This window comes from Chrysemys picta, chromosome 7 (assembly GCF_011386835.1).
Source record: "Chrysemys picta bellii isolate R12L10 chromosome 7, ASM1138683v2, whole genome shotgun sequence".
In the NCBI taxonomy this organism is placed as follows: Eukaryota; Metazoa; Chordata; order Testudines; family Emydidae; genus Chrysemys; species Chrysemys picta.
The window spans coordinates 22,556,285-22,662,009 of record NC_088797.1 but is presented as its reverse complement, the minus strand read 5'-3'; the positions used below and the strand labels follow the sequence as shown (position 1 = coordinate 22,662,009).

Here is a 105,725-nt window from a genome sequence, read left to right as displayed (position 1 = left end):
AGCCTTTCTCCACTCCTACATAAAAGGAAACGTGGACTGGGGTTTCAGTAGAAAACGGTTCTACTCTTGCTCTCATAGGGTAGGAGTCCGTCCCAAACCCGGGAGTATGGGATGCCACTGTGCCAAGCACATTTAGACTAGGGTTTGACCTACCATAGTGACGAATTAAGGATAGAGTTTCATCCCTAATTCTAAGAGCCAAACTTTTTCTTCAGATATATGTGCACAACTCCAGTTGAGTATGAATGGCAGGATTTGGCCCTTACTGTGTTGTCAGTACAGAATATTCTCTTATTTCTAGAGTGCCTTTTGCAGTTCCTATATTACAGAGGTATGAACTCCTTCAGGCCTATTGGCACTGACTCTGCCCCCACAACTCCATTCCTCCTGCTTTGTGCCACTCCAACTACCTTGAATATTCCCCAGTTCAGGAAAATCCCTGGAAGGCACAGAGGCCGCATTATAGTTCTACGCCACCCACTTACAATCCCTGACATAGAGGGCTTGTCACGGGCATTGGGCCAAAACACCTCTCTGTTCCAGTTATTCTTGGCTTCTGTAATGGCCCTTTAGGTAGCTCTAAGTTAGGCGAGGGATCAAACTGGTCTCCATCTGCCCCAGAATTCGGGAAGCCAGAAAGGTGGTGAACACCATCATTTGGTCCACAACCACTCCCTAAGCTGCATTGCATTCTGCTTGGACACAGCTCAGAATCAGGGACAATGGCTTTGCAGCATCCAAGAGGCGCTTTTCCTCCCCCCACCCGCCATTTATCCCTCTCTTCTGCCCTTACCAGATCACTTAAAGCTGAGGTAGTTCAGTAAGTGACATTGGGCCCTTTTAAAAGGGAAGCATTAATTTTTAAAACTAAAGGTTTTTGGGGTGTTTCCTAAACAAAGTTGAACTTTGAGACCTTAACTCAGCTCTGAGCAGAAAAAAAAAGGGAAGGACATTTTAGGTTAGAGATTTAGATATGAAGACATGAGGGTCTGATTCTCCTCTCACATTGGTGTAAATCAGGAGTAAATCCCCTGATGTCAGAGGCCAGGTCAATGAAGCTACAGTACACCGATTGACACCAGCTGAGGATATGAGCCAATATAGTTCCACCAGTGTAAAACAGTGTAAATTAGAGGAGAATCTGAAGGCCCTCCATCAATCATTTAAATCTTAATATATTTTGAAGCAAGGACAGAAAAGATATATCTTAGAATTAAAGTCACACAATGGATGAATTTTATGCCTACAGTTTTACTTGAAAGGGATATTAAAGCCGGTCTCATGGTATTGAAAATCTTTTCCCCCCTCTTTTTTATTTTTTAAACACACGGTTGATTAATTGTAATAGCTTGGAAAATTGAAACTGAAATATGTTTCCTTATCAAGATTTTTTATTCCGCTACTTGCATTCAGTGGTTTGTTATCATAGGTTTTTCAAAAGCACCAGGAAGAACACTCAGGCGCACTCAGCTGCTACCGCTGATTTTGTTTGCTTTTAAGATGATTGTCCCATCAAAAAACACATATATAAAAAATTGCCATAGAATTTTCTAGTTGAACTAAGAAAAAATTAAGCTGATAAAATTTTATGCCTGCTCCTCTTTTCTGTTGACCACATTGCATGGATATATGGTTGTATAAATTACTAGATTGTTCTTGTTAAAACTTCAGCTTTATCTTAGAAATAAAAATATCCAGTCTGACACCATATTTTTTTTTTAGAAGCCAAGAAGGAACATTAGACTGGGGATGAAAAGCCACAGCTGTGATAAAAGTGAACCATATCCCCCAATTTGCCTTGTTCCCCTATTAAATGGAACAATTTATAGTATCTTGGTGGTTAACACAGACTGCTTATGTAATAAATTATATTTATTTGATCATATTGCTGACAATAATAATCATGTTTCACTTCTGGGTGCATTTCTTGAGCTAATTTGGATAATGAGCCTGTTTCATAAAAACACTAACCGAGGCTTTTAAAACAAATTTATTTTTGTCATTAATGTAATTCTGAATATTTCTGTTGCAATTAATTGAAATTAATCAAGGGGCCTGACTCATCACTATAATATTCTAGTTTTATGCCAGTGTAACTCCACTGAAATCAGTGGTGTTTTACCTGTGTAAAGCTGGAGTAACATAGTGGTGAATCAGGCCCAAGATGTTTCTGCTTAAATTAAAGCTCTTCTTCAGTGTAAACCTACCCTGTCTTCCTCTTCTTCATACAATTGAGTCATAATCCTTCCTTTATGAGATCATTATCTGTTGTCATGGTGATTATAAGTATAATATGACTGACTAAGGAGTGGGTGAGGACTAACGTTTTTACTTAACTTCAGCAAATTAGTAATAACAGCAAAAGGAAAAAACACTTGTGATAATAGGACAAATAAGTGATTCTTTTAACATTTTTTAAATATAAATGCTTTTACAGGAAGGTGCAGAGGTTAGTGTATTATTTGATATTGATATATACAAAGACTGATACATACATAGAAAGGCAGATGTACAGGTAAATATAAAGGAGTGAAAATCCCGGTTGGGTTTGGGGCTTTGGTGTGGAGTTTTGCATGGCACTGTCCATGTAGTACATACTAACTTCCATGTAACTGGCATGAACAGAGGGTTTTCTTTCTGATCATTGCTCATTAGTGAATACCAAGCTATATGGACCAGATCCTGCCCTCCTTTTTTAAGAAAAACACACATTGACTTCCAGGAAGTACCTTTTTCTGAGTAAAGAGAGCAGGATTGAATGCACTATAGTTACAGTTCATCCATGAATAAAAGCCTATTTTGAGTGTAGCTTATTTGCTATACATGCAAGTCTTCCATACATATAGTTTTTCTCTGTGTCATGGTTAGTGACAGGTAGATACACAAGCAACTGTGACTTTTAATTGGTTTTTGTAGTGGGGTTTTGGTCACTTTTTATACCCTCTTCAGAAAATACAGCATAGTTTAATTTCCTTGCCAATCTAGGGTCATGACCATCTGATCACTTTCTTTTACTGCCACCATTCAAACATTCAGACCTACATGCTAGTTTAACCTTGTCTTCACTCATTATCAATCCTGTCATTGCTCAATGGTTTTGTTCCTGCCTGTGCTGAGCTGACAAATTCATCATTTCACACAAGTGTTTCATTAAACTGGTTCACAAAGTTCTAGCCTAAAATTATAAGGCCTAGGCTTCCCTCCACCTCTGTGAATGGCTCCCTAGCCTGTCCACTCCCCTCTATAGATCCCACAGAAGACTCTACACGGGAGTTCCTTGGGGCTCCAGATCTGTGGGTTGGGGTGGACTACATCTGGGTTCCATGTTAGTGAACATGGGTCTAGAAGGCCTAAGGAAGTCTAGATGGAGTCTAAATTGGTGCAGCATACACACTGAAGGGGCTGCCCAGACTCTCTCCACATGTGGCCCAGGGTGACTGAATATTTTCTCTCTTCTAGAGTTCAGTCCTTTTCTCTAGGACATGGGGCACACTACTGCTTCCCCTGGGAAATCATCTACAGCACGATGGCCCCAGTTCAGCAAGGTGCCTAACTTTAAGCAGGTGAGTAATCCCATTGAAGACAATGGACTGCTCACATGCTTATAGTAAAGCACATGTTTAAGTACGTTATTGAACCAGGGCCGGTGTGCACAAGCAGAGTACCTGACTGTTGTACCGGAGGCCAACTGAACAGAGAAGGAGCAAGTCAATGCAATACACTTACAATGTGAGAACACTAGAGGGTAGCAGAAGGAATGAGTGCGGAAGACTATTATTATCTATTTGTATCACCACGAGCCTAGTCGTAGACCGGCACCCCATTACGCTAGATGCTGTACACACACAGATGGGTAGTATTAATTATTTATATTACTGTAGAGACAAGACTATTTTGATGAAGATATATTTTAGAGAGAAAGATTACTTGAATGGAGAATTCCAGTTCAATCCTGTTATCTGTTCTCCCTTTCAGTCAAAATACAAATACTGATTTTTTTCCTAAGATAAGTGTTGACCTATACTGTAGACCAAGGGCAATTCTGAACCTGCCAGTGTCTACCAGTCCAGGGAGCAAGACCCCTAAGTCTCTCTGAATTGAAATCTCTTTCTAGCTCTGTCAACTTGATTCCCGGCTTGCCTTGCAGCTAATGTGGCATGCCAGCCACCCGCTGCTTTTTCATTTAAATAAATGAGAAAGTTGTGGCTAAATTAGCACCCCAGTGGTGGTAATAAGGACAGACACAGCAGCTGCCCCGAAGTATGCAAATTGCAGTTCTGCACTTTAGGGCTCGATGTTGTTTCATTTGTAGGTTCTTTCTGTCTATTACATGAAAAGGAGCCTCCATCACATTGAGGTGGCTTTAAAAAAACTAAAACAACCCATGTAACTGCCATGTATAGTAGTTCTTCGGGGGTTTCCTTTCTGAGCATTGCGGATAAGTGGTTATTACTGAGTAATATCTGCTGGCTGAGGCTTATAGGCAAAACCTCCATTGACTTCCGCAAATGTGTAGCCTGAGTAAGGAGGGCAGGACTAAACCTTCTGTACATAAAGAAAAGTTTTCCTCTTCCTTGTCCCTCAGCCTGTTTCATGCAGGAATGCCACAATCCAGCATCTCAGCATCATGGTTCTTTCTCTGGAAATGACTTGGAATAGCACAAAGAACTGTGATGTGAGTGAACTAATCAGATAGCGGGAAGAGGCTGATGAGACAGGACAGAACAACTTTTTATATCAGCTGAGGTGGGAAAGGAAATGCAAAGAAGTTTACAGTGTAAGGTTAATGAGTTTTGCAGAAATACGTTTCTGTACATCCTTTTTAGTGCTTTTACTATATGAAAGAATAGTATAGCTGCAATTGTATTAGACATATGGGGCCAAATTAAGCAGAACTATATTGAAAGTGGGGAGAGGAGGTGCACAGTCTGAAACAGCAGGAGCTGGAGGCATTATAACTCCAAGAGTGTGTTGACTAACTAGCAGCCACTTAGAATATGTCTACACTGCAAAGAAAAACCTGCAGCTGGCCCATGCCAGCCAATTCGGGCTCGCAGGGCTCGGGCCGCAGGCTTCAACTCCACAGGATCCTAGAGCCCAGGCTCAGGCCCAAGCTCAGAAATCTACACAGCAATGAACCAGCCCCGCAGCACAAGCCCCGCGAGCCTGAGTCAGCTGGCACAGGCTAGCCGGGGGTTTTCCTTTGCTGTGGAGACATACCCTAAATGGCCCCAGTACACTCTTGGAAGAGGAGTACCAGGAGCTTCCCCCAGCCCCGCCTTCAGTTGGTTGCTCTGGAGTTGGTTGTGATGAAACAGAGGATTATGACCATAAATCATAAAGGAACAAAGAGTGGTTGTTTGGATAAGGTACAGTTAGGAGACTTGGGGCCAATTTGTGCTGGGTGTAATTCAGTTGACTCCAGTGAAGTTATACTGGGGAAGAATTTGGCCCTGGGTTCTGATCCAAGCTCTGCCTCAGCTTTCTCCGTGACCTTGGGCAAGCCTCTCACCTCTCTAGGCCTCTCTTCCTCATCTGTAAAATGGGGATAATTATACTTTCCTACAACACAGGGATTAATTAGTACTCAGAGTGCTGTGAGATCCTTACGTGGAAGATGCTAAAAAGGGTCTCCTGTATTCTGAAGTTCTGTAGCTACAGCACTGCCACAAAATCCACATCCTGTTGCAGATTTGAGCAACAGACTCTAAGCTTTCATTTTAAACAATACATTTCAAAATATTGTTGTTTTGAAGGAAAACTACCAAATGTGAACCAAATTGCTGTCTCATCTTCCTGAGTCTGCAAACAGACTGGCTTGAAACAATAGCTCTATGATGTGTGATTTTCCTTAATTGTAGTGATGTGTTAACTCTGAAACTTAATGATGACTTAATTGTCAATATTGTTAACTGTTTCACTGTTGATCATTTCAGCAGCGATATCTAGCTAATTCTGCTTAACCATAGTTGTTGATACAGGGGGAACTGGGACAATGTTTGTGTCAAGAGTTGCTGTGGTGGGGAATTAGGCGGGCACATACCATCCCAAAATTTCAAGTCCCTTCCACCCTTGTCCACAAGGAGGAAGAGAAGAAATGTAGCCACTCTCCATTGTGAAAGTCCCAACTGCATCCTGGGTGCCATATGTTCCCAGGTGCCAAAAACTCCAAGTTGCTGCCAAAATCTCTGGCTTTGTTCCAACATACAACTGTGTATTGTCCATACAAAAATGTACAGCAGACTGAAAATCTGAGGCAATGTAAAATTCATTTAAATATCATAAAAATGAACAGCACAAGGGATACTGCAATGAATTCATTATTCATACTCATATTTAAAATCAGTAGAAGTTGACATTAACTGAAGGTGCCACAGAATTTCCAGTTTTCTGCAGAATTTAGGCCCAGAGAACCTCAGAAACCAGGAGACCTTGCTACAGAAATTGGGTCCAGCTTGCCACAGAGTACACAGGCCCTGTATAAAAGTGTATTATGATACTAATTATTCAAGTAAGACATAACCAACAGAAGCCAATGAATTACTGATTTCAAAAACACAAAAATCATGTTTTTATACATATGCTCCTAGTAATAATAAAAAACACCGCCGAATATATATATAGCATACAGGTTTCAGAGTGGTAGCCGTATTAGTCTGTATCAGCAAAAACAACAAGGAGTCCTTGTGGCACCTTAGAGACTAACAAATTTATTTAGTTTCTAAGTAAAAAGCTTTTAAAATGTGTTGCACTGCATCCAGAATTATAATGAGCGCTTTATCCAGCCATCATGTCACTGCTGCCTTCAAAGATCAAAAAAGAAGGGCCTTGCCGTACATAAATGGGTGAAGTTCCAGTATTTCAGCGGAAATTGGTTTAAAAAAAGGTTCTCTTTGGAAGATGCAGGATGGCCCTCAGGCATGTTGAGATTTGGCATATGGTTCTTATTGCACAGACTGTTCAGCTCAAACTCTTTGAGAGGAAAAAATTCATTTCACATGGAATTAAGCAAACCAAAACAGGAAGATAGTGTTAAAACTTTGGGCTATCTGCACAAGTGTTTCCCTCATATTATACTGAGACATGCTGGGCATCCTCAGAATATTTTCAAAAGTCTTAAATCCTGCAAACGCTTACTGCTGGGCATAGGGCTTAGACTTTTACTAAAATTACCCATGACTAAATCATAGCCTTAATTATCATTGCCATAGAATAGAGGGTTTTCTGCCCCAGAATTGATGGGTATCTGTTGCATAATTTAGGTCCATTGTGCCTTGGCGTACAAGGGGTCCTATCCATGGAACTCCAGTATGAATCCACATAGAGGCCAAGTCTATAACAGGGTTCAAAAAAGAACTAGATAAGTTCATGAAGAATAGGTCCATCAATGGCTATTAGCCGGGATGGGCAGGGACGGTGTCCCTAGCCTCTGTTTGCCAGAAGCTGTGAATGGGCGACAGGGGATGGAGCACTTGCTGATTACCTGTTCTGTTCATTCCCTCTGAGGCACCTGGCATTGGCCACTGTCGGAAGACAGGATACTGGGGTAGATGGACCATTGGTCTGACCCAGTATGGCCGTTCTTATGTTCTTACGATGTGTGCCAACCCTCCAGCCACCGCGGATACTCTGAGTCCAAATCACTTACAAAACTACCTGTGCCTTTGCTAGAAGAGTAATCAGAGATTACATCCAAGATCCGATATTCACTGCTGGCATTCTTTGAGCTCACACATAATGTAACAGTAGCTGTTGTTATTGGCAAATAATTAACAAATCAGCTCATTAAAGGAAGCAGTAGAGGCCTAGAGAGGTTTAATATCTGTCCTACTTGAAAGCCCATCTACAAGGCAGAATGATAAGATTTCTGGTAATACAACTGTATATTGTTTTACAACTGAGTAGAAGTCAGTCCGATACTGGAAATGTACTGGGCTCTTGAGAGGTGCTCTAGCTTGTATTTGACTTCAACATTCCTTGGTTAAAATTCCCTTTCTCAAAGGAGAGCTCCAGATTAATTATCACTTGTACTAAGGTAGTGTTGAAAGAATGTCAATGAATACATTTCCCAGGACTACAAATCACACAGTAAATTATAATGAACCCAGAACATTTTAGACACATATAAATAAGAATGAATAATTTGGGGCCAATACTGCAAATACTCACTACTGAGTGCAGTGCTTACTACCAAAAGTAGATTCACTTAAGTCCATGGGACTAGGGTACAGTGCCCACCACAATGGGGCCCTGACCTAGTTGGCCTCCAGAACCTACCACAATATAAAATTATTAAATAATAATAACCTCACCGGAAAGCAATGTATCTGGTAGGAAGTGTTTGCTGGATCAGGCCCGAACACAGTATCCTACACCATCATGCATCATATCTGAATGTTCCCTGGTTGTTCTGTACCCTAATGCTTACTTTTCCTTTCATACCAGTTTCACACAGGTGTAACTCCTTTGTCTTCAGTAGCATCACTCCTGATTTACATTGGTGTAAATAGGAGCGATCTAAGGCCCACAGTTAAATCACTAATGCAGCTGTTTTGCTGAACCAGCTTCCTGGGAATGTATCCAGTCAGCTGCGGATAACAAAACCCAGTAATAGAGATGTTAAAGATTTCAAACATTTATTTTTTAACGTTGCAGAGTTACTTTTCCTACAAAATCTGTTATGCAGATGTTAGGAAGTAATTATTGCACATAAATCAAAGAAAATTCACATCTTATACAGCCATATATTGGTATGTGTAAGTGGATTAAGCAAAGAAACCAAATATGAATGCGAGAAAACCTAGAGAGACGTCTGATTGTATTCCCACCGCTGGAATTTACACACATTTTTATAGGTAAGAAATAATGCACGGCAAGTTATCCAGCTATACCGATACTAGTGATCCATAAATATGTAGTAAGGACCAAGGCCATAAACAAGTTGTCTTTTTTAAACACACAAGAATGGCTGGTAATTGTACTCACAATTCTTTGGCTAGATATAAGAAGAGCTATATTTAACCCAGCATAAGTGAGTGCAACTTCCATCCACACCAAAGGGAGTTTCATCCAGTTATACCAGGAATTAATGTGGTGGATAGTAACAAAAATTATTATTACAGCAGGTATATATGCCGTTCATACTGAAGGATCTCAAAGCACATTAGAAACTAAATGGACTAGATCATTTACATATTTAGGCATAAATGGAACTACTCACAGGAGTGGAGTTCCTCATGGTTGCCTGATTTGGCTCTGCTTATAGGAGTTATTTCACTATTACTATTATTATTACTGCTGAAATGCATCGACCCCTGGAATGGAAGGTAGCAGCTGTTTAACAGCATGCAGTAACAAACCCCCAAAGATCAGCCCAGAAAGTGAAACTATAGGAAGAATTAGAGGCAGCTGTGGCAGGGCGCATTCTCTAGAGCAGTGGTTCTCAAACTTTTGTACTGGTGACCCCTTTCAAACAGCAAGCCTCTGAGTGTGACCCCCCCCTTATACATTAAAAACACTTTTTTATATATTTAACACCATTATAAATGCTGGATCCAAAGCAGGGTTTGGGGTGGAGGCTGACAGCTCGCAACCCCCATGGAATAACCTCGCGACCCCCTGAAGGGTCCCGACCCCCAGTTTGAGAACCCCTGCTCTAGAGCACTGCCTCATAGCATGGAGTGGCCCTGCAGGCACCTCATCCTCAGTTCTTCCTAACACAGTAGTTCTCAACCTTTCCAGACGACTGTACCCCTTTCAGGAGTCTGATTCGTCTTGTGTACCCCAAGTTTCACTTCACTTAAAAGCTTCAGCTTCAGCCCTGCGCAGCGGGGCTCAGGTTTCGACTTTGTGCCCTAGGCCCCAGCGAGTCCAACACCTGCGTTGGCGACCCCATTAAAACAAACTCATCCACAGTTTGAGAACTGCTGATATAATAGATAGAGCAGTATACACAAGTCATTGTCTGTAGGAAATTTTACTTTGGACTGACTTGGCTAGGGCTTTTTACATAGCCTGTTGTAAAACTAGGCAAATATCTAGATGAGTTGATGTACCCCCTGGGAGACCTCTGCATACCCCCAGGGGTACACATACCCCTGGTTGAGAACCACTCTCCTAATAAATCCCACAGTCAAGTACGTAAAACAACACTCCCCTTCTGCAGGGGACAGGACAGGGGATGGCTAATTTACTGAGTCATTACAAACAGTTTTTGTTGGCCCTCTGGGGGCCCCACAGTCCTCTTTCATAGAGCTATGCCTTAACACTCCCTGGAAAAGGGATCAGTAAAGCCCCCCTCTGTAGGTCTGTGACCTCCCCACATCCCTCCTCCATGGGGCTGTACTCTGCTTTAGGCCAGCTTCTCCCAGGCCAGCTGGCCCCTTTAAATCACCCTCATCCAGTTCCACCTGAACTGTCAACAAAGTCTTTCAAACAAACAGAACACAAAACAAAACCTTCCTAACAAAGTCCTTTCCACCCAGGCATTTCTGGTGGGGTGCAGTCTTCCAACCTTCCTCCATGGCTTGGAGACCAGGTCTTACCCCCTCAGTCCTTTCTCCCTTGGGCTGGGATGGATCAGCAGGCAAACAGTCCTTTCCCTTCTACTGTCTTTTTGTTGTGAGGGAAGAGGGCAAGAGGCAGCATATATGGGAGAGTTGAGCCTTGCTCCATCCTTCACTACAAGGCTCCTGGTCCTGGACCTTTAAAGGAACAGTAGTGTGAGTTTTCCCCCAAATATTCATTATTTCCCTAGGACCACTTCCTCTCTCCCAGTATCTGCCTTTGCCATTTCCTAGGCCCCCGTCAGAACTCCCAAACAGCGCTATGCCATGGAACAGGGATTGGCTGACCCCTAATCCCCATTACCTTTAAGGGGACAGACCACCCTGTTACATCATTCAAACCGTATTTTGGCCAGGACACTGTAGCAAACATCTCTACACTTCCAAAGAGTGCCAGGAGTGCGACAGGGTCACAACATTCATGTTATGTATGATCCAAAAGATGGAGTCTCATTTTGTTGTGCCTATGGGTGAAATTTACTCCAGGACATGAAATACTGTGATACAGTGAACCAGTCATTGGACTGGTAGCCAGGAGACTTGATTCTGTTCCCAGCTTGCTTCTGACATTAGGAAGTCACTTCACTGCTCCGGGCCTCAGTTTCCCCCTTTATAAAACAGAGATTATCACATATCTTCTTTTTCAAAGCACGTTGACATCCACTGATAATGGCTATGTAAGAGCTAAGTATTTTAATAAGGCCATATACAATATTGAAGCCTACTTCACATGTATTGCAGAAGCACAACAGAGGGAGATGGAAGCCTCTACTGTGATGATTTTCAGTCATTCATAAAATAAATTCCATATCAGTAATTATGATCCTATAAAATACCATGTCAGTGTTTATGGGCCTATAAAAGGCAATTCCACAGAATCAGCCTTTCAACACTTAAAAATTACAACCCAGCAAGGATGCTTAACATTTCAAGTACAAATTACAATATAAAACAACATGGGTGCCACTTTGAGAACTGCTATGAAAGCACCAGGCTTGGGTGCATTTGAGAAGCAATAGCATCATTTGTCCAAAAAAAAAAAGAAGAAGAAGAAGACGAAGAAGCAGAAGCAGCTTTAACATTTGGGTTGCTAAGGCAGAAACAAACACCGCAGACACATTTTTGCCCTTATGGGGATTCATCAAGGTTGTGCTGTGCAGCTGTTGTCTTAGTAAAAGAAAGTATCGGCCCCTGACGAGAAGAAACTGAAACATAATTATGTTATGATGAGCTGAGAAACATGCAAGGATAAATTGGAATGCAAAACATGATGGATGATGCTTTGTCAATTGGCAAAGCAGCAAGAGAACCAAGCCACACAATAGCACCTCTTCTTCAGTCAATGCTTCCAGTTTGACTACCAAAATAAAGCACCACTCCATCCGCCACAGAATTACCATGTCTTTTTGTTATATTATTTAGTCCTGACACAATTATGCCAGGTTTGTAAAGTGGATTATGTAGCCATCATCAGTGAAATGAGAAAAGAATAGATAGGCACTTTTGAAATACAAGGCTGTACAAAGAGATACAAGAGAATTTACCATGTTATCATATGCTTATTTTTATGTATTTTAAAGTTCAAAGATTAGAACCTTATCCTTTAAGGCATCTTTCGATAACATACTATGCACTGAAAAACTCCTGTTTCTACTCTTAGGACTGACATCTTATCAATGTACTAATATGGCTATATGAAACCACACCACAGTAACACAGGAAATACCGTCCCAGAACAGATCTGTTAAGCTGTCTATCCTAATAATGGCGGGGACAGGATTTCCCTTCAAGTGCTTCAGTAGTAACATGGCAATTCACTCTCACAATGTGTGTGAATCATGCAGGACAAACAGGCTAATTATATAACAGGAAGCTTCTGTTTAGAAACAAATATTGGTAACGACACAAAAAGGGAAATACTGAGAAAGCGCATGACAAAGGAAGGTTGTTAAAATATAGTCTTCAAAATACCCATATGTGCCATGGATAAAGAGAAGCTATTACTGTGCCTCTAGTGCCCAAGTACTGCAGTATTTACCTCCTGCAACCTCTGAGTGTAACAGTCATGATACTTAGGGTTTGTCTACACGGAGAAATTGACCGGCGTAGCTGTGGCAGAATAAGTATTCCACAATCGCTATTCTGGAATATCTCCCTGTGTGGACAATATTCCAGAATAAAAGTGACTATTCTAAGGTGCCACAAGTCCTCCTGTTCTTCTTTTTGCGGATACAGACTAACACGGCTGCTACTCTGAAACTATTCCAAGATAATTACTCCTTCCACAAATCATTTTTATTCTGGAACAGAGTGTCCACATAGGACAGTGATTCTAGAATAACGGAATTATATGGGAATAGTTATTCTGGAATAGCTGGTCAATTTCTGTCAGGGAGACAAGGCTTTGGGGTGGAGTTTCAGCCTTTAGCTTTGAATTGTCTATCTTTGAAGGGTGTGTGCTTCATGTTTTCTGTATGCATAATGCCTCTGATTCTCAGTAGGAATATTCTTCTATGGGTTTTAACATTTATTGCTTCTTTCATTAAAACAGCCAGCTCTCAAATTAGAACACTAAGTAGGAGGGGTCACCTTTTAAACATTAATGAAAAAGATTGAAACATATTCAAACTGTGTATTTTTAAACACAAGATTTTTTTTTTAAATATGTGTATTTAGGGAGACTTAGGGCCAGATCCTGCTCACCTTACTCATATAAGTAGTCCTGTTTGAAGTGAGAGGCTGTCTACATTACAACACTATACCAGCAGCAATGCCGCTGTAGGGCTTGTAGTGTAGACATCAACAGAAGGGTTTTTTCTATTGATAAAGTTAAACTAACTCTCCAAGAGGCAGCAGCTAGGTTGACAGAAGAATTCTTCCATCAACCTAGCTGCATCTACATCAGGGGTGAGGTCAACTTAACCACAGTGCTGAGAGTGCAAAATTTTTCACAGCTCTGAGCAACATAGCTAGGTTGATCTAATTTTTAAGTGTAGACCAAGCTAGACTTTTGTTGCTGGCTTCAATGAGAGCAGGATCGGACCGTTGGCAAAAAGAATCTCTTCTCTGCTGCAAATAAGTAAGACTCTTATGAACACTAATCATTTTCTTTCACAAAATGAGATTACTTTGCTTTCATATCCAGGGTCTTAAAGTGTTTTAAAGATTAAGTATTATTATTCCCATTGGAACACAGACAGAGAAACAGAGACAAAGTGACTTTCCTAAACTTGGGCAGCAAGTCAATGGAAGAGCCTGGAAATAGTATTTCTGGTTCTCAGGTCTTTGCTCTAAACCCTCCGTCTAAAGTCAAACTGACTTTGAATTGGTGCATGGGCCCAAAGGACAGCAGGCCAGTGCAGAGCTAGTCTTTGAGGCCATCATTAAGCATGAATTTGATCAACAGAGAGATTATAATTTATTTATTTTTTCTTAACCCAGTTTGCATGGCACCAAGCCTATGTTTTTAATGAATATGGCAAGGAGTTAATATAAATATTTTAGGGTCAAAGAAAAGCAGCTCATCCCAACCCCCTTGCCTCTCTCTGTACATGTCTTTCTTATCCTGTAATAACAATAGTCAAGCTAAAGTAGAAAGCACAAAAGAAGTAGAGCCTGGTGACTAAACTCTGGATAGGGAGGAATAAAGAATTGGCCAAAGAGAGTGGCAAAACTAAAACAATTATTGCAAATTGATTGCATTTGCTACTTCGTCTTCTTTGCTTTTCTCTTGCATTTTAATTTTTCTTCGTCGTCTTCTTTTTCCCCCATGTGCTCTGTTGGCGTACATTTTCTGTTGCGCTTTCCATCTGCTCTCTGTGTATTGTAACCTATGGCATATCTCATCTTTATAGTTAATTCTTTCATATCCAGATATGTCTTAGTTATGTTTTAATTCTGCTTCCCGAGATCCAATTTTCATCAATCATCATCAGTGAAGCTGGCTGTTTTATGATCCTATTCAGCAGAATTGCAAATGGTTTAGCAAAATCTCCAATTAAATCCACTTCTCAAATCAGACTACTCTTTTGCAATTAATGAGGATGTGACAGTCAACTGGAACAGAAGGATCTTATAAAATCTCTTTACCTGTGCATGCTAACAGGAAATAATCCATTAAAAAGTCATTCTGTGACTGGAAGTCTAATAGCAAAGAGAAACTTATGCCCGTCTCTGCTCCAGTGTCACTTTCCCTGCCCTCCATGCGTCCCTTCCTCCATCATCCTTCTCTCCCTCCTAATGTCTTTCAGATCTTCCATCCTCTCCCCTCCATTATCCATTCCTCATTTGTATGTGATGTTTTTCTCTTTCCAGTTCTGGATTCTTTTTCTGTCATTTGCCCTATTTTAGGCCAAATCCATCTCTGTGTACTCACATATGTACAACTGGGGTCAATGGGACTGCTTGCTTCCTGATAGCAAGCAGGGTTTGGCCCTTCCTACACGAAACAACTTTTCTGGATGCACCTTGTAAATCCGAGCTGTTATCAAGTTACTGTAAAGATATAAACGAGCCTAATTCTATTTTGATTAGGAATTTGATTGCGCTTAAAATATATTTCCAAATTATGCCTCACTCTCTAGACTAGAGAAAGCAAACGATGTGACCATCTGGCAATCATGGCACTCTCACAGCTCCCTTTGTTTTCTCACTGGAGACTAGCCTGCAATAATTGCTGAGTTGGGTCCTTCCATGTTGTGTTGATCTCAAACAGGTGGATCCCTCAGTTCCCATCCATGCAATTTTCCTCGGAATAATTTTCTTATTTAGGACTCAGAAGTCATGAGGAATATCAGACAGACAGTCAGATGCTTCTTTTAATTTCTACAGTTACATCACAAGACAGAAGGTGTGTCTACAAAAGAGAATTATCCCCAAATGCCCCGGAGGGCCTGATCCTACATTCCTTGCACACCCAGAGTTCCCAGTGAAGTAGTGGGAATTTGGGAGCATGCAGAGAAGGTAGGATTGGGCCCATGGTGCTGTCGAACTAAATGTCAACTGCTCAGATGGTAGCTGTATATATAATAATAATTTACACTTAATGGACCTTGTAACCCAAAAGATAATAAGATGTTTATATACATAAGATTGGTTCATCCACCCCTGAAGTGGAATGCAACAGCTGCTTAACAACACACAGCAACACTTATAGAGTAGTTGAGCTAAGAAATCATATGCTATTTGAACATACTGTTCTCCAGGCTCTGAGAAGGCCCCCGCCTCACCTGGAGTCCTGAATCCTGCTCATTATAAACGTCCATGGATGGATTTCCATATATTAGCATTTCTGGAACTATATAATTTTGCCTTTGCAGTTTGTAATGAACAAACTCCTTTAAGGGGTTTAATATAAATGACAATAAGATAAAAATGTGCTTTTGATTTCCTCTTTAATATGTATATGTTTTGGCTCAGAGATTGCTGTATTAGTAGTTGATTATATTTTTCTTTCCTTTCCTCAGCCTTTGTTCCCACTGTGGGATTTATTTGGGCATGTTGCCTAGTTTTTAAAACATATTTTTATAGCTGCTTTTTCTTAAGATGCCAAGAGACTCTTGGACATCCATAGGCCTCCAGAAATTAAAGATTAAACGATGAAGCATAAAAGGCCTGAGTCTGCACTCTTAAGGTAGGCAATACACAAAGTACTCTATAAATGCTAAGTAGGGAGTTTTGCTAGTATTGGAACTGAAGGATCAAGCTCTTAAATTCAGTACCTGGACATTTGCCTTTAAACCCGGGAGATGATTTTCACTCAAGAGAAATTAGCTTTGACTGTTTTCCTAAGCATTTGTTATATACCATAAAGCAGGTTATAATTACAGAGGAGCCAACCAGGTGGTGATGGGATACTGATCTGGACTCCAGGCACTACTCAGGCTTTTGGGTTTGGACTGAGTGGCTCCAAACGTTTTCAGAGCATTCAGCCCCAAATGGCAGAAATCTCACAAGAACAACTGCACATCTGAACCAGCACAACAAACTGGGCTGCTTCTAGTTTGGGATCAGACTAGAACCAGGACCCGGGGGTGGGATCAAAGCTGGGGAAATTTAAAAGGGTATTAGATTCATTCTCTCATTTCTCTTCAGCTTGTGTATCTTTCAAGTTTCCCGTGCATCTAACGTCTGCCTGCCTGTCCATACCAAGTGCATAGCTCTGGCATTAGAGCACCCATTTCTAGCTATGGAGCCTGAAGTAATGGAGGACCTGGCTAATTGCGATGAAAAGCTTCCCACTGGATTTGCTCCTGGGGCAGTTGAATGTTTAAAATGAAATATACACCAGTTAAGAGGGAAGGTACTTTACATCTGGGGTCAGGCTTCGGTTATGGGGGGTACAGGTATGGTTTGCAAGGATGGAAAGATACATACATATCGCCTAACCTGCATAGACCCAGATTGGGGTGCAAGGGTTTTTAAAGTGTCAGTGGATAAGTGGGCTCGGGTACGCCACCCATGTACTGAGGCGAGCAATACACCGTGCGTGGGGATTGCCTCTTTCCTGGGGTTTCCCTGGCTCGCCTCGAAATGAGGTTAGTGATTATTAATTTATTATTGACTGAACGCCAGGCTGGAGGAGACACAGGCTGCCTTGCCGTCTGGATCAGCGACATGACTCAGAGCGCTGCTTGCGCCCTCGGGGAGATCCCGAGTTAAGTAGCGGGGTCTGGGTCTCCTAGGACCCTGGGGCCTGGCTGCGGCGGGTCCCTGCCTGGCCACACGTGCACCGGGCAGAGCGACCTGCCCTGAGCCGGGATCCTCGCCTTGCCCGGCAGGCTGCTACCGCTCCACCCTCCTCTCGGAGCCGGCCCCAGTGCGCCTGCCCTCCTGGGCCCCTGCCAGCCGGGGTTTTCTCGGCACCACCGCTCGGCTCTAGGATTAACTCGGCAGCGGAACCGCCGCGGATGCGTGAATGGAGCGGGGGGCCGGCGCGGAGCCAGCGAGCTGCTCCCGGGGCCATTGACTCCACGGGCAGCTGCGGACACGCCGCGCTTCTCAGCCACGGGTAACGTCCCTTTGAACAGCTCCCTCGCCCTTCACGTGCCGGGAGCCCGGGGCTGGGGGGTGCAAAGGACCCTGGTGCATTGGAAGCCAGGGGTGTCTGTTGCATTTGAAACCAGGGCTCCTTGATGCCTTTGAAGCCCAGGGGGGTTTTATTTTATTTTGCCTGTGAAACCTTGGCTCTCTTTGGCATCTGAGCAGATTAAATGTCTCTGAGTTCTTCTTCCTCTGCCCGGTCTCGCTACTAGAGAGAGGCAGCTGGGCAAGTTGTGGTTTTTTTTCCACTCGCGATGACTGCAGCAGGGAGCTGAGTGGAGAGCCCCACTTTCTCCCACCCCCACCCCCCATGCCCCTTCACAGCAAGTGACAGGAAGGAAGTAAAGTTTGCAAGCAACCTGCAGCAACAGTAACTTTCTGTACAAGTCTCCCAGTGCCACACAGCTGCCTGTGCTCAAGGTGCCTTTGATGTGTGCAGCAGCGTCTGGAAAGTGGACTGCAGCTTTCCCATCCCCACCACCTCCCCTCCCACCACCACCTCAGCCCACACATGCGATTTGTTTAAGAAAAGTGATGAAATGAACAAGAAGTGATGAATTACGGGCGAGTTTCCCTAAAGAGAGATTGGAACGAGGAGCTTGGGGGAGCGGATCGCAGCCAGCACAGAAGCTTGCAAGGGGAAGAGATCTCTGTTGCCCTTTTTTTTTTTTGCAACGGAAAGGAATTGATCTGGGGCTGGGGGTGCTGAATGTTTGGCTGGGTGTTAATGTATCTTAGCGGCGATATGCACAAGGCTCTATATGCTTGTATTTGACTTGCAATGCCGGCGTCTCTCTGGGATGCAAACCCTTGCACAGGATGAAAACAGGTTTGCTGCGAATCCTCCTGTATGTTTTCCTTTTCAGATGTCAGAAAGGAGCATCATAACCACACAGTGCCACCAGGCACCTCATTACTGCGCACCCTTCGCCGTTCTTTGGAGATGTTAAGAGAGATGAATCTTTTATGCAGCTGTCTCCTTGTATCCATAGTGGTGCTTTACAATTTGCACTTGATTGCAGCTAAATATTCTTTTTAAGAGCCGTTTTCCAAGACGATGTAAAATAAACACAGATGGGAGAAGGGGAAAAAAGCAGTAATGAAGCTGTGTGGTTGGGTTGTTATCTCCCCCCTCTCTAATAATGTGAACATTTTCTCTAAAAGAAATGTGAGTCTTCAGTCTCAGAGCAGTTTCAAGAAGCAGATGAGACTGAGCCCAGTTTTGTGGATCTTTGGTGGGGTGGGAGAAACATTTCCATCACTGTCAGTTGCCTTATTGACTTTCTTGAATGGGCTTACTTAGTAAATCCCTCTGCCAATATCTTTCCTGCCCCTCTTTAAAATATGTCCTGTTTTTTCCAACACCTTATAGGTCAGTCTTCTAGAATGCCTGAGGAAAATTCCCCAAGACGGAGTCCTCAGAATATCCCTTATCAGGACCTCCCTCATATGGTCAATGCAGATGGACAATATCTTTTCTGCAGATATTGGAAACCAGCCGCAACTCCAAGGTGAGCACTTTCAAATGATGCATTTGTTCTCAATAAATAAGACTCCATTAGCGTAACTTAATTATCTGTAGATTATACGGTATCATAGGTGTTCATGGCGCTTTAGAGAATCAATAAAAAGGCATATCCCTGCCCCAGAGCGCTTCCAATGTAAAGATTAGAGCCTATAACTCCTTACTCACCCGAGCAGGCCTTACTGCTTGCATAAATGAGGACTACTTACTTGAGTAATGTTTTGCAAGATTTGTACTTACTTTCATTGCATGCTCAGTTGAACAGGGTGACATTTCAGTAGCCTTGGAAATATCATGCATATGATGCATTTCAGCTATAGTAGATATTTTTAATCAGATATCACCAACTTTCAGAGATGTGTGATATACACAGGCTTTCATTGCCCAACGTTTGTCATTATTTTTAGTGTTAATAAATCAAACACTAGAGGTCTGATTCAGCTATAACAGCGGTGCTATAAATCCCAGTGCAATGACAGGTTTTTACACACTATATGTAATTTACTTCTTACTAAATTTAGAGTTGGAAAATTACTTGGCTGGATCTTCCACTTTAAATTGTCTGTGGTTTCAAAGCTGAACTCAGTGATGGAACGTGGACAAATAATCAGATTAAGAAATTTAAGTAATCTCTTATTTATTCATAATCCTTTACTGTAATGGCTTCTGAGTTAGGTTATGTGTTTTTAAAAGTATGAATATGGTAGTGTGGTAGAAAATTGCCTCTGTATTTCTCTAGTTATTTATGATCTCACTTCTACCTGCCAGTCACTGTTACAAGATGCTGGCTTGATGTGTATGAATGCTAGCACTAGCTATACAGATAGCTACATATGAAAAGACATCTGTTCCCCTGTTGTTTGTCTTTTCTGCAATCAAACCGGATTTACATTGCATTGCAGGGATAGACATTTGTGGGAAATGGCTGCCCAAGGAATAGCAGGAAGTTAAACTTTTCTGCCCCAGCTGTCCAACTCCTTTGTCACATTTCTGTTTCAGGATCAATCAGTGGGTCTTGCTGAGTAGTAGAAATGTGGCTGAGGTTAACTAGCCTTCTGCTTCAGTTCCCATAACCATTACCAAGCCGGACAGGAGTTATGTGGATGACACAAGTACTCCTGAAGTGCACATGTGGGAAAACCCAGTTTGCTGTCCTTGAAGCAACATCCACTGTTATCCTGTCACCAAACAGGTGAACTTTTGGGGCCTGATCCAAAGCCCATTAAAGTCAATCCCATTGATGTCAACAGTTTTAGGATCAGGCTATAACACAACTGTCTTAGCTTAAAATCACCTGGTCCAGGCAGCAACTCAAGCAGTTATTTCTAACCCCACTGTGTCTTCCAAAAACCAGGAGGAAACTTTTTGGCATTGGTTGGTATATAGTTCCGGCACCAGCCTAAAGATTTCCTGTACAGAACAAATTTAAGAAAAACGAGCTTCTTCTGTGAAACCAGCCTGTCATGTATTATAATGCTAATTAATCATTAACTGCCCACAGTGTTCTTCACTCAGTTGTGGAATTGCATTCTCTTTTCATGTTTAATTTCTTAGAAAATTAGTGGGGAGCAGATGAGTCTTTGATCAAGAAATGAAAGAATGATGAAGTGGAAGTTAAAATTTGGTGTTTAATTCCTTGCACTAGCTCATCTTTTCAGGGCTGTGCGCACCAAGTAGTTAATTGAGAATGAGGTTACCCTAGTTTTGTAACAACAAAGTAAACAGGATCAGTGCTGCTCATTTACAAGTGGCTCTTAAGTGTGTGTGGGATGTGTGTGTGTGTGTGTGTGTGTGTGTTTTAGCTTTGCTTTGTGTGTATGAGGGAGAGAGAGAGAGAGTGTGTGTAAGTAACTGAATAACAATTTACTACCTAGATCCAACTGTCATGAATGCTCTTGGAATGTTTAGATTGAAAGAACAACAGAAAATACATTTATCTCTCTCTTCAAAAGTATTCAAGAGTTTTTCTCTTTTATATGCAGAAGCTCAGTCACTTTTATCCAACTTTAAACATTCAATGAAAATGAGATCAGGAGACCTCAGAGAAGGTTTACAGGCTCGTTATGAATGTATTCGGTTTCAAATATTGATGAGGGCAACTATTGCAATTATTATTTTAGCTACAATAAATGTAGTGTTAGTCAACTGCTGACTTGCTTTGGGAACCTTAATATTAACATGTGCTGCTGTAATGCTCAAACAGAACCTTTCATTGATCAAATCCCAGCTAAGGGCTTTAGATAGCTGCACATGTCCAAAGGTTAGCATTGACTTGGGTTCCATTGGTAGAGATTTATTACCCTTGGTCCCTTCCCAGGGGAAAGAAACAGGAAATTTGCCAAAGGTAAAATAAAGTAAAATACATTGGCCAGGGGCCATGCTCTAAATGATGGCTAAATACCCCTGAGAACAGGGCCAGGTGACAGTTACTACCCCTTCTAAAGTGCCCATCTGTTACTCCTAGAAACAGGCACGTTAAGGTGGATAACAGCTGCAGTAGACTGAAGGGCTGCAGCTTTGTGTCAAATGATTTGTCAGGAAAATGGGGCGTTTATAGGATCTTTTGCTTAGTGGATAGAAATATATAAGGCCTGGTTCTGTATGGCACTGAGCATCCACAGATCCCCTTGGCCCATACTTGTGCATAGGGAATCTTTGTTACAAATGAATGTAGGGAACCGCAACGGCCAAGGATATAGAGAGTGAACCCCCATCCCCACTGCGAGAGCCTCAGCCAGGTCTGTTGTTTTATTGAGAAGAGATTTAGGTAGTTACCTCCTATGAAGCAAAGGCACTCTGATGTCACAGTGATGGGATGGATAGATTAGATAATAATGGGGCTAGTGAAGGGAGGTGGTGATCTTTTCCTCTCACTCCTTTAGGGTGGGATGTTATTCCCAATGGAGCAGCTTTGGAGTGGGTGTTTTGTTCTGCTCAGCTCTCTTTGCAAACAGCAAGGCAGGTGCATTTGGGTAACACCTGTAAGTTGTTCAACTTGTTGAACCTGTTTTATTGTAAATGAAGCTTTTGCATTGAAAATGTAATTCAGAGGCCAAGTTAACACCCAAGGAAATGTTGGGAAAAGGGTAGGGACATGCTAGTGTGGTTAACAAGATTGACTCATTCATCCTAGCAATACAATAGGCATATCTTGTATAGCATGATAATGGTTAACTCTTTTGCATCAGGTGCTAACCAACGCATTGAAAGCTATAACTGGACTGTGGCTGAGCACGTTCAGGACAGGTCAGCAGTGTTTGGAGTATCAGCTAGTCATTAATACCAGGACAGGTTCACTTCTGCCCACATGTAGGATATCATGCAATAAGGGAATCCTACCTTAGGCTTTGTCTGCACTATGGGATAAATCGGCACTGCTGCAATCAATTTAGTGGGTCTGGTGAAGACGCTATAAGTCAATGAGAGAGCTCTCTCCCGTTGACTTAATTAATCCATCTCAACGAGAGGCAGAAGCTATGTCAGTGGGAGAGGGTCTCCCATAGACATAGCGCGACATAGACACTGTAACGTACGTAGCTTAAGTAGCGTAACTCAGATCGACTTACATTACTAGTGTAGACAAGGCCTTAGTTAAAAAATAGTGCTTACAGTAAAAAAAAACCCATAGCATTGTTAAGTCCCCGACTGGCTGTTTGAATAGAAATGAAGGCAAGGAGTTAAGAAACCCATGTTCTGTTCCCAGCATTCACAGATGTGTGGGCTTGAGCTAGTCCTATAAGCTGACACTTTTGAAAGCATCCAGAGCAGTGATGGGCAACCGCGGCCACTGGGAACTGCAGGGGGCTGTGCCTGCGGACAGGCAACGTCAGCCAAATGTCTCGCAGCCCGCAACCAGATTACCCTGATGGGCCGCAGGTTGCCCACCACTGAGCCACAGGTTTTGGACACCATCACGTTTGCGTGTACAAGCTTGAGACAACTTGGGCTTTCAGAAGTGCTGAGTGCATGTAGTTCCCAGTGACTTCAGATGGAGGTAAGGGTGCTCAGCACATCTAAAAAAAACTCAGCTCCTGTGCTTGTCAGGTCAGACACCCCAAGCCTGAGACACCCTAAGTTAGAGGACACTTTTGAAAATGTGGATCTTGTACTTCTCAATGCGTCAGGCAAAGTCTACATTTAAACGGCTGTAGCTGCACCACGGTCATGTTTCAACATAGACACTCATTACAGCGATGGGCGGGGTTCCTCCATCACTGTAGGTAATCCAGCTCCCTGAGAGGCAGAAGCTAGGTCGATGGAAGAATTCTTCTGTCTACACCCAGGGTTAGGTCAGCTTAACTATCTAACTCAGGTGTGTGCATTTTTCACACCCCTGAGTGATGTTGCTGCGTCCACTTAACTTTTTAGTGTAGACCTAGCCTCAGCTTCCACATCAGTAGAATGGAAATAATAATCTATCTAGCTATCTAATTGCTTATATGGCACGCATGAAGCTTATCCACCTTTGAGACGTGCCTTCCAATCTACAGCTGAAAAGAGTTACATTACTATTAAAAATAACATTTAAAAAAACCAACAAAACGATTTTTGCATTTAATGTTTCTAGAGCCTTTATCCTTTGTAAAATCCCTTTTACTTCTTTCCAGCTCAACAGCACCAAAGGACCAACCCAATGTTAAAATAAATCCCTCTCCCTCTTGGGCCTTGCCCCTGTGGTGTAGAAATCCAAGCAGGTTTTATTTTGAATGGAGCCTTAAATCATTACATATTGCTTGCTGATTTTGGCAGTTCATTACCAGAATTTCTATAGCATTTCCAGAGAAACAGCCCAGCTCACAGCAAGGCCAAGTAATACGGTTTAATGAAACTTTCAGGCACTTACAAAATGAATAGATAAGCAACTAACCAAAGCAGAAAAAGAAAAAAAGGAAGAATGTGACAGGGTGTATAAACCCCTACCCTGATGAGGAAGGTGCAGGGAAAGCTCCTTGTGCGGCAATAGCCCTGCCTCCCTAGCCTTTTCAATCATGTATTGGTTAGTTCCAAATTCACACTGTGTTCGCCCTCCCCTTTGCACTGTACAGTTTTCTAATGATGCCGTTTGAGCTGTGTGGGGTGGAGGTGACCTTTCAGAGGTTAATGGATCAGATGCTCCTTCCACATGGGTGATACGCTGCGGCTTATTTGGACGATGTAGTCAGACCTCCACCATGTTACTCCGGCACTGCAGTAGATTGCCCAAGCAGGCCTGATCACCAACCCGGTTAAGAGCAAATCTGGAAATAAAATAACCATGTACCTGGACTGTATGGTGGGAGGCGGACATATACACACATCTGTGGACAGGGTGCAGGCTTTGACCAACTACTCGATACCCACGCCCAAAAAGCAAGTTAGACAATTTTCAGGGTTGGCTGGACACTCCAGATGCTTTGTCCCTAATTTTGGCACCATTGCAGCCCCACATACATCCGTGACAAGAAACCACACAAAGTGTAGTGGTCAGACAATTGGGATGCAACCTTTAAAATGTTGAAAGAGACGTGTCATGATCCCGCACTCTTCAACCCAGACCACTCGAAGGAGTTCATACTTCAGACAGATGCATCAGACAGGGGGCGGGGATGCTCTCCTAGATCTCGGAGGGAGATCCCCATATTGTATTTAACTCCCCATATTGTATTTAAGTCAAAACCACATGAAAGGACCTTCTCTGTAACAGAAAAGGAAGCCCTATTCCTGAAGTGGGCCATCGACGCTTTATCTCATGACCTATTAGGGAACCCCTTTTTGCTGCTTACAGATCATGCACAATGAATGACACAGACATGAGAATCATGCATTGGAACCTCTACAACCATACCAGTTCCAGGTGCCTCATCGGCCAGGCAAATCTATAGTAATATAATATAGCACGGACGCTATAATGTACAAGGAAGGCAAACCCACCCCAGAAGATGATACGCCTGTGTCGTTTTTGGGGGGAGGGTATGTGACAGGGTGCATCGCCATGCTAATGAGGCAGGCACCAGAAAGGCCGTGGGGGAGCGGGGCTAGCCCTGTCTCTCCAGCCCTGTCCATCATGTACAGTAGAGAGCAGGCCTTTCAAAAGGAGGAGATTGCAGTCATCTAGGGCAATGGTTCCCAAACTGGGGTTCGTGAACCCTTGTGGGAGGTCGCGAAATGTTGCAGGGAGTCCTCGGGGAAAAATGGCAGACAGAGTTGTCCCTAGGGACCCCGGGCAGCACGGGGCCAGCAGCCCGGAACCCCTGGACTTCCAAGAGGTAAGCAGATCAAAGCAAGCATATCTATCACACTGAGGAGATTTAAACTTCAAGACTTCTTATAAGAAATGGAAAGGGAGGTGGATATTTTTTGCTGTTTTTAAAATGAAATAGGCAGCTACTGTTGTTTTAAAAATCATTATGAAGAACAAGTTTAAGCTTTGTTGTAACCTGCGTTGTTTGCCTGGACTGCTCAAGACCTGAATGCTTGTGTAGGAGGAATGATTTGAGTTGGCTTCTTAAATACCTTCATCCTGTTTCATCTGATACTCCTTGATGAAACATAGGAGCCTTGTCTTATAACAGGCTTATTCAAAGTGATACAAGCTACGAAAGTGAGATCTTGGAAGAGTGTTGCCATTTTCATAATGTAATAAAAATACTGTAATTATAAATAATAACTAGTGTTAATAAGCCTGTCATAAAACAAATTTTATATTTCCAAGATCACTGCTTTTATCATTTATACTCAGGTAAGGGAGAAAATCCCTGGAAATATTCATTTTTAGGAGGGGGTTCGCAAGACTTGACAATTTAGTGAAAGGGGTTCACAGGTTGTTAAAGTTTGGGAACCACTGCTGTACAGGAAAAAGCTACAATGGTATAAGCAGATGTATACTGGTATAACTGTGTCCACAGTGGGAGGGGGAAGGGATTGTGCCATTTGCATATGGTATACAGGTCTGTCTCATCTTACGCGGGGGTTCCGTTCCGCGGTTAGCGCGTAAAGCGAAAACCGCGTATAGTCAAAATTACATTGAGTTCAATGGCGGGTGGAATCGCCCGCACTACAGGTACAGTATTAAAATTGTTATTTTTCTCTTGTTTTTTGTTTTGTTTTTGCCGACCGCGTAAAGCTGAAATTGCGCATGTTAAATGCGCGTAAGATGCGACAGACCTGTAGTTAAAGCACTGCAACTTTGGTGTGTAGAGAAGGCTTACGGATATGTTCTACACTGCAAAAAAAATGTAGTCTTAAATTGGGTTAGCTAACCCATGCTAAAATAGCAGTGAAGACACAGCAATTTGGCTTGGCAGCTTGAGATCAATCCCAAGTTGCTATAAGCTTAAACTTGAACTCAAGTTGAGAACCCCAGTAACCATGTCTTCATCACTACTAGTTCAGCCCAAGTTAAGAACACATATTTTTTTGCAGTGTAGACACACCCAGAGTCAAACCCTACTCCCACACTAGTAATCCCTGTAATGTGAAATGCACTATTTGCATGAGTGAGGGGAGAAAGGTTTAACCTTAAGTCAGTGGCAGAACCCAGAACAGAACTCAAGTCTCCTGACTCCATGTCCTGCAAATCAACTACACAATCGTCCTTCTTCGCTTCTCATCCTTCCTCCCCTATCAATCTTCACATGGCTGGGGAGCACGAGTCCAAGAATGTGTCAGGCTGGAGGCACCTGGATAGCTAAAATAATTCTGCTTTCATTTCAATTGCCTAAGGGCCAGCTTGGAATCCCATATCTATGGCATTCATCATGGAGCACTCCTAAAAGCAGCTCCTGCTCTCATACAGGTATCCACAGTGCTGCATTGCTTTCATTTTGCATTCAAGAGTGTTGCACACCTGGGCTCAGAAACTGACCCTACTGGTGCAGGTGTCCCAAAGACACAGGCAGGATAATAATAGCTGCTATTCATGAAGCAGCTTGTTTGCCTTTTTTCTTGGGTCCCAGTGCAAAACAAAGACAGATTTGTTTATGTGGAATATTCTTGTGGTAACTGGTAAAAAATCATCCTACTAATGAAGGCGGTTGGAAACATCTACAGCAAGAATAGAAGCAGCCCTTCTGGCTGTCAAAGAGTCCCTCATATTTGAAGCTGGTTTGTTTTTTTCCCTTGGAAATGAAAAAAGAAAAAAAAATCATAAAAGGATGTTCCATTTCCAGTTAAGGTAATTCACCATGGTGCAAAGAAAGTATTAGCATTAAGGAGAAGCATAAATGATTGAGATATAGAAGAGGGAAAGGTTTAGAAATACAGGCAACAACACAACACTATAGTACATAAAGCCCTGAGTGTTGATTTGACAGTGTTAATCTTTAAGCAAAAATATGTTACTTCCTCTATGTGATGCATATCATGTATGACAGTGGTTTTCAACTGTTTTTCATTTGTGGGCCCATAACAATTTCAAATGGAGGTGCAGACCCCATTGGAAATCTTAGATATAGTCTGCAGAACCCCAGAGGATGAAAACCATTGATGTCTGGTAAGGTGAGCTGAGTTCAACCCAGGTGTAACTGCACTGACATCGGCCAGCTTACAGCGGGGATGAATTTGGCCCTCACATACTTTAGCTTAGTTAAGTTTCTGTTCTCCCACCCCACCTGTAGAAACAAAACCCTTCCCCTTAGAAAAGTGACCTGTTTGAACGTCTTTAGCACTCAGGTCACCACCTTTTTTAAGAAGCAAAGGACAAAATAAAGGTGCCTAGTTGGTTGTTACCCGACTAATAACAACAAACTCTGCCATTGTAAAAATGAGGAATCTGTTTGTAAACGAAGCCCCTTAGATTTTTCTCCCAGATTTGGGAGACCCTGGCCATGCCAAGTTAGCTACACTGAGTGGCTTACATTGAGGCCCTGCTTTCTTAGTTTTAGCAAGGGAGACCCCGCCCTTTCCGGGCCTTCTCATGTCCCTTCCAGTGGGGGAATCAAAAGGAAAATAAATGTTCGAACACACCAGAGAATAACTTCTTCCTGGAGCTAACTCAGAGGGGAAAAGGTCAGCAGTACCTTCTTACTTCAGAACTGTCTGCATAGCGGTTTTCTAGGAGCCCTTCTGGACGGGTAGCTGAATCAGGCTCACTCTGTCACATACCCTGGGAGTTTGTGGCGTTCCCTGTAGGGCTGTGGGCGGCCCCCTGTGGCTTCAGGTGTCGCTCCACCCATTGCCTGCTCAGGAAGATCTCTCCCCCTAGATCAGTGGTTCCCAAACTTTAACAACCTGTGAACCCCTTTCACTAAAATGTCAAGTCTCATGAACCCCCTCCTAAAAATGAATATTTCCAGGGATTTTCTCCTTTACCTGAGTATAAATGATAAAAGCAGTGATCTTGGAAATATAAAATTTGTTTTTATGACACACTTATTACACACTATTATTTATTATTATTTATAATTACAGTATTTTTATTACATTATGAAAATGGCCACACTCTTCCAAGTTTGGGACCCACTGCTGTACAGGAAAGGTAATAAGGCACCTTTATACCAGGATAACTGCATCCACATTAGGACTTGTACTAATATAACTACATCAGTAAAAAAGTCACACACTCCCAACGGACATAGTTATAATGGTACAAAAACTGCTCTAGTGCAGGCCTTATTCTGCGACCACCCAGTCACTTAACACCTGATCCTGCACTCCCTTACTGGCGCAGGGCGTCCCCGTGAAATCAATGGAACTGTTATTATTATTGTAAGAAGTTGCTGGTAGTGCTCACAAAAACATTTATTTTATAAGGACCTTTCTACACAGAGTAGTCCCATATGACACGAATACTCCCACTGAAACCAAAGAGACTCCTTACTTAATGTAAGTCTGGGGAGCCTTAGTTCTTCAAGCAGGGCCTTGTCTTCATACATGTTTGTACAACACCTAGCATAGTGATTGGGGTCTCTGGACACTACCATAAAAAAAGATGATGAAGGCACAAAGCCTCAGAAGCTGAAAAGACAAAACAGACAGTCAACATACAAATAACATGGTCAAAACAGTGATCATCTGTGTCTTAATACAGTGTTTGATATTGTAGTATTCCGGGGTTCATTTTTTGCAAGGACCTTACATGATCAATGGTTTGCAGGATTGGGCCCTTAATCTCACCACACCTTAGTTTCCTCATCTATAAAATAGGTGTAATAAGCCTTAGTGGTATTGTAAGGTTAAATTAATTATTTGTAACGTGAGCTGATGTCCTTGATGGAAGGTTCTGGAGAAGAAGGGAAAAATATTACTCAGCATTCCTTGAAGGTGTCTTGTTCTTGACGTCCTGTGATCCAGGAGGTGGTAGCTATTTTGACAGGAGAAGCCCTCCCATCAAGCTGTCTACACCAGAAGTTACGTCGGTATAACTGCATTGCTCAGGGGTGTGGAAATTCCTAGCCCTGAGCAACGTAGTTATACCGACATAAGTTGGTAGTGTAGACCAAGCCTAGGAATAAGTTGCCCGATAGTGATCAGATAAAGGAAGAAGAGCAAGAAGGTCAACAGAATTTTAAGGACTTCAGACACTCATAAGGAGTAAATCAATACAGTAATTGTGTACTCTATTATTGTGTATAGATTGTACCAGCCAGCTAGATAAAGAGAAGGTGCAGTAAACAAACAACACCGTTTACAAGGAAGAAAGATTAGTATTCTCTTTTCAGGAAACTCACTGACCTGAGCTGAACAAGAGGCTATTGTGTATTATCTCCTTCTTTCCTGTTCAGGCTTGAGACTAGGTGGGTGGAAAAGACTGTCCTATCTGAGAATAGAAAGAAGATTTAATTTGCGGTGTCTATCAGCTCTCTGCAGCTATACAGATGGGCCTTTTTTTAACGTTTTTACCTTTGTTATTCAATGCCAATTCAGTGAGGTTTCAAACTCACCTGTCAAACTCCGCAGATCTGTGGTGGCTTAATTTGCTGGGCTGAGGGAGTGAGAAGTGATGAGGAAGCAGTAAATAATTAAGCTCCTCTAGAGATAACATCTATCTGACTTAGTGGTGAAGCTGTCTTTTTTTAAAATCTGACACGAAAGCTATTTTACAATATTTGGAATATTAAAAAACTGTATTTTGAACTTCATTTATAATCTCATTTCATTAAAGGGATATTCAGTAGGTCAACATTTAAACCATCGTTCAGGCTGACTATAAGGGATTTTAGCAAGGGACACCATAAACTTAAAAATACGTTCTATTGTAAGCAAGTACATTTCCCTTTCTACATTACTAACACCACCATCGGTTATCAAAACAGAAAGACTTATAAAAATACATTTTGCCATTCGCTGTGGCCCAGTGGACAAGGCATTGGACTGGAACTCAGGTGACCTAGAGCTAAATCCTGGTGCCATTGAAGCCAATAGCAACACTCCCATTGACTTTAGTGGGGCCAGGATTTCACCTCTAGATTTTATTTCCATCTGTGCCACTGCTCTACTGTGTGACCATGGGCAAGGCATTTCACTTCTTGTGCTTCAGTTTATCCAGCTGTAAAATGGGAATAACATACTTTCCTCTTTTGTAAAGCACTGTGAGCTCTGTGGATGAAAAGCACCATATGGGAGCTAGCTGTTATTATTTATGCTAGTTGTTTACTGGTTGCATGCTCCCAGATAGGGCAATGGAAATCAATGAAGAGTTTCACTTTTGTTTATCTCCAGTTTTATTTGCAGCAGTGGTTAGGGAATGTTTATTTGTTTAAAAACTGCAGTTTCTGCTTTTACTGCTGCCCACCTTTTGGAGTTTGCAGCAGGAAGGAGAGTCATGTCACACAGAGTAGTGATGTCATACAAAATAGCATCACATTGTAATGCAACATTAAGACTGCATAACATTTTGCCAGCCCCAAATCATTTTCAGACTGAGAAAAGTGTCCTGCTTGCCAGACATGCATTGGACAATTCTACAACATTGGAGACAGATGGCAATCCTCTGGCCCTTCCAAACCTGGCGTGAGGCAGACTCCCCAGTGCTATCCCATATACTAACGATGACATCTTGGTATGCTGGCAGTCCAGAAGGAACGCTCCTTCCTTTCACCACAGCACAGAAGCTGGAGCGGAGTCCAGCAGCTGTTGAGTTAACAATCATAGTATTTTGATTGATTGCTTCTGACATTGTTATAGTTTTTAAAATGTGCAAAGATGGGCGGTATATCTCAGTTTCTAATGAAAGAATGCACATAAGACACAGCATTCCCTCAGCAGAATAACAGCTTGCCATTTCAATAAGTGTTGTTATTTCTGCTTTGCTGTAGCTGTGCATGTATGTTTTGGTTCAGTGATTGCCAGATACTGTAAATGAGTATTGATTTCCCTTTCTATTTAAAGCCATACTGCAGTAAATGCATCCAACGTGCCTTTAGCTTTGCTTGCATGTGCCCTAAGTAATTGCAACTCAGGGATTGTCTGCACTGGGCTGTTTCCCCATCATTGCTATCACTAGCTTTAGTTCTACCAGTGGAGCTCTAATGTGGACAGTGCACCATTCAGCTGCTGGTGTTCTAAGCACTGTAGCTAACCCTGTAGAAAGCCGATGTACAAGATCAGTGCTTAAAATGCCAATGGCAACTGGCTCCTTCTTTACTTAGTGTTGCCACCATTGTGACCACAGGTAAAGCTGACGTGGTGTTAGCAATGGTGGAAATGTTTAAGGGAACAAGTCTACAGTAGCTAGTCTTAGCTAGGTAGATAGCTGTGACCAAGGAATAATGCCGAGCTAGATTGACGTGGCAGTAGGCAAAAGTATGGAAAGTTTTGTTAACTGTAAGTCAGCTGTAGATGGACTGTAATGTCTAATGTGCCAGTAACACAAGCGTTTGTATACCCAAAGCATGGAAAATGACTCAACCCAGGGGTCGGCAACGTTCGGCACGCGGCTCGCCAGGGTAAGCACCCTGGCGGGCCGGGCCAGTTTTATTTACCTGCTGACGCGGCAGGTTCGGCCGATCGCGGCCCCCACTGGCCGCGGTTCGCCGTCCCGGGCCAATGGGGACGGTGAGAAGCCGCGGCCAGTACATTGCTCGCCCGCGCCGCTTCTCGCCGCCCCCATTGGCCCGGGACGGCGAACGCAGCCAGTGGGGGCCGCGATCGGCCGAACCTGCCGCGTCAGCAAGTAAATAAAACTGGCCCGGCCCGCCAGGGTGCTTACCCTGGCGAGCCGCGTGCCGAACGTTGCCGACCCCTGACTCAACCCATAAAGCACATGTTCCAGTAATCACTGGCTTAACAGGATTATAAAATGTCACATTTAACTATTTACACTCAACATTCTCCTCCTACCTCTGGTTTGTGACAGACATGGAGTAGTCAGTTAATTGGAACATACCCAGACCTTTGGCACATGCTTTGCTGATGACATTACTAATTTCCCAATAGATCAGTTCCTAATATTGCTTTTGACACCCTAAAATACCCTTTCACTGCAAAGATTCTTTTCATAGATGACCAGGGCTGACATGCAGTTCTGGAATATGCTGAGAGAGAATTACTCATTTGAAATTACTGTGCTTAACCTCTAGATATTTTAAAAATACATAACTGCCTTACACTTAAGAAATAAATCAGTCCTTCAAGTTCGGTCTCCAAAGCATATGGGATTCCACGACTTTTCCCTACTGCCTCTTTGAAATCAGTCCAGGAGAAATTGGATACATGGGGATTTGTATTACCCTGGAAATCTATAGTTTATAAAAAGTAAATTATCTACCTTGCTTGAAGATAACAGATGAAGATTTGTGTAGCCAGAGAGGACTGCAGACTAAGTTGGATTGGAAGGATAAATGGGAGGATGGATAACTGAGCCTATGCAGGAAATAATCAAGAGTTCTTTTTGCACATTATGATAGAAGTTGCCTAGTTACAAACTGTACTGTTTGGTCCAAGTACTATAGTGAATTACATTTATATGTTCTACTTCAAACTGTTGCCACTGGGTGGGAATTGTGCAATCCTGCTTTATAAAAAAAAATAGATACAGACACTTTTGAAGTTCACAGGGGACAAAAACCTGAAATTCTTACTTGCTCAGAACTCAATAGGACAGCTTGCCTGAGTAAGAACTGAATAAATGACCACAGCACGTCCAGGGCCGGATTTCCAATTAGGCACAGTAGGCACGTGCCTAGGGGCACCGGCGTTCTGGGGCGCCTTAGCTCTCTAAAACTGTATGCAACACGAAGGTCAGTTGTAGGCAGGGGGGGCACTGAAGATGCTGTGCCTAGGAACGTGTAAGGTGTAAATCCAGCCCTGAGCACGTCCCCTGGACACACTCAACTACTGTGACAACAGGCTGCCTAGCCCTCTTGCCTACTCTCGCTGCACATGTGCATTTCAAGCGCTTTGGCGTGTTAGGACAAACCATTCCAGACAGCTATACTCTCCTGTAATAGCTCGTCAGTATTGCTTCACCAAAGGGTCAGTGGCTGCCATTCACTAGCTGAGATAAATGACAAGCAACTGAGTTTGTGCACTTTGAACCCCAGGTGGGTGCAAAAAAAAAGTAAGAACCTGTTGATTTTGTAAAATGGTGTTTTTTCAGTGGGCTATAGCTCAGGATCTCCTTGCTTGGATGTCCAAAGTTTGGACCACTAGCCCTACACAGGTTCCCCGTGAGGCACAGAACATTTCAAGACAATACAATTGCATTTTAGAGCACTTAGAAAAGTTAACCTTTAAACAGAAACCACTGCTCAACCTTAACTGTAATGGACCGAGCAATAGCACTTCAGAATAATTAACCAAGCATTTACAAATTACCAAGTGCTACCATTGGAATGCCTTACTGAAGGATGTGGTGGATTCTCCAGTGTTTGAAGTCTTTAAATTAAGACTGTATGTAGGATGACCAGAGAGCAAGTGTGAAAAATCAGGACAGGGGGTAGGAGGTAATAGGAGCCTATATAAGAAAAAGACCCAAAAATCGGGACTGTCCTTATAAAATCGGGACATCTGGTCACCCTAACTGTCAGGGCCGGCTCTAGGTTTTTTGCTGCCCCAAGCAAAAAAAATATTTGGCTAAAAGGAGCAAAAAGGAGTAAAAACTTATTTAGTAAGAAGAGTCAGTAGAAATGGCTCTGAATACGCCCTGCCAGCAGATTGGCTGAGTAAAAAAAGGTCATTTTTACAGTCACTTCTCAGAACAGAACAACACTTTTAAACAGCAAAGCTTTTTGTCTGGTTATTAAATCAACAGGTTTCAATATTGAATTTGATTGGCAAAAAAAACAAAATAGCCTTAAATATTAGTGATTTATTGGCATACAGCTTCTGGCCCTTTAAATGTAGCTTTCTCATGCCCTGAAAACTCAGCCTTTTTCACTGCACTATTCTTACTACTTCCTGGGCATCTACTCAGCTGGCACCCATTGCATTTTGATTTTAAGAATGAACCACTAATAAAGCTGACCCGCTGAACTGCAAGTTCTGTCCTTTCACAAACCCTTCAAGGCTGGGTACAAACCTCTTAGAAGAAGGAGGCGGAGGGGTTGGGTCAGTAACCTTCTGGCAACTATAGCTTTTACCCATTGCATGTGACAGCTGTTAGCTAGCTCTCACATTAGTCCTTTTCCATGGCATTGTGGCCATGCAGCTACCTTTCATCCATAACAACTTCATTTTAAGTGAAAATGAATGTGGCATAAATGTGATAGAAAGTTGCTTGTCATATTGCCTGTCAGTGGGACTTATGTGCCTCAACCCCTTAGGCATTTTTGAAAATTTCCCCCTACATCTTAGTACTAGTGACAGGTCTCTGAGGAAGTTCAGATCCAGAGCTGGATTTTGCAGGTTGAGCCTATCTTTTACACTTGGTACATATTTAACAAGGTCAGCAGCCACCTCTCACGAGCACCCTCTCTGGTGGGATGTGTCTGCTTTCTTTCAGTTCTGGTGCTTTTGGTGGTTCTCAGGTGGTTTTTTCAGCAACTGGGCCCTTTGGCTGAGTCACACACTCTGCATAAGAACCAGAACAGACCCCTTCGGGGGTATACAGTCCACCAGGGCCTATCTCAGCACCCCTCTGGTGATGTCTCTCTAGACCTCCCTGGGCTCAGTCTTTCAGTAGTCCCAGACCTGGCATGGGGCCATATCCCCAGGGCTTCCTCTCTGGAGACACTATCATCCTGTGGCCCTTCCTGGGCTCAGTCCCTACTTAGTCCCAGCAGCCAGTGAGGAGCTCCTTCGTTGTTCCCCCAGTCCCTGCTAGCAACTGTCTTAGCTCAGTCCTAGCAGCCAGCCAGCCAGCCAGCATCTCTCTCACTCCCTCCGTCCCTGCCAGCAGACTATCTTTGGTCCTGTTGCTCTTCCAGCCAGGCACATAGTTCTTTCTTTTCCAGCTCCAAGCAGCAACTAACTGTTGTACTCTTCTGCAGCTCCTTATATATAGCCCTCCTGGCCCCCAATTGGCCGTTCTAGTAGCCCGTCTGATTGGTTGCTTCCCTCCCAACCACTCTAGGCTGCTCGGAGGACCTCTCCCACTGTTCCTTTTTGGGATGGGTGTGGCAGAACCCTGAGGCCTCCCTCAGGGGACCTTTAGGCCTAGTCCAGCCCATCACAAGATATCTATAGCCTCTTCCATCTGAGGCTCTCAGAGTGCTTTACAGATTTCAATGCATTAATCCTTATAGCACTCTCAGGAGATAGGCAAGTACGCAATCCCCATTTTACACACTGGGAGAGGGAGGCTGAGGCACAATTTGTGCCGCACAAAGAGGTAAATTGACCTGCCCAGGGTCACACAACAAGTCTGTAGCAGAGCAAAGAGTAAAACCCAGTACAAAACTGAATCCAGTCTGGTTCATAAATAACCAGATCCTGATGGGGAGGGATGGGTTAGTAGTACTGGTACAAAAAGTTTATATTAATGCACTTCTCAATTGTGTATGACTTGAGCCTGCATTTGTGTATTTAGATTTAGGATCCCTGATTCTTCTTTTAGTTATTCCAATGAAAAACTAAGGACTAACCCCATTGCAATCAGTGGAATTACAACAGCATAAAACTGGTGTGAGAGGCGTCTCAAGCACAAAGTCTTTTAAAATTCTGTCTATGCTGTCTGCGTTTCCAAAGAGCCCATCAGTCTGCCAGGTTTGGGGCAATGGACCTTGGAGTCTGTTCTGCTGCGGCAGATCCCACCACCTTGGTGGGGAAATGGTGGACGGGAGAGTTGGGGAAGACTTTGTGGCAGGATCCTTGTGACCCCTTCTTCTGGGTTTACCCTGGAATGGGATGGGAAGGGAAGATTAGGCCTAGGAATTTTACTTTACAACGCCACATAATTCACCTCAGACTTAAGCCCAATGTCTCCTAAAAGATAGTATCCTTTAAACAAAACATCTGTTATTAAAATGTTACATTGCAGAGATCTGCATGGAATCACTCTACTCATTCAGTTGCAGTGTCCAGAGAATCCTTCCACCGTTTGTTTCAGCTCTTTGCATTTTTTAGCTGATCAATTGTGAGCTATGCACATTGATGTTTTGCATTTTCAAAAGGCCCGATAAATCATACATTCCAAGCTGTTTCTCTGCATTGTTTCATGCTGGCTCTAGATGGATTCCGGTGGAGCCTTTTGTATGGAAATCTATCTGTACTGTGCAATTCTGTCTCAGCTCTATTGATTTATAACACCACCACTTTCTGGTATCGCTGAATAACCTACCGATGTTATTCTACTCTGGCGGTCGTGTCTGCTGTAAAAATCTCATCCCAACACTATGTAGATGAAGGAATTGTTGCAATCCTGGGATCCAATATGATATTAGATCTGCAAACCCTTACTCGTGTGTAGTCCTATGAAAGTCAGAGAAACTGCTCATGTATGTAGAACGTTACACGTGTAGAATTGGGCCTGAAATTTCTATCATGCCAGGGGACTGATCTTGCAGGGTTCCATGTGCCCTCAAAGTCCAATAAATCAAGTGACGCTTCGGGCAGGGAGAGTGTAGCTGCAGCCCTTCGATGGTGGACTTTGTAGGTTTTTCACATATTCATAAAAATGGCTCTGGGGCATCGTGAGAGGGATTCTGGCCCCAAAACATTTCTTTGGCGAAGCATAGCAGCCAGAGGCGTCTCCCCCTGCCCCACCCCACATAAGAGCTGTGTGGGGATTCCATAGGTGGCCCTATGTTGGCACTCCATAAACTCCAGTGTAGGGGACAGGAGAGTGGGAGGCTGTAGCATCCACTCCTGTGGCCCTTCTGGCTTGCACCACAAGCCAGGGGCAGCAGCAGAGAGCAGCCCCTTCAGACTGCCTAAATTATGCCAAAGGCCATTTCGAGCCCCAGAATCAGAAGGACAAAAAGGTTTAAAGCTACCTTTGTCCCTTCTTCCCCCTGGGCTGTGGCTTGCATGCTGCCCTTCCTATAGGTGCAGTACAGACTTGAACTACATTTGCCTGACCCAGGCCTGTGCAAAATGCATATGGAGATGCCTATGAATAAGTAAGCTATTGCCTGTTAACATAAAATCAAATGTTACTTACTCCGATGTAAATCTGGTGTGATTTCATTGGAGCCAGTGAATGACTCCAGAAGTGTACAGATATGAGAGCAGAATTTGGCCCACAGATTAGAATAAAGATTTCAGGGGATAACACTGCAATATTTCACTAGTTTTGTTTACAATCCATATTCCTAAAATTCCTGTGTCTAGAGCTACAGGATCATATATGTCAAGACGACACCATGTCAGGGTCAACATTATTTCTGCCCTGTCTGCAGCTGCATGAGGCTATTCAGACACTGCACCACATATGATAAATATATATACACAAACGCTGTCTTAAACAAACGTGTAAGCTTGCACAGCCAAGCACTCAAAAGTTAGGAAATTCCAGAATTGGAAATGCTTGTGCAATCTTAATTCAGCCCCCTATGCATATGCATTATGATACAGTCTTTAAAGACATGATCACATGCCATTTTTGCACAGGCTTCTGTACACAAAATGGATGGCGCTCACTTAACAAGCAGCTATTTAATATTTTGTTTTATCCTCATTGTTCACTGTATGGCCTCAGGTCTTATTTACTGCGCCCTATTGAAACCCTGCTCCGAACACAGAATTATTAATTTCCTCGTGGGCTTTTCAATGGCACTCATCACTAGAGTACCTGAGTGCTTCACAAACATTAATTAATTTATTTGCACAACATCCCTGCAAAGTGAGGGGGTGGTGTTATCCACATTTTACATAAGGGGGTTGGGGAGAGAGGGAGGGCTCAGGCACAGAGAGAGTTTGGACAAAAGTATCCACTGATAGCGTGTGCCCAATCTTAGATGCCTAAGATCTGATTTTTTTTCCGAGTACTTAGGATGTAGTACTTTATATGTTCAAAGCACAATTCTCATTGAATTCAGCTGCAGCTGTGAGTGCTCAGCACTCTTGCAAATCAGACCGCAAGGTATAAAGTAAGGCACTCATAAAATGAGGAACACATAATTAGTGATCACCTGGAAAGTTGGGTTTAAGTGACTTGGCCAGCATCACATAGAAAATCTGTAGCAGAGGCAGGGATACACTCTAGTTCTCCAGGACAGCATTCATCTGCCTTAGCCATGGGACCATCCTTTGTCTTCCTGCATTCCCCTGCCGCATTCACTACACACCTTCCAACCGGTGCCTCATATGATCAGACCTCCAGGTCGAGTTCTTCTGGGAAGTTCCCACTGACTCCTTAGACAACTTTGAGGAGTGGTGGATGCTGTCAGGGGTTCTCTGCTTGGTGTCCCCTTCTGGATCCTTGATATTCAAGATTTGACCTCACTCCTATTCCTGTTTTTCCATCTGTTGCCCCACATACTCAACTGCGGCCTGGGCCTAACTCTTCCTCCCCATTAGTTGAGGGGGTAGGTCTTTAGTCTTGAACAGGCCTAGACCCACCTGTCCCAGTCTTGCAAATAAGACATACCTTCCAACCTCTTCAAGAAATGAAGCAGGGGTCCTACAGACAACAGCTTCCTTCACTACACAATCCTAATTTATCTCAGAACAGGTCCATCCCGTTCACTGAATGAGGCAGGGGTCCTTTGGTAAAAACACTATGCGATCATGGAATTAACGACTGTATCACAATGTCTTATGCACCAGGACACTAAATTAAGGCTACCCAGACAACCTTAGTTCTAGCATTTCCTAACTCTTGGGTGTTTGACTTTGCAGCCTTAATAATGTTCTTTTAGCATAGCTTTTCTGTGTAATTTTGTAGGTTTGTAAAAAAGCAAACTGAAAAAACAGAAATTCCATCATGTGGCATCATATTGACATCCATCAGGTTCATTAGCCGGGTTGGAACCTTTAGATCCACCACACAAACCTCTGCCACTTGAGCTACTGATAGTGGTAGGTTGTTATTCTCTGTGTGGATTCCCTTAGAGGGGGAATGGGACACTTTGCCAGTGGACTTCACCGATATTTGCTGATAGCAGAAGAATGATGAGACTCAGGAATCTTGGGTTCCATTCCTGGCTCTGGAGGGGAGTGTTCGCTAGGAGGAACTGACTCTTCTGCTCATTCCTCCCCCAGATATTACTCCTTCTGCCCTCTACCCTCCAACCTGTCCCTATCTTCTCTTCCCCACCCTTGGCTTCTCATCCCAGTCCCATTCTCCCAACCTAACCAGTCCTAGGCTCCACTCTTCAAGCTTCTCATACCAGTCCCATTCTTGACAAGTAAAAGGCAAATCCCGGGGACACAAAGGCCACCCCCTGGTCCAATTTCAAAAGCTTTCTCCAAAGGATAGGTGTTCAGAATTTTTTAACATGGGCAAATCAATGTATTTTTCATTAGCCTTGTTCTTGGAAATAAGTTTCAAAACAATAATGCAGCCTGCAGTTGACAGCCAGCATGGAAAATTTCAGCTGAAAACAGGGTCTTATAATGGGAAGTGTTAAGCAACCTTAATAATAGGCAATGCAACCAGCCTCATCTATAGTAGGGCATGGAATGTGTCTTACCATATGTCTGTAAATTAACATGCAAATTTATTGTGCTATAAGTGATTTTAATAACATAATAGTAGAAAATATAGAAAAATCTAGTAGTCTGTTTAAATAAGTTAACTCTTTGCACACTGCAGATATACATATGTGTCCAACTAACTATTCACTTCTTGGGTAGTCTAGAAAATGCCATTACTGTAAGGTTTAATATACATGAGTTTTAACTGTTCTTTCCACTTCTAAGAGGCAGGCTGATGTCAACTATGAAAGGGTTAATAAATCAGCTAAAGCAGTAAAATTAAATCTAGTACTTCCTTTCAGTAATTTTCCAGCATACCAGATAACTCTCTGGTTTCTGTTAGTTGATTTTGTATCTCATTAGGGGATTTAATTTCAAAGTTTTCAAACTGCAAATGTCAGTTAAACTGTTTTAAAGTAATTTTGGTTATGGTGAAAATGTATCTGATATATATATATATATATATAAAAGATAGACTTGTCTAGCATGGATTAACATCCCATAAGCTCAAGTCAGATGAGCTCTGATTCAGGAAAGCATTTATGCGTGTGCTGCAGACCATCATTATTCAGGACAGCATTTAACTATGTGCTTAACTTTAATCATGTGCTTAATAAGTCCTACTAACTTGAATGGGGCTTAGGCAGGTTGCTAAAGCATGTAGTTAAGTACTGCCCTGAGTAGGAATACTTTCCTGAATTGGGGTCTTGGCTTGTGTTTTTTCTGATAGTATAAACAGGGGGTGAAATTTTTCTTCAGATCACTGGTCTACTTTCAGGGCTTGGAGACATTTTATGGTCCTAAAAGAATGCGTGCCGGTCCCACTAAAATGCCTTTAGCCCTGTCTGGTCACAAGATAACAGATCTTACAGTCACATCATTCTGTTTACAGTCTTGCTTCCCCTCTCCCCCCACCCCATCTAGTTCATACTTGTAGTGGTCTCTATCTTGATAAATAAAATAATACAAGACAGTAAATCTCATGGCCCAACTGGACTTGAATCCCAATTTTCTAATGGTATGAAACATTTATTTCTAGCCTTGGTAGAGGGTAGGGATCACAAGACACCAGCCCTTAAAACAGTGCCAGTCTCTCAGTATAGCAGTGTTTTCTTGGCACTGATCCAGGACTGAATACATTCCCTGCAAACTGCTCTCCTCTGGCACAGGGATCATAGTGTCCTAGACTTGAGACCAGCATAATTTAAATTGCTGGCTAAGAGTAAGAAATAACATTTTACAGGATGTGTAATTATAATGGTAAGTATACAAGTGTTCAAAGCGTTGAGAGCTGAGACCTCCTTTTGCTGTGATGGCTACAAAAATATGCCAAATAAACATTAATTTATACATTTTAAAAAATTCTTGACCAAACATGCACCAGCTTTCTCTGAGTAATGGCACAATCTTACCACTACCATCCATAATGACCCTGATTCAGCAAGGTACTTAAGCACATGTGTAGTCTCATTGATTTCATTGGGACTACATCCATGTTTACAGTTTGGCATCAGTTTAGGTATCTTGCTGAACTGAGTCCAAAATGATGTTTAATCACAAAGTTTAGCAACTACAGATCCCCCATCCAGAGTCATTTGAAGCATCCAAAGCGCCACAAACATTCCTCTGGCTGAGCTCATGGAGCCTATGAAATTAACATGGTTCAGGCATAACTGAGTCTTCAGAAAAGCATTTCAAGCTGTGAGCACTGGCTTCTACCCGAGCCATGTCACTTCCAAATGGTCTTGTGGGCAGAATGACAATTGGAGATGAAGGTACATGCTAAGACCAATTTCCTAGGAGGCCAACCCTGCAGTTGTTGCTTGCCAGGTCCATAGACACTGCAGTCCTACAAAGTGCTAAAGCCTGCAGTGTATCTGTATTAACTTTAAATGACACCAAAAAAGGAACATTAAGATAAAAATTGAAAACCGTTTCCTATTTGCTGTATTGTATTTCTTCCTTTTCACAAGCATTATGATAGGAGGGAGTCCACGGTGATTCCAGAGCCCAGACTCCAGCCCACATCCGAACATCTACACCGCAGTTTTATAGTCCCAAAACCACAACCCCCCCTGGGCCTGAGTCAGCTGACACAGGCTAGCCACGGGTGTTTATACCCTCAGATGCATTTGAGAATTTTATCCATGATGCTTTGCAGGCAAATAAAAGACAAGGTCCCTGCCACCTGACATTTAAGGATCCAATTTTGGAACTCCTATATCCTAGTTCCGTTGCGGTCATTTGGGACTAAGAATTACTTGTGAGTAAAGGCTGCAGGATCAGGCCTTATAGCCTTAATTTTGTGAAGCATTGAACTCCCTCTATTTCCACGTATTTCAGTAAGGTGCTCAGCACCTTAGCTGAACTGGTTCTAAGTCAGTGAGGCTGCATGGGTATGAATGAGAGCAAAATTTAGCCTCCAGTGTAATTGCAAGATAAAGTAGCAATTAATGTCTTCCTACAAGGCTCTCACTTTACCAGCTTGCTCACTTCACGAGGGATTTCATACCATGAAGGTCACCTGGTATGTTATTTTAAATGACTTGTCATCTGAGAAACTACATGTTGTGCCTGGAGACCATGGTGAGGGACACCTTGGAAATGCCTGATATAGACAGGCAAAAAATTTTCCTTTTTATTCCTTTACTTTGGTTTGGTGTTCGATTTGTAGACAAGCAAAGCAAGCAGGATCTGAAGCATATGCATTAGTCATCTTGAGTTTGCTTCAGAATTCTCCCCCACCCTACACCCCTTGTTCTGAAGGCTTAAGATCTCTTAGCCTTTTCTAAGGGAAATGTTAACTCAAGGCATTACTACTGTATGACAGGTCATTTTGGAACCCCTAGTGTGGCCTATCAAATGCTCTCCAATGCCATGGGCTAGGGATGCTACATTTCCTGGACTTGTCATTACTGATTAGCGTTAATGAAATGTCAGGGTAACCTTATATAGCTGTTAGAGAATCTACTCTTTGCTTCGTGAAGCCTGTCTAGTTCAAATGGATGGTCTGTCAAGTTGCCTAGCATTAGCAATTATTTTGCAATCAGTGTTAATCAAAGAGATGGGGCAGTAATTACTACAGCATCTAGCATCTTCTCTAAGTTTAAATATAACTAAGATCAAAGCAGTTTCTTTGTGTGATTACATCTTTTACAGATGCATCAAAAACCCTTGTAAAAATAGAGTTGAAGATTTCACTAAATGTAAATTGTTGTTACCATTTATTATTAGTTCATCTTGGGATTTTTTATATATACTGAAAAACTAGAAGTATCAGTCTCTGGTATGGTTACACGTGTTCTGACAACAGATTGCACCTTTAAATGAACAACTCAGATTTGTGACTCTAAAATTTAATAGGGGTGAAAAAAGACCTATCAATCAGAGCAAACTTCTAGAGTTTCACTCGGCCATAATTATTTTTACAACAAAAATCAACATTCTTCGTAAATGTTGTCCAGTAAAGACACAGGAAAATTTCTCTGAACTCAAACCATTAATTTCATTATTTGATGATATTCCTCTGAACGGGTAAGAAATTTTGTAAAATGTGAATACTTAGTGATGAGCATTTGTATAGCGCCTTTCACGCAGCAGGATCCTAGAGTGGTTTACACTCTGTGAGCCTAAGGTTGCTGTAACTGTTTAGGAATCACTTCACGCATCTCTGTAATGCAGCTATTTCTGGGTTGAAATTGGAAATGGGTAAAACATTGATGTTGGGATCAAGTCCAGCATTCCCCAAACTTCGACTCAGGTCCTGGGTTCCGGTTTGAATCCATATTTTTGTTGAAATCCAGTAACCATTTAACAGTGTGTGCAGCAATATAAGTCAGAACAATTTAAGTCAGAAAGTGAATAATAATATATCTGGGTGAAACTACAGAGAGAGGTCCTAACCTTGATCCCACTGAAGTCAATCGCAACACTTCCATTGATTTCCATAGGAGCAAAGTCCAGTCCAGAATGTAATTAGACTGATAAAAGAGAGTTACAGAGACCCACCTACAATATTGACCTGTAGCTTCCCATTGTGGCAGCCTCGTGCTGAGCCAGGTGGAAAAGTACAGTACATCCATCCAGTGTGCAACTGGCTCACATCTAGCTAAAGGCCTGCCGCCATCAAGCCATCTGTTAGAGGTTCGTTTGATGTTATTTCTTCTCATACGCTCCTAGGTCTTTATGGACAATCTGCTCCCTTTCTCACCATGGTACCATCAGTTAAATGCCATTCGGGCCCCACATTTACCTGGCTTGAATTTGTTGACGTCTGAGGTGCTTGTTGATAAAATGATGATGCTGTTTTTACCCACAGCTCTGGTGCCTTTCTAGGCTGATTTCCAAGTTAATGCTTTATACCTTGATGCTCCATTTAGGGCCCTCGTGTTTATCGCTCATGGTGCTGGGGAACACTGCGGCCGCTATGATGACTTAGCCCAGATGCTGACAGGACTTAACTTGTTTGTATTTGCTCATGACCATGGTGAGTATTATAAAAGAAACAGCATGTGACGTATAGCAGATCAGGGCCGTAGCAAGGTGAATGGAGTTAAAACTGTTCAGCAGGAAGAAAAAAAGAAAATAAATTAATTATATACCAGCGTAAAAGGGAAAGGATTGATTAATGCATCATGTAGTACTGCCTGTCTAATCTAGCCTATCTATCAAATGGCCACACCAGTTCCTTGGGTTTTCTCAGCCTTGTCCTTATGGAGCCACCATTTACACTATTTTTATCCTCTCCTTATGGGATTGTCACTGTTGTGCCTTGTCTCTGGTTGTGGTGGGGATTTTTGCCCCTCCCTCTTAGGGTCACCATAGCTACTATCCTGAATAACCCCAAGTTGATGCTGAAATGGCAGTATGTCTTTCACACTCTCACTGAACCTGAAGGCCTTCCCTCAGGACACAAACAGACAAAGGGTGAGTAACCTCTCTAGCAATCCTCAGGAACTGGGACAGCCCAACAATATTTTAAATTATTTGTTTCCTTGTCCTGCAGCGGTCCCCTCCTGCCTTTTCCTGCACTCACAGCTTGCCATTCTCCTGCCCCTTTAAGCCTTTGTTTTGTTTTTATCATTGCATACAGCTGCCTCTGTGATAGCTGCTATACAAATCAGCAAAATAAATAAATGGGATTGATCAGGGCAGTGGATGAGCAGTGAGGCCAAATTCAGAGATGGGTGGTAGGAGAAGTGGTCTGAATCTACGCTGATGTAACTTGGGCCTGGTTTGCACCTAACATTTAGGTTGTCCTAGCTACGTCACTCAGGGCTGTGAAAAATTCAGTGTAGATACTGCTAGGTATCTTTGGCTTTTCTTGACTGAAATCAAGACCATAATTTGGCCTGTAGTCCCCCGCCCCTCTGACACACACTTACTGACGTGTAAATTACATCTCTGTACACATTACCTCTGAATTTAGCCTGAGATGTCTCACCAATCTGACCACTTCAGAGTTTAGGAAATTTGAGATCCAGCAGAGACCCATCTGGTCTTCAAGAACAATGGCAAAACCTCAGCGAGACCCAATATCCACATTCTCCCTTTAGATATGCACTTGAGACTGTCATTGAGTTTCAGCACTGGCATCTCAGAGCAGAAATGGGCCCTAGGTTTCCTTAGGATAGAGATAGTCTGGTAGTCAATTAAATTGTCATATTTTTACAAAGCTGTGATTGTATGAAGAGTGAATGAAACACCACATACAGGGTTGGCTTTAACAACAGGCAAACAGGCAGTTGGCCAGGACAGAAAAATCTTTGCAGACAGTATGGGCCTGTTTCTCCTTTCACTTATACAATTTTAACACCACTGTAACGCCATTACTTTCAATAGACTTCCTTTTGAGTTACACCTGCATAAGTGGGGCTAGACAGGCTTTATATATGTAGTTATCCAGGTGGAAAGTGTTTCTTTTTCTCACGTGGCATAAAGTTGATGAGAAAGATCATATAGTGTGTTGAGCAGACTCCCTATTGTATGTGAGGCTGCCTCTGTAGCCACCCAGATTTCTGTTATTATTCCACATAGGAGCTATGCAGAATTTTAGTGCACACCTAAGTGATTTGTTTGAATGCCAGAGCTGTAAAGATCTGGGCACTCTGGAATGTGGGGCTGTTGTTGCTTTTTTACTTTAGTTCCTTATGCTCCTCACAAGAAAACTTTTAACAAGATTGAAGTAGCAGATTTAAAAAAATAATATTTAATGGGATGGAAATGGAAACAGCAACAAGACACAGCACTTTATAGTGTAAATTTAGTAGGGAGAGAATGCCACATCTCGAGACAGAAAAGGAGCTTTGAAAGCAAAGGTACCTGTCAGGAGTTATTGCACTATATAAAGAGAAGCGTATTCACTCTGTGTCGCCGTGAATATCTTTTAGGCTAGAGAACTGCAAATATTCTTTTATTAACAGAGAACAATTCCATTCTTTTCTTACCTTCTTTGAATAGCAGTATCCAAATTAGAGCATCATTATTGACTTCGCAACCGGTAAAGACACTCAGCTTACTAACTGTTCTGAGAGAGACCAAATTTTGTTGGTGAAAGAGACAAGCATTCAAGCCACACTGAGCTCTTCAGAAAAATAAACCCAGAAACTTTGCCATAACATTTTCCATCCATAACAAACAGGTTTATCACATAAAGGATCACAAAAATCAGATACTGGAGACAATGTGGAAAACCTTTCTATATTACAAAGGAACTCTGTTTTTCCTTTTCCTTCAGAAGAGCTCTGTGTAGTTCAAAAGCTTGTATCTCACCTACAGAAGTTGGTCCAATAAAAGATATTACCTCACCTACCCTGTCTCTTTAATATGGCTACAACAACACTGCAAATAACTGTTCTGAGTCAGGTTATATTATTTGGGCATACTCCCCAGCAGAAGTTTCCAAACACAGTAACAGACTGCTTTAAATGGTAAAAAATGTCCCTTATTGGAAAATTTCCCCAAACTGATGATAACTTAATGCCACAAGAATGCTTAATTCTCCATTACATCTCCCAAAATAGTCAGTCAAACATTACTTTGTTTTGAGCCTACGATAAAGCATGAGAGCATCTGGCAGAAGAAAAACAAAGAGTTCCTTTGTAATATAGAAAGATTTTCTCCATTGTCTCCAGTGTCTGGTTTTTGTGGTCCTTCATGTGATAAACCTGTTTGTTATGGATGAAAAATGTTATTTCAAAGTTTCTTGGTTTACTCAGGGCATCACAACATGGGGCAGAGTTAAGGTTGTTTGGATGACCTTGCTGTGCATTTCTAGATGTTCATAACATTTGGGTTTCTTTGAAATTTAACCTCTGAATTTAATTTAAATTCTGAATTTCCAGAATTCAGAGTGGTTGGGTTTGGGGGTTGGTTTTTTTGATAGTTGTTTTTGTTTTTAATAACTGCAACATTCTTGTAAGGTTTTTGACCCTTACAGTACTGATTTGTGCTCTCAACCTTCCCTCTCACTTCAGGAAGTTATTTTCCAAGTCCTGAAAAATTTTCTGTGTTGCCTTCAGTTTAATTTAAAAAGAGGAAACCTATTTTTTTGTGAAGCTCTGATGATAGTAAAAAAAAAAAAAAAGAATATGTCTACATTGGTTGTCCTGGAAGGTCTTTGATTTATTGGGGACACACTGAAGAATCACTCATCAGCAACAAATTTACGTTGGAGATGTTATGTTTTCTGTGGATTGGGGCGATTGCTGCCTGTTTTGGAGACATGCTTTAGATAGGGTGTGATAGCCTTAGGGATCCATGAAACTAAAAGCCAAAGAAAATGAAGCTGAAGGATAGAGAACCTGGCTTCATTTTCACATGCAAAGCACTTTAATTTATTAAAGTTCAAAGTGTTCCATCCACTCTCATTGTAGACCCTATCCTGTTTTGTCTGTTGTGGTGAGTTTTATATTTACTTTGATTGCGTTACATGACCAGAGCCCAAAAGAACTACTATTTCACTTTTATAGATGGGTATCAACTAATAGCAGTTACCACGGTGTTTACATTTTTGTAGATAGCAACAGAATCTTGTATTTACTTATCTCTTATCCCTTTCCAGTACGTTGCAATATTTTTTTCCTTTTACATGGACTTGCTAGTGCTCCTTATGAGTGTAACATAAGTGGCTGTCATTAGGAGGAAGGATGAAATAATCTGCCCCCTCCCTCCATCCCCACTACGGGGAGGTTCCTAGCCACTTGGTTTGCTTAAGCACAATGTCAGTATCCAGTCCCTCGGTGCTTCTCATCTGTGCAGGTATATTCAGAGCTCCCATAAAGTCTCCCCTTTCTGATGCACAGAATGTGTAGACACCTCCCAGTCTTTCACCCTGCTTTGAAACTTAGAGGACCACCAGGTGAATTGCATGCTCTAAATTATCTGTAAAGTCAGATCAAAATGAAGGGAAAGATGTTGCTCTTGTAGCTTATATAGATTCTTTAGAAGTTCCTAACTGAAGTACCCTGCTGCTACTTTGTATGTGGTTTGCTTCTGTGGTGAGTTGGAAGTCCCCTCAGACAGAGATCCACTAATGCTTATGCTTTCCATTAATTTTCTCATCAGATTCCAGACTTGATAAAACTCTTACTTTAAAAAGAAGAAACCAGCTGGAGCTGTAGATTTAAAAATGCATCAAATGTTTGGGATTTTTCAGCAGGGTCGCTGTTTTGTTCTTGCAACTGTTGGTGAGTTGCAAGACCCTTGTTGGTGAGAACAGAAATATTCCATTTGTTCATAGCACTGGGAAAGATTGATCTATAAGGAAAGGTTAAAAGGACTAAATACGTACAGGCTGGGGCAGGGGGGCTGAAATGATCGAGTGTCAGTGTTAATAAGAGCAAGGATTAGGGTGGTTCTGCAGATGAGAAGCAACAGCTCATGTAATAAAAGGAAAGGAAAATTTCTGGCTAGCAACGTTCCCTAATAATAAGGTCAAGCAGACTCCAGTCTGGTCCCACACAGGGATGGTGGAAGCCTGGGCAGGAGTTTAGAGTTGGTTTGGACAAAGCGCTCAGTTCTGCAAGGAACAATCTTGCTATGGTTGTGGGTGAGCTCAGTGAGCCGTAATGGTCTAGTCTGTCTCTGATTTCTATGACTCAAAGACTGCTCAGTAGAAAAAAAAAATATTGGCTTCTCTGCAGCAGGAACTTAAATTGCCATGAGGCGCAGTCCTGTATTCCCTCTGACAGTAGCTACTGTAAGATTTTTCATGGGAGGCTGTGTTGAACTCCAGAATGTTACTTGGACATTGCTGGGGGGGGAGGAAATGTCTTTGTGATCCCAGCTGGGGACAGCTTGTGCCCAGAACTGTTAGGATTCCTGGTACCCAGTGATTTTATTCTCAACAGCACACCATAGAGGGCAACATTGGCAGTGGGCCAAAAGAGGGGGCACAAGGTCTGCAATTATGCAAATCAAGTGGTCTTAACACAGTGCACAAGTGGCATCAAAGGGCTGCAGACCTTGTGTCCTGATCTCGCTTTGTATTTCCCCGCTATCTCCATGCATTCCATCTGTATACAGTCTAGCTATATACAGGTGAAGTTAATTTCACACCCTGATATCTTTCTTTTAATAACTTTACTAATGATTTGATTCTGGAAGGTCTCCAAGTCTACAGAGTCACAGAACTCATTCTCCTTTGTCAGATAGGGTCTATGGCTGGGTCATTTCCTCCTTACTCTCTTACTTTGAGTTGCTGTCTGCATAGTCTGGTAAGAGAAAAGTCTTCAGAGCTTCAGGTTAGACTTTTCAGTATAGTCTGAGGGAGAAATAATCTTTATTCTTCAAATTACCTAGGCTTGACTTGTCTCTAAATCTTTTATGATCAGAGGATCATTTGGGTTGAAAGGGGGCTGCTAATGTGTTATTAATCCAGCCCCTGGGATCCAGGCAGGATGGATTTATGAAACCATAAATGTAAATCGTACCTCTTATAGCTATAAGAACTACAGCGTAGAGAGCTTCTTATCAGAGCAATAGTAGTCAGAATATTTCCTCAGCTGCAAAAGCTCTTTGATAATATTTTGAACCTCCAGCCATGTTATTCATTATATGGGAGCCATACAGCTCTCCCTGCAATTCACCACTGCAGCTCATCCATCCCCCTCCTTGTAAGTAAAAGAAAGACAGACAGAAACATTGCTGCGCTCTTGAGAGGACGGCAATGTTGTCTACTAGATAGGACATAGAATAGGCAGTCATCCCCAGTTTCATTCCAGTTCTGCCACTGATTCATAGTGCAAGCATAACTTCCTTGAGCCTCACTTTCTCCATCTGTAAGATTAAGATAACAATACTGACCTGCCTCACGGGGGGGGGGGGTATTCTGGATGATATTTAACATATGTAAAGCAGTTAGAAATCATGGGATGAAAGGTAAACATGGAAAGCATGATCATCGCATGGCTCTAGACTAGATATTACAATAGATCATGCCATTTCTGGTTTGGAGAGCTAGAGACAAAAGGGTCCCTTGGTAATAACCTAGACTAAAATCCCCTCCCCATTTGCTAACTCTCAGTTATGGGGACTCAAGCTGTGAAAGCTTAGCAAAGCTCTGAAATCCCCTAGAGCTTGGCTGAAAAGCTCTAACGGACACATCTTGCCTAGCAGGTGGCAAAACCAGCAGTTCCATCCAGGGTCCTTCCCCACCCCATGCAATAGGGTTTCAAGCGCAGTGTAGAATCCCTATCCAGCAGTTCTTGTAACTGCAAAAGTGCACCCCTAGCGCAGCTCTGCAGATGCTGACTATTGGATTCCTCCCTCCCCGGCCTGCGTGGAAGCTCTGGGTCTAGCCAAGTGAATGAGGATGGTAGGAGGCAAGGATTTGGCTCTAACTGATTTTGATTACAGTAGAACCTCAGAGTTATGAACACCAGAGTTACAAACTGACCAGTCAATCACACACCTCATTTGGAACCAGAAGTATGCAATCAGGCAGCAGCAGAGACCAATAAAAAAAAAATGACAATACAGGACAGTACTGTGTTAAATGTAAACCACTAAAAAAAAATTAAGGGAAAGTTTTTAAAAAAAGATTTTGGCAAGATAAGGAAACTGTTTCTGTGCTTGTTTCGTTTACATTAAGATGGTTAAAAGAAGGATTTTTCTTTTGCATCGTAAAGTTTCAAAGCTGAATTAAGTCAATGTTCAGTTGTAAACTTTTGAAAGAACCATAACATTTTATTCGTAACTCAGAAATATTTGTAGTGCTGAACAACCCCCATTCCCGAGGTGTTCGTAATGCTGAGGTTCTACTGTATTTAAATATTAATTTTAAAAGTCTAACTTTAAAGTAGAGACTTGACCATGTCGGAGGTGTAAGAAAGTCCTTTTCTTAGAACAGTAGTAGCAGCTGACAAAACTGAAGGGAAAAAAAAAAAGTTAAATTAACCAAAGATGATTTTGGAAGCCAGTTGCCTACAGCTGATGAGCTCCAGTCAGAACGAAACCTGTCATGCCTATCTCCAGCAGCTCTGGTAAGTGGGGAACTGGGTTTGTTTGACCCCCAAGCACAATTTAGAATGGGCTTTTCTGGTACTTTGTACTTCAGCAACTTTGGACAAGTAGAATTATTTGTAAATAGCAGAGATGGTCCCAAAGAGCCCTCGGATGCCAAGAGAGCCTAAACTTTAGCATTATGTTTCACTCGGCCCAAACCAGGGCCACACTGGCAATTTGTCAGGAGTCTAAGGCCACGCCTAGTGCCCAATTCCCATTGACTTCAAGGCCTTTTATTTAAATGAAGTGGAGCATATGGCAGCCTCCCTCCTCTTTAATACAGTGGTTCAGCCCATAGAGCCCACAGATCCCAGCATGCATTGGGTCCATCTTTTGTGGACATGGAGGTAGACTCTCCATGTTGCACTTTTATTAAAGAGGAGGTCATCTGCAGGCCACGTTCTAGACCTGCATACCCAGCTTCTTCTGGAGTACGGTTATCTCAATAGTGAATGTGTCTTTTAGCATGAGCAGTGTATAAGATCTGAATATGACCTATCAGGATCATATAATGCAAATTCCCTGCCTACATAGGATTGAGCCCCACAGTGTATTTTACAGTGCTTCCATTTGAAGAAGGTTACTGTAAGACAGAAGGAAAATACTTGATGAGTCATGAAAGTAAATACAGCGTTTCTCATGCTGGAAGAGACCACATATTAATACAGAGAAATGCAACTGTGGTTTTTATTTTTGGCTCAACCCCCTGTGAAGTAAGATGCAACAACATTGTCATACCAGAAACCAGTTGGACCACACTGAACTAAAAACAGACAATGAGACAGCATACAGCTGATAGTGCTGGCACAAGCTGCAGTGGAATGCTTACCTTGAAGCATCCAGATTTGGAGCATGGGCATAGATTTACTCAGCATGTTTTGCCCCTCCGTTACTTTAGGGAGTGAAGTGAGGATTCAACTCTCAGTCTCCTGTCCAGCTATTAGACCCAGGGAGTCTGATTCTCTTCTCACTCTGGTGTAAAACTAGGGTCACTCCATGGACTTCAGTGTAGTTACTCCAGAATTACACAGATGTACATGAGAGGAGAATCAGTCCCAGGGACTGTTTTTCAGTCCAGAAAGATGCAAAATTGCACACCAGGGTTGCATGCAGCTTTACCACAAATGCACATACAACCAAGGGAGCGGAACATGTCAATTAGACATATCAATTAACCATTAACATGTTCTTTTTAAAAAAAAAAAATCAGGAACAAATTTAGACATACTGTCAGATCTGGCTGGCCTGCCCCAGTGTTCATAGTTAATTTACTCTCAATAATGAACAGAGGAAGAAGTGTCACTAGGTTGTTCTATGAGGGGATGTATTTTCTCAAGAGCTGCTCCCTGGACATAATCACCTTGCTGTTGGTGCTCACACAAGGATGGCTAAAGACCGTAATACCAGATACCATTTAAAAAGAGGAAACAACAACAGAAGAAACAAAGCACTGTCTTTTTAAAGGCACATACCTTTCGCCAGAGAGCCCATGGCTGCTGGCTAACTTCCAGACCACACTTCTCAACCTGCCATTGCCCCAGTAGGGGGCACACTGCATGACAAAGATCCAGAATGAGGAACACCAAAACATGATTCATGCAGGACACTCAAAGGGATTCCATCTTTCCATGTAAAGAACTCCCTTCAACCCCAGCCCCATGATTCTTTATATCTGAGATGAATAACTATCAATCATAAGAGTAAGGGGATACCAAGTTTGTATGGAACACAGGCACCTTTGGGAATAAAATGAGGGAAATTTGAGAGGTGTGGGCCAGAGGGGAACTTGGGCCAAAGGTGAGAGAGCACTGTCAGACCCAGGCAGGCTCGCTCCAGCCAGGGGTAAGCAATATAAAAGGGAACTAAACAGTTGTAATTTAAAGCCTCTAGTGAGGAGTACAGTCAAAGGCATGTTTCTGTGGTCTTCCTGCCTTCTGGTCAAGTAGTCATCTAGGAGTCTCCTAGCCCTGCTCCCTCCTTCCCCTAGGACACTTCCTTCCCATTTACAGAACTGCTTTGATGAACCAGATGGGCGTCCTCTCTTTCCTGCTGGAGCAAACGCCCTGCTCCATTCTCTTGGGAGGCAGTTAACTCCATCCCTGCCTGACAGTGTGTGGGTACCTACTTCCCAGCATAGTTCTCACAGGTTCAGACAGGTCATGATTCTCAGAGCCAGGGGCTAAGCCTGAAAAAGGGCAGAAGCTCCATTCCATGCTATTGTACCACGTGTGCAGTCAGGAATTGCTCATTGAGCAGTGTGCCAGAAGGAACTGCCATGACACCATTCATCATGCTCCTAATCCTCAAGTGGAGATTTGCAAGTTACAAAACAGAACACTTGACAGCAGCAAAGGATGCTCAATTTTCTTTTCTAGAGATTGATTTAATAGGCTTTTAAGTGAAATGTTGTTATAATGCAGCCTTCTCCCCTGCCCTGAATTGCAATACTACCTTGCCAGTGATACAAATCAAAGGCCAGATTCTGATCCCAGTTACTCTGGTGTAAATCCAGAGAACTCCAGTGAAGTCACAGAGCCTAATTCAACCTCTCTTACACCAATAGAGACTCTATTGACTTCAGTAAACTTGAGATCAGATTCTGAGTCCAAATATGGGAACCCCCATGTATGTAAATACAGTAGAACCTCAGAGTTTCAAAACATCACAGTCACAGACTCAGTCAAACACACACCACATTTGGAACCAGAAGTACACAATCAGGCAGCAACAGAGACCAGAAAAAGAAAATACACTACAGTGCTGTGTTAAATAAACTACTAAAAAAATAAGGGGAAAAGCAGCATTTTTCTTCTACATAGTGTGGCAAGGCACCTTCTCAGTCTCCCCAGCCTCCACTGCTTTTAGCCCTGGCAAGACAGGTTTGGGTAATATATTCCCTCTTGGTGGCACAGGGGAAGTCCATTCCTTCTCTCCACCAGTCTTTTTAGCTTCTTTTTCTCCCTTATAGAAGGGAAAGTAGCCTCTCCTCCTGGTGAGGCTCACTATCTTGCTGCTCCTAACCTCCTAGCAGCAGAACTCCTTCTCTCTCTGCTCCTCTCCCTTCTTCCCCCAGGGGAGGGTTTAAAAAGGTCTCAGGCAGCCCTTAGTTGGAATCAGCTGATCCTAATTAACCTCAGGTAGCTCCCTCTCAGCTGATTCTAATTGATACTCTGGTAACCCCATCTCAGGTGAACCTGATTGACCTGTAGTTACCCCTCCTCAGTTGATAGGGAGGAAGGCCTTTTAACCCTCTGAGACTGATTTCTACCCCGTCCCGTCCCCCCTGCAGCTGTCTGTCCTGAGTTTATCACAATAGTAAAGTTTCAAAGCTGTATTAAGTCAATGTTCCGTTGTAAACTTTTGAAAGAACACCCATAACGTTTTGTTTATAGTTGTGAACATTTCAGAGTTGTGAACAACCCCCATTCCTGAGGTGATCGTAATGCTGAGGTTCTACTGTACACTGGCTATGACTCTCTTCTCATGTACAACAATATGAATTAAGTGAAACCTACCACTGAAGATATCGCAGATACACCCACACAAAACTCATGTAAGTGAAAGGAGAAGCAGTTCCATTTAATTTTACAAGTTGTTGGTTTCAGGGAACCTCAACAATGTTGGCTCAAAGAGCTGGGTAAATGCCACAGTGTTGTGTTCTGGAGGGACCCCTTCAAGATGTAAATCAATTCCCATAGCAAATGCCAAATTATGCATTCATGTGCACTGGTGCATATCCAGAACAACTCCACCAAAGTGTCACAGAGAGTAGATTTTGGCCTATAATTTGTAACTGTTCCATATTTTACCATTAGCAAAGTACAGTTGACAGCACCTTGTCATTACATTTTCAACAACCCCCTCCCCGCCCCAAAATAAAACTGCACGGCTAGCTTCAGGAATTCATCTGCATGCTCCCATTAGAAGATGGAAATACAAGAGCCAGATGTTTCTGTTACTGGAGCTGCAGATGATTTAACATCACTAATGTCTGCTTCCCTAGGTTACTGTGCAGATGTCAGGTTTGCCATAAATTATCAGTCTAAGGGCTGGTGTGAATCAGTGTACCTGTATTGACTCCAATGCAGCTACACCCATTTACAGCAGCTAAAGGTTTGGCTGTAAGAGTTTATTCAGAAGGACCTATAGCTTCAGACTAAAAAGGAAAGAAAAAGTCATAGGGCAAATATGGCATGTGCCCTGTGTTGCTTCGCAGATCATTCCAGTAGCTGGCAATAGGCACTTTATTTCCAAATTCTATCTGAATATTTGGGGGGTGTACGGAAGTGAACCCCTTAAAAATAGTCATTGGTTGTACCCATGATCATGGCAGATCCATTTTCAAGGAGCTGTTTTGAACTTGATTTCTTACTCGCCTGGAGTGTGGTATAGAAAGAAAAGTGTATGTGTTTTCACCTTTACCGGGACGATTTTTTCCATAGCAACAGCATTTCATTAACGTGATCAACTGACTGGTTTTCCTATTGTTTACTTGTCGGCCGTGTCTAATTTGAAAGGTTGTGTTTTATGAGGCAATTGTGGGTGACTCCTCCCATGTAAATGTATCTTTACACAGATGTTCAGTTTGTCATCTTAGCAGGGTAAAACTGGCTGCACTAGTTCCTTCTCTGTGTGTTGCTGAGTATCTCTTGCAGGGCACCAAGTACCCTCAAATCCCGTGGTGGCTGGTGGGAGTTGAGAGAAATCTGAGCGCTTTTTGGATCAGCCCCCCACTTATCAGCAAACTGAGGAGTAAAATTATTAGAGGGTCCCATGAGTGCTCTGGTATTCGACACAAGCAATGGAAAGGGAAGGGCTACTCCATGAAGCAAAGTTAAATGCTTTCCCATTGATTATATGGGCAGCTTTGCTGTTTCATCTCAGTTTACGTTTTTATGGTTATTGTACCCTATGCTGGAAACTAACGGGTAAAACTGTAGGTTTTTCTACAGCTGAACTGAACAACCACCCAAGGGAAGGAGAGTCAGGGGCGGGATCACATGTGGAAAAAAAAAATGGAAGATACACCTCTTCCCCGATATAACGCTGTCCTCAGGAGCCAAAAAAAAAAAATCTTACTGCGTTATTGGTGAACCCGCGTTATATCGAACTTGCTTTGATCCGCCGGAGCGTGCAGCCCAGCTCCCCCGGAGCGCTGCTTAGCGCGTTATATCTGAATTCGTGTTATAGCGGGTCACATTATATCGGGGTAGATGTGTATTTTAGATTTCTTTAATTACAAATCAAAAATCTGACCTACCTGCTTCTCAAAATCCAAAACAGGATAAATAACCAACCGTCACAGTTGGAGTCAGAACCTCACTAACCTTTAACTCACTAAGCCCTATGCTTTAGAATGTGTAAAAATGTAGCAATCTCACTCACGTCACAGCAAGTTTTTAACAGGTGTGTGGTGTGATAAGACTTCATTGTTTTTTGCTAAATACAGTATATTAGCCTTATGAAGTGTTATCAGCTGACGAAAACGAAGGCCCTAGCCCTGTATTTGGATCCATGCAGACGGAGTTTCAAACCCCCACAGAGCTCTGTTGACTTCAAACAGGTTCTCTTCTCAGACATAATGGTCTTCCCACACAGATCCGATTGCAGGGTTGGGGCCTCAACTGCAATTGTCAAAATAAATGAACCCAAGCACCCTTTATTCTGCAGTGGCTTTGGGGTCTATTTTTATTGTTTATTGACTGGCTCATTCACAAAATATGACACATAGCTATAGGGCTCCCAGTCCTGAGTCAAATAAGTCAGTTTCTTCTGTAAATAGCAGCCCAGAACTGATTTTCTACAAATAGTAACGTCTGTTAATTGTCATGAGAGCTTTTGAAGGGTCACTGATTTCAGATTTGCCCCCAAATTGTATTTTTTTTAAAACAAACTTCTACAAACCCTAAAACCAATAGAAATGTTTCATATTTTAAAAAACTGGAGACAGTTATTTTAAAAGAAATAAATATCCCCCAGCAGCATCTGCAAGCCAAGCACTGCACTTTGACCCCCAACCCCTCAAAACGTGACCGACAATAAACAAAAGTGAAATTCTTCCATTTTATAATCAGAAGTGAATTCTTCTCTTTTTAATAATCCTGGGTGCTGTTAGTAACACAGAGGACATTCATTTTGTTACAATGTCTAATTTTTAGGTTGACAGTGTCCCTTCCATTACTCAATTACTTTTGACTGTTAAGAAATAGAAATGCCGTTTGTTTGTTTTATTAAATGTATTCATTGTTCCTTGGATGAACTTGGGCTTCTGGTTTAGATTGTCATCACAGCTATGAAAGGTTAGAGCAGGGGTCAGCAACCTTTCAGAAGTGGCGTGCCGAGTCTTCATTTATTCACTCTAATTTAAGGTTTCCCGTGCCAGTAATACATTTTAACGTTTTTAGAAGGTCTCTTTCTGTAATATATAACTAACCTATTGTTGTATGTAACGTAAATAAGGTTTTTAAAATGTTTAAGAAGTTTCATTTAAAATTAAATTAAAATGCAGAGCCCCCCGGACCGGCGGCCAGGACCCGGGCAGTGTGAGTGCCACTGAAAATCAGCTTGTGTGCCGTCTTTGGCACGTGTGCCATAGATTGCCTACCCCTGGGTTAGAGGATGCATTCTAGGCACAGCCCAGCATAAAGACACCAAGGCTTGGTCTACACTACCCCCCTAATTCGAACTAAGGTACGCAACTTCAGCTACGTGAATAACGTAGCTGAAGTCGAAGTACCTTAGTTCGAACTTACCTTGGTCCACACTGGGCAGGCAGGCTCCCCCGTCGACTCCGCGGTACTCCTCTCGCCGAGCTGGAGTACCGCAGTCGACGGCAAGCACTTCCGGGTTCGACTTATCGCGTCCAGACTAGACGCGATAAGTCGAACCCAGAACTTCGATTTCCAGCCGTCGAACTAGCTGGTAAGTGTAGCCAAGGCCCAAGAGACATTCTTCTTCGGAGGGGCTGGCAGCATGCCCTCTCTGAGCTCCCCATGCCTGCCACTACACCTGTTCATGGCATACAGCCTGTGTACTTGCACCTCTCCCTCCTGCCAGCGTGTGGAGATCAGCCATCCCAGGTACTAATATGGCCCCCATGACCATGGTACCTGAGCACCTCAGAGTCTTTGATGCATTTAACCTCACAAGATCCTGTGGGGCAGGGCTATTATGCAGATGGCAAACTGAGGCACGGGGAGACCACATGATTTACCCAAGGTCACACAGGAAATCTGTGGCAGAGCTGTTACTTGAACCTGTGTCTCCTGAATCCCAGAATGCCACTCAGGTTCATGGCCCTGCCTTCTCTCTTCTCCCCTTGGCTCACCATGTGCCACCTAGGGAGTAGAGACAGAGCAGTACCTGCACTCCACTTATCACAGGGACTGCAAATCTGCCTGACCCTTATGCAGACCATGGAAGCGGTAGCAAGGCTTTTTGCACCATCCCCAAGTACCAAGCATGATTCTGGCCTTAAGCGTTTGCCACTCTTCAATTATGAGTGTGGATTTTCGTACACATAGCTCTAAAAATCCAGGCCCAAATACTAACGATCTCACTAGTAAACAATGTACATATGCTGTAGACATTTTTAGTAGCAAGTGCCTTGAGGCAAAGTCTGCTCTCTTTTAGCGAATTGTAAAGTTCAGGTAGCATGAAGTCAGTAGAGCTAGCCTGGTCTTGTACATTATGAACAAAAGCAGAGATTGGCCCATCTATTTGAATGTTTCACTTACAGTTGAGATGGACAATTCTTTCTTACCATATCCCTCCATCTTATTTTGTCCCAAAACCTGAGACCAGATGATAGGGATGTCACCTGATAAAGTTAATGGCTTGTAAATTTAGAAGAAATAAAAAGAAACAGTCTCACGCAGCATATGTTCAACTTATGGTACTCACTGCTGCATTCAGTTAGAGTCAATTATCAGTCTGTGGAGGACTGTTTCTGAACATTAATAATATTGGGAAGATGGAAGCTGATAGCCAGGTAGATCAGGAAGGAATTTTTCTGCCCTGCCAACCTTTGCACAGTCAGCAGGTGCATTCTGGAAGAGGGTTTTTTGCTTTCCTCCAAATCATTGGGTTTTGAGGATACTGGACTCACTGGACCAATAGCCTTACCCAGGATAACAAAATTTATTTTCCCTAATGCTCTTAAAACAAATACATTGTCCTCCTTAATTTCCAGAGGGCCTGTTTCTGCCACCCAATTACATCAGGTTGGAGTGTCACCAGACAATTCAATTTGACTAGGGGGCAGCCTTTAGTTGCACTGCTGAGGAGCAGGGCAGGAACTAGATTGCGGCTCTGAGAATCACAATCTGATCTATGCTTGTACCTGTTGCTCCAGGAGGAAGGAATCTGCCCCAGCCCTTTTACTGGTGCAGATTACTTCCCCCATGGTGTCAGATGAGCTGGGCACAGAGGGAGATAGAAGGAGTCAGGGTTCTGCACTCTCCTTGTCTCTGCCTGCTCACATGTATGGGAAGACGACAGCTACCTGGGGATGGCTGTCTCCCTCTTACACAGGCTCTGTGGCACACACAGGGGAATAAAAAGCCTCTCTATGCTCCTATAATCCCCAGATCAGTTATGCAACCCTGCTCACGATCGAGCCCACTGAGGAGTGGTTTATACCATAAGTAGCCTCGCTGAAAATGGGCTGCTTGCAACGTAATGTGCATGAGTGAGGGCGGCTGAATCAGGCTCGGTGGGGTTTTAGTTATGAGATTCTTACTTGGGGGTCATGCAGAGAGTTTGTACTTTCAGGGCCAGAATGGATGAAGAGCACTGATCCACATAATCCTTTAGGAAGCCCCGCAGGTCACCAGTAGATATCGAAGAAGCCTTGAGATCCATATTTGAGCTTAAATTTGATAAATATTTACAAAGAAAATTGTTATAGCGTTTATAATGTAGGGTTTGGGGTGGTTTGTATTTGATTCACCTAGGTAGGCATTGTTGCTTTCCTAGAAGGTGAAATCCTGACCCACAGAAGTCAAAGGGAGCTTTGCCATTGGCTTGAGTAGGACCAGGATTTGATCCAGGGATTACAATGTCTATTCTGTTATTTAAGAAAATAAACAAACATACTTCTTTAAAAATGCAGAAAAAATCCTTTATTTCAGTTGACGGAGGTGCACAGGCCGCTTTGAGAAACTAGGTTACGTTTATTTTAAAAGTTGGTTTGATGATTTGGGAGAGAGATTCCTGAAATTTTTTTAAAGTCTAATCTTCATTTTTTAAAGCTTTTGACAGTGAGAGCATCTTCATTTATGAGCCCATTAGTGACACTGAACAGAGCATCTGGTTAGCATCTGGCACACTTTCTAACCACCTGCAAGTTTCCAGCATCACAGCCACATTCTTTCTAGCCTGGTTGTACCTCCCTGTTCAATAGAACAAGAAAGTGAAATTGCGAAAGAAAAACATTTGATCTCACTCGGGCAGTGGCCAGATGTGATAAATCTCATTTGAAGGTTTATGCTGCCCCACATTTTGAAATCTCCCACCAGATCAGCTGTGAGGCTGCTTATTCTGGTGGCGAATTTTGGGAAGTGGAAACCTGTTTGTGAAGTACTGGAATGAGAACTCACCAGCTCATTTCACAAAGGCCACCACTCATCCATCCATCAGATGACAACACTTTTTGGTCAGTCCCAACCAGGGCCAGCCCCAGTCTAATGATTCTGAGGTTGAAAAGCTTCATAACTCATTACTAGTCCTCTCAGTTGCACAAGTAGAACCTTATCCAAAGTCTATTGCAGTCAATGAAGAGATTCTCTTTGACTTAAAAAAATAAAAAAAGGAGTCCTTGTGGCACCTTACATTACAGGTGCCACAAGTTGGAGACTAACAAATTTATTTGGGCATAAGCTTTTGTGGGCTAGAATCCACTTCATCAGATGTATGAAGTGAAAAATACAGGAGCAGGTATAAATACATTAAAGGCTGGGGGTTGCTTTTCCAAGTGTGAGGTCACTTGAGGTAACAAGATAAATCAATTAACATGATACCAAGGGAGGAAAAATAACTTTTGAAGTGGTAAGAGAATGCCCCATTATAGACAGTTGACAAGAAGGTGTGAGTAACAGTAGGGAGAAATTAGTATTGGAGAAATTAAGTTTAGGTTTTGTGATGACCCAACCACTCCCAGTCTTTATTCAGGCCTAATCTGATGGTATCCAGTTTGCAAATTAATTCCAGTTCTGCAGCTTCACATTGGAGTCTGTTTTTGAAGTTTTTTTTGTTGAAGGATTGCCACTTTGAGGTCTGTTATTGAATGACCAGAGATATTGAAGTGTTCTCCTACTGGTTTTTGAATGTTATGATTCCTGATGTCAGGTTTGTGTCCATTTATTCTTTTGCGTAGAAACTGTCTGGTTTGGCCAATGTACATGGCAGAGGGGCATTGCTGGCACATATCACATTGGTAGATGTGCAGATGAATGAGCCCCAGATGGTGTAGCTGATGTGGTTAGGTCCTATGATGGTGTCCCTTGAATAGATATGTGATCAGAGTTGGCACCGGGGTTTGTAGCAGGGTTTGGTTGCTGGTTTGGTGTTTTTGTTGTGTGGTGTGTAGTTGCTGGTGAGTATTTGCTTCAGGTTGTGGGGCTGTCTGTAAGCGAGGACTGGCCTGTCTCACAAGGTCTGTGAGAGTGAGGGATCGTCCTTCAGGATAGGTTGTAGATCCTTGATGATGCGCTGGAGAGGTTTTAGTTGGGGGCTGTAGGTGACGGCTAGTGGCGTTCTGTTACTTTCTTTGTTGGGCCTGTCTTGTAGTAGGTGACTTCTCGGTACCCTTCTGGCTCTGTCAGTCTGTTTCTTCACAGAAAGAGATTTAAGAACGCTTAAAACTGCAATACCCACCTGGTGAAGTCTAAGTGTCTCCAGCTGTAAAGTGAGGAAAATGATACTGACCCACCTTTGTAAAGAGCTTTGAGATCTATAGATGAAAAGCACTGAGTAAGTGCTGAGCATGTAGCCTATAGATATGAATGACGTTTCAAAAACCTTAAAACAAGATATGGTCTCTGCCATAAATAGTTTATCGCCTAGGATAAATGAAATACAAATATTTCAAGGATGCAAGAATTACAGTAAAATGTTTAAGAGCATTACTCACAGTGCATCTCAGAACATCTAAACGGTAAGATTTTAAAATAATGTAAGCATGCAACTGCGTGGAAAACATGTAAGCAACTGCATGCCCAACCTGTATGTGTAATTATCCAGATTACAAGAATGCATCAGGTAATTGCACGTACAAATTGTTGGTGAGATGCACAATTGGTTATTTACCTGCATGCCTACCCAGTGTGTTCATAGAATTGCACCTCCATGCCCAATTTGTTGCAAACCAGGCACTAAAGTTATTCGGTGTTTTATTTGAAATGTGTGCTTTGGGCCTGGCTTTCTTGCTCCCATCTTCAGCTTTCTTTCCCCTGGGGTAAAATAACTAATATCAATCATTGGGCACCAGAGGGCAAGATTTCTCAGTGCGACAAACAGATGTCAAAGAGATATGCCAACCCATGGCATGAAGGAGTTAATTTCTCGAAAGAGACTATCTGCTGATTCAATTCATAGGGAAAAGCTGTTATGCCAACAGCATCTCTAATGCTGTGATTTGTTCAGTGTTTGGCAGCAGTCTGCAATTTGAAAATCCTTGTTCAGCCTGGAAAAAAAAAATTGCTGAATTGTAGATGATACAAAGACTAATGTTACCAGCCGAGATCCCTTAAAACTGACATTCTTTAAGCTGCATTTATTTTCTGGAGCTGAATAAAAAGACAAAGAGCTTTGGGAAGCCCTGGCATCTTGTATAATACTAAGGTACAGAGGGCCAAGAGCCTCAGCTGTGCCAAGTTTATGCTCAGTACAGCTATGAGGAGGGAAGGGGAAGGTGGCTCCATGCCACCTTTCCAGTCCCCAGATCTGGGGCCATAAACAGCTTCTGGTGTAACTTAGAGCAGCCTGAGGGCTGTTCTAAATTGCACTGGCTGAAGCAGTCCATTGGGACCCCATTCCCCCCTACCCTCGCATGCCTTTTCCCACACCTAGCATACAACCTACTCTGGTGCAGAGAGCAGCAAGATGAGGAACCCCCTTTTATGGTTGGTTTAAGGTCTTGTGGCATGGCTCTGGCAGCACCGAACAACAACATACAGGTCCCTGATCTTTGACGGTTCAAAAGCAGTAAATGTGGGTTTTCATGGTGCATTAAAGTAGCACCGTTTTGTTAGGTGCTATTCATTGTCTACAACAAACCAACTGTGGTTTTAATTTGAGTTATAGGTCAGGGAAAGTTGATAATGTGTCTATTTGAGCCCAACTCTTCCGGTAATTGTATTGTCTGAGCATATGATGAAGTATTCAGAATCACAGGGAAGAGGTTTGAAGAGAAAGGAAATCAAATGCTAAAGACTAGAGTGAACAGTAGCAGTGAGATCAATCAGCTATAAGAAAGGAAGACAGTTTTGTTACATGACAAGGTGAATTGAGCTATTTTCTGCCATTCTGGTTCCCCATGTATTTACACAGTGAGAGGGGAATATTTCCAGACACCATTGTCTAATTAATCCAACTGCCTTGTGTACTCAATGAACTTGTGCAAAGTGAATATAAAATGCTACCAGCTCAGAATAGTGGTGTTTTACTTATACCTAATTCCATACTTACTTTGCACAGGTGTAAGTGACAACACAAGGTGCCAGGTAGTAGAGACTCAGGTCCAAAATTCTGGAATTTGAAAATGTTGCCCGGCGAACATACTTTTGGTGGGTTAACATATAAACTACTTTGCAATGCCCTGCAGCATTTTTTGTTTTAAAAAGCATAAAAATTATTTACTAGTTGTTAAAATACCAACAGTGCTTAAGGCACACAAGATACACTCCCAGCCCCAAGAATCTTACCAGCAAAACAGAATGTACTAGGAGCCCTTGTTCTATATAAGCGCATGTGTTTATTTTTTAAAAATAAATAGTGTGGGTGAGTGACAGCTTTTTACTGATGTGGGTTCGTGTTGGGTGGTCTTCATGGAAGGAGAATTTTTTGACGAGGGCTTGAAAGAAGGCCCCTGAGATATTTGCATAGGGCAGGTGTTCCAAGCAGAGAAGGCAGCATGGATGAAGTTATTAAATGTGACTCCAAGTCCTGCTTTCTGTCTCCTCTCCTCTTGGTGCCTGTTCTGAAGTTTTAGCGGAGAAGAATCAGGACTGTCTTTCCTGAGATAATTGATTTGCATGTTGTCTCACTCAAAAATATTTGAGGCCCATTTATGGAGTCTGCGAGATTAATAGAATGCAGAAGGCCTAGCAATGCACTGGGCCGGGCTCCCCCCTCAGAGATCAAAAGGTAGGTCTTTAACTTGCAACTCTATTAGGTTGTACAGAACTCTCAGGCAGGGTGAACGAAACAGTCTTTAAGCAAACAGAAGAGTGAGAAATGAATGGCTTTTGTTGAGGAAAAATGGAAATGTTTTCCAGTTAAACAAGCTGTCATTTAGGACTTAATAGCATGCGCGTGTCGGAAAGCAGATCCACACACCAACAATGGCTGGGAAATAAAGGGGTGGTGGTGATCATGAAGTATAGTGCACAGCTCCACTACAGCTCCATTTTTTTTTCCAGAGGAAACCCTGGTGTTTTGAGTTAGTACCTCAACTGTTTTTAAAGCACTTTTGTTTGGATTTTGACCAACAAATTAATGCAGGTAGATTTGTTTTCTCCTTATTTATAAATAGAAAAAAAGACATGCACCCAATTATGTTGCATGTAGTTCTAAAGCAACAAAAAAACTTGTCCTTTGTGCATTTTTTTCAGGTGCTTTTCTGGCAATCTTTCTAGATTAAAAATAGCAAGGAAATTTTGTTGGCTGCTACAGACAGACATTCATTTTCTCTCCCTGTGGGTGTGAAACTCACACGCCCATGAATGGAATCTTAACTCATGTGCAGGGAAAACAGAATATAGACCCCCCCCCCCCCCACTGTTCATAAGAGATCTGCAGCATAGGGGCCAAATTCTGAACTGTTGTACCCAGTATGAAGCCAGAATAACTCCAATAAAATGTTCCTGTGTAACAGTAGAAATTGGTCCTTGTCACATGGGATGACAGGGATCCAATGAAGGTTGCCCCCTCTACTGCAGTCACAACATCTAATGGTATGGGTTCTCAGAGCCACCCTGTCCTTCAGGGCAGCAAGGCCTAGTGGAAAGTGTCTAAGGCAGTAACACCTCACATCAACAATCCACGGCTGTTGCGTTTAGTACCAATAGTCTCCAGCAGTAGCATTTAGCATCAGCAACCGCAGGCAGTAGAACCTAGTACCAATTGTGCCCAGCTGTAGTGCCTACTGTCAGCAACCCCACGCAATAGCAGCAGTATCAATAGTCCAAAGCAATAGCGCCTAGCACTGACAGTCCCTGGCAGTAGTGCGTAGGTGCAGGGAGGGTAGGGGAACCTGGGCCCACCCTACTCCACTAGGTTCCCATCCAGGGCTCTGCAAAACCAGTCCCCCTGATGCAGGGTTTAGGTCTCTGTGTCACCCAATGTGTTCCCTGGGTTGCTTCCTACCCTTATGCCTGTCTCAGGCATCTCCTCAGCTGAGAGTGGCTTGGCATCCCCTTCAGTCCCCCCAGCCAATGGTTCTCCGCAGCACAGTCAGGGTCCCCCACCTTGGCAATCTGGAATCTTGGCAGTTCTTCCCCAGAAGCCTGCAGCAGGTCTAATCTCCTCCTCAGCCAGCCCAGACTGAGCAGAGCTGCTTCCCTTTATATACTCTCTCCACCAGGAGCATGCCCAGGAAGGGCGAGGGGGTGTGGCCTCCTGGGCCCAAAGTAACTAGTGAACCCCTCCCTGCCTATTGCAGGGTTGGTTGGTACACCCCATCACAGTCCTGTGTCATCTTAAAGTTCCCAGGGTGATAAGTCATTGAAGACAAACTTGGGGGGGGAGGGATAGCTCAGTGGTTTGAGCATTGGCTTGCTAAACCAAGGGTTGTGAGCTCAATCCTTGAGGGGGCCACTTAAGGATCTGGGGCAAAATCAGTACTTGGTCCTGATAGTGAAGGCAGGGGGCTGGACTCAATGACCCTTCAGAGTCCCTTCCAGTTCTATGAGATAGGTATATCTCTCTATATTATATTATTTGATATTAGCCACTGTCACCCTTCTACCCTGGAGGCAATCAAACACTGTTCAGTTAGGAGGAATAAATCTGTGACATTCTGCTGAAGCAACAGTGAAAAATTGTTACAGGGCCTATAGTACAACCACTTAATGCCTGGATATATAGCTCCTTAGATTACACCCTAATGAGTGCATCGCTGATTATAGATCTTAAATTTATATAGAGATTTTCTTCCCGAGGAACAAAATATTTGATAGGAATCCCTTCACCTACTACTGAAATGCAGCTTCTTTTGGGGTGGAACTCAACAGCTATTTAACCACACGCAGCAGCATTACATAACAGTTTAGGACGACTGATCACAGTTAATGATAGACTGGGGCATCCATTCCTGTCAGCCTGTTGCCTTAATATGCATGAAGGGAACAGGCTCAGTGCTGGCCTGAGAAACTGCATTTCAAAAGTAGCTGAATAAAGAACTGCATCTCCCATGAATGTGAAGGGATATATTGGAAGGAGATAGAACAACATCTGCCATGACCCCTTCACAAGCCATTCAAAACTGTGCAAAGATTTTGCAGTGAATGTCTCAAAGGCAGGACTGGTACAAGGACTAGCCAGCTAAACGATGCTTTTCACACCATCATTGCGTCTCCCATATTACAGTACATTGCAGGAGTTAGTTTTAATATTTCCAGTTCAATTGTAGTTCTGTTGGCAAGTGAACTCTTCAAAGAACCTGTTACTTTGCAACATGCTCACTTTGAAGTTTCGCTGTGGGATTATCAATATCTACTTCCAATAATGTCCTTTAAGAAAACACAACTCAGGGCCGAATCCAGCCTTCCTTTAAGGAGGGACAATTCTACTGAACTCAAAAGAGTGTGCCTGCTAATACCAGAGCTGAATTTGATCCTTAACACTGACAGACATTCGGAACTACAGTTTACCTTGCTGGACTAGCTGTTGGATTTAACAGCTATTCTAATATACTAGGTCATTTTGTTTATCATCTGAGCACAGAAAAGACTTTAAATGGCTTCACAGGAGTTCTCAGATCCCAAGGAATAAGACACTAATAATTTTAGCCTAGAAAATTGCCCGTTTCCAATTATTTTTTTGCCAAGGCAACAAATAATAATGTATATGTGTGCATGCGCTAGTCTAAAAATATCCTGGCTCTGCAAATGTGTGTCTGATGTGGGAGGAGAAGGCTCACAGTGTACTGCAGTGTTTGTGTGAGGAAGGAGATGGGGAAAAAAACATCCTGTAAATGCTGAAAGAAAATGGATCATCCTGATCCTGTAGGGGAAACCCACTGTATTATAGAGGATGGATGGGACACATCTCCTATGTTGTATGCAGGTCACAGGCAGGATATCCTTGGTGTGTACTGTCCAGAGGATGAGTGGGATATTCCTAGTGTCTCTCTCCCTCTATGATCTTATAACATGCCCATCATCATTGCATCTGAGAGCACTGTATATATTAGCTATGTGTGTGCAAGTGATAAGCTATACCAGGTGTGTTCTGTGCAGGTGAAAGATGACACCGTTCATTAAAATTGGGCTTTGAGAGACATTTCAGAACTAGACTGTTCAGTACACTAAGCAAGAAGAAAGGAAGGAAGGAAGGATGATCCAGTGGTTAGGGTTATAGCCTAGAATTTTGGAGACCTGCATTCAGTTCCCTCCTCTGCCACCGACTTCCTGCGTCACCTTAAGCAAGTCACTTGGTTTCTCTGTGCCTGGGTCCCCCGCCTGTCCAGTGGGGATAATAGTACTGCCCTACCTCATGTTGTGAGGATAAACACATTGAAGATTGTAAGGTGCTCAAATACTAGGGTAATGGGGGCCATTTAATTACCTAAGCAGACACTGGGGGAATCTCTTGCAGGGAACAGTCCTGCCTGGATTGTTGGAAGGTGGATGGAGAACAAGTTCACTTTGTGTTTGTTGCTAAGAGATGGTTCCCAGCGTGAGGAAGCTTGTTTTGCAGCTCCCCATCTTTCTGGTGAAGTCTGAGCTGCTTCCTGTGTGTGTTTGTTCTGTGAGTGTCGCCTTTGCTTGGCGTGATATGAAGGATATGGAACAGTCTCTTGACTTTTCCAGATGTTGATTGTCCTGCTTTGATGTTTGTTCCTGCTGCTTTAGTTGTTTGTGTCTGAATGGCAGATGAGGTATGTGACTTGTTAAACAAATGATGAAAACAGCATCAAGAGCTTTATGTTTAATTAATGAACTTTGCTCACTCAAAAAAAAGTATCTACTTGATTCATTTTTAAATAGTGGGTTCTGCTCTGTTCTGATGTAATTTCAAATGTTTACTAGTACATTTGGTATGTTTCTACATAAACCTTAAAAAAATAGGAAAGCACCAAGTCCTCACACAGCCCTTGCAACCTACATTTATGATTTTGTCTTTTCATTTTCTCACCCACATTCACTACCTGCGTGCCTCCTCCTGCCTCCACACAAAATGTGCAGCCTTAAATCTGATCACGTCATAATTATTTATTAGTTGTATTGCTGTGGCACCTAAGGGCCCCAGTCAGAGTCCAGGTCTCCACCATACTAGGTGCTGCACACACACAAAAGACAGCCGATGCCCTGACAAGTTTTAAATCGAAGTACAGATCATCTAAATACAGACATCAGATACTAAAAATACCCTACTTCTTCATAATTCCATTACCTAAATAATTCAACTCCTATGACTTCCAAAACTAACAAACACTTATGCAAACTATTTCCACTGCTATTGACAGTTATCCAGCATGACTCACTTCAGCATAACCATCAGCTAAAAATCTACACACTAACCATCAACTTCAGTACAAAACCAGTTCAACACTGAAAAACCAGAACACCTCAATTTCTAGCCACTCCACCTGGTCGGAGTTGAAAGTCACATGTTTGGTGTGGAGGTGGAGGGAGAGGCCATGTTTTGGGAGTAGGTGGATGTGGGCAAGGTAAAGTAGAGAAGAGAAAAATAATGGGTGTAGGTTGCAAGAGATGGGTGAGGACTTTACCAGTGATTTCATAGCTTTTTGATGGCTGTGTTGATGCTATGTGTATTTTTTTCATAATTATCGGTAATTCAGTTTCTGTTTGGTATTAGCCTGTCTGACTGCCAGGAGTTAAGTTCAAGGAGGCTGTTAAGGCGGAAGCAAACAGGAAATGAAACAATGGCAAAGATAAGGAAACAAATGGGTTCCTGGAGGAAGCTATTAATTGGGGAACACCTTTGCCTGGCTCCCACCAGGCTAGTATAGTTTACTCCTCCCAAGGCTGAAAGCCAAGGAGGATCAAAGGGGCTCCTAAACCTTAAAGATGCTGACCTAGGGAGGAAGGGGGACTGAGTGGCTAGAGATGAGCCTCTGGCAGAGAGAACAAGACAGAAGCTGCAGAAGGGCAGTCTGATTCACTCATTCCAGAGATGGAGGTATCTGGGCTGAGGAGAACTTCAAAAGCTTGAAAGGTCAAGATTAAGGTGCAGGACTGTGGGTAATACCCATGCATCTAGACCTTCCTTGTTTTTACCCTTTTATCTGGGTGCTATGTACCTTGGGTGAATAAATAATGCTCTGTTTTGAAGAGGCTGTTTTTTAGAGTCAATTTAATCAGCTGCTGTCACATGTGCCCAGAGGAAACAGCTTATGGGTGCCTGGGCCTGTCAGATAAATGCAGTTGGTAAACACAGGGCTGCTGTGCAGAGATCCAGTCTAAGAGTGGTTGGACCACGTGGTTCCACCTAGAGTGAGGTGCAGGAAGCCAGGCCTGTCCCCTGACGGGGGGCGCTCAAGGGAGCCTCAAAGGGGCAGCACACCCGATAACTGCGACAGCAATTTTAACTTGGTTTTAACCCTGCTTTTTGTTGGGGGGGGGGGGAATCTAATAAGGATAACGTGCTCCTACCCCCATAGGGTTTGGATATTCATCCACTAGATTACTTTGTAAGAAAAATGTCTCCCTGCTGTTTCTTTGGGTTCCCGCATGGGCTTATTGAGCCGAGAGGCAGTGGGGTAACTAATGAGTCGTACAGTTGGAACTTGGTTTGAGCTCTAATGAAACACCCTCCTTTGCACTACACTGAGAGCGATGGCAGGGTCCTCTGTAACGTACCTGCTGCTACGGCCCAGCTAGTTCTGAAGCAGTAAAACCGCCCTTTCTAGCCTCCAAAAGGCTCTATTGGGAATTGAAAAGGAGCTTCTCAGCTGCACTCCAGCTTATTAAATCAGCCACACTACTGCTGCATTGAATCTAATTTCTGCCTTGCTGAAGGCCTTGTGGCATAATTAATAAGCATCCCTTACGTGTGGATTCTGCTTTATGCGAGATGCTCTTGACTATGTGGGTGATGACCGAGTTTTCACCTTTAACTACCTTTAAAAAAATCTCTGGATCCAAGCTTCTTTCTTAGTGCCATTTGGATTTAATATTTATTTATGCTCAGAGTGAGAGCTGAGTTCTGGCTACAGGCAAAGCACTGCTTGGGCTGATAGACTATGATCTTCTCCCTCCCTCCTTCATCTGTTAATAGCTTCCCCTTTGAACTGTAGAAGCGATAAGCCTAGAGGTTAGAGAAAGCCTAGTGGGAAATTGTGACCTAGAACATGAGTAAAAGGAGAGACGTATCTTCTTATTCTTTCCCCTTATTTTACAACCTATTGGATCAGGGGGATGGCTACACTGGCAGTGGGGGTGTACTTTCCAACTCAAATAGATATACCTGCACCCGCTCTATTTTTAGCGCACTAGCAGGATCAAAGTTTAGCGGCAGCCGCATGATCAGCAAGATGGGGGAGCCACCCCTCGTAAGATCCTGTGTGAAACCTTAGGTACATATTGGGGTGGCTAGGCCATCCCATCACTCACACTGCCATGACTACACTTGTATTTTTAGCAGACTGGCTCAATCAGAGCTAGCATGGATATGTCTCCTCAAGCTGGAAATTACACCTTCCAGCTCCAATGTAGACATACCCTTAGGGACAGAGCTCCATCAGGGAGCCCTGTGATAATATCCTGCTCCCTGGTCGCTAAACAGCCTTTGTCTTAAGTAAAAATGGATGTAACCCAGACTCCCAGACCTGACCTCCACTGAACTTTGGATCCAGATTCAAACACCGCATCTCAGCTCCTCTCTAGGCTGAAGGTTTTTCACCCCATGCTTCCCAGTCTCATGGTTTTTCAGTGGTAAACTGGGAGTGAAGGGATAAAGGGCAGAATATGCCCAGAACTTCTGATCTCACTGACACCATTTCAAATCTGGAGTAATTCCACTAAATCAATGGATTTACCCCAGCACAACTGAGATCAGTATCTGTCGCTGCATTTTCCCTGACCAATTAGTCCTCCCACAATGAAATGTTCTAGATAAAGCTGTGAAACGCGATTCACTAAAAACCAGAGTTAGGCTGCTGCCTTTGTCTTAGAAGGCTTGATTTACAGGAAAGGATTAAAATAAATAAATATGTATGGCTTGTAAGTAAGTGATGATGAAAGTCTACAAATATTTGAGGGGTTTAAGCACCAACGAGGGAGTGTAGCACATAGGAATGCCTTAAGGGAGATAACAGAGGAATAGGATGAAATTATGATCGTGGGATCTTTTGGACTGTGGAATAATCTCCCAAGGGAAATAGTGGAAGCATCATCATATGAAAAACATTTAAAACTAACGAGAAACCTAACGGTCATTTGATAAAGAACAATCCTGCATCGGGGGGAAAGTGGGCTGGTACGGGCCAGTACGGCGTACCGGTAAGAAGCTGGTACGGGCCCGTACCCAGCCGATGTTAAAGTGCCGCCGTGGCAGTGCTTTAACGTCATTGCCCCTTTTGCCCCCTCCCGGGCCACCGACAAAGGGGGCAAAAGGGGCAGCTGACCCGGGGCCGACAATTTAAAAGGGCCTTGGGCTCCTGGCCACCGCTACTGCGGCAGCGGCCGGAGCCCTGGGCCCTTTTAAATCACCACCGGAACCCTGGGCGGCACGGGCCAGGCAGTGCGGATGGGCTGGCTGGGGGAGGCTGACCCCCAGCCCTGCCCCTTCCGCCCGAGGCCCTGCCCCTTCCGGGGGCCCAGAGCTGACGCCCATACCGGTAAAAATTTAATATTACTTTCACCCCCTGTCCTGCATGGACAGGGAGCTGATCTGAAAGACCTAGTGGGATTTTTCCATCAATAATTTACATGATTCCAGGGAGATTGGAGCCTTCCTTCCCCCAGGAAGAGATCACTTTGTGACGTGGAGAAGAAACCAGGTTATAAAAAGCACCAGCGCATTGCCTAGTTCTCTTTACTCCTCTCTAAGTTTGAAATGAAAGCTGCTAGCACCTTTTATAAAAAGCCTTTCAAAGGACCTGGTCTCTCCAGCAAATTCTCCACATCTTGACCTTGATGAGGTTTAAACAGTCTTCACCAACCCTTTAATACATCTGTGAGCTGTGAAATAATGTGACAGAGGCCCTAGGACCTGGGAGAGGCGAAGAGCAGACGCTACCATGATATCCACTGTGGCTAATGCCCTGCTGATCTAATTTACTGTATTTAAAGGCCTGATTTTTCAGCCGTGCTGAGAACTGCAGCTCCCATTGACTTCAAGGAGAAGGCATCATGCTATATGTTAATTATCCCCAGGCTGTCACCAGCAGGAGTGTCAGGTGAAGCACATATAGGGTGCCCAGAAAGCAAGTGTGAAAAATCATGACAGGGGATGGGGGGTAATTGGCGCCTATATAAGACAAAGCCCCAAATATCAGGACTGTCCCTATAAAATTGGTCACCCTAAGCACATAGCATGGTTATCGTTGTGGGTGATGGGTTAGTTCCTTCAGTGGTGGCAGTGCAGGGCTGTGCAAGTTCCTTGAGCTTACTCATCAAGAAGTGTCAGAACATAAGAATGGCCGTACTGGGTCAGAACAAAGGTCCATCTAGCCCAGTATCCTGTCTTCTAACAGTGGCCAATGCCAGGTACCCCAGAGGGAATGAACAACAGGTAATCATCAAGTGATCCATCCCCTGTCACTCATTCCCAGCAGGGCTGGCTGTAGGCACCAGCAAAACAAGCAGGTGCTTGGGGCGGCACATTTGCAGGGGGCAGCATTCGGGCCATCCTTTTTTTTTTTTTTTTAAACTCACTTCCTCCCTTCTCACAACCATGCAGAAGTGGAGCCAGAGAGCAGCTGGGGATCCAGCATGGGAGCTGAGAACCCATGGGACCCTGGGAGCTGTAGTTCCTTGCCTGGCTCCCTGCCTATAGAGCCAGCCCTGGAGCAGGGAAAGAACTACATTTCCCAGCAATCCCTTGGCAGCTATCAACAGGAAAGGGGGGTAGGGAGTGAGGTAGCTGAGCCATGCTGCAGCTTGCCATGAGTTGAAAGGGGTGGCACTGTGAATGGGAAACAAGTGTGCCCAAGGAGTAGAAGGCTTTGCCCCAGATATCCCCTTCAGAAGACTTTCCCAGACTGGATTAGGGATACTGGTGTGACCTCACCTTGCAGCCCCCAAAGAAGGAATTAAGTGGACTAAATGGACAGTGCCCCTCTCTATCTGAAGCCTAGCAAGGGAGGTACGTGGATCCCACTAGAATTTAAAATGAAAAGTAAGGGAGGGAAGACTCTGGACCTGGGCAGCTTTAGATACAGTACCAGGCACTTAGGAGGATTTCCACTTCTGAGCCCTGGAAGCAGAAATTGACTTTTCCTTTCCAGCTATAGCTAATATTCAGAACGGGAATCTAGCACCTGCCTTCCAGATTTGAACACCTCAAAATTCAGGAGTGCTCAAGCTCAATTTGGGCAGCTGTTACTTCATTTCTCCCAAATCAAAGTAACTTGATTCACTGTAACTTGCTGTAGAAAAAGTAGGATAAAATTGAGCAAGGAATGCTTCCCAGTGGTCATTAGGACTGGAATTGCTATTTTCAACAGCCATTGCCTTTTTTTTTTTAGTTTTATTTGTTTAAAAGGAAGACTGATATTGCATTGGCAAATTCCCCATAGAAAGAAAGAATGGAACAAAAGAATAATAAAGGCACCTCAACTTTTCCTCATTTATGTAGGACAGTCTTATAATATGCATCCAGAGATCCTCCAGTCACACAAGCTGAAAATTGTTCCACTTTACTGCAGTTCTGTAACCATATGGGAACCAATCCTGTCTGTGTTCTGTGCACATCCAAAATTCCTGTTGAATGACCCGCCCTGGGAGCGAGTTACCAGTGACCCAGGGCTGGGGCGGCAGAAGGGTGCAGGTTGGGGGGGGAGAGCCCAGGGCTGGGGCAGCAGGGGGTGGGGGGGAAAGGGGAGTGCCTAGCGCTGGGGCGGCAGGGGGTGTGGGTGGGAGAACCCAGGGCTGGGGCAGCACGGGAGTGCGTGGGGGGAACCCCAGGGCTGGAGTGGGGGGCAGCCAAACATTTTTTTTGCTTGGGGCAGCAAAAACCCTAGAGCCGGGCCCTGATTCCCAGCTACTGGCAAACAGAGGCTAAGAACACCATCCCTGCCCATCCAGGCTAATAGCCATTGATGCACCATTCACCCTGTATTAAAGTGTGTAAAGTTACACTGTGCATTTTTGCTGAGCACCTCGGTAAACTTGCCAATGTGTCAAGTCTCCTAAAGAGCGTGAACTCATAGCAGCTTGAAGGGCTTTGCTGACTTCACCTTGCAGTCTTTTTTCAAGAGCAAGACTCCATCAAACCCAGGGTTGTGAGTTCAATCCTTGAGGGGGCCATTTAGGGAACTGGGTAAAAATCTGTCTGGGGATTGGTCCTGCTTTGAGCAGGGGGTTGGACTAAACGACCTCCTGAGTTCCCTTCCAACCCTGATATTCTACGATTCTATGAAAAATCACATCAGGGAGCTGGGGGTCAAAGCAGGCAAGGCACTTGTAGGATGTAGGAGCAAGCAGAACTGCGCAAACAATACAGGCAGGATGAATATTTTAGCAAATCCTTGCTTATATGGTGATAGCTCTCTTTCTCTCTCTCTCTCTCTCTCTCTCTCCATACCCCCAAATGCTCCCTCTTCCATCCCCCCACCCCCACCTTCCAGCAAGGCTAGTCAGCAGTTCCCCTTCTGCAAAGATGTGTAACAATGAAGGATCTACACTCCACATAATAGTTTAGGCTCCTGAAAGCTGTAATACTTTGGTCTAATTTTGGTTGTTGGCAGGGCTATAACCAGGATGGGGCGAGCAGGGCACAATGCTGAGGTGGCAGAAAAAAACGGTAGGGGATGCAAATATGCTTGCTTGCCCCAGGCGCCAAAATGCCTAGTTATGGCTCCGGTTGTTGGGTTTAGTGTGCAGGTGCTGGTAGCCTGTGATATTCAGGATGTTGGAGTAGATGACCTGGTGGTCCCTTCTGGCCTTAAACTCCATGGCTATGACTCTTGGCTGAAACTCATGTGCCCAAGGCCCCATTCAGACATGGTTGAGTTTGTCACCCACTCTTCTTGCTGTTTTGGTTTTGGACTCTAAGGTATCATTATAATCTGAACAGACTAGGTTAGAGAACAGTTCTGCTCTGGTCATGGAGGAGGATAAAATGGCCTAATGCTTATTTTCCTTTTCTAATGTCAGTGGGCCAAATCCTGCAATCCTCCTTCAGTCCTTACTCAGGCAAAACACCACAACATTTTGCACGGGTGCTTTTGCTGGAGTAAAGAAGGCAGGATTAGACCCTCTCATTTTAGAAATAACAATTTAAAAAAAGAATAGTGGCCTGATTTATTTAAAAAAAACACAACATGCATGCAGCTGTACACTGAGTTTGTGCACTTAGTTACAGCCATTGCATTGTCATCTCTCTGGCTATTTGCATATGCAATAGTAGTGGTTGAGTAGGCAAATTAGACACACAATTGTGTAGGCATAATTTGGAAAATCAAGCCCGTGTTATAGAATTTGTGTGGTGATTACGTCTCTTCCATTATCAGCCCCTTCAGCTAAGCGTCTTGAAAGGCTTGTCATTAAAATGGCTGTCTGTCTCTGTACATTAGACAAAAGTTCTGAGCATGGTGGCTTACTGGATCGTGTATTTTGGTATTTCTCGCCTCAAAGACAAGCTGTCCAAATCACAGAGCTTTGGAGCCTGTGGCGTTTCTGTGACCCACTATTGTGCTCCTCGCTTTTGAGCATCACTTGCTTAGCTTCATCCTCCAGACATTTCACAGATGTAGCTTTTTTCTGCACCGACTTTTGTGAAACTGGCTTTTTAGAACCATTAGGCCAGATTCATCCCTTGTGTAACCCCATTGCAGATATTGGGGTTTCATCAGGGATGCATTTGGCCCCTTTACTCTCTCACAAACTCTTCCGAAGTCTGTAAAATTTGAAGGAAAAATATCAGCAGCCTTTACTGTATTGATGTTTGGTTGTGCCACCTCCTTTCATTTAGCTCAGAAGGTCTCAGCTCCCTGCCCTGAGCAGTTGTCAGTTGGGAGATTCTAACTTTTAATGGACTCATTACCGTTCAGAGCAGGTTTGGTTTCTCAGGGAGGAAAAGATAAAAGTGCAGTGACTGCTCTGTTAAAATAAAATGAAGGGGGGAAAAGAATGTCTTAGTGTAATCTACACATACTCTCTCATTAACACTGCTGGATCGCCAATGATAGTATCAATGCCAAAAATAAAAATATATTAACAGGGGAAGGGGGAGTCTGTTCTCCCTTTATTACACATTCATCACTCCTGTCACAGGCAGGGGGAAATCCCCCTAATCGGTTGTTTTATGAGATCTGAGAGAGGAATGCTTGTCTAATGGGTGAAAACAGGGGGAAGGGAATCAGGACTGCTGGGTTCTATTCTTAACTCTGCCATTAAATCACTGTGCCAGCTTGCAGAATTCATTGAATCTCCCTATGCCTTTTCCTATCTGTAAAACTGGAAATACTAACCTGGCTCGGATTCCCCTCAGAGGTATTATGAGAGTTCATTCCTTAACATTTGTGAAGTGCCGAGACGTCTTTGGATTTAAAGGTACCATTTCAGTGCAATGTGTTGCGACTTTATATGCATCATTAAACAAAATGCCATGCATGCCACTAGATGTGTATGTAGAGGCGAAGATTCTCAGAGGCACAAATGGCAGTGGGGTGTCTAACTTCCTCTGAAAGTCAGTGAGCCCTAGACATCTAACTGCCATTTGTGTAGCTGAAAAATCTCTCCATAATGAGCAGTGGCCAGTTAGGGCACGTCTACACTGCAGCGTTATAGCAGCACAGCTACAATACCATAGCTTGCCGCTGTAGCGTAGACACTTCCTACATCAATAGAAGGGGTTTTCTGTTGATGTGGTTAATCCATCTCTCAGAGAGGCAGCAGCTAGGTTGATTAAATCAATCATTCTTCTGTCAACTGCATCTACGCCAGGGGAATCGGTCAACCTAAGGACGGCACTCAGCGCACAAAGTTTTTTACACTCCTGAGCGACATAGCTAGATCAATCTAGTTTTTAAGTATAGACCAGGCCTTAGACCAGGTCTATGCCAGAAAAGGTTTGCCAGGATGGCTATACCAATATATCTAGACCTGTGACTCTCTGAGCATAGACACAGCTTATACCAAAATAGTGCTTTTCTTAGTATAGCTTATGCCAGTTCCCTGAGTGAAATATACTATACCAATGTAAGAGTGACTCACTGGCTGGCACGCCCCTCCTTGTGGCTGGGCACGCCATAGCAGGCTCTCCTACTGTAGAGCCCTCGGCAGACAACCAATCTGGCTCTGCTGTGGTGGGCTTTGTTTTGTGACTCGCCAGATCCCCAGCCAGTTGACTTTTAGTCCCAGCGCTTCCAGGGTAACAGAGTCCTACAAAACAATAGTCCAGTGATCTTATGCCAGTCGGTCTTTGGCCTGACTTTTGGCTCTGTGGTCCTTACACCCCTTATATCAGGGCTTACATGCCACCTTCCTCACAGCTGGTAGGGAAACCCAGGCCCTCCTTGTCCTTATGCATCCGAAGAAGTGGGCTGTAGTCCACGAAAGCTTATGCTCTAATAAATTTGTTAGTCTCTAAGGTGCCACAAGTACTCCTGTTCTTTTTGCGGATACAGACTAACACAGCTGCTACTCTGAAACTTGTCCTCTGGGTTCCTCTCCAAGGACCCTGTAGCAAACAGTGAACATCTGCTGCTTCAGACTCCTTGCTGCCTTCCTCAGCCTGTCTCTAGGTCTTTTTCCCCAGTCCCGACCTGGGCTCACTCATCCACAGACCTTCACCCCTCCCCAGGCTCTGCACAGTTCTTTGCAACTCCTGACCTGAACAGTGTCTTCCAGGGCTTTTGCCGTGGAGACCTGGCTCCTGTCTGCTTCTCCCAAGGCCCTCTGTGCACCTCTCTCTTTCCTCCTGAAATTCAACCGCTGGAGTCTTGTTCTTTTGTCAAGGCTCACCACAGGAGCTCACGTCACCCCTGTGGCTTCCCGGTATCTCTCTCAACCCTTTGCCAAAGCTCCCTTCTTGAGACAGGATCTCAAGGCCTACTCTGTCCCTCAGCCTCCTGATTCCCTTCTACTGCCCTAAAGGCCTTCCTTTATTAGTGACCATGGCTCCTCTCAGATGGGACTAATTCAAGCACCCCCACTCTGCTACAGCTGGACCTAATCTTTAATTGGCCTGACCCATCCTTCAGGTGTAACTGAGTGCACTAACTGCTCTCTGGCTCCACTGAATTCTTCTTGTATCACTGGGGTATGTACATCCCATTAGAATCAACAAAAGCATTTTTAAGCTGGCATAACAGCATCTACACTAGGACTTTTGCCAGTATGGAAATGTCATTAAAAAAAATAAGTCACACTCCAAACCAAGATTACTATAATGGCAAAAATTTCTAGTGTACACCTGGCCTAAGTGTGGTAGCATGCACCATGTGCAAGGAACTTTCCAAACACAGAATCGAAGATTGTACGCTATTCATGGCAGGATCTATCATAAGAGAAAAAAAAATTAACTACACATAATAAAGAGGGGACCCTCTGAGGGTCTGAGCCTTCAAAAGCCACCAAGCAATTCAAGAAATTCAACTCTTAGTACTCTTAGTAATGCCAATGAAGTCAGTGGGGCTACAGTACCCACTTAAGTGCTTTCCTGACTCTGAGACCAGGGCAATAAGCACTAAAATCAATAGTGTGTTTGCAGGATCAGCCCACGTGTTGGCAACATGCCAAATATATTACAAATGACATGGTACAGTACATCACTGTGCCATTTGTAGAGACAGTAGCAAGCATTTAGCATATTTCTCCCAAAGTATCTTCCATACATCAGTGGACTGAAAACAGCTTTAAATGACCAATAAATATTAAAGTAAATGCAGAATTTAATCTTTTGTGGAAATGAAGCCATGTGTAGAGTTAGTGATGAGATTTATTTTAAACTGATGTTTTTAAGAAAGAATATGGAATGCGAGCAAGTGCCTTTCCCAGCCTGCTCTACAAACACAGTCCACACACTGTGTGGAAGCCAAACTCGCCCTCTGCCTGGTATTTGATTTCAAACACAGAAATTAATAAGATAATATAAAGTGTTGCTCACATCTTTTCCCTAGACTTGGCTACTCCCAGGATTCCTCCTTCTGGCTTGCTCAGCCCACACCTTAGATCCTCTCTTTCTAGAGAACCTCCTCTCCACCTCCCTAACATCCAGGGGAGGTAAGAGACACCTGCATCACTGAGTCAGAAGGGCCCACTTAGCATTTCCCAGCAGGAGCAACACCTGCGAAGAGGGTGGGTGTTAGAGGCAGACATGGCCAGCCTGTAACATGGAACTAGTAATTTTTATTTCCCCCAAATCTCCTTAAATGACAAACTATATTGAACAGAAACAGCAAGGTTCTTTTTTGGGAAAAAATAATTATATTCATTATATATATCACACAATGTGTGTGGTTATGATAATCATCATATATACGCTGTTGTTTCCACAATGTGTGGTATACGTTTCTAACCTTGGCATGCTAATAAATGGACTTTGTACAGTGCTTATGGATGTCACTAATCCCTCCCCTACTAAAGATACCATTGTTTCCATAGTAACTAGTGTACTTCAAAGAGGAAAAAAAGGCAGAGGAGACTAAAAATTGATCAAAAACAAGACAAATGCTGTGTGTAGCATAAATAGACTGTCAGGGTGGGAGGCTGGGGGTTTGTGTTACCACTTGTTTAGGAGGAGAGCCTTGTTTACCCTCCCCACGCTTGTGGCCTTACAGTAAGCTGACATTTGAACTCAGCTCTCCATCGATGAAGGCTAGTGCACTAACCCATTGCCCCCAAACAGAAGAAGGAGAGGACAAGGCAGGTCTCTCCAAATATAAAAACTGTTTCTGGAACAGACGTGGCAAAATCAAAGACCAGAGTCCCAAGAGCCCCAGAATTCGGGAAAGTTTGTACACAAGTCTGAATTTTGCAGGAGACCTGCTATGCCTATAATAGTCTAATCCAGCGGTTCTCAAACTGTGGGTCGCGACCCCAAAGTGGGTCACAAGTTCGTTTTAATGGGCCTCCAGGGCCATCATTAGACTCCGTGCTGCCCGGGGCTGAAGCCGAAGCCCAATCAAATTAGCTTTGTGTAGCCCCTTGTGGTATGCGGCCCCAGGAAATTGCCCTGCTTACCGCCCCCTAATGCCAGCCCTGATTCTAGACTCTAGAATCTAGCGTAACACAAGGGACTGGGGGTCACGTAGTAATTTTTGTTGTCAGAAGTTGATCACAGTGCAATGACGTTTGAGAACCACTGGTTTAATCCAATATCTAAAATTATCTGTCTCTCTATGTGTATATACTGCACCCCTCACCATGGCATCTGAGTGGCTGCATCTTAACGTCCACAAATTCTGGGCAACTTTGGATCAGGATCAAACTCTGAACTTGGCATCTGCCTTCTGTCTCTATAATAGGCCAATCCAAACTCCCAGAACTGAACAGCCGCTGAACTTGAGAGTAGTCAGAGACTAGATCTGAACTCTGTTAGTCAGGCCTATCTCTAGTGATGGGGAGCCAATGCATATGTGAAGAATTAACAACGCTCTTAGACAAGTCCTAGGCAGCCATAAGCTTGCTTTTCTGTCCTGTGTGTTGTACTGCATATTTCTACAGGACATTGAAGTTATCCATTATGAGGTATTGGGGAAGGAAGCTGGGTGGGACCGGATTTATGCAATACGCAGTGTGTGTGGGAACTAGAACGTTGCTCACCTACTTACTTGTCTATCGCATTTCTGATGCACCCATATCTGGAGTATCTATGTGCCAAGTAAAATGTTAATATTGTTCTGCGTGATGTAGAAGCAATGTTTTCCTTTCCCCCATACAGTTGGCCACGGGCAGAGCGAAGGTGACCGCATGGTCGTGTCAGATTTCCATGTTTTCATCAGAGATAGCTTGCAGCACATTGAACTCATGAAGAAGGATCACCCAGACATCCCAGTTTTCATTCTGGGGCATTCCATGGTAAGCATGATACACCGTACACCTTAATAGTCATCATTACATCTGCCACAGCATTATGGATCCCATTCTGGAGGATGGGAATCACACAACCTACTATAAGAAAAGCAAATTAAGAAACAGAAGAACCTCAGAATTACAAACACCAGAGTTACGAAATGACCTGTCAACCACACACCTCATTTGGAACCGGAAATACGCAATCAGCCAGCAGTAGAGACAAAAAGGCTCCCAAGTACAGTACTGTATTAAATGTAAACTATTTAAAAAATAAAGGGAAAGTTTGTTTCTGTGCTTGATTCGTTTCAATTAAGATGGTTAACAGTAGCATTTTTCTTCCACAGAGTAAAGTTTCAAAGCTGTATTAAGTCAATGTTTAGTTGTAAACTTTTGAAAAAACAACCAACACATTTTGTTCAGCATTATGAATATTTCAGAGTTATGAACCACCTCCGTTCCTGAGGTGTTCATAACACTAAGGTTCTACTGTACAAGCTTCCCCTCACTGCCTCACCCCTAGAGGGAACTTCAGTCTCTGTGACCCATTCAGTCCTTGGCCTTTCTGTTGAGATCAGGATGCTAATTAGTGCCATTTGCAACAATGGGCTAATTCATGACGCACATCCCTACCAGCCCACTAGGAACCGGACCGAGTTCCTTCATTCCTCATGGGGGGGCACTGAACAACTGGCAGATGGTAACTTCTTTCATTCACCAACAACCAGGGTTGTATTTGAACCGGTAACCAGGAGGTAATACACTCTGTGGCCTTGTGAGTGGAGTGGGAATAAAACATGGCGACACACTGTAGCCTCATTCAGTTACACAACTGTACTGGACAGTGTTTCAAGGATTAGGGATGAAAAACAAAAGAAGGATTGGTTTTGTGAGCAGATTTTAAGTGGGATTCTGACACCACAGGCCAAATCCCGTGGATTCAGTCAGGCAATATTCCTATTGGTGTCACAGTGATTGTCCCTGCGTACAAAAAATGAATAAGCACTTCAGGATTTAACCCCATGTTCCAATAAACAAGAATTCTGATCTAAAGCACATGGCATGCTTTTAAGAGTTCACTGTGCTCTAAGCCTCTGTAACAAGGAGCTAATTTCCAAGTACCAAGCCAAATAAGGTCATTGAGATTCTTTTTGCTGCTGCTCCATTTAAACAAGCCAGTGGTTCTTCAGCAGCATGTAAGTTCACCAAGCATTTTCCTTAACAACTAATCCTCTGTGATCTTTACTGAGCAAGCGAGCCAAGCACCCCAGTTCCTACAATTCTCACACAGTTTCTGCAATCCTGCCAACACTTGGCTTGAAACTACATGGGAATGCGCCTCTGTTTAACTTGCAGCCCATGAGTAGGTTGTTGATTGTAGAGCTCTGTAACTGTTTGCTTGGGGGGGAAAAAATGAGGAAAGAGACATTTACAAGAGGATAATTTGGGGCCTACAGTAATTATCCAAACTTCTATGGTTTCCATTCCCAGGTGACAATACTTTGTTACCCATGGATACCAGTATAACTCGGAAATACTGGGTAAAACTACTGCCTGCTTTTTCGCTATCTTTGTGTCCCATTCCTGCTCATCTCCACCCCTTTTGTCATGCAGCCACCTCTCTGCTCCAGTCCCCCAAGTCCCCACTTCTCTTCCTTCATGTCTCATGTGAAATTTATATTACTTCCAAGAGACCTTTAGTTTTTAGTCCTCCCCACAGAGGCTTGTTCAAGCCCTGAACCTGCAAATTTTATGCACATGAATAATCCAGTAAATTCCTGGGACTGCTCATGTGCATATAGTTAAGCACATGCATAAGGGTTTGCAGTACTGAAGCCTAGCTCAAAAAAATATCCTACCTCCACTCTCCAAAAGCCGCCCCCCAAAAAAAACCCAACCAAATCTACCCCTTTGCTTCTAGTTATTCCATCTTTTGCTTGCACAAAGTGTCTAGCTAATTAGAAGCTCCCTGGAGCACAGAACCTTGTTTTGTACCTGCCAGTAAAGTGCCCAGCACATCACCATGCTGTACAAATAGCAAAGTATGATCATCTGTATTAGTGCTCAGGCTGCCTCTCACTTTTGTATTGCAGGGAGGAGCCATCTCCATCCTAACTGCCTGCGAGAGACCAAACGAGTTTTCAGGCCTGGTGTTAATTTCTCCTTTAGTTGTAGCAAGCCCAGAGGTAGCGACGCCTATCAAGGTAATAGCAATGGATGTAAAATACACACACACACACACGGCCATCACTTTCTTCCTCCATCAGCTCCTGTTTCTAAGCAAATGCTACTTATTCACAAAGGAGAATGAATTGTGGCCTCTGGTTCAGAAAGTTGTTTTTTTGATTAGTCAAATTGGAAAAGGGAAAAGTGATTTAAAAATCTAGATGGTTAAATTCTTCCTGCGCTGGAGCGGGAGGAGAGTCTGTGATGAGAACAGAGCATGCAAAGGCAAATGACTGGAGGCCCAATCCTGCCAGGCACTGTGTACCCTCAGCACCCAATGAAGTCAGCGAGAAAGGAGGGCTCTGGGCTCCCCATAGGACACACAGCGCCTTGCACAGTAAGGCTCTAAAACTCTAGATGGAAACAAAGAAAAACAATCAGGTAATTTGTCTGCTCTTCTCCTCAGGAGCAGCTGAAAGTCGGTAGCTTTAACAGTGGTGCTTATAGTCCCTTGAGCTGTTATTACTTGTAGTGCCCGAACCTGCTCCCTGGTGACAGAGCAAGGGCCATCACGCTCATCCTCTTGTGGCAAGAAGAGTTTGACGTGGCCTAGGTAAATAATGATCAGAGGGAACATCAGAGGGGCCCAGATCCCCCAGACACTGCTGCCGTAGAACAGAGCTTAACCAGCCACTAGCATGTTAGAAGAGGGGTACAGAACAGTACTGCACCCGGGACAGCACCTGGAGGCATTCTGGCTGTGGAGGACAGAGTCAGGCAGAACAGCTCAAGGGGTGCTGGGGGAGCACATGCAGGAGTGGCAGCCACTATGCACTTTAAAAAAATGCAGCCAGTGTTATCCCCGTGTGCTCTATGACTCCCTCACACAGAGAATGAAAGCACCCGGCTACTCAATGCACAAGTGCACTTTCCTCCCTTCTTGCTCACCTAGGTAAGAGCAGCCAGAATTTGGCCCTGTGTTTCCAAGCATGTGCAGGATGTAAACAGCAAGAAGGCAAGGGATTATTTCTGGTGGCACGAGGAGATGGAACCAGGGAGAATCATATAGAAGTATGGAAAGAGAAATGTAAGATGAATAATAGAAAGCATGTCCCTAGTAAGCCCTGGAATCTGTTTGCATCCGAAGGAGGCTGCATTGCTTGAAACATTTATACCTGGGTGGAATAAACCCCTAGAAAATGTTCTGTAAGAAACAATCCCGCACTGGCCTCCCAGGAGAGGATTAGATGAGACCCAATGAGATTTTTCCATCTCTAATTTGTATGACCTGTGTTACAATTCTCCATTCCACTTGGCCTTTACTGACCAGGGCCATTCACTTTTCTTTGTGGCTGGATGTCAGCTGGTCCCAATAAACTTACAACTTCTCTGATCACTCAGGCCTTATTTTCACACAATAAAATTTCACTGGTTTGCTTAACTTTAACTAAATCTGTTTTAAACATGATGTAGTTGAACTGGGGTAAAACCCTGTGTAGATACTCTTATTTTGGCTTAAGAGTGGTTTGTTTCAGTTTAATTTAAACCTGTTCCTAATCAATTTAAGATAAATCAATATAAGACACGTATATATTGGTTTAGGCGTTCCCACAAAGCCTTTTGCAACCAGGTTAACGAAATTGGTTTTAAATCACACTTCTAGTTAAAAACCCATACGGACTGGTGTGTAGCAAGCCCTCAGACTCAAAACACCTTTTTCCATCTCAATCTGGGATCTCTCTCTTACAGACTGGGGTGGAGAAGGGTAAGATTGAATGGTTTGCCATGCCTGAATGGATGTACTGTTCACTTCTCTTTTGTCCCAGACCAAAACTGCCTGATTACCGTCTTCTCCATTTTATTGAGTCTGGCCTGCCAACTACTCCCTAAATAATCCATATTGCATCACCTGCTGCTTCAAACCCGTTGGGAGATAAAATCTTCAGCTATCAAATGTAGCTAGGGTGTTTAACAACACAGTATTTTTAATTAAAAGCCCATTGTGTTATAGACCATCACCATGGCCCTCACAAAATCAATGATGCCACATTGGAACCTTTTGACCCTAGAAGCTCAGGTTTATAACATGAAAGATTATTTTTCCAGTGGCAATGACCTTGGCTCTTAGAATTGTTGAGCTATAAGCTGTATTGACTGATGCCCCCTGCACTAAATTTACAAGGGTAATGTGGCTTTTCACATATATCTGAAATTCCTTATGAGGACGGTGTCCGAGTACCTCCTTATCACTGTCAGTCAGTCATTTTGACCCTAAGATTAGTGATACCTGTACATGAGTAATATTTGTGTATATGCGCACACAGAGGATGTGTGTGTGTGCACATGCACAAACTTACATTCACACACGGCCTGATTCTTCTCTCATGCGGTTGTAAATGAGTAACTCCACTAAAGTCAGGGAGCTGCACCAGTGTAAAACTGGAGATATGTGAGATCAGAACCAGGCCCATTCTAGTTCTGTGCTGGTTTGTTGCTATTGAATCAAGTTGGCGAGAGTTCCGGAAATGTGTGAAAGCTTTGAGAACATGTCCAGAGCATGTACCATCCTCAGGACGGGATGCAGAGATAAAGTTTCTTGACACCTTAAATCACTGCTTCTTGGGCCTGGTCTACACTGGGGGGGGGGAGGGAAATCGATCTAAGATACGCAACTTCAGCTATGAGAATAGCGTAGCTGAAGTCGACGTATCTTAGATCGACTTAGATTGACTTACTTCGCGTCCTCGTGGCGCGGGATCGACGGCTGCCGCTCCCCCGTCGACTCCGCTTCCGCCTCTCGCCCTGGTGGAGTTCCGGAGTTGACGGGGAGTGTGTTCGGGGATCGATGTATCGCGCCTAGATGAGACGCGATACATCGATCCCCAATAGATCGATCACTACCCACTGATCCGGTGGGTAGTGTAGACGTACCCTTGGAGCAGCTAGTCCTGGAACCCACAAGAGGAGAGGCAATTCTTGTTTTAGTCCTAAGTGGAGCACAGGATCAGGTCCAAGAGGTGAATATAGCTGGACCGCTTGGTAATAGTGACCATAATATAATAAAATTTAACATCCCTCTGGCGGGGAAAACACAACAGCGGCCCAACACCGTAGCATTTAATTTCAGAAACGGGAACTACACAAAAATGAGGAGGTTAATTACACAGAAATTAAAAGGTACAGCACCAAAAGTAAAATCCCTGCAAGCTGCATGGAAACTTTTTAAAGACACCATAATAGAGGCTCAACTTAAATGTATACCCCAAATAAAAAACATCGTCAGAGAACCAAAAAAGAGCCACTGTGGCTAAACAACAACGTAAAAGAAGCAGTGAGAGGCAAAAAAATATCCTTTAAAAAGTGGAAGTTAAATGCTAGTGAGGAAAATAGAAAGGAGCATAAACTCTGGCAAATGAAGTGTAAAAATATAATTAGGAAGGCCAAAAAAGAATTTGAAGAACAGCTAGCCAAAGACTCAAAAAGTAATAGCAAAATAGTACATCAGAAGCAGGAAGCCTGCTAAACAACCAGTGGGGCTACTGGACGATCGAGATGATAAAGGAGCATTCAAGGACAATAAGGTCATTGCAGAGAAATTAAATTAATTCTTTGCATCAGTCTTCATGGTTGAGGATGTAAAGGAGATTCCCAAACCTGAGCCATTCTTGTTAGGTGACAAATCTGAGGAACTGTCCCAGATTGAGGTGTCATTAGAGGAGCTTTTGGAACAAACTGATAAACAAAACAGTAATAAGTCACCAGGACCAGATAGTATTCACCCAAGAGTTCTGAAGGAACTCAAATGTGAAATTACAGGACTACTAACTGTAGTCTGTAACCTATCATTTAAATCAGCTTCTGTACCAAATGAGTGGAGGATAGCTAATGTGACGCCAATTTTTAAAAAGGGCTCAAGAGGTAACCCCAGCAATTACAGGCTGGTAAGCCTGACTTCAGTACCAGGCAAACTGGTTGAAACTATAGTAAAGAACAAAATTTTCGGACACATAGATGAACATAATTTGTTGGGGAATAGTCAACATGGTTTTGGAAATCATGTCTCACCAATCTACTAGAATTCTTTGAGGGGGTCAACAAGCATGTGGACAAGGGGGAATCCAGTGGATATAGTGCATTTAGATTTTCAGAAAGCCTTTGACAAGGTCCCTCACCAAAGGCTTTTAAGCAAAGTAAACAGTCATGGGATAAGAAGGAAGGTTATCTCATGGATTGGTAACTGGTTAAAAGATAGGAAACAAAGAGTAGGAATAAATGGTCAGTTTTCAGAATAGAGAGAGGTAAATAGTGGTTTGCCCCAGGGATCTGTACTGGGCCCAGTCCTATTTAACATATTCATAAATGATCTGGGAAAAGGGGTAAACAGTGAGGTGGCAAAATTTGCAGATGATACAAAACTACTCAAGGTAGTTAAGTCTTAGGCAGGCTGTGAAGAGCTACAAAAGAATCAAAACTGTGTGACTGGGCAACAAAATGGCAGATGAAATTCAGTGTTCCTAAATGGAAAGTAGTGCACAGTGGAAAACATAATCCCAACTATACATATAAAATGATAGGGCCTAAATTAGCTGTTACCACTCAAGAAAGAGATCTTGGAATAATTGTGGATAGTTCTCTGAAAACATCCACTCAATGTGCAGCGACAGTCAAAAAAGCGAACAGAATGTTGGGAATCATTAAGAAAGGGATAGATAATAAGACAGAAAATATCATATTGCCTCTATATAAAACCATTGTACGCCCACATCTTGAATATTGCATGCAGATGTGGTCGCCCCATCTCAAAAAAGATATACAGTATTAGAATTGGAAAAAGTTCAGAAAAGGGCAACAAAAATGATTAGGGGTCTGGAACGGTTACCATATGAGGGGAGATTAATAAGACTGGGACTTTTCAGCTTGGAAAAGAGATTACTAAGGCAAGATATGATAGAGGTCTGTAAAATCATGACTGGTGTAGAGAAAGTAAATAAAGCAGTGTTATTTACTCCTTCTCATAACACAAGAACTAGGAGCCACCAAATGAAATTAATAGGCAGCAGGTTTAAGACTAACAAAAGGAAGTATTTTTTCACACAATGCACAGTCAACCTGTGGTACTCCTTGCCAGAGGATGTTGTGAAGATCAAGACTATAACAGGATTCAAAAAAGAACTGGATAAATTCATGGAGGATAGGTCCATCAATGGCTATTAGCCAGCGTGGGCAGGGATGGTGTCCCTAGCCTCTGTTTGCCAGAAGCTGGGCATAGGCAACAGGGGAGGGATCACTTGATGATTAACTGTTCTGTTCATTCCTTCTGGGGCACCTGGCATTGGGCACTTTTGGAAGACAGGATACTGGGCTAGATGGACCTTTGGTCTGACCCAGTATGGCCGTTCTTATGTTCTAAAGATTAGGTAACCACAAGTGTGTGGAGCCATTACAACAAAAAGTGAGCCTCATTAGAGTAGCATGTGCGAACATGTGGGAAAATTCAGATTTACTCTCTCTTTGCAAGACTCCCATCATGAGGGCATAAATAAATACACACACACACAGAGCAAATAACAATGATTCTTAAATTAAAGAAGGCCAGAGGAAATTCGCTCCATCCCTAGGTAGGAATCTTATCTGAAGTTATGAGCTTGTATTTATACCCATGGTGACAAATTCATTCCTGGTGCAACTTCATTGACCTCAATGAAGATGAATTTGGCTCATGGGGTTGGAGTACCAATGGGGTATTCAGAGTACAAGGTGAAAGTTACATGATTTACATATCCCCCTAGGAATGGGGTTTCCTTGATATTTCCTATGAGCCTTCACTGCTTCCTACTCTTGGAGAACTCTAATTTCAGCCTGGTAATTTTCCTTTGCATAGTATCTTTGATACAAGAGTATCAGACAATCCTATGTAATGGATTACAGTCTATGCTTTCAAACACAAGCAGCGTATGCAGATTACAAATTAATCTTGCAGGTAGTATCTGTGGATACAGTAAGACAGTACAAAGGCCAATTACACATTGTCATCTTTTCTACGCGGTGACCACTTAATTAGAAGACAGTTATCAAAGATCAGAGAAGAATCTTGCATTGGGCGCGGGGATTGAGGAATGTTACTGAAATAAAGGATATCCTTTCTCATGCTAGTGCTTTCAAGCTCAGGCTGCTGAACGCTTTTGTGTTTGATTCCCAGGAGACAAGCGAGCAATAGATTTCCTTAGTCAATGCATACACATTTTACTGTTGTTTATTTGCAGACTCCCTGGAGAATGTGCTTAGCAAAGAGAGTCCAGCCTAGGCAAGTACTGTAAATTGCACAGAATATCACTTAAGTGCTGCAGCCCGAAATCAGAACTGAGCGATGGTAGGAAGGGGCAGCAGCAACAGCGATACCGCCAGCTCCATAAAACAATGGCTCTTAGCAGGGTCTTAAGCCAGGCCTTTCCCACATTGACGTGATCTCTCATTTGCAAGGGGAAGAAATGCAGAGAGTAGTGTCAGGGCAGTTGTGAATATTTCATAGTATTGTGCCCATTCTTGTAATTGATGCCGATGGATAGCCAAATTCTTTGGTTGTGTGACAGTTTTGTAACTATAGGGCCAGATCCCTAGCTTGTGTCAAATCGGGACACTCTATTGACTTCAGTGGTGCTATGTTATGCCAGTTTACGCTAGCTAAGGCTTTGGCTCACATATTTCTTCTCCTTGCTGCCCAGTTAATTCATTTCATTCGTTTCCCACAGGTTTTTGCAGCTAAAGTGCTCAACTTTGTTCTACCAAATCTGACGCTGGGAGCTATAGACCCAAATGTGGTTTCCCGGAACAAAAAGGAGGTGAGGATGTTAATATCATTTTAAGTCACTGCTGGCCCTCTGTAATGGTGTAAACACCTCGAGCCAAATTCTCTGCTGGTGGAAATGGGTGAAATGCCCTTACAGTCAATATCTGTGCCCATTTACATCAACAGAAAATTTGGCTCATAAGCTGACTAGTCCAGTCTGGAACCATTCAGTCACCAGTTCAGTGCACGCTGCATCCATGTCCTGTTCTGGGAAGGAGATCTAAGATCTGGGCTGTGTGATGGTCACTATGGCAAAAAAAAATGGGACCCATAATTCACCACCAAGTGCAGCTCCAATGGGGCAGCAGTGATGGAAGCTGTAGTTTAGGCAGGGCTCAGATACTTTGAAGACCATGTTGTCTAAATCTGCTTTTCACACAAATACAGTAGCAAAGACGCTTGAGTCTCATCTACACTTACTATTATTTGTATAGTACTGAGATAGTGGCTAGGAACTCCAGTCATAGAGCAGGACCCCATGGTGCTAGGTGCTGTACAAAGATGGTCCCTGCCCCATCGTTTAACCACTGTAACTAACTAATTAGAGCTTCTACCATTGTGAATTGTAGGCCCCCATTTTTGCCAGTCCAGACAAGGCTTGTGGGACCAGGCTGCTGTGTGGAAAAACAACACCCCTTCTCCTGCTTATAGACAGCCTGGTTCGGCAATACTGGTAAAACCAGATGTCCTGACAACTGCTGCAGCAGCACAACTAAAAAGGCTCCCACATCTTTCAGTACAAAACAGCCACATGTAGGCTTAGGTTTGTATTTGCACTGCTGAGGAGGAAAAAAAGTGAATGAAACAGCTGTGTCTGGGAAGGGATCACAAATCAGGATTTTAGTTTTATTTCTAAGATCAACTGGAATGACAGAAGATGGCACCCAAGGGTCTCTAAAAAGCAGGAGCGCTTTGTAAGTGTAGTGAATGCTTACTTCTGTGGCAGCCCACGTGCCCCCGAGGCGTGCTGTAATTTTTCAATGTCTCTGACTAGTTAGATGAGCTGGATTCTTATTTTAAATAGATGCTAATGAATTCCCCAGCTGTGGGTGGCTAGGCGGGTCCCTGTCCATGCTGACATCAGAATGCAGGCTGACTAGATAAGGAGCAAAGAGGGTGTTAATACATATTTAAAGTACAGTACACTTAACTTTTGTTTGCACATTCAACTTGCCAAATTGCCCTTTAGGTAAATTGGAAGGAAGACTGGTCTTGTGGATAAACCACATGGACGCCTGGGTTCTGTACCTGGCTCTGACACAGATTTTCTGGTCAAGTGACTTATTCTTTCCGTGCCTCAGTTTCCTTGTCCCGTAAAAGGGGATTAATACTTCACGGGGTTAAAAACATCACAATTGAAAAGCCCTTTGAGATTTTTCAGCTAGAGAAGAGAGAATTAGATAGGGCAAATGCAGCGATTCCATAATACTGGACACAGTATAAGAACCAACATAGAAAGCATTAGTATACATCCACTTTGTAATGTATATGTCCTCAGATATTTTGGTAAGCCTTATCATAACAAAAATGTACAAAACATACATAGATAAATAAATAAATAAATAAATACGGTCAGATTCCATTATTATAGGAACACCATCATACGCGCTAGTGTTCCATCATATGGAAGGTGTTACCAATAATTCTCTGTGTAAGTAATAACAGAGGAGAGAAAAGGTACAATAAAATCATATGAAGGAAGAATTATATTCCTAGGTTGTAAAGGATAAGTGATACCAGGTTTATAAAGTAAAAGGCCTATCAAAGCCACAGCCTATATATTAGGAGACAGTGTGCCTTGGCTGTTACAGCAGGGACTCCTGGGTTTCCCTGCCTGGTTCTGCCACTGACTTATTATGTAACTACTTAAACTCACTGTGCCAAAGTTTATCCATCTGTTAAATGGTTGTAAAAATACCTACCTTGACGGGGTTTGTCCTCAGATGGAAGATGCTAAGAACATGCTAAATATTGTTACAGCATGCTTAGTATTGTGCAAGATGGAAAGGAATGATGCAGCCCCTGCCCAGAAGAAGAGCTTACAGTCTAAATAGCTAGGCAACACCAAATGCACCAGGAGACCTGGTGGATGGTTCTGTCTTGAAGAGAATCTTTTAAAAAAAAGAGTTGGCAGTTGTGATGGATTCTACAGACCCCACTCCGAGCCAGGGCTGGAAAGGATCAATGGACTGAACTGGATCCAAATATTTAGACCAGATCCACTATGCAGACACTGTCCAAGGTATCTATCCTGGAAAGCGGGGCCCTGCTAGCTGTAACTAAGAATGAAGGAAGAACAGGAAACAGAGGAAGGAGGCAGAGGTGACCCAGGGTTTCCTAAACAGAGAGTGCAGACATGAGAGTAGGAGAAGGCACAAAGGAAGAGATGAGTCAGGATTCGCTGGCAGAGCGAAGGTGGACAAGGGGGGAGTGTTAAGAAACAAGAGCAGAGACTGAGGTGGACAGAGTGTTGTGGAGCCCGGAAGGTCACCCCAGTTTCTCTTATCCCTCCCTACAACTAATACTCAGCACACCCAGCGTTCTAGAGAACATTTCTTTAAACCTCATCCCCTACCCCATTACGAGTTGCCCTGCTGCACAGCGGAAGGGTTTCCCCTTTTCTCTACCTTCTTTTGAAGGCTCAAGATAAAGCCTTCTCCCTTTTTCCTCCTCCTTTCACCAAGGACTTGCCCTGTGCAGTGCGTTCGCCCCATGGACAGATCATTAACTTTCCGATAAGGATTGTTTTTCATTAGCTGTTTTTATCCCTCTCACAATGTCGATCATTCTCAAAGATCCCCCCATCTACACAAAAGATTTGTCTGCTGTTCAGTAGCTAAAAATTCCTTGTTTGGGGGGGGGGAAGGGGAAGAAAAAGAAGAAAGAAACCCATTAGGCCATCTCTTGGCATTTATGGCACTACACGGGGGCGGGGAAGGGGGCAGCTCATATGAATTAATCTACATTATTTTACTCCATGGGAAGGCAACGTCTGTCAATCCAGCCACCCACCCCTCTTGATTTTTTTCCCGGAGTCCTTCATCTGTTGCTTTCAGTTAAAAAACAAAAACCCCTCAAAGCTGTGTTGCCTTAGTGCAGTGCTGTGACACAGCTCCAAACAAATAACTCCCAGATTAGGCTGAAGCCAGTTGCTAAGTAGCCAGAGGAACCCTGTGCTTTTGTTTAAATTGCAGATGAAAAGTCAATGGGTTTGGGTGAAAATGTCAGGTTACCAGCTGCTAAAGTGAGAGTTGACAAAATTAGATGCACTGGGTGCTCCATAAGCCAGAGTGTAACTTTTTCCATGAGCCCGTTCACTGGCAGAGCGGTTCCTTCTCATGAAAGGCAGCCTTTCGGGATCGAGGCAGTTTACAGAACAGGACAGATATTTAAAACGAGCAGGGCTATATCTCACGAGAGTGTAGTCCCACTGAAAAAGGCTGCCTGCCTGTAGGGGATGCAGAGGAGGTTAGAGGTACCTACAGCAGCCATGGTGCCACCTTAGAGCTGTTCTAGAGAAGACTTCCAGGCACCGAAGAGTCTGTGTGGATACTGACTGAGGGCCAGCTCAGCACACTCAGCTCCTATTGACTTCTCTGGAAGTCGAGGATGCTTACCACCTCCTCGGATCAGGCCCTGACAGCTCAACCTCAGCCAGCATTTCACCTGCCCAGGGGGATCTTCCAAGCATTTCCCAGGGGCTAGATCTCAGACCCTCAGGATGGGTGTGTCATCAGGATGAGGGGAGCCATACTGCATTTGTCTCCCCTCCAGTAACTGCCCCTCACTTTGGGGTCCACTCCAGCATGCCCATAACTTGAGTTTCCAGTAATGGGGATTATGGACCTGCCATGGCAGGGGAAATAGACTAGAGCCCTGCACAGGACCAGTGTAGAGCCCTGCAGCGGGTCTGGAATCCTATGGGTCTTGCAGGACCCGCTGCCATAATAGCAGGAGTGGGATTAAAAAAATAGTCCTGTGCGGGGCTCTAAAAGAGACCCTTTGCTGCCTCCAGCAGAGTATGCTGTTTGAAAGAAGTTTAAGTGATTCCAGAGGCGAAGCCAAACTGCACCAACATGGTCAGGAAAAGGATCCCATACTACCAGTAAAGTCACACGGATTCTGGCGCTCTTAATTAATCCAATCAGAGGCTTGCCTCTGGGACAACCAGGGACAACGTTCACAAGTAAATGGGCAGGGACCTCGCGGTCTGACTGATTCGCTCTCGTTTCCTATAACCCATCAGGACAGTTGCAGTGTGGGTCACTCTTCTCAGTTCCTGGGGCTGAGCTCTCCAACCTCTGCAGCATGGATGTCTCAAGTGGCAGGACCATTCCTATGAAGCCTGCTCCCTGCAAGGGTCACCCAGAGCCCAAGTTTGGTGAGCTTCAGAGCTCCGAGTAAGACTTCTCTCTCTGGCCAAGTCTGTAATCACCCTCCAGACCATCAGCACAGCAGAGAATGAGGATTCTTCTTAGGCTATGTCTACACTGCGTACCTTACAGTGGCCTAGCTGTGCCGCTGTAAGGTCTCCCGGGTAGCCACTCTTTGCCAGTAGGAGAGAGCTCTCATGCCAGCAAAATAAAACCACCCCCAATGAGCAGCAGTAGCTTTGTCAGCGAGAGAGGGTCTCCCACCAACAAAGCGCAGTCCACTCCAGTGCTTTTCATCAGTAAACTTTTGTCGGTCGGGGGGTATTTTTTCACACCCCAGATTGACAAAAGTTTTACTGACAAAAGTGCAGTGTAGACTGTTTAGTTCGTGAGAACTCAGCTAGGGGAAGGAAAGGAAAAGAATCACCCTGCTAATCTATGGAATTAGGCTCAGTCAGCAAACGAGTAGAGGAGCTGCTCCTGAGTTGGATACTGATGGCAGATTCTCTCCTGCACTTGGGCCAGCCAAGCAGGGAGCATCAGGTAGCTAATTACATCTCCCCAATTCTCTGGGCCAGCCCCGGCAAAGATTAGCGCAGCCTAAGGGCCACTCTAACTTGTGCCTGCTGGATATGCTCCTCTAAGGACCACCTATCAACTAGGGATTGCTGGAGTGCATTGTGTCCTAGCCATTCCGTCCCTTCCCCAATGCATCTCTTGTGCTAAGAGTGGTGGGGAGGGAGGCTGGCTCTACATCCACTGGGGACTCTCCCCATGGATACATGGGCGGTATCCAGAACAAGGGTGATGGTTTCCACTCCCTTTGTGCCACCTGAGCCCGTCAAAGAGACCGGATTGGGGCAGAGAGTCGATCTCTGAGCCTTCTAATGCTTGGATGTGGTGTCTGTGTAAGCACAGTAAGGAGGGAGTTTAGACTAACCTGCGTGCTCGTTGGAATTGGTGCAGGGTGCAATGGGCACATTTTAAAACACTTCATCAGTTAGAATAACTATCTTTGTAATGGACTGACTTTACGAGGGGCGTCAGCTGCCAAAGAATTCATTGGTTTCAGAGTAGCAGCCGTGTTAGTCTGTATCCGCAAAAAGAACAGGAGTACTTATGCATCCGAAGAAGTGGGCTGTAGTCCACGAAAACTTATGCTCTAATAAATTTGTTAGTCTCTAAGGTGCCACAAGTACTCCTGTTCTTTTTAAAGAATTCATTGTATGTTGGTGTCTATTGAACTGTTACCATAGGAGATTGCTGTGCAGGGTGGGGGAGGGGGGGTTATTTTTGAATGGTCTCATACTAAGGAAATCCACCAACTGCTTTTTGTAGGACCCATCATTAAACATAGGCACCCTCCACCCTGGCATTACCCCCCTAATCCAGGCCTGGTGCAGAGAGAGGAGAGGAGGCCAAGGGTGTACAAAAGCAAGCCTGCCCCACACAGAGCCCACAGCAACGGTTCCTGCCCCACAGGGCTGGGTGCAGCTCCCTGCTGAGAGCATGGCAACCTGGCACATTGCAGCATCACTCAGTTTGGCCTGGCTGCCCTTTCGTCATGGAGGGGCAGCTGTGTGAAACCCGAGTGGCGCTGCGACCTCATGCACTAGGTCTCAACGCCCAGAGTGGGGAGCGATGCCCAGCCCCGCAGGGCAGGCGCTATTGGTGCGGGGTGAGAGTAGGGCAGGCTTGCTTTCGAACACCCCCCCCCATTGGGGTCTCCCCTCCGCACCGAGCTAGGAGAAGTGTATGTTTGCTTTGGGCCAGGGCCCGGTGATTGGTTAATCCAGCCCTGGATGTGGCGACCCATCTAGAACCTTCCTGCGACCTACTGGTGGCTCAGGACCCACCATGTGGGACACGCTGCCTTAGAGAAGAAAAATTAGGCTTCCTTCAGCCAACCTACAAATAAATGATGATTTATTTTTTTTAAAACCGCGTCAGACTTTAGAGGAATCGGCGGCTGTGCCAGGGATCCACCTATAATCAAAACGCTCTGGCAAAGATTGAGCTGGTAAAGCCTGCGTAGGCTGCCAACGCTCGTTTCTCTATATACAGCATACAAATATTTACTGTAGATATGCCTGATGCAGTAACTACCCGTTCCTAGCTCCCAGACCCTGTGCTGATTAGTCCAGTGCCTTGTTTTCAGCACTCTCATCACTTCAGGTTTTTCGTGCTGACTCTCCGCTCTTAGCCAGCTTGTAAGAGGATACAAATTTGCAAGTGAAATGCTGGGGTATGTGGTTTTTTGGGTTTGGGTTTTTTTTGTTGTTTTTTTTTTGGGGGGGGGGGGGAAGGAGGGTGGCTCCTGGCACTTTATGTCATAGTTTAAACTAAGGAAAACTTTGCCCAATCAGGAGCTCAAGGCCCATACATAGTGAGCACATAATGTGTGCAGATTGAAGTTACCTTCATCTTTAATCCAGAGGGGTGGTCCCTGGAGACTACAGGCCCCAACAAGCAATGCTCCAGCGTGAGCAGAGCAGCCTCCATTGGGCTCAAGGCAGCACGACTTGTCGAGATCCATCATCTTTGCAGGCATCATCTCCACATACACACTTAACACCAACACAGACCTCCTCATCTTAGTAGTGCTTTGGAAGCAGGAGCTAATCAGTACCGTCAGCCCTCCTGCAAGACAAGTAAATATCTTTATCCCCATTTTGCAGATGGGGAAACTGAGGGAAAGAGAAATAAAGTGACTCATGGCAGGGCCACTCAGCACCAGAGACAGAACTGGTACTGGGGAATTGTTTGTATCAATATCATCTTTGCAATAAAGCAGAATGAAAAACTGCCTATGGGGGGAAAAAGGCTGCCACCTTTGAGTAGTAGGAGACCAGGGCAGAGCATGAATAAGTGCAAAAAGGAGCTCTCTTGGGCAAAGTCTTGTTGATGCTGCTTGTTTGCCTGCCCCAGCATTTTTGACTCATGAACATTTTTCAGTGGTGTAAGTGCGGAGTTTGGAGTAGCCCAGTTTCCAGTTGCACAAGAGGTGATGGGCCCTGGCTGCTAACTGGGGTTATCATTCTAGGTGCAGGGGTAGTCAATAGGCAGACCCTGGGCCAAACCCAGACCACCAGGCACTTTTGAATGGACCTCAAAATCTATTTATTTATTATTATATTTATTATTTTCTCTGGAGTCTGGACCTTGACTATACCTTGACCAAGAAATTTGGACCTTGACAAAAAATAATTGACTCCCCTGATGGAGGGTGAAATGGCACAGGAGCCCACTGAGGGTGGGAAATGGGTAGCCTAAGCAATAGATGGTAACAGACTCATCACACATGAAGGGCTCTGCCTTGCATTTTCAGAACAGACTGTTGCTGACAATGATTTTCCCCCCCCCCAATAGGTTGAATCTTACACCTCAGACCCCCTGGTCTACCATGGGGGCATGAAGATCTCCTTTGTCATCCAGCTGATGAATGCCGTTGCCAAAATAGAGCGATCCCTGCCTAAATTGACTCTGCCAATCCTGGTGCTACATGGTTTGCCCGACAAGCTCTGCGACATCAAAGGTTCCTACTTACTGATGGACACCGTGCAGAGTCAGGACAAAACACTCAAGGTCACCTTGCTTCTTGTATTTGAAGGGTGTAATGTTGTGCAGATCAGCTTCTGCTTTGCTCAGTGTAGGCTTAAGGATTTGATTGAGTCACTGTCAGAGCAGGTGCCAGGTGCTGTTGACAGAGTGCGGAGCATGGGAACGTGTCCGATTCTGGGAGGTGCTGAACATCCAAGGGAATTGAAAGAACTTGGCACATTCCAGGATTGGGCTCCTAACCAGGTAACCCAGTGCCCCCAAACTCTGCAACAGGGCAGGCTGCTTTCACGCCAAGCCCAGCTCACGGCGTAAAGGTACAGCGAGAACGTTCCAAAAGCAACTGAACAAAAGCCATTGCACATCTGCTCATTTGGAGAGAGCACACAGCTGATTAACCAATTGTTAGCACATGAATGAGCTTGAAAGGGAGACGGGGAGACCAAGCAAAAGCTTTTGTGGTCAGAAAAATAACTATCTATACCAGGCATCAAAAGAGTGAAATTACACACGGGGTTGTGGGAACGCCTCCCGTTGCGTTTACACGCCAAGGGTGTGATTAATATTTCCTGCCTTTCGTTGGGTTGCAAGCTTGATATGCTACAGTTGGCTCACTGGATACACGGACTGGGAAGGCGGGTGTGAGACTCTGAGGGAATGGTTGTATCTACTGCTTAAGTGCATGAAAGCAGCCCTTGCAAGAGACTTGTGCTTCTCAGCATACACACTGTATAGGGATTAAAATAAGAGCGACAATGGATCTGCATGGCTTTGATTCCCTTACTAGAGGGCACTAGGCAAAGGAATGTTCTGCCTGGGCACGGCAGGTCTAGGTTTGATAACATCACTGCCATCTCCAGAGTTTGCACTATTAAACTCCTCTTGCAACAGAGGGTGTGGAGCAGTATGGGGCACTCTCTCCTCTTGAAGTTCTTCCACTATGGATAAATAATCAAAGAGAATGATGGGAGCAGGGGGACTGGAGCCTGGCTCTCCCCTCTCCCAGATGGGTGCCCTAATCACTGGACTACAGAGTTATTCTCACTGTCTCTCTCTGGCCCAATGACTATTTAAGTATTTATCCACAATGGAACAATCATTGGGCCAGAGAAAGAGAGGGAGGGGGGGAATGACTCTGAAGTCCCGTGGTTAGGTCACCTACCTAGGAGGTAGGAGACTCAGGATCCAGTGTTCAGAGGCCGCCTACAGGGTCAGGTCCTGCATCCGACTTAGACAGCCCAACACCCACCTTCCCCCAGTTTGTGAGTTGCTCTGGGGCTCAGGCAGGAGCTAGGTGGACGGACGCCTAGCGTGAGACAGCAGTGCAAATGCCCAGAGGCCAAAGCCTAAGCACAGAGGAACTTGTACCTGGAAACTTAAGCATCAAATGAGTTTAGGTGTCTAAACACTTTTGTGGCTCTGGGCCCTGGAGCCTGGTTTTTCAAAGGTGATGAGCACTCCCAACTCCAGCTGAAGTCAGTCAGTGCTTCGGGTGCTCAGCATTGCTGAAGAAAGGTGTCTCAAATCAGGAACCCAAAATCAGAGGCCATACATGTGAACGTGTGATCATATGTCACATTCTCCTGTTGGTGGGTCTTCCCTGCATGGTGAGGGGAGTGGAAAGAACTGCAGGAGGAGAAGGAATTGTGATTGCAACACCACAAACGTGTGCAGGGAGGACAGGTGTGAAACAGGATTTCCCAGGTTATCTCCCTTGCTGAAACAGACTAGATCTCAAGTTGGTGGCGTCCTTTAATTTTCATAATTCACCATATCTAAGAAATACAGGAAGTCCGACGAGACGTGTGTAGGACATGTCAGGATTGCGGGCACCGGCGAGTGGGCTGCTTTGTTCTTGAGGGTTTTGTCTGAACCTGTGTTCTTTCTCTGATTGCAGGTGTATGACGAGGCCTATCATGCTCTCCATAAAGAGCTGCCTGAGGTCAGCACTGCTGTGTTTAAGGAAATACTAACATGGATTGGTCAGAAGGTCTCAGCAGCTGGGGGACCCAGCCACACTTGAGCCGCCTTGTTACCTTCTCAATGGTCTTCTGGGGATGGAAGTTTTTGGGGTTTTTTTGTTTTTTTTTTAAAGTCTCTCTGGAAAAGATTTAACTTAGAGGGACTCTTAGGATACTTTGCTGTCAATAGACATTCCTGTCACATAGGAGGGAGCCACCACTCAGTCATTTAAAGAGGCCATTGCCCTAAAGCAGGAAAGGGGGTTATGGCAGCAGAAGTTGTCACTGAAAACTTTCCAGGTTGGTTATTGTACTACAAGGCTCCCGTTCAGAAAAGCCCCCTCGCCACCTCCCATGTTCTTTGTTTTCTCTGGAATTCCTGATGTGCCAAGGCTGTTTTTATTCTGCAATAATCTTTGGAATGTTCAGTAGTTCTGCATCTTTCATTTCATTCCATTTCTACTCCTGCGGAGTATGGTCCCCTTCCCTGCTCCCACAGTTGCAGAACATACTGTATAAGAAGTCTTTATCCTTGAGAAGGGAACATCAGAGAGAGTTAGCAAAGAGAGCTTGGGGATGGGGAGAGAGGAATAATTCCATTCCATACTTGAAGGTGAAAAGCTAATTTTCTAGATCAAACCAATATGAAGCAACCTCTTTTAGCACATGAGGCCTGAAGGGTAGGGTCCTACCCTACCAGTTTGCACTCTAGAAAGACATGTTGTTTAACAGCTGTTTAATTCCCAGCACCAGAGCAGAGTTCACAGGGGAGAAGGACCAATGTAGAATAAGATACTTAAAACCTACTAAGCATACACAAACCGTGTAACTTCCAGATACCAAACCCTCGCCCCTCGGCAAGATGAGCTACTCTGTAAATATTCCTAGGGGCTGCTTTTTTTAAAAAATTACTTGTGCTACTGATACTTAAGATGTAAAGTCAAAATTTTATTTAAGAGGAAATATTAATATACTATATGATGTCTATCTCGGCGGCTCAGAGAGCTGTCACTGAGGAAGGGAGCAGAATCTGAAGAAGGAGCTAACTGTCCTCACCCCTGCACTGTGGTAGCCATGGCAAGGTTGTCCCACCATGGTCCATTCCTCTCATAACTACTCTACAGCAATCATTTGGCCTTTTCCCCTCATCAGCTGGAGATGGCCAGAAATGCTAGTCAAGCTCAGAACATCTAGTGAAGGGAAGGGCATTGAGATGGATGATATGTACCCTCACAGTCCACTTATTTACTAAGAGCCTCATAATGTTATTAGGTTCCCCTGCAAGCACTTCCGATTCTGTGAAATGGTCATTTCTTGGGTGATTCTCCTAGATTTAGCAGCTGTGTCTTAGCTGGGTGGCAATGAAGGATCACACTTGCTTCTGAGAGGTAGGTGGGCAGTTAAAAGCAGATCATAGAGCACACTAGGTAGCCAAACATCTGTATCTGAATATTGGGGCTACATAGAACAAGCTGTACGGAAGGATATTAATGAACTACCACGAGGACAGCTGCCACCAGAAAGTTTGTAAATCCAGCAGATTCTGATATTGGTTGGAAGCTACAGGTCCAAATGCTAGAGCTGACTGGTCTTTCATACCAGCAAGGCAAGAGGAAGACTTCTAGGAGAACTTTCCATGTGCAAACTCACTCACATGGTAAGTGAGCTTGCATCAACCTGTTAGCCTGTCTTCTGGTAGTTGTGTTACAGCTCGTCTACACAGGGAAATCTACTGCCAAAATTATACGGTTATACCACTGTGGTTATGCCAGTGTAAACTCCCTGTATGGACATACAAGTGTCCACACAGTTATACCAGTGGACACTCTTAGATCAGTTATACTGGTATAATTATACCAGTATAGTTTTGCCAGACAATGCCCCATGCAGACATGCCCTTAGTAACAGGCCTCTGCCCACATGCAGGAGGGAGTTTAGCTTTTTCCTCCCACTCCCTTACGTGTTCCAACAATAAGTCCATCAAAGTTCTGCAGAGGGTGGGGGAAGCATTTCACCACAGAGAAAAGCAAGTATCCTCCATGGCTCCCATTGTAGAGGGGGCATATACAGGCATTATACAGCAGCTGGAGCTATCACAGGTCCTCGCTGCTCCCTTTCCAACTCTGCCCTGGAGGAGAATAGGGCAGTATTCCCATCACGAGAGATTGCTGCTGCTTCAGTGGCTTGTAAGGCAATGTACCACTATTACACCAATATTTCACTTCCCCTTGAAACCCGTTCTGGCAGGACTCAGGAAAGGTAACCTTGTGCAATAACAATAATATTCAGAGACTGACTTTCATGACCTCAGACCTGTTCTCTAATAAGGGTTTGAGAAGTTAATGGAAGTCATCCTTGTGCTTGCAACGGTGTAGTGCATCTAATCAGAAATGCTGTTCTTTACAGATTGGCTCTGGCATTTGTACCGCTCTGGCTTCCTGGCTGCAATCTGAGAAATCACTATAGATCTCAGGAGTTCAGCTGGACTTGAATTTAAAACCCTGTTCCAGCCAATCAACTGCTACCACCACCAATTGTAAACCCCCTCCAATGGCTTTTGGGTATCAACACAAGGTGAAGCTCACGCACTGCATGCTCCGGAGTTTCCAGTGAGCTGGCTTGTTGCAACATTGTTCTCCTATAGGTCGGTCCCTCCCTCCCGCACACACACTAACCATGAGATGGGGAGCATGGAGACATTACAGTGGTGGGAGACCCTGCCTACCTCTTAGGTCTCGCGCATGCATTAGGGTAGATGTAATCATACAGGGATGTGTGCTAGGGTAACATGGGGAGTACTAGACGTACTTATTTTATAAATAAAAAGAGGTGATTAGACGGTATGATTTTCAAAAGCACCCAATGTTGTCCTGAGTCTGCTACCATTGACTTAAAGTGGAGCAGAATTAGTTGAGTGCTGAGCTCTTTTGGGGGGGAGAGGAGAGAATCCTAAATGAACAAGCACTGGAAAAAAAGAACTAACCCTACAGCGTGATGGGCACAGCCCTGCTGCTCCCTAGAACCTGTATGTGGCCATAGGCAGGCCTGGGGTCAGTGCCTTTGATCAGTTCTGTTCTTTAGCCTGAGAGAGAGCTGCTTTCCTCCTGAGCTTGGAAGCAATATACAAGAAGAAAATGAGTCTGATGAAAGGAAAACCTGTCCTTCTGTCCAGCTAAGCTCAGCGAGGTGTCACAGGCAGGGGAAACTGTGTTTGAAAATAAAGTGTTCAGATGACATTTGGCACAGCTGAGCTTGCTGCCGCTTTCAGACAATTTTCTGAAGCATTATCTTTTGGGAAATTGGGCCTCGGGCAGACCTAGCTGAGAAATTGAGGGCCAGTTTCTAATAGACTTGAACAGAACTCAAATCTCACTGTTTAATACAGAAACAGAGCCAGACCCTCAGCTGGTGTAAATCAACCTAGCTCTAGTGAGGTCATTTGTGCTACACTGATGGACAGCAATTAGGGATCCGCCCCACATTTAAACTCTTGCTGCTATAGTTCATCCATTGCCATGGGTCCAAACTGGCTTAAACGGGCACATTTAGTCTCCACTATGTCCTGGTAGAAATCCTTTCTTGAGCCACTTCATTAGCAGCAGGCACCAGTGAAAATGTAATTAAAACCTTTATTTTCAAATACCATGGACACTTTAGGGGGAGCACTGCTGGCCTTATGAACTTCCAGCTTGCTCTGCTGAGACAAATGGGGATAGTTTCCCTCTGAGAATAGAATGCATTTATGACAGAGCAATAGTATGTAACTACTGTATATATCACCACATGTACCAAGCGTAGCATCAAAAGACCATACTCATAATGTGTAATGCACACAGTTTTCTATTTAGCCTGCTCTTTTTATATTGGTCACCCTAGCACACCATCAGCATAAACCTGTCGAGATCACTTATTTTTCCAAGTAAGTTCTGAGCCTGTCATTCCATTGTGCTCCAGTTTAATACAATATAGACACATGTGCATACATGTATTTTCAGTGGGAAAAGTGTGTACAAGTTTAGGATTCTTTAAAGAAATACAATGTATATTGCAACTAATAATAAAGTTATGTTTTCTGAATGTGGTGTATTTGGGAGCATTATTTGCTGCTGTCATCAGATTATATTGAAAGAACAATAGAAAGAAGGGGGGTTATTAAAACACTTCAGCTTTGGGGGGGAAATAGCGGAGCCACAGATATATTGCTGAACAGCAATCTCCAGTGTAGCACCATAGCAGGTGCAACCAACCTTAACACTTGTCATCTTGTCCTAAACCTGCAATGTAAAGGCCAGTTTACACTTGGGGTGGGAAAGTCTGTACCAGTGTAGCTATACCACAGTAAACCTAGGGACTTGACTACACTTACAAGTTACAGCGCATTAAGGAGCCCTGGGCACACTAGCTCACTCCCCATCCACACTGGCAAGGTGTTGCGTTACTGTGCTCTGACTGGCCTCCAGAAATGTCCCATAATCCCCTTAAGTCAAGTGGCCACTCTTGTCATTGTTTTGAACTCGCTGTAGGAATGTGGATATGCCCTTTCAAAGCTACATTTCTGACAGCCCGCTGCTTATTTGCTCCGGGACAAAGGAACCATTACTGAGGAATGCTGCTTGCTTTGAGTGAGTGAGACAGAGGCGTGGGGTGGGGAGGGAGGTCTGCT

General features: G+C 43.7%; 1 protein-coding gene across 2 annotated transcripts; it reads left to right on the top strand.

Moving 5' to 3' along the window:
* Window positions 1-17,147: 17,147 nt before the first annotated feature.
* Window positions 17,148-105,139, top strand: MGLL (monoglyceride lipase). 2 transcript variants are annotated; one of them, XM_008168012.4, is made up of 8 exons: window positions 17,148-18,435; window positions 18,979-19,117; window positions 44,445-44,551; window positions 82,027-82,163; window positions 84,251-84,361; window positions 91,073-91,162; window positions 98,913-99,128; window positions 100,999-105,139. In XM_008168012.4, the coding sequence occupies exons 1-8, from the start codon at window positions 18,426-18,428 to the stop codon at window positions 101,122-101,124; spliced, it is 936 nt and encodes a 311-aa protein (XP_008166234.1). In that variant the 5' UTR covers window positions 17,148-18,425; the 3' UTR covers window positions 101,125-105,139. The 2 variants fall into 2 exon arrangements, with proteins under 2 accessions (XP_008166234.1, XP_008166235.1); XM_008168013.4 differs by having other exon boundaries at window positions 17,163-17,574.
* Window positions 105,140-105,725: the final 586 nt, after the last annotated feature.

What these genes read in the sequence shown, in the direction of transcription:
- MGLL (XM_008168012.4), top strand. An exon ending in AAACCAGCCGCAACTCCAAG is followed by an intron (nt 19,118 to 44,444) that starts GTGAGCACTTTC and finishes TGCTCCATTTAG; the next exon opens with GGCCCTCGTGTTTATCGCTC. An exon ending in GTCAGGACAAAACACTCAAG is followed by an intron (nt 99,129 to 100,998) that starts GTCACCTTGCTT and finishes CTCTGATTGCAG; the next exon opens with GTGTATGACGAGGCCTATCA.